Source organism: Cervus canadensis, chromosome 10, assembly GCF_019320065.1.
Source record: "Cervus canadensis isolate Bull #8, Minnesota chromosome 10, ASM1932006v1, whole genome shotgun sequence".
NCBI classification, from domain to species: domain Eukaryota; kingdom Metazoa; phylum Chordata; class Mammalia; order Artiodactyla; family Cervidae; genus Cervus; species Cervus canadensis.
Genome location: NC_057395.1, coordinates 40,025,179 through 40,147,749, shown reverse-complemented (window position 1 = coordinate 40,147,749; position 122,571 = coordinate 40,025,179). Strand labels below are relative to the sequence as shown.

General features: G+C 44.7%; 4 protein-coding genes and 1 long non-coding RNA gene across 19 annotated transcripts; 3 read left to right on the top strand and 2 right to left on the bottom strand.

The window, feature by feature from the left end:
* Positions 1-3,350: 3,350 nt before the first annotated feature.
* On the top strand, positions 3,351-10,862 carry RBBP9 (RB binding protein 9, serine hydrolase). Its single transcript, XM_043479312.1, has 5 exons — positions 3,351-3,504; positions 4,822-4,864; positions 5,588-5,693; positions 7,534-7,619; positions 7,981-10,862. Exons 1-5 carry the CDS (start codon positions 3,406-3,408, stop codon positions 8,205-8,207), a joined length of 561 nt encoding a protein of 186 aa, XP_043335247.1. The 5' UTR covers positions 3,351-3,405; the 3' UTR covers positions 8,208-10,862.
* POLR3F (RNA polymerase III subunit F) lies at positions 8,096-24,199 on the bottom strand. Of its 3 annotated transcripts, XR_006271537.1 has the most exons (11): positions 24,003-24,199; positions 22,579-22,696; positions 17,395-17,462; positions 17,018-17,038; positions 16,822-16,889; positions 15,400-15,512; positions 14,905-15,048; positions 14,568-14,675; positions 13,507-13,698; positions 11,942-12,385; positions 8,096-8,226 (listed from the first exon to the last, which is right to left on the bottom strand). XR_006271537.1 is itself a non-coding variant. In XM_043479309.1 (10 exons), exons 1-10 carry the CDS (start codon positions 24,062-24,064, stop codon positions 12,308-12,310), a joined length of 972 nt encoding a protein of 323 aa, XP_043335244.1. In that variant the 5' UTR covers positions 24,065-24,199; the 3' UTR covers positions 11,512-12,307. The 3 variants fall into 3 exon arrangements, 2 of the variants coding, with proteins under 2 accessions (XP_043335244.1, XP_043335245.1); XM_043479309.1 differs by lacking the exon at positions 8,096-8,226 and having other exon boundaries at positions 11,512-12,385; XM_043479310.1 differs by lacking the exons at positions 8,096-8,226; positions 17,018-17,038 and having other exon boundaries at positions 11,512-12,385; positions 24,003-24,196.
* Positions 24,200-24,454: 255 nt separating this feature from the next.
* Positions 24,455-74,144, top strand: DZANK1 (double zinc ribbon and ankyrin repeat domains 1). Of its 8 annotated transcripts, none has more exons than XM_043479300.1 (21): positions 24,455-24,591; positions 26,798-26,914; positions 30,138-30,291; positions 36,407-36,521; positions 37,951-38,047; positions 39,154-39,272; positions 40,237-40,322; positions 43,448-43,565; positions 46,214-46,327; positions 48,173-48,268; positions 50,464-50,628; positions 52,439-52,646; positions 54,946-55,049; positions 57,095-57,169; positions 58,801-58,897; positions 59,786-59,886; positions 61,934-62,014; positions 62,697-62,824; positions 71,951-72,001; positions 72,593-72,667; positions 73,091-74,144. In XM_043479300.1, exons 2-21 carry the CDS (start codon positions 26,806-26,808, stop codon positions 73,212-73,214), a joined length of 2,217 nt encoding a protein of 738 aa, XP_043335235.1. In that variant the 5' UTR covers positions 24,455-24,591; positions 26,798-26,805; the 3' UTR covers positions 73,215-74,144. The 8 variants fall into 8 exon arrangements, with proteins under 8 accessions (XP_043335235.1, XP_043335237.1, XP_043335241.1 ...); XM_043479302.1 differs by having other exon boundaries at positions 24,512-24,626; XM_043479303.1 differs by lacking the exon at positions 24,455-24,591 and adding an exon at positions 26,131-26,149.
* Positions 74,145-83,256: 9,112 nt separating this feature from the next.
* On the bottom strand, positions 83,257-98,899 carry ZNF133 (zinc finger protein 133). Of its 6 annotated transcripts, XM_043479418.1 has the most exons (6): positions 98,529-98,836; positions 97,703-98,037; positions 97,394-97,576; positions 89,718-89,844; positions 89,223-89,318; positions 83,257-85,140 (listed from the first exon to the last, which is right to left on the bottom strand). In XM_043479418.1, exons 4-6 carry the CDS (start codon positions 89,836-89,838, stop codon positions 83,453-83,455), a joined length of 1,905 nt encoding a protein of 634 aa, XP_043335353.1. In that variant the 5' UTR covers positions 89,839-89,844; positions 97,394-97,576; positions 97,703-98,037; positions 98,529-98,836; the 3' UTR covers positions 83,257-83,452. The 6 variants fall into 6 exon arrangements, with proteins under 6 accessions (XP_043335353.1, XP_043335354.1, XP_043335355.1 ...); XM_043479419.1 differs by lacking the exon at positions 97,703-98,037 and having other exon boundaries at positions 98,756-98,899; XM_043479420.1 differs by having other exon boundaries at positions 97,394-98,037; positions 98,756-98,887.
* A 167-nt stretch (positions 98,900-99,066) lies between these two features.
* Positions 99,067-120,761, top strand: LOC122448245. The gene is made up of 3 exons (XR_006271554.1): positions 99,067-99,200; positions 117,909-118,221; positions 119,900-120,761. It is a non-coding gene; the product is annotated as an uncharacterized LOC122448245 (long non-coding RNA).
* Positions 120,762-122,571: the final 1,810 nt, after the last annotated feature.

Here is a 122,571-nt window from a genome sequence, read left to right as displayed (position 1 = left end):
GAATAGAAACTATTCTGAAAGCCAGCAGACTGAGAAGACTGGTTCCCACCAGGTTGAGGAGGGGATGTGTTGATTTCTTCTTTCCTGCACCTGTTCACAGGTGGGTCTGGTCAGGATGTTTCCTGTGAACTCAAGAAAGGTATTTTAGCTTAACACGCAGGCATGGGAGGCAGAGTTCCTAATCTGGGCCGTTATGGACACTTTAAGCTTATAGACGACTTCCCTTTAGTGATTAACTTGAAGCAAAAGCAGTTGAATACAAAGTTTAAAGTAAAAGAAACAAATCCAGTATCGAGTCAGGTTTATTCGTCTCTCTTACAGAAAGACATAGCTGGTTTTTTTTAACCAAACGTTGGAAAACTATCATTTGCCAAAAATTTTCTTGAGTTATTTGAACCTGGATTCCTAGTACTAGAAATTTCTGTAAGAAGGATTTTTTTTCAATCTGTCATATTTAAAGTATTCGAAATTTATTTATTTTTGGAATTCCCTTACTTTAGGAATAGTGAATTTTAGGAATAGTTGATTTATGTGACTGTGTATTATCTTGATAAGTGTGGGAAGGAAGAAAATTTCCTCTGTTCTTCTAGGTTCTTCTAGCTGGCTGAAAAATTAAATCAATATGAGACATTAGCAGGAGAAAATGAAACAAAATTTTAATAACATGTATACATGGGAAAGACCAGGTTAACTAAGTAACTTATCAAAATGATTGAAACCCTCACCTTAAAAACCATCCTCAGTTCAGTTCAGTTCAGTTGCTCAGTCGTGTCCGACTCTGCGACCCCATGAACCGCAGCACGCCAGGCCTCCCTGTCCATCACCAACTCCTGGAGTCCACCCAAACCCATGTCCATTGAGTCTGTGATGCCATCCAACCATCTCATGCTCCGTCGTCCCCTTCTCCTCCTGCCCTCAATCTTTCCCCTCATCAGGGTCTTTTCAAATGAGTCAGCTCTTCGAATAAGGTGGCCAAAGTATTGGAGTTTCAGCTTCAACATCAGTCCTACCAATGAACACCCAGGATTGATCCCCCCCAGGATGGACTGGTTGGATCTCCTTGCAGTCCAAGGGACTCTCAAGAGTCTTCTCCAACACCACAGTTCAAAAGCATCAATTCTTCTACACTCAGCTTTCTTTATAGTCCGACTCTCACATCCATACATAACCACTGGAAAAACCATAGCCTTGACTAGATGGACCTTTGTTGGCAAAGTAATGTCTCTACTTTTTAATATGCTGTCTAGGTTGGTCATAACGTTCCTTCCAAGGAGGAAGCGTCTTTTAATTTCATGGCTGCAGTCACCATCTGCAGTGATTTTGGAGCCTAGAAAAATAAAATCAACCACTGTTTCCACTGTTTCCCCATCTATTTGCCATGAAGTGATGGGACCAGATGCCGTGATCTTAGTTTTCTGAATGTTGAGCTTTAAGCCAACTTTTTCACTCTCCTCTTTCACTTTCATCAAGAGGCTCTTTAGTTCTTCTTCACTTTCTGCCATAAGGGTGGTGTCATCTGCATATCTGAGGTAATTGATATTTCTCCCTGCAATCTTGATTCCATCTTGTGCTTCCTCCAGCCCAGCGTTTCTCATGATGTACTCTGCATATAAGTTAAATAAGCAGGGTGACAATATACAGCCTTGACGTACTCCTTTTCCTATTTGGAACCAGTTTCCATGTCCAGTTCTAACTGTTGCTTCCTGACCTGCATACAGGTTTCTCAAGAGGCAGGTCAGGTGGTCTGGTATTCCCATCTCTTCAGAATTTTCCACAGTTTATTGTGATCCACATGGTCAAAGGCTTTGGCATAGTCAATAAAGCAGAAATAGATGTATTTTTGGAACTCTCAACTAAAGACTAAAGAGGATATTGAGGGTGAGGAGTGAGTTATCAGAGGTCACACAGGAAATAAGGGCAATGTGGTTGGGCAGATTAAACTCACTGCCTTCTTCATTCATAATTTTCTAGAGATGTGGTCATCCTCTTCCTAGTACCAGGAGGGAGACAACCTACAAATGGAGATTCTTCTTACAAATATAAATGTTTCTTACAAAAGGATAATTCCTACTGGCTAAAAGTTTTTTCCAAGTATGCTATTTCTTATAAAATAACCAGCTTAAAATAATTAATACACCAAGAAACATATTTGGGGGAGGCAAATTCTATTCCCCTATGTAAGCCAATGAGAACGAAACTCCTTGAAGAAATGTAGTAAGCTAATTTGTCTCTAAAGTTAGTAAACCATTTCACTCACAACAAAAGGTGAAGACCTTTCTTTTTCAAAATATTTATTTATTTATTTCATTTTTGGTTGCACTGGGTCTTCATGCTGTGCCTGGGCTTTCTCTAGTTGCCATGAATGTGGGCTATTCTCTAGTTGTGGGGCACAGGCTTCTCTTGTTGCAGGGCACAGGCTCTAGGTGCGTGGGCTTCAGTAGTTGGGGCTGGCGCACTGGCACACAGTAGGTGTGCTGCACTGGCTCAGTTGCTCCACGCCACATGGAATCTTCTTAAGCCAGGGATTGAGCCCATGTCCCGTGCATTGGCAGGTGGGCTCTTATCCACTGAAATACCAGGGAAGTCCCAAGACCTTTCTTGGTTACAGCCATGAAGACATAGAGAGGAACAGAATGTAAAATAAAGAATGTTGTCTGCCATCCAGTTCTACAGGGATCAGTTATGAGCCACCGCAGCCTCTGACCTACAATACACCCTGAGAAGAATTCAGTACAAAACCCAGGATGAAACATTAAGTGTTTTGGATATACAGGCCCCTAGACAGGCTAATGAACACAAGTTAATGTGCATGATACACAGTTAGGCCAAACAATAGCAAAACATCAGAGTCCGGAGTAGAGTAAAGTTTATTGAAGGCCATACAAGGTAATGAGTGGCTCATGCCCCCCTCAAAACCCAGAACTCCCCAAAGGGTTTCAACAAAGCATTTTCTTTTAGCTTTTTTTTTTAATTAACTAGTCTTTGAGTCCTAATTCTTTTTCCCCCCATGCCCCTGCTGCTATTGACTGTTATTGGCTGATACTGACTATTCTACTAAGAACCATGTTGAAATCAGGAATCCTCAACTAATAAAACGGGTTGTGTTCAGCTTTTAGGAAATGAAAACACATTTTCTATAGAAATATTAGTAATTTTAGGTAAGAGATAACACATTCTTGGCATACCACACTCTGTTCCAAATAAGGGGGTTTGGGGGGATGAGAGCGCTAGTGGTTTACATCTGCTGGAACCCCGCATGGTCTGCCTGCGCTTCTAGGGCATTAGGTGGACCAGTGGCTCACAGGGATACGCGCTTGCCACCCCAGAACTACAATTCCCAGAATGCCACAGGGCAGGCTCCCCGGTTGATCAGGCTCCCCTGAGCACCACAGGTCTGCTGCACTCATGGCTGCTCCCTGCAAGGCGGTGATCGTCCCGGGGAATGGGGGCGAGGATGTGGCCACCCACGGGTGGTACGGCTGGGTGAAGAGGGAGCTGGAGCAGGTAGGAGACGCGCTGAACTGCGCTGGGAGCGCCGGCCTGGCGCCGCAGGGCGCCTCGCTCCCACCCCTTCGTGCAAAGCCCTGCCGCCCTGTCTTAGACCTTGCAAGGAGGGCTGGAAATTGGGCTGGTGAAGCAGGCTGGAGGGCTTCGCTGAGGCTAGAGTCCTAGCTTCACCTGTAGAAACCAGAGACCGCCCGCTCCCCGTATCTTCTGCAGGTTCAGATAATTCTGTCTCCTCTGCTCTCTACTTCAGACTTTTAAATATTTTAATTCATAATGTTGATATATACAAAGGATGTACGTAACACGTGTGTTCATCATGAAGCACGATGTAATCAATACCAGAGAGTCCTGTCACCAAGCTGAAATCTAGAACCTTCCCAATACCTTCAGAGCCATCTGTATGTCCCTCCATCTCATTTCCCTGCCCTCTGAACCAGTGAACCAGTGAAGTTGTTCAGTCATGTCCAACTCTTTGCAATCCCATGGACTTTAGTCCATCAGGATCCTCCACCCATGGACTATTCCAGGCAAGAGTACTGGAGTGGGTTGCCATTTCCTTCTCTAGGGGATCTTCCTGACCCAGGGATGGAACCCAGGTCTCTGATATTGCAGGCTGACGCTTTACCGTCTGGGCCACCAGGGAGGCCTATCTGTTTTTAAATTTACTCCACTCAGAAAAAATTAATGTGCTTTTCAACCTCCATATGTATGCTTTAAACAATACATTGGTAAATTTGGCTTCTTTGTGAGTTTTACAACAATGGCATCTGTGTGTTGTCTTCTGCAGATTGAATTTTTTTTTTTTTTTTAAACCCTCTTCCGCAATTAGGCAATGACTGTTTGCTGAGTTGCCAACTCCTAGAGCAGGTCTAGAATAAAATCCCAGGACGATGGGTGAGAGCCACGATGGAGCTAGAAAAGCTGTCCAGGAGGATGGGATCTCCCACTCTCTGTACCAGCTTTGTGAGCCACATCTTACCTGTTCCCTGGAGCATAGTCAGATTGGCTCCAGCTGAGTTTGTCTGGAGCCCTTTGTCTACATATACACCGGTGATGATAAATGGAGATTTGTAGATGCACATATAGAGATCTGCAGAGCTGGGTGGATAGAGAACTACTGACAGGTGGCAGTTCATGAGGAGGGACTGCTTGTTCATATTTAATCCTATAGCACTTAACCCACTTCATTTCATAATAGAAGCAAATACTTATTGAATTGATAAAGCTCATATCAGGTGTCTCATCTCTTATAAGCCATTACTAGTTGTAATTAAGTTCCTTATAATAGTTTTTTCTTTCCCCCTCGTATTGTAGATACCTGGTTTCCAGTGTTTGTCTAAAAACATGCCTGACCCAAGTAAGTTTTTTAAATGTATCTTTAAAAAGTCTCCTCTTGTTGGGTTTTTATCTTGCCATTTTCTGGTAGGTAAGCCGAAGGGAATACATACCTCAGGATGAATGATGGCAAGTATTTGGGGGGAGGAGGCTACAAACCAAAAGACGTGATAGAAAGTTCTAGAAGGAGCAAGAAGAGCACCCAGGGTTGGTACAAAATTTTCAACTTTGTAAGCAACTTGATTTTCCCTTCTACAAGTCAAATATTTTCAGGCAGAATTCATGGGTTTTTCATTTGAGGCAGAGATGTGACAAAAGTTATAGCATCTCTATGAGATCCTAATATTAGAAAATGTAACCTGGCCACTTTTGTTCTGAGCATGTCTGTGACTTGTCTCAGGAATTTCCTTCTTGGAAAGAAAGAGTATATGTGGATGTCAACTTGAGAGACAATATTGTCAAGAGGATTTCAGTTGGAAAGTTTACATTAAAACTTCAGAGTTGTATTTTTTTTTCTTTAGTATTTCCTTATAAGAACATGGTAAAAAAAATAAAAACAAATTTACCCAAACTACAGATTTGAGTCTTTCCAACAGCAACACAGAAAACTTTGGCTCTGTGAAAACAGCCCCATCCCCTGTTGGGGTCCTGCAGTTTACTGAGCAGTCCTGTTAGAAGGGTGGGCAGGACTGGACTAAGACTGCCCCTGTTGAGTGACAGACTCTTCCTTTCCCCTGAACCTCAGTCACAGCACGAGAGAGCATCTGGCTGCCCTTCATGGAGACGGAGCTGCACTGTGACGAGGGGACCATCATCATTGGCCACAGCTCCGGGGCCATCGCGGCCATGAGGTTCAGTCCTTGTTGAATGTCACCCCCTTCCCCCACCCCTGCCACGGGCTCCAGCCATGTTTGCCTGGGAAATAGCTGGTGCATGTCTTAAGTTTCCACTGCAGAGGAAACAGTGCTGCCCTCAGAAGTGGTAACATGATCTGTCCTAATTCCTTCCTGGTTTGGTTAGTGGATTAAAAAGAAATTTAATCCACTCAGACACAGATACCGTGATCCTTTTAAATCACGAGCACCTCCAAACCCCAGTGGCTCCCAACCCCCCCAGAACGTCTCGGCCTTCAACACCACCACCACCCATGTCATCTCTGCCATCTCCCCCTGGCTGCCCCCAGCCTGGCTTATAGACCTCACTGCAGTCCTTGAACACTCTGAGTACGAGCCTTCCTTAGGCCTGTGCTGGCCGTCATCCTACCTGGACTTAGTCCCAAGACAACTTGTGTGGCCTTCTCCTAAGTCTCTGCTCCACGTCACCTTCCAGTGAGGCCTTCTGGAATCACTCCCTGTGAAACAGCAACCTCACCTCACTGAATCTTACCCCCTTTATATCTGTGATGCCCCTTATTATCTATAGCACTTTTCATCATATGACATCCTATTCATTTCTTGTCTGTCTCCTGCCACTCAAATGTAAACTCCATGAGGTGGGACTTTGTTATTCTGACACCGAAACCCCAGTGCCTGGAGGAGTATCTGGCATATGGTAGGTGCTCAATAAATGCCTGTGGAAGGGTGGAGGCTGTTAACCACCCCCACCCCCAGTCCTCGGGGTTCACAGGCACATCCCTGCTGCTCCCTATTAGAACATCACCCTTCAGGCTTCTAAGGCCTAGAGTAAGGACAGAGCTGGCTGAATAGCCTGTTAGGGTTGGGTTTCCTCCTTATTTGTGAGGCTGGATGACAAAGGATTATTGTCTGGTGTGGCCTCTTGTCCCACTCAGTCTCTCAGGATGTCACATGAATTGTTTGTCAGAGAAATCTTGCCAGGTTCCATAACCTGTAAGCCACACCTGTTGAAGCTACGAGAATGCTTTCTGATGTGGACCTGCAGAATCATGTTACAGTCATAGTGTTCACAAGCTGCAAGGGGTTGTCTGGAAAATGAAGAAATCGCTTTACACCAGAATCTGTACCAACTCAAGGCCAGCTGAATTTTTCTCAGGCCGCTGCTAATAACCGAGTGCCTTCTTTTAAAGGCAGGAGCCCCTTCCTGAGCCCAGTCTCTGCTCAGTGAGGGAACTATCTACACAGTCAGCTGAGTGTCTGCTTGCCGGGCACTGTTCGAGGGAACCGGGTCAGAAACAGCAAGAAGGCCCAGACCTGCTGTGGGGGAAACAGATGTGACACAATGCAAATGAGTAAGAGCACAGCGTGGAGCATCGTGTGAGAGGCAAGGTTCTGCAGGACTCAGACCACCCGTACCCGTCACCTGGGCTGGGGAGGTGTCATGCCTTAGAGTGCTGATTCCTGGGCCTCGCTCTCAGCCCTCTGAATCGGATGCTCTGGGGCTGAGCCAGGGAATCTGTGTGTTAACCAACCAGGTAAAGCCAGCGCGGGCTGAAGGTGGATGCACCCACACATCGAGATGATTACACTTGTGCTTATTCCAGGCAAGGCCTGCACTACTCTGAGAACTGAGTAGAAGCTCAGGTAGCCCAGGTGAGGCAATTGCCTGCTGGGCTCCTAGTTCTTCTGCAGTTTGCTTGCTCTTTTTCATACCAAGCTCAGCAGCCTGCAGCACGTGCTTTCTGTAAGCTGAGTCAAGTGACTTTGGGTGGCTTACTGCCTCCCTGGGAATTACATTTAACACTAGACATAAGCTATGTCATTCCTGACTCTCCAGGTACGCCGAGACCCACCAGGTGTATGCTATCGTGTTAGTGGCTGCGTACACATCTGACTTGGGAGATGCGAATGAGCGTGCAAGCGGTAAGTCTGAAGGCAGAGACCCTGGGGAGGGCCCTCCCTGTAGTCAAGGGGCTGCACGATAAAACAGCACTGTCTTCTGACAGGCTAACAAGACATCTAATCACACGTGAGACATACTCACCACCAATCTTTAGATATAATGTAGGCACTTAGGGCAGTGGGTCAGCTTGTAATCCACAGTCTAGAACTGAGCCCCCGAACCACACCCTCCCTCTTCACCAGTAGCCACGGTATCTAAGATCTGCAGATCTGCAGACTCACAGTGGGGCTCAGATTCTTCATGTCCCTGCTGTGGTCTTCACCAGAGCGGCTAGAGTGGCAATGGTCCAGGGCACTGAGAGGCTCGGTGTTTTTCTCACAGGCTACTTCAGCCGGCCCTGGCAGTGGGAGAAGATCAAAGCCAACTGTCCTCACATTGTGCAGTTTGGCTCCACCGATGACCCTTTCCTTCCTTGGAAGGAACAACAAGAAGTGGCCGACAGTCTGAAAGCCAAATTGTACAAATTCACTGACCGCGGCCATTTCCAGAACACGGAGTTTCATGAACTGGTTAGTGTAGTCAGGTCCATGCTGAAGGTACCAGCGTAGACAGGATGGTTCCTGCTGTCTGTGTAATAACATGGGAGGAGGGCAACTATCAGATTATTAATAATCAACAGTCTCTATTATCAGATGAATACTGACACATAAAACAGATTCAGTTAAGGCCCAAAATGCCTAAAAAAACACACACTTCAATTTTCAAACAGCATTTTTGTTCTCAACAGAATCTACATCTCAAATTGCTATGAGCTAAAATATTCTTTTTCCCACTTGGTAAGGGACAGGGGACAGCTTAACCACCCTTACCTGTCCAAAGTGAGTAAGACAGAAACAAAACCCAGGTTTCCTGACCCCCCAGTTCCAATTAAAACAGGTTTCATGTTATGTTGAAGGAGCTGCAGTGCTCTCTGACATAAAACTTTTCTTTTGTCGGGGAAAGAAAACATGACTAAAGGTCCAGAGTGTTGAAGAGCTCCAAACACTCTTCAGTTGGGAGCTGACCCCAGAGGTTAACCCAGACCAAGGCCTTCCCCTTTGACACCTGACCCCTCATCCCCAAACATGTCAAGAGTGACAAACAAGGAGCTGGAGGCAGGGGTGTGCAGGGGCAGGTGGGGGACATGAGAAGAGCTGACTGGATCGGCGAGGATCAGGCCAGACTGCTGAGGGCAACAGGGCAACGAACAGGGAGAACTCCTGGGCCCTGTCGCCACGTGGGAATTTGCCAAGGTATTGCCAATCTTTCTGATTTTTCAAGAAAAACAAACTTATACAGTGGGTCTTATATTTAGGGACTATTGAGTGTTATATATATAAAATCCATATGTACATGAATTATGCTCAACCCACAGACATATGGGTTATGTTAGTTGGCAGCTACAGCATAAATAAATTTACAAACACTGAGATACAAGGTCTAGGCCATCCCTGTGTGACCTCTGCCTTAGGTATTCACTTAGCCAGGTGCTGTACAAGCCTCTCTGGAAAGCCTGAGAAAAGCCTGAGAAACAGACAACATGTCAAACGACAAAGTCATGGGAACAATTTGGATTCTGTTACAAAGTCTTTAAAAAAAAATGATCTTTCCACGCCTCAAGTTTTGTTCTGTAAAGTGCTCTACCTTTCAGTTTCCATGGACCTTGAGATCTTGTAGCATCATTCCATGATTTTTCTTCTCATCACATTCCCTCAAAAAACCCTTTCTCATTTCCCAATGTTTTTTGGCTATGATGATCCCTAAGTATTGCCTCAAACACTTTCCAGTAAATTCACACTGACATTTGCTTCAGTAATGTGAATTCCCACTGTTTACACCTCATGAAGATTCAAAGCTGTCATTTGAAGCTGAAGAGTCTTGATTTCTAAATGTGCTTTAAAAAAGTCAGGAGAGAGTCTCTAAGCTTTCAGCAGTAACTACCGTAGGGGGCTGGGAATCTTGGTAGATATGGTGTGGTGGATGTCTCTTGTTTATTTTCTACAGCCGGGGATGTTTTCAGTTTGCTGCGCTGAAGGTGTCTTTTATAACTAAAAATAAATCTGATGAGTTAGTGAAAAGCCAAGTAGATAAGTCAGTCGAATAATTTTCTTAAGAGAGGTTGTTTGGCACTGATATGACCAAGCCTGTAATCAAAGTTTGATTCTGTTTGAATTATTTGGCAGTAGTAATTGTTCTATATGTTCTGCCTTGTTTTCTGTAGTCCTTTTTTTTTTTTGTAGTCCTTTCTTAAAAGTAAAAACTTATAAAAATAACAGTTCATAATACTTTTTTATACTCTTTCTCTGTAGAAAAAAAACAAATATATACAATTGAGAAATAATTAACTTCAATATTCTTCACTCCTATAAAAGTAACTTGAGTTTGGAGCCATATGGCGATCCAGTTGTGCCGCTCAGCATGGCAGCCAGTAGCCCTGGGGAGCCAGCAAGACAGCGTGCAGTTCTTCATTCCTGGAAGCCACAGCGCAGGTGCTCTGCCATCATGGGTGACTAGCGGCTGCCTTGCTGAACAAAGATACAGAGCATTTCTATCCCGAGAGAAGGTTCTCCGGGACAGCACTGTGCTAGAGCTCGTGACACATTTGTCCCTCACCCACCACCACAGTCGAAGTGACTCCACTGAGTTACTTTTGACTGGTTTGTTTAGTTGATCACGATAAAAATTACGGCTCCATAAAACTTACCCATCACCAAACTGAGATCAGAGAAGTTATATGACAGAATCCCACATGAACTACTCATTACAACTATTAGATCGTGACCTTTCGTGTTTCTCTGTTTGACTCTGTATATGCAGATCAGTATAAAGCAGAGACAGGCCTTGACAGACTCCAGGGAATATCTGTTTTCAGGTGAGCAAAATGCCACACGCTAAACGGAGATCAGCTGTGAGGAGTAGGACTTCACGTCCAGTTGGACTTTGTGAGCTTAGAGCCCCACAGTTTGTTTTGGTCAGAACTTATTCCTGTAAATATCCATGTAACCAACATCAGAGATGCTGTATTTTTCAATCACCTCTTTCCTTCTTAATATTCAGAATGAAAAACAGGCTAAGGGGAAAAAGTTTAAAGGGACTCTTTAGTCTGGTAGGCAAGGAATACTTCTGGTTTAGCCACAGATTGTCAACTTTAAACAATCTCTGGCGCTTAAGATATAGTACAAAATCTGTATTAAAAAAAAAAAAATCTGTATTTAAAATGCAAACTGGTTCCTTCTTTCCACTTCTGACTCTGACAGGCCAGTTCCCAGAAAGGCAGATACTCATCTTACCATTCCACTCTCAGGGGAACAGAAGCCCTTGTAGTTTCGGGCTCTCAGACCCTTCTGGATCTTACACATACCCAGTAATTGAAATGATCTTTATTTCAAACACCAGTGTCATCAAATGCTAATTCTATAGAGCTCACCACAGAATTTATATGGTTCTTACAAATTGGTTACTGAGCTGAGTTTTATTTTACTATTTATCTTAAAATAACCCTTGTGATGGTTCTCCAAACTGGGGTTTGAACCCAGGCCCCAGTAGTAACTTTCCTTTCCCTTGGACCCTGGCTTTTGGCCTGGACACAGAAACCTTTAAGTGGCGCTACAAAGTGAAAGTAAGACAGCTGAGATCCGAAAAAGCCCTGTAGCTGAATTCTGTGCAACAAAACATCAAGTGACCTATTGTTTTCTATTCAGCTGAGGATTGGGACTGTAAGTGCTATTGGAACTGAGGACAGTTATAACAGCTTCTTGCTTAGTTTAGACCTATTATAACATAATATTTGAGACAATATGGAAACAAACAAGATAGGATAAGGAAAGAAGAATGATACTCCCTCCCCCACCAAAAGGAATGAAAGGCAATGGATTATTTTTAGTTTTAATTTTAGTTAAATAAGAATCTAGGGGAAAATTCTAGCAAATAATACAACTGAGCCATAGACTTTAACAACAAAGAGCCAGGGAAGATATTCCCTTTAGGATGAGAACAATGAATGAATGAACAAATGAATGAATTTATGCACTGAAAACATGTCCTTGACAACAGTCACCGTTTGGGTTTGAGGTAAGTACACCAATGTAATCCTTGGAAAGAATATTTCTGACATAAAAAGGCATCAGTAGTGTGTGGAAAGGGATGCTCTACTGTCTCCCATCTCATGCTCCAAGTCTGCGTCCTCCCCTGCTATTCCTGCCTTCCCCACTTTTCGTTTCTTCTCAATGAAACCATGGAGAAAACAGAAATGGTGACACTGAGCCATATGTAAAAAATTCCCAATGAAGACCTTGATAAATACCTTTAAAACAGGCATTTTAAAGTTCCAGCCGTTATCACAGTCCTTGGTGAATACTGACTTGCTGGCTTCTTTTCCCGTGAATCATCAGAAATCTTGAAAGTTCCAACAGGTGGTCTTCCAGAGGTTCTAAGTATTTTACTTACTGAAGAATGGATTTTTCCACTAACCTTATTATCTGTTTCATACCCTGCTGACTACACTATCAATATAAATTTAGTCTTCATAGATTAAAAAATATATTTTTCTGTAGCAGCAAGTCTGTACCTTGAATGCTTTCAAGGGAGTGTGATGTTCCATCATGAGTTAAATTATTTGCACCCGAAGTAACTTCATTTGCAAAACGTCAGCAAAGTTCATAGCTCTCTATTAAAATTCGAGCCACTCTGTCATGTAAATACAGTTAGATGGTGAAATCTCACCACCTTCATGGCAGTCATCAAAAACCTTTAGAAAAGAAAAATGGTTACATTCAAACTCAGGTTTTAAAATTAGTATATTATAGGTAATGTCTTAAATATCAACTACAACTAAAAATTCTAACAAAATATCCAATATTTCAAGCATTTATTTAAAGCAATATTAAAAACAAAACTTTCAAAGTGAAAGGTTAGGCCTGTATCTAAGAATGTCCTGGAAGAGGACCTGCTCTGGTCATGGAGTGGGATGGAGACCGTTTGCCACAGCACTAAGCTGACTAGTCTACCTGCCCGCTGGGCAGAAGGCAGGCAACGGTCCAGGATCGGAGGTCTGCACACACGAATGACTTAATCTTGACTAATCCTTTTTGTGAAAGTGCTAAATAGAATTCCCAACAGAGTAGCCTTTTTTCTGGGAGTTGAAACCAGGGCATGAGAGCTGTAGACAATAGAAAGCAGACAGGCAGTCCGAGAATAAACACGCCCCAAGAGCAGGGACAGAGCCTGCAGCACGCATAGGAAGGAACAAATGACGAGTGTGGGTGTGCTACAAGGGCGAACACGTCACCTCCGGTGTGAGGCCTCGTTGTCAAGTCAACTGAAGGCTCTCAATCTTCCTTGCCCTAAGCCCCCTCACACTAACTCATACCACTAACTCCAAAGGATGCAGGAGGATTATGACAGCATAGACATTTTCAAAAACATGTCTGGCCAACAACAGGTTCTCACCAAACCCCACTACCCTTCCTCCTTAGGTGAAATGGTTAGCCCTCAGCAAAAACTGCATTTTGCAGGGAACTCTGCTCAATGTATGCGGCAGCCTGGATAGGAGGGGAGTTTGGGGGAGAATAGACACATGTATAAGTATGGCTGAATCACTCTGCTGTGCATCTAAAACTATCACATGGTTAATCGGCTATGCCCCAATAAAAAATAAAAGGTTAAGAAAAGAATTGTGCATTTTGGGATCAAGAGCAGAAAACCAATTTCCTTAAGGTGGTTATTACAGGAAAGAATGTAAGGTGATGACGTGCTCACTAAAGGTATGTCATCAAGGTTACATGGTGGTGTCAGCAGCTCTTGCTGGTAAGTTAGGTGGGATCTGCACTCGCAGGCAGTAAAGTAAAAAGAGAAGCCATTTTAACTCACCGGGCAGAGTCCGCAGGGGGCCCGGACCAAGCCTGTGGGCGGGATGATGGGACTGACCGCCCGGTAGAGTTTCATGTGTCCGTCCACACTGCCAACAGTGCCTTCTTTGGCAGCAATGATCGTCATCTCTACTTTCCCATCATAAATGAGTGTATTCAAGATGGTCTCTATGTCCTCCATGGACAGCTCCACCTACAAAAGCAGTATGTTAGAAAGGACTCAAAATAAGCAATCATTCTTCTGGAGGGTGTTGATAACAGTAACAGGTCACAATTCTTGATGAAGTGGGGAAGGAGTATGCTAGAATAACTGAAAGCACAAAGAAGCTGAACAATGGCCAGAGTGAGAATGGACCACTCAGATCCCAGGGATAGAGCTCTGAGCTCACTGCTGAGCTTCGCCCTCCTAAGGAGGATCTAGACATCTTGTCACATTTCTTTGGCAAGAATCTGATGGAGATTTATAAAAATGCTTAAGCAGAAAGGTACTTTAGACAGCAAATAGTCCAAATTCCTGTGCTGTTTTTTTTAAATAAAAGAGAATTGGAGAGCAGAAATGAAAATGACTTGTCCAAGCAGCCACTTCAGCATCTTCTCTGATGGTGAGGGGCAATCAAGCAGTGTCCACATGTACAGATGTTCAAAAGAATGTGCTGACAGTGCCACTTACATCTCATAAGTAGGAAACTACCAATAAATGACAACCGATACTAATGACGGATGTTTGGCACATATGTTGAAATGTCCCCAGGAGAGTCAAGAACTTGTCAGAACAGACTTTTGCATCTGGTAGTGAAATGCATGGCCAGGCTTCCACTCTGCTGCTCTGGAGCCCAAGCTCAAGGACATACAGTTCAGAAAGTGCCTGACGGCAAGGACTGCCTTTTCCTGCCTGGCTTAGGACAGTGGGTTCTACATTCTGTGGGTTCTGTAGAATGTACACAGGTATCACCTGAGAAGAGGGTCTGGGCCAGATGTGTTTAGAATACACTGTAAACCATATCCCTACGATGAAGCAAAACTTTTTAAAAATAAGATGAAAATTAGAGACTGGGCTCTGACCTTACTGATCCCCAATTCGCAGATATACTTCCACACTTCATGTGATGAAGCAAATGAACTATTTCTTTGTATCATTGGATTCTGTTTGCTTTCTCGTGCGGTTTCTGCCTATAAGGGTAGAAATATAAATTTCATGAACAATACCAGTACCTTCTGAACACAATTTCTATAGAAGATAATCAACAACAGGACCTATTTTGTTTAGGAAAAAGGACCAATTTCAGTATTTTCAATTCCTATAAGATACGATATGTATGATTAAACATTCCTTATGAAAAAAACTTAAAAAAAAAAAAGAAAGACCACTTGGAAGGATGTTTCCTCAGTTATGGCTCACCTTGGTTTGTAGGAATTTAAAACACTGTTGGTTAAGCACCTCCACAAATTCAGATTCAAAATCCTGGTCACTGTACCAGGCCCCACCTGTCACAGAGCGGTCTGGCTGCAGGTTATAGAGCATATACACCTTCTTTTTTGAGGCCTAGGAAAAAAAAACACACAAACAGCAGATGGTTAAAAGGCAACAAAGCAGTCTTCCAAAACTAAGACTTAAAAACCCCAAAGCTTTATATTTCACTCAGGACAGCATACCAAGTCACCTTGTGCTTGGCTTCCCCTATTAACACCTGACATTATCAGAGTACATGTGTTATAGCTAATGGACTAAAGCAGCATCTCCAAATGGTCCAATATGAGCTACAACTTTAAAAATCTTTTTTGATCAGTTGTTTTAAATCATGACATAGCCGAAAGAACGATAAACACCTGAAATATCCTTGAAGCAATATACGTACAGTGAACATTCAAGAGAAGAAAAGAGACTGTTACTCACTGCCACAGACTTAACGGCTTTGATAAGCTTTTTACTTTCCAAATTCTTTAGAATTTTGTTAATTTCTGTTAATGGCAAGTTGCTTTTGTATCGGATATCTCTGCTCCATATTCCTGTAAGAAAATAAAGTAAAATAAGTTTAACACTATAGGATTTGTGTTTCTTTTCCCATTGCTTATATCTCATTGTAAATCTAGCAAAATATGTGTATAATCCTGGAGCACTGCTATAGGAAAAATGATGCACAGGTAAGAATCTCAGATAAAGTAACAAAAATATGCAAGAAAGTTTTATGTTCCATTTTCTAACTGGAAATTTCTTGGAATGCTAGTGTGGCATCTTTTAAAAATCATATGATAAGGGACATTTTTCTAAAGGAAGAAAAATCTTGATGTCATTGAATTAACTTACACTGGCCTTTCCATGCCCTCCTACATTCCAGCCTCTTTTTTCTATAAATTTCACTTTAGATCGTATACTGTAAAAAACAAACTTAAGTTTGGGTCAGGGTCAGCTGCCATCCTCAATGGAAAGCAATTAAAAAAAACCTTTATGAGAGAATCTGTGTGTATGTATGTCCATTATACTTGGAAAACAGAAAGATTATAGCTCTTACAGTCACTAAGAACCTGTGCAGAAAGCTACGATTTTTCTTTCAAAGAAGGAAATAAGTATTATATGTATGAAGGGAATTTATGTGAAAGTATTTTGCTGTATTTTCTTCCCAACAAAAAGGCATAATAAGCTAGGCAGATTTTGTTTTAAATAGAGAATGCTGTCTTCATATTTATTTTTAAAATGTAATTTAACTTCCTAACACATATAGAATTGTACAATTTTAGGTTACATCATAATTGCTGAAGCTAATATCAATGACTCAAACAGGTCTTAAACTGTAATAACAGCAATTTAGATCCCGTTCTTTGAGGGCGACAGGAGAGGAACTAAACAGCTGTGGAGGGAGCTACATCAGACACTGCCATGCTGCACTAGGTGTCCTGTGGTTTCCTACAAAAACCAAAGAGATGTTAGGATCCACAATTAACAGATAAGAGGAAGAAATGAAGGCTTCCAAAATTTAGAGAGTGAGGATTAAAAAAACCCTTCAGTTTTATTTGTTTTGGATAATACATGTATATGGTTCAGAATTCAGAAGTTTCTTTCCATCTCTGCCCATGGCCATCTAGTTTCTGCCTCCCTTCATGCAACAACAGCATCACTCTCGGGTGTCCTTCAAAATATGTACATTATAAATATGTATATATATGTGTGTGTGAGTATGTATGTGATATTTTCTTCTCCTTTGAACACAAAGGGCAGCAGGCTGAACTGACTGCTCTACACCCTGGGAAGCCAGGATCTCCGTCCCTAATATCTGGTCCTAGAGATAACGTTTTTTCTGCTTGTTCCTCTAAAGCTTACCTTTATTTCCTGCATCCTCTATGATCTGATACACTAGTTTTTCTTGGTTATCTGATCCTTTCATTTTACTGCAGGGGAATAAAGCAGAATTAAATAGGCAAAGAGATACAGGCTAATCAAATCATCTACATGACCACTTAAATGAATGAGTAGACAAGGTCATCACATTGACTTATTTACCAAAAGGAGGGCTTACCTTAAAAAGAATGAGACAGGGCTGTATGTACCAGAATGAAAAGATGTCCAAGATACAGTAAGTGAAAAAAAACAAGTTGCAAAACAGTATGGATAGCATGATCCAATTTGTTAAAAAAAAAAAAAAAAAGAAAAGAGATTATATATAAATATAAATATATGGTATATAAATATATAATCATCTATATATATTTATATATACCTATAAGGAAGGATATATACCAAATTATTTAGAGCCACTATCTCTGGGAAATGGAACTCCTGTGGGAAGTGAGATGATTTGAAGGACAGGTTTACATGATGTAATTCTGTACTGGCCTTTCCCACCCAAACATATATTACTTTTACAGTATTAAAAATAAAAAATCTTGTGCTTACCCAGCATTCTGAGAATCCTTTATTCTATACAGAAGTCCTGTATTGCTCCTTAAGAGATCCAATTGACCCTAAAGTTTTTTTTTTTTTAAAGAAAGAAAATATCAGTGAACTATTTTGGAGACATATCAAATCTAATGGCAAGCATTAACGCATTCTTCAATATTTTACAGACTAAAATATCCTACCTTGTATAGTTGTCAGTTCCTCCCTTGAGTACTTAAGATTTTCCCTACATATCACACGTGATACATATTTTTTAAACTTAACTCTTTATATCACCATTTCCCCAAATATTAAGTAAGTAAGTATTAGTTGCCCAGTCATGCCCAACTCTTTGCAACCCCATGGACTGCAACCCATCAGGCTCTTCTGTCCATGAGATTTTCCAGGCAAGAATACTGGAGTGGGTTGCAATGTCCTTTTCCAGAGGATCTTCCTGACTAGGGATCAAACCCAGGTTTCCTGCACTGCAGACAGATTCTTACCTAACAATTTCCTACATGTTAGATCCTAGCCTGGTTATATTATCAATGCATGAAGAATTTTAAACAAGCAGCTTTAGAATAATAAAAATTCATATTCAAGTAAACTGAATAAATATATATAAACATAATAAAATTAACATCTTTAAAAAGTTCAGATAAAGGCTATTCATGCAAAAATATGTTGACACAATGATTAAATAAAATTTACAACATTAATAGTAACATTTACTGATATGGGTGATCTCTGTAGTGTTACATGAAAATTAGGCAGAAAGATCAACCAGTGAATAAAAGGCCTGTAGTAGTTTTGTTTTATACAAGTCAAATATAAAACTAAGCATGTCTGCCATGCTCTTGCCTTTCCTTGAGTCTGAACTTGTGAGAACGCCAATGGCTGTACCACTGGGCTCCTCGCAGTTCAGAGAAGCATTGCTGAGAGAGGTTCCCATGAGTCAAGGCTGGGCAGACCCATACCTGGGAATCACGTTGGTATATCAGTGAACACCGGTCCTTTTCCTCCCTCCTCCCGCCCCCTAAGTGGAAAAAATTGAACCACAAAGCCCAATTTGGAAACTTCATTCAATTGTTTAATTCAGGTGAACATTTACTGAACACCTGTCCTGGGAACATCTTTGGGGTGGGGAGGACAGACATGAATTCCAAGAGAGAACTCCACAGCTGATTTCAATACCATAGGGTGGCATGAGGACAGAGGCGACTGAAGCAGGGGATGGGCTCCCAGGGAAGCCGCTTTAGCCCAGCCTGCGGGTTCAGGGGGGCTGCCTGGAGTTGAGTCTTAGGATGAGAGTCAGTGTGTGAGGAAAGGAGGAAGGGCCTTTTAACCAGGGAAGACAGCATAAGCAAAGGCCTGAGACACTAAATAGTGTGACGTGCCAGGGAACCGAGAAACAAGCTGTTCCCTGTGAAAACGAACTTGTGAGGCAAGGGGTGCAGGGAGATGAGGTGGGTGGGGAAGGCAGGGGCTCAGAGTGGTAAACCCTGGAGTCTGGACTTGAATCTCCAGAGCTGAGAGAAGGGTTTCTGGTGGGAGAGTAACTTGGTCAGAACTGCCTTTAAGACAGAGCAGATTGCTCTGAGGTACACACAGCCAGGAAGGCTGTTAAGATACACCTAACAGTTCAAGTAGAAGCCAAGAGTCTGAATACATGCAGGGGTGGGAGGAGTGAAAACAGGGGAACAAATTTGAGTATAGTTTAAGAGCTAAAACCAGCAACACTAGTGATTTATTAACAATTACTCCCTTGCTTAAAATTCTTGAGTAGCTTCACCACTGCTCATTGCAGGACTGGCAACAGGTGACTGCTGAGGATAATTTTCAGACAGAAAGGAAAAAGCTGAAAGTGGAATCTGAGGACAAAAACATTTCTAATCACCACACTTCCCAGCACCCCTTGCTCTATGCTTCCAGAAGCTGAAGACCTTCACCATGGTGAAGCGACTAGAAATCACCAACACTCCTCTTTTGGTTAGGACAGGATTCAGCAATCTGGTGCACTGTTTTTTATTTTTAATTGAAATAATGTTATATTAGTGTTGGGTATACAACATAGTGATCTCAAGTTTTTATAAACTGTACTCCACTTAAAGTTATTATAACATGTTGGCTATATTCCCTGTGTTGTACAACATATCCTGTTTCACCTCTTATGCCCTTCCCCACTCCCTCTCCTGACTGGTAACCACTAATTTGTTCTCTATATCTGTGAGGCTGTTTTGTTATTAACATATTCATTTCTTTTTTAGGTTCCAGACATAAATGATAACATATAGTATTTGTCTTTCTGACTTATTTCACTAATACCCTCCTCCAGGTCCATCCATGCTATTGCAAATGGCAAATTTCATTCTTTTTTTTTTACAGCTGAGTAGTGTTTCATTGTATGTATATGTGTGTGTGTATATCTATATCTGCCACATCTTTTTTATCCACTCATCTGCTGATGGACAGTGAGGTTGCTTCCACATTTGGTTATTGTAAATAGTGCTTCTATGAACATTTGAGAAGTGAAGTTGCTCAGTCATGTGCAACTCTTTGCAATCCCATGGACTGCAGCCTACCAGGCTGTTCCGTCCATGGAATTTTCCACGCAAGAGTACTGGAGTGGGTTGCCATTTCCTTCTCCAGGGGAACTTCCTGACCCAGGGATCGAATCCAGGTCTCCCACATGGCAGACAGAAGCTTTACCCACTGTGCCAACAGGGAACATTTGGGTGCATATACCTTTCTGAATTAGTCTTTTTGTTTTCTTTGATATATATACCCAGGAGTAGAACTGCTGGATTGTATGGTAGTTCTATTTTTAGTATTTTTGAGGAATCTCTATACTGCTTTCCACAGTGGTGGCACTGATTTACATCCCACCACCTACAGCGTACAAGGATTCCCTTTACTCCACATTGCCACCAACATTTGTTGTGTGTGGTCTTTTTCATGATAGCCACTCTGACAGGTGTCAGATGATACCTTATTGTTTTGATTTGCATTTCTCTAAAAATACTGCTACAATTTCTGTCAGAGCGTGTTCTGCCTATGTTTTCTTCTAGTTTTACAGTTTCTGATCTCACTGTTAGGCCATTAATCCATCTTGAGTTTGTTTTTATATATGGTGTGAGAAAATGTCCTAATTTCATTTTTTTACATGTGGTTATCCATTTTGCCCAGCACTACTTGTTGAAGAGACTCTTTTCCCCATTATGCATTGTTTCCTCCTTTGTCTTAGATTAATGGACCATAAGTGGATGGGTTTATATCTGAGCTTTCTATTCTGTTCCACTGATCTATGTGTCTCTTTTTATGCCAGAACCATACTGTAGTATAGTCTGAAGTCAGGGAGCATGATACCTCCAGCTTTGTTCTTTTTCTCAAGATTGTTGTGGCTTTCTGGGCTCTTTTCTGTTTCACATTCATTTTCATATTATTTGTTCTAGTTCAGTAAAAACTGTCCTGGGCATTTTGATAGGGATTGCATTAGATCTGTAGATTGCTTTGGGTCATATGGACATTTTAACAATATTAAATCCTCCAGTCCAAGCCCATTGGATATCTTTCTATTACTTTGTAGTAGTTTCAATTTCCTTCATCAGTGTTTTATAATTTTCAAAGTTAGGTCTTTCACCAGTTTGTCCCTAGCTGTTTTACTCCTTTTATGTTACTTTTAAAAGAGACTTGTTTTCTAGCTTCCTCTGATAGTTCATTATTAGTATATAGGAAAGCAACAGATTTCTGTGTATTAATCTTGATCCTGCAACTTTACTGAATTCACTTATTAGTTCTAATAGCTTTTTTGATTGATTTAGCATTTTCTTTATATAGCATCAAGCCATCTGCAAGTAAGGACAGTTTCACTTCTTCCAATTTGTATGCTTTCTTTTTGATATCTGACTGTAGTGGCTAGGACTTCCAATACTAAAATAGGAGTGGTAAGAGTGGGCCTCCTTTTCTTCCTCCTGATTTTACTTTTTTCTTTCTCTTTAGCCGTGCCTCACAGCTTGTGGGCTCTTAGTTCTCCAACCAGGGACTGAACCTGGCTCCTGGCAGTGAAAGTGCCAAGTCCTGACCACTGAACTACCAGGGAATTCCTGTCTCCCCGATTTTAGAGGAAAGGTTTTCATCTTTTCGCCACTGAAGATGATTTTCTCTGTGGGTTTGTCAGAAACAGTCTTTATTATGTTGAAGTATGTTCTCTCTGTACCAACTCTGATGAGTTTTTATCATGAATGGACGTTGAATTTTGTCAAATGCCTTTTCTGCATCTGTTGAGATGATCTTGTGACTTTTAAGGTTCCTTTTGTTAATGTGGTGTATTATACTGACTGATTTGTGCATACTGAACCATTTTTGCATTCTTATAATAAATTCCATTTGTTCATGGTGTATGGTTCTTTTTGTATATCATTGAATGTGGTTTGCTAATATTTGGTTGAGGATTTCTATATGTATATTTATCAGAGACACTGGCTTCTAATTTTCTTTTTTTTACTGGTATCTTTGTCTGGTTTTGGTATCAGAGTAATGATGGCCTTGTAGAATGAATTTGGAAGTGTTTCCTCCTTGTCAGTTTTTTGGAATGGTTTGATAAGGATAGGTATTTGCTCTTCTTTATATGTTTGGTAGAACTACCCTGTGAAGCTATCTAGTCTTGGACTTTTCTTTGCTGGGAGGCTTTGACTAATTAATTCAATTTTATTATTAAAATTGAATTAGTAATCAGACAATTACAATCTGGTCTGTAGAAATTGTCTATTTCTTCCCAATCATCACATGTTTATCCCTTAGCTCTTTATTGTAGTTACAGTTGATTTTTCCATTTTTGTCTTTTAATCTTCATATTAGTTTATGTATTTGATCCAAAGCCTTTGCTATATATTTGCCTTTACTAGCAGCAAGAAGCAAACAGAAGGTGGGAACAGACTATGCCTACATGTACATGTGTGCCAGTATGTACCTCAGTGACAAATTACTAAAAATAACAGTTAAAATACAATTATTTCATTTGTCTTGTAAAAATGCATATTACTTCTTTCCTTAGTTCAGGCAGTCTGAACTGTTTCCTGGTTTGAAGTCTTATCAGTCACAACCTAACACACTTTTGAGAATGGTTTCATTCCACATAAAAGAAAGTAATGACAATCACAACATTTAAATAATTACATGAACTATTAGTTGGATTCACCTTACCATGGACAACAGTCTATTGATGGCCACTGCCCGCTGTTGGGCTTCTATATGCGGCATTTCATTCTGAATTACTTGGTCTGTGATTCCATGAGGGAACTGGTGACATAATTCTATAATCCTAGGGACAAAAGAATTAATGATATTCATGTTTTTACCTAGTTCAAGAGGCAGTAGGGGAAAAATACAGGTAGAACAGTTTAGAAATGTGCCTTTTTTCACATTTGACAGATAATCTGGGTTTCTACAATGGTTCTGAATGAAAGCACATTAAAAATGAGGAAGATGCTTTTGAAGTACATGTTAGCATTTTTATTGTATTTAAGAGAAGCATTTCTTATTTATATGAACTTTAAATTAGGACAAAAATCAAATGAAAACACAGAAAAACACATTAAAACTGAGGCTTCAATTTTCTCAGATGCAACAAGGATAACAAAGTGAAGAGACAGTGCCTTGGGTAGCCATAAGTCTGTAAGCAGGAGGAAGATCAAACACTTCTGGAGGGAAGACAAAGTTTTTTTAGGACAATTCACCACAACTGGGACCTGTTTTTGGAATTAACACTAACAAAAATAAACCTCAAGTTTCACCTTGTCACAGGATCATCATATGTGTTACTAATAAGTAACAGTTTAAGAAAGCTGGGGTCTTCATAAATTCCGTGGTAACCTAAACACTGCAGTGCACGGTAGAGAATATAAAATTGTAAGATGCTTCAGTTCAGTTCAGTTCACCCGCTCAGTCGTGTCCGACTCTTTGCAACCCCATGGACTGCAGCACACCAGGCCTCCCTGTCCATCACCAACTCCCGGAGTTTATTCAAACTCATGTCCATTAAGTCGGTGACGCCATCCAACCATCTCATCCTCGTCGTCCCCTTCTCCTCTCGCCCTCAGTCTTTCCCAGCTTCAGGATCTTTTCAAAAGAGTCAGTTCTTCGCATCAGGTGCCCAGAGTATTGGAGATGCTTTGGGTAAGCGTAAGATGCGTTGGGTGCCCTAAAAATTTCACTTAAATATCGCGCTCAAATTGTTCGGTGTCTGTTGCTTCATAATAGAAAACTGCACCCTAAGTCTGGTTAAACCTTCCATCACGGGAGTTCTTTGGTAACAAGGGCGATCCTGGATCAGAATGTGTTTACACCAGTACCCCATGGGGTCGCAAGGAGTCTGACACGACCAAGCGACTAACACTTTCCCGGAGGGAAACGCCGAGTCTTCACTCTGAGCGTGGATCACCTTAAGGAAAGGTGCGCGTGAGTAGACAGCTTCCCTGACAGACCCAGGGAAAGGCCGGCCACACAATCTCGTCAACTGTCCGACTAGCTCTGAACTTCTTAAGTGTGCCGTCTTCCGGAGACGAGAGAAGGGTCCGGGAGAAAGGGGGCCTTTAGAGACGGGGAACCAGCCTCACTCCCCGATTTACCTGTTTTCGATTTCCACCGGATCCGCGTCGGGCGGCTGCACCTTCACCTTCACCTCGGCCATGAGGGCGCCCGTGCCGGGCCCTTGTGGGAAGAGACCCCTGCAGGCGGCAGGACTGCGACCCGGGAGAAGCGGGACACGGTTGAAGACACCGTCCGGCCGGCGCAAGGGGCTTTCTTCCTCAGGTCGCAGGCGGTCCTTCCTTGCGGGTCGCCTAGAGGTGGCCAAGTCGCGCCTGCGCCGCTTCCCGAGCGCGCGCGCCGTTCTGGTATTTTCATTCTGGTATTTCGTTCTGGTATTTCCAGAAAGTCAGCGACTGTCGCACGAACGAGCCTGGTTCTCATTTTGAGTTGGGAGGCCACCTTGTAGCGCTTTCCAACCTCTGTGAAGGCAAGTTCTCGGACGCCTACTGTTAGGCTTGAAGAAAGGAGCGCTCTGCGGCCGCCTGTCTCCGGGCCAACCGCAGGGGCGGAGCTAGTTGCTAGGAAGCGGGTTCCTGCCAATCACCTGCCCAGCTCCCGGTGGGCGGGGCGCGGTTCGCAGCGTCTTGGTAACCCGTACCGCCGCAGTGAAGGAGAGGACCAAGGGCGGTGAGCGGTGGGCTGCCTCGGTGGGGGCTGCGGAGGTACCCAGGGGGTCCCGATCGGGTCCTGGTGGCTGGGGGAGGGGGCGGAGGAGAAGGGCATCCTTCATTCAGCCGAGTCGTGGCGGTGTCCTTGGCTGCACCTGAAGGACGGAGACGGGGACCAGACGGGGTTCCGGAACCGGGCGGTGAGGGGCAGTCTGAATGGAGGGATGGCGGGGTGGGGGATGCTGTTGACGCAGTCGGGCCTAGCGGATCGGTCTACGGATGGATCCCCTTCGCTCGGGGCCCACTGGCCTACGCACTGTCAGCCTTTCAAGGACATCGCCTAGTCGCCGCAGGAATTATCCGCAACCCCCCCCCCCCCCCGCCCAGACGTTTTTATTTTGAACTAATTTTTAACCATTTTTTAATTTTAACTGCCTCTCACGTAAATGAAAATGTGAGGATGGGCACGCTCCAGAGCCCTTTTGCAGGGGCTGTCGCGCTATCCATATATGTATCTGCAATTTAAATTCTTAGCCTCCGACCTGGAACTATCCAACCAGGCATTAAATCACCCCTTAAATTTAGCCATCCCACCTTTGGGGTATAGTCTGTGACAAACGTCAAACCACAGAGACGTTCGGGGCAGTTTTATTTATTATTTATTTATTTATTAAAAAATATTTTTTTTTTGCGTCATTTCATGCGTGGCTTGCAGTATCTTGGTACCCCCACCAGAGATTGAACTAGAGCCCCTGCAGTGAAAGCATCAAATCCTAACCACTGCACCGTCAGGGAATTTCCAAGGCAGCATTGTTTAGAATAACAAAAACCCAAAGCTGAAAAGAAAATAATAAATGCCCAATCACAAATTGATAAATAAGATTATGTAAGTATTTGGAAAATTGTAAATAATAGGGGAGCGTACAAGAAGTACTGTATAAAAATTGAGTTTCAATGTAGATTTTAACTGAGTAAAATCTATGCATCCATTATCATTGAAATTTGAACAGACCATCCGAGATGTAAATGGATTTTAAGATGTGGGATTTTCCCCCTAAATCCTTTACGTATTAATAATTATGGACACTCCCACACCCAAGAAAAAAATCACTAAGACCTCCATACTTGTACTTAATTACTTATAAATACAGTAGATGGAGTGGGAGACTGTTTTAAGGTATGGGTTTTCCCCCCTGAATCCTTGGTGTATTAATAATTATGAACCCTCCCATCCCCAAGAAAAAGATCACTAAGACCTCCATACTTGTACTTAATTACTTATAAATACACTAGATGGAGAGAGAGACTTCTGTATTCCTTCCTCACTGTTTATATTCATGCCAGCTTTCTTCCAGCTGAGGCGTGACCCTCTGTCATTTTCTAAAGTTTCTTTTGCAGCTTTCACAGGCACGAACCAGTTGATGACAACTGCAGGACTTTGAACATGGAGCTTTCCCAAGGGAGCTGGCTCTAAATGAACATTTCATGCTACATACAAAGTTACTTCTGTTCCTCTTGTGTGCTGTCTTGCCTGAAGCCAAGAGAAGTGGTATACTAAAAAGAGGCAGGACAGACTGGTAATGGTCTAGGGATTGCTTAGGTTTGGTCATCAGTGATGATCTCTGCTCTGACATGTGCATTTAATGTGCTCACTTAAAAGAATTGTATTCCCCCATCCCATACACTCCTGCTTTTTGCCCCCAAAGTGAGGTAAATACTCAGGTAATCAAAAGCCCACACAAGAGCTCAACAGCAAAAATACAGCAGAGACAATAATTATTTCCATTAAAAATAGTATTTGGGGACTTCCCTGGTGGTCCACTGGTTAAGACTTTGCCTTCCAATGCAGAGGGTGCCGGCTCATTCCCTGATCAGGGAGCTAAGATCCCGCATGCCTTACAGCCAAAAAACATAAAATAGCAGCAATGTTGTAACAAATTCAATAAAGACTTTTAAAAATGGTCCACATCAAAAAACATTTTTTAATTATATTTATATTACACATGACATTGTAAATCAACTACACTTCAATTTAAAAAAAGACAAAAGAACTGAGATGAGTCTCCCAAAAAAAGAAAAATGATATTTGTAGATGATAGAGAAACAACATTCTCTTTAGTTTTTACTAGTCTTACTGTATTTGAATGAGATACTTCTCTTCAGTGTCTGTTCACATATAGGTGTCCACTGGAATTTATTTTCATCCACTTTTTTTTTAATGTAAGGAGGGAAAATGACAGCTGGTTCAGTGTGTGTCCCTCAAATCATACCCTTGCGGGTGCCTCAGCCCGGAAAAGCCAACCATGAAATTGATAACAATACGCTTTTGGAAATGAAATCAGGTAAGAATCAAATGTACTGAAATTGTTTAAAATAACCCTGCCATGTTCTCTATATTCATCTGGTTGTTGATTTACCCTCTTTGCATCCTTTCTATAATCAGGATCTTGGGATGATGGTAAAACTTTCAAAATTTGAAGCAATGTTGGTTTGTAGAGTGGTATTTATATAGATTACAACAGCTGGCTCTTGCCAACCTTCCATTTGTGTTGGAAAGCGACGCAGCAAAGCCATGACTTACTTTAGCCAGGTTAGGATGTCCCATTGCTTCCCCAGACTTTCCCAGGATTCTCAGTGTTTTTCTCGAATATCAGTTTGACCTCCTAACACAGGCTTCCCAGTCAGACAGGTTGGAGAGTGAAGAATCCTGGCTTCGAAAACATCTGGTGATCTTCAGTACATTCCTCAGCCTTTCTTAGTCTCAGCCTCTAGACTGTAAGAGAGTGATAATATTATCTATAGTTTAGAGTCGTCATGAGGATTAATGACTTGATATGTGATGTGAGGCACACAGGTTCTGGCTCATGGTGATGCCAAAAGACATCATAGCTATTTCTGCTTAAATAAAGCAGTGAATGTGTTTCTTTTTCATGCCAGGAACACACACACACTCATTTACATATGTAATAAACATAAAGAGAAGGAAAAGTTTTATAAATAGAATGTATGAACAATTGCTTGTTTAAAACAGATTCTTAATTTGTAGCCACATGGATGGACCTAGAGATGATCATATTAAGTGAAGTAAGTCAGAAAAAGACACATATCACATGATATCACATATATTTTGAATCTATAAAAAATGGTACAAATGGTCTTACTTACAAAGCAGAAATAGACTCACAGACATAGAAAACAAACTTATGGTTCCCAAAGAGGATGGGAGGAGATAAATTCAGAGTTTGGGATTAACAGGTACACAGTGCTATATATAAAATAGGTAAACAACAAGAACCTATTATATAACACAGGGAACTATATTCAGTATCCTATAATAGTCTATAGTCTATAATGGAAAAGAATCTGAAAAAGAAAAAACTATATACATATGTATAGCTGAATCACTTTGCGGTACACTTGAAAGTAGTACAACATTATAGAAAAATAGATTTCAATTTTTTTTTAAATAGAAAAATTAGACTTCAATTAAAAAATAGACTCTGAGACTCCAGTTACATATTTGAATAACTAATGTACATACAAACTACATGTACTGATGGTGTGACATATGGTGTACCAGGTATGACACCTAGGCTTCCTAGACTGAGAGGTCCAACTAAGAATATATATATTATACTGTGTCTTCCTTTATCTTAAAAGCTAATACTATTTTAAAAATTCCTGTAACCAAAATTCAAGTCTTAATATATGTGCTCATGACGCTCAGGAGAAGTTGGGTGATGACTGACAAATGACGACAGGGTATCCAATTTCTCTACTATCTGAAATGTCTAATAAATAAAAGATTCTACAATTCGGTGCCAAAAGTAATAATATCCCAATAGGAAAAATGGACAGAGGATGTGAAAAGACATTTTATAGGAAAGGAAATATGTGTGTTTTAAACATATGGGAATATGCTCCTATTCACCCTTCACTTGCTTGCTGGGCAGCGCTTATTCTCTGCTTTATTTACTCCCTTGCACTTAATCACCACTTAACAAATTCTATGTAGTCGTTTGCTGTTTGTGTGTTTTTTTTTTAAATGGAAGCTCTATGAGAGGAGGGACTTCGGTCACTGATGTATCCCCAGCATCTGAAACAGTGTCTGGCATGTAAAAGGCATTTGGTAAATACTTGTTGAATGAGTGAGTGAATCTTACTAAAAATATAAGAAATGTGAGTTAAAGCTATGAGATACTTTTTTTAAAACCTGGGAAAATATAAAAGAAGTATCAGCAAAGTAAAAGAAAAAAAGATCATACACGATATGGTTGAGATGGTGGGTTAACATGCACTTCCATTCCCTGCTGGTAGCAGGGTGAATTGTTTCAATGTCCATGGAGGGAAGTTTGGCAACATTAACCAAAATTACAAACTCGCATAGCTTTTGACTCAACAAGAGTACTAGTTCTACATGTTTTGCAGATAGACTTATAAGAAGAACTCTTTGCAGGGTTATTCATTACAATGTTTGCAATGGCAAAACTGAAAAAGAAAGAAAAGGAAAAGAAGACAGTTTATATGTTCATCTGTACGGATTGTCTGTTGGCCAGTGATTCATCCATAGGAGGAGAATGCAGTGCAGCCATAAAGAAGAATGGGGTGTTTTTTATTTTTTTAATTTTTTTTTATTATTTTATTTATTTATTTATTTTTTGAATAGGGTGTTTTTTAATGGAGCAGTATAGGACAATATACAAGATAAAATGTTAAATGAAGAGAAAAAGGGTGTGAAACAGGGCATGATATGCCACCATTTGTATGTACAGAGAGGGGGAGATTAAAAAATATGTACGTATGTGTTTGGATATAAACTACATACATACATTGGAAGGACAGTTGATACTATTGGTTGCTTTTAGGCAGCTGATGAGGGCGGGGAGCTTGGAGGGAGAGTTTTCATTGTATATCCTTGTTTGACCTTTTGAATCTTGGATCATCTGAATTTATTACCTTTACAATTTTCCCAAGAAGTGCAGGAATCATTTACCAAGTCCAAATAAAATATAACAAAACCATTTTTTAAGCAATGCTCAAAAATTAAAAATTAGCTTCTGCTTTCAAAATAGACATTGTGGTTTTAAAATTCACCCCTGCTTGGTTTGTATCAGTGCTCTGTCGGAGGGGCAAAATGCTATAGTGGTTCAAGAGCGTGGCCTGTGAGCAACTAAGACCCAGCACAGTCAAATGAATAAATAAATTTTTTTTAAATCCCTCCTATTTTAAAAAGAAATGAGTGTGGTCAACAGATCTGACTTCCCAGAAGTCAGATCAAAATTCTGCTGTCATTTACCAGGTTTCTTAACCTCTCTGGAACTCAGTTCCCTCATCTATAATATGGGTATAAAATAGGACCTATCTCATAAGGTTGTACTGATAAAATTAGTTTATTCACGTAAAGCACAGTGCCTGGCACAAAGAACTCTATTACTGTTAGTTATTGTTATTCATTTTTACAGTATATTTTTTTTAAAAATCTCATTAAATAACTGATCCCTAGGCCTTATTCAGGGACTTGCTACTTTAGTGTTAATTCTAGATATCCTGTTTTGGGTTTTTCAGACACCCCGGATGTCAACATATATTATACCCTGGATGGCAGCAAACCTGAATTCCAAAAGAAAATTGGTTATGGTGAAAACACTACCTTTAAGTATTCGAAGCCTATTACCCTGCCTGATGGAAAAATACAAGTTAAAGCTATCGCAGTCACTAAGTAAGTCAAGAGCATAATGACTGGGATGATTTATATTTATTATGTTTTAACTTTACTCATTTCAATGAGAATCGGTGCTCGATTATAAAGACACTAAAGAAAAGTTATCTTAATTTCAGCATACATCTCTAAACTTTGTGTTTTGTCTTTTATTGAGTTATACTGTAAAATACACGTATTTACATACATAATTAACATATGAGGAAAAGTTTTATGGATAGAACATATAAACAATTACTTGTTTAAAACAGATTCTTGATTTGCAGCCACATGGATGGACCTAGAAATGATCATATGGGTAAAAGGGTATAGTTCAGTGAAGTGCCGTGTATATTAATACTGTTTTTAGTCTGAAATCCACACTGGGATTTTGGTAAAGTGAAAGAAAGTGAAATTGCTCAGTCGTGTCTGACTCTTTGTTTGCCACCCCATGGACTGTAGCCTGCCAGGCTCCTCCATCTATGGGGTTTTCCAGGCAAGAGTACTGGAGTGAGTTGCCATTTCCTTCTCCAAAGGAAGAGCCTTTTCAGGGTTTGGGACCTTCAAAGAGATTCGTCTGGCTCTGAGGAAAATGCTGCTTTTAGTAGATGGTTCTTTTATTCCCCAGGACATGGCCTATGACCACCGTGGTTCTCCATCTGATTTTGTACTGACTTTATTGCCCTTCAAAGCTACCATCATTTTGATTTGTTAGGCATTAGCTACTTCATTTTTTTCTGTCTTTTCTTTCCTAGTCAACAATTTTTTTCAGTTTCAAGTATAGAAATACCACTTAATTTGGTAAACTTCACCGAGGCTTGTAGAGAAAAAAGATCCTCAAATGCTTTGCAGATTAGTCTGTCTGTGATAGAGGAATCATTTTGTGCCGCAAAACAGGTTTGGCCACATTTCTGGAAGACTAATACCAGGGCTGGCCCAGGTAATTTAAATGAGACTCCAGGCTCCCCCTGCTGGCTAAACTACTGCATGGCCTTTTAAGCTACAAATTCTACAGTGAAGGTACTTGCTTGGCATTAAAAAAAATTTTTTTTAATAATAAAATGAAAACAGAACAACCCCCTGACACATGATTATTCTTTATTAAAAATTGGGATCTGTGGCTTTTCCCACTTGCCAACCCATTTCTACTGAAACAAGTCATCTCAGTTATTAAAAACTAATAAGCTGACTACTCTGGTGCGTCATGCTGCAAGGCAGCCCCCTTTATAAGCTTCAGGTGACAGTAAAATGAAGTCGTGATCAATGACTTTGTAGTTCAAAGGAGTTAATAGAGCCTCTGTCAGAGTCTGAAGCATAAGGACATTGTTTATGTGTCTCACCATCTTGTTCTGTGTCTACTAAGTGTCTGCTCTGAAGCGCTGTTAGTATTTCAGATGTGCTCAGCTTAGGAAAAGTACCCATACAAAAAAATTTTGAAAGTTAGCGCTTGTATCTAATTGTGATAAAATAGTTCTTTATGGAAATCATGCAGCTTTGTTCAAGTCTCTGTCTCTAGGTTTTTCATGCCATTAGTTTCTTAATAAGGAGAAAAAGGCCTTTAGATAAGACTGTTAACAATGAAAGGTCTTTAACATATTAAGAGGAAAACCTGTGGTCATGAAGTTTTGAATGATATAGGAAAATATTTGTGATATAATCAGTGAAAAAAATTAGAATGTAAGGTGACTAGTATTTTGACAGTTGCAAAAATACACAGAGGACTTCCCTGGTGGTCCAGGGGTTAAGAATCCTCCTGCCAATGCAGGGGACACAGGTTTGATCCCTGGTCCAAGAAGAACCTTCAGAGATGCTGCAGAGTAACTAAGCCTGTGCTCCACAACAAGAGAAGCCACTGCAACGAGAAGCACATGCACCACAATGAAGAGTAGCTCCCACTTGTCTCAACTAGAGAAACCCTGCACGCAGCAACAAAGACCCTGCATAGCCAAAAATGAATAATAATTTTTCAAAATACACAGAGATAGAAAAGGGCAGTGATCCTCAAGTGACTGGGAACCAGACTTCTGCTCAGAGCCAGCCAGGCCATAAACCTGACCGTTCATCAGGATTCAAATGGTCCCTGGATGGAGATGTTTGTGATGTGAGGAAGTTATCTTATTAGGAGAACACTGTATCTTGGATGACAGGCCATGAACCAAAGATGAGCATCCAGATGAGATGGATTCTGAAGTGAATGAGTGAAACAAACAGTTCATCTATACCTGTATCTGTAAATCTGGTTTGTTATTAAAAACAACAAAGCACATGCTTCCCCAGAGGTTAGCCACCCATAAGTCTCTCCAGCCAGTGAACATGCAAGGACCCACTTGTCATGTTGTTTCTTAAATACTGTCACTCATTGATAGGTAGTGGCTGTTTAGACCAGTTGTATATTTCTGAGAATTGTTTTCTCCTTCTAAAAATGTGGCTTAAACCTTCAACATGGCTTAATGGTAAACATTTCTCGGGGCTTCCCTGGTGACTCAGGAAAGAATATGCCTGCAATGCAGCAGACCTGGGTTCGATCTCTGGGTTGGGAAGATGCCCCGGAGGAGGGCATGGTGACCCGCTCCAGTATTCTTGCCTAGGAATCCCATGGACAGAGGAGCCTGGTGGGCTATAGTTCACGGGGTCGCAAAGAGTCAGAGAAGACTTAAGCAACTGAGCACAGCACAGCAAACATTTCTCAGCTGTTTTGGAACTGATGTCTATTCACTTCTGAATGTTTACTTAAAGAATTTTAAGGGTTTTGGGACACTGAAAGTTTGAAGAATTGTAAGAAATGTAAAGAAATCAACATGTAAGAAATCTGAGAAATTGCAAAAGAAATGGTAATGAAACAGATAAAAACACATCAAAGGCCGATATGAAAATCAATGAGCAAAGCAGGTAAAGGACACTGAAGGCAGACACCAACTTGAGATATAAGAGTATTAAGTTCCTGGGCAGATCAAGCAGAATCCCCTGTGTTCTAGCTGTGAGCTTTCAGTGCAAATTAGTGAGAGTGAGAGTTAAACACACCAGACAAACACACCAAAGTGTGGTCACAAGGATACGGCAGAGGCTGCAGGCTGCTCCCAAAATCTGTGTTGCCTTCTTCAAGAACCATAGAGGCTTCCTTGGTGGCTCAGTGGTAAAGAATCCGCCTACCAGCTCAGGAGACACAGGTTCGATCCCTGGTCCAGGAAGATTCCACATGCTGCGGAGCAACTGAGCCCATGCGTCACAACTCTTGAGCCTGTGCTCTAGAGCCCGGGAGCCACAACTACTGAAGCCCATATGCAACAAGACAAGCCACTGAAATGAGAAGCCTGCTCACTGCAACTAGAGAGTAGCCCCTGCTCGCCACGACCAGAGGAAGCCTGCGAAGCAGCCAAGACCCAGCACAACGAAAACAAAACAAAATTATTTTTTAAAAAAAGTAAAGTTTATTTTTTAAAAAAATAGAGCCTTGGATTTTTAGCGGGGCACACACACGTTTCCTAGAAGAAAGATACTTCCCAGTCCTCCCTGAAGCTAGCAAGACCCTGTCACCTGGTGTGGCCAGTGAATGCACATGGAAGTGACGTGGCAGTTTCTAGATTGTGCCCTGTAGGAGGAGGCAGGCTGTGGTTCCTGCCAGCTGGAATGTGGCTGTGGTGGTCAGCCACGTTGGGTCACGAGGACATATGCCATGTCCTGGATATGATGGGACAACAAGATAGAAAGTCAGCCCTAGGCCCCAGGCACCGTGGCTCCCCTGCACAGCTCTGGGTGGGTTATAGCCCATTGCTACTCTGTTTAAGCCACTGTTGTTTTGATTCTGCATTACAACAATCAAGCCTGTGTCCCAATACACCAGGGACACATCTCAAGCAAATACCTACAGAGAACATATTCAAGGCTAGAGGTGATCAAAACAGGCCAACAGTGTCAAGCATCAGTGAGTGTGTGGAGAAACTGGAACCCTCAAGTGATGCCGGTGGAGATGTAAATGGAACAACCACAGGTCGCAGTTTCTAAAGAATTAAAGTCACTGACCATCTGACCCAGTGGTTCTGCTCCAGTGTATCTGTCCACAGATGTGGCTGGATCAGCCCTTGTTGTTCTTACTACAATTCCAAGAGGCCCTCAGCAGTAATCATCAGGGAACCTGGAAAGAGAAAAAGTTTATTACCTACAAGTTCTGGGAATTATGTGGCACCCAGCGAGGTCACAAGTACAAAGAGACGGGGGTGGGGGGGAGAGAAGAAGGGACAAATCACAGGCCAAGGGTCTGCTTTTATTAGGGTCGAGGGTTGGGGGCCAAGGGTTTCACTGGTGAACTTCAAATGTATGAGCAAGAATTTACAGAGGAAAGAAAAAAATTGCCCAATTGGTCAGTCATGGAAACCAACCATGATCTCTAAAATAAAGGGGCTTCCATGGGGGGGCAGTGGCTGGATCTTCATTTGGTCCTGTGGCTGGTGATGTGTTTACTCAAGAGCACCATCTTTGAAGTGGATGCCTCAGCAAAGCCTAAGTCAGGCCCCTTGTTACAAACAAGAGAAAACCCAACTTCAGGGGCTCATACTATAAAAACGCATACGTGAACACTCATAATAGTATTAAGTATTGTAACCTCCAAACTGGAAAAACCCAAATGACTGTCCACTGGGGAATGGATAAACAAACTGTGGTACATCCGTAAAATGGAATGCTACTCAAGAATAAAGATGAATGAATTGCTGACACATGCACCTACGTGGGTGAACATCAGAGGAAAAAAAAAGGACAAGTAAAGGCAGCCGGACATGTGAGACTGTATTTGTAGGATTACATTTATCAGCATGGCAACCCACTCCAGTATTCCTGCCTGGAGAATCCCATGGATAGAGAGAGGAGCCTGGAGGGCTACAGTCCATGGGGTCGCAAAGAGTCGGACACGACTGAGCAACTAAGCACAGCACAGCAGAGAAAAGGCAAAACTATGAAGACGGGAAGCAGATCAGTGGTTGCCTGGTGTGGGAGGTGGGAGTGAGGAGTAACTGGAAACAGGTGGTTGTAATACTGGACTGTGGTGGTAGTTGCACAGTTGTATAAATGTATGGAGTATCATCAAATTATATACTTAGAACAGGTGCATTTTATGTCATGTACATTATGCCTCAGTAAAACTGTTCAGAAAAATAAGGAGTATAGATGAGCTGCTGGTGCTGAGGTGAAATCACCTCCAGAATTTACTTCTGGCCACCTCTCTGTTGGTTTCTCATGGGACTTCTATTGCATCACGGAGGAACAAGATTAATTGTGAAATATTATGAATAAATTGAAAACTGGCTAGTATTTGAGGAATAACAGTTAAAATCTCCCAGGGCAGTGTATATTATGCTACCCACAGTTGGGATAAGGAAAATTCCCATGACTTATGTGGAATGAATGATATATAGGTAACCTCATTCTTTGCTTCAGAACAGTTTCAGGCTTAAAGTATGACATCTTTATGGTGAATGTGGTAGATAGTCCTCCAAAAGGCCCCCCAGTGAGCCATGCCTCCCACAGTAGCCCCTCCTTCTGAATCTGGGCTGTCCCTATGACTTACTTTTGACCAAGAAAATGCTCGAGACATGACGCTGAGGCCAGACCACAAGAAGCCTTGCAATATCTGCTGTGGTCTCTTGGAACATAAACGCTGGGAGAAGCCAGCCACCAAGTAGGAAGTCTCTGGCCTCCCTGAGACCTACTACTATGAGGAACCCTAAGTTCACCACCTGGAAAGGGAGATAGACAGAAAGGGAAGGAGAGAGGTGACTGACAAGTCTCCAGCTGTCCCAGGCCAGACTTAGAACCTGAGAGGAGAAACCATTTTGGACATCTGACCGAGTTGTTCTTTTACTTGACTCCGGCCTAAGCTGACTCCTGACTGCAACCACACAAGAGGTGGCAAACCCACCACACCTTTGTGTTTTAAGACATAATGTTTTGTAGTGGCTTGTTACATAGCAAGAGATAACTGAATAAGAATAAGGTTAAGACCATAGAAATGGTAATATTTTGGTCTCTCCAATTTAAAATATTAATATAATAAATTCATCCTAGAGTCATCTTAATTGCCGGACACCTTGTCTTTGAACCTTTGTGTGACACACAGACTTTTCCTGTTTGGAATAATTTTCAGAGACTGCAGAGAGAGTGCCATTGTCACAAAGGTATTTCAGGTGGACTCTATTCCACCAGATCCAGTCTCTCCAGAAGACACTGTGGAAAATGCTCTCAAGGACCCTCCAAAGCAGGCGAGTACTGACACCATGATGCATTTGGATCATCACCACGTCCTTGGTTCCTTTCCTCAGTGGTCACATCTTCCCCTTCATTTACCCCCAGAGTCAGTCTGTCATCCATTTTCAGGTCCTTATCACTGGGGTCACTCTCAACCACTGCACAGTATCTTTGCTGGTTTCCCACCTTTTGGTCAGTCCTCCACCCTGCCTGTTGGAGACTCCTCACCGGCATCTCCATCTAGGCTCCTGTGTCTTCTCCTCTTACCCTACGGAGGAAAGCAGAAACCCTCAGCCTGGCCTCTCAGAGCCAGTTTCTGTCCTCGGTCACCCTTTCCTGCTTTGTGACTCCCTTGTTTACGTTCCAGCTCAAACTCGATTGTGCATCCTGTGTTCTGTCTCTGCTCCCCTAGCTCCCAGGCCTCCTTTCATCAAGTGCTTTGATCATGTGATTACTCTGCTCCTTGTCTGTCTCCCCCATGTACTGTGAGCTCCCAGGCAGCAGAGAGCAATTCTGCCATACTCCATGTCCTGCATGGGGACAGGTAGGAAAGGCTGGAGGTATTTATTGAATAGAAGTATCAGGCTAGTAGGAGCCCTCAGTGGGCGTGGCCTTCAGTTTTGTTGAAAGCTTCATCTCCAGATACAAAGCCTCACCTCTTTAGAGAATGAACTATACCTGTCTAGAAAGGACATTTGAAACTCTAGTCCTTGGGTTCTGGGTATCAGTGGAATGGATCCCAGGGTCAGAGGGTGGGCCAGCCCATGGTGAGGCAATTAAACAGAAAGTCTCAGACTCTCATTGGGGTGATGAGAAGTTTTTGGGGGAGTCCTTCAGTCTAACAATTAACCAGAGGGCAGCAAAGAGGCTGTGGGACCAGAGCGGTGGGTGCAGGCATGATGTGGGGCCCACTTGTGACCAGGGGTCTACACTGGCCGGGGGGCAGCCAGCAGGGGTTGAGTCAGCATGTACCAACAGGTGCTCAGGCTTCAGCCAAGCATGAGGGACTGACTCTGAGGAGAAGAAAGCCAGAGAGAAGCATGTCTGTGTTTCAGGGCCGTGTGTGGGAGGATAGTGGACAGAAGTTCTGTCTGGGTCTGACCCCACCCTGTCTTTGCCCCCAGAGTCTGGTGGTCCCTCTGTTGTCACTCTGTCTCCCAAGAGTGTGACATCCTACCTGTGTGTGCTGTCACCTGCCTCCAGTCTTGGCCGCTTGACGTGGAAGGGGCGTCCCAAGCAGGCGTGCTGCCAAGCAAGCAGCCCAGAGTCAAAGCTGTGTGTGTGTCCAGAGACAGTGAGACAAGGGTCCCTTGGTGAAAACGACTCTGAACCCTTTCTAGTAAAGAAGTGCAGGCTGTGTCACCATCTCTACCATGGAACTTTTAATTTTCATATCTAAACAGGCAGAGTCAGGTGATTGATACATAGTCTCTTCCCTCGTAGGAACTGAAAAATGGATTTGTTGAATCAAAAGGAAGGAAGAAATATAAGAATCCTGAAAGTAAACTGGGTTGGAATGTTAACCTCGGAAAGTTTCCAGGTATGAAGTGACAGGACGAAGATATGAGTTAATATTCTAAACCACCAAACAGGTTCAGGGCTTGTGTTCTTGTCTTTCGAGGGGTTGACTAAGAAACACCGGGACAGTACAGTAAGATCTCATTTGACTTTTAACACTGTCCTGGCTACAGGAGGGAGAGTCAAGCTGTCCGGCAGAGTCAGATTTATCAATTCATTGCAACACGGGAGACCGCAAGGTAGAGGAACCATGGCAATCTCATCAACTAAAGTACAGACCACAGCTGCTGGGGGAAGGTGGGGTTTGGATGAAACTTAAATGAAAGAAGAGTTCTGATAGGCAGGAGAAGCAGAGATCAGTGGGAAATGGTCGCCGTGAGATACAGGCCCGAGAAGGGGATGAGGGTTCTGTTTCCTTGGAAACAACAAAGATATTATGTGGAAGGTGGTGCCCAGAGACCTTTCTCTGAAGCTCTGCACCAGGGTTGGACATTGAGGCTGCTTCTCTGTGGTTGGATGGCATCACCAACTCAATAGACACGAGTCTGAGCAAACTTTGGGAGACAGTGAAGGACAGGGCAGCCTGGCGTGCTGCCATCCGTGGGATCACAAAGAGTCAGGCATGGCTGACTGAGCGACTGAACAACTCTATGTCACAGTGACCTGGGTCTTCCAGGCAAGAGTTGGATGTTTCATTCTTACCGATATGATTTCAAATAGCAAAGTTTTCTGATAATCTGATTTTAGAGAGCAGGGTTTCTTGGTCAGTAAGAAGCAGTGGTCACTCAAAGTGGGATCTGTTAGGATGTGTGACAGCTGCAGTGTGTCCTTGGGACACATAATATTTCCTGCTGACCTTGCAACTGGATTTATCCATTCTCCCAGCCTGGTGCAGAATGCTGGGGATTGTGGCAGGGCAGATTTTCATGTTCTCAGTCTGGGCCCACTTTTTTCCTTATTGCTATGAATTCAACTGAGTGGGAGCTTCTCTGAATAGTTACTACATTAGAGACAGAATGTGACAACAGTGGCCCCTTATTAAAAGGTTTCTAACTGTGAAGACACATTTGCATGAATGCACATATGATTTCAGATATTCACAGAATGATAATTTTTATGTAATTGTAGACATGGGTGAAAGAAGTGACCCTAAAACATTGAAAGACCTTCGCTTCTCAGAGAGTCCGCGGGAAGCCCCTACTTTCCGTGATGAACTGGGCTCTAGACCAGCCCCCCAGCAGCCCCAGGTAACTGCTAAAGAAACTCTTTGGGTGCTAAAGATCTACTGTGTTTTTAATGCTTCCTGTAACATACTTTAAGAAAACGTCCCTGCCTTTTCACCCCGGGTCAGGCACTGTCCCAGAGCCGAGATTCCTAGTTGAACAAAAAAGGCCCCTGTACTCATCGTGCTCACATTTTATTGGGGATGGGGGCAGACAGATATAAACATGTGAATAATGGGAAAAATAATTAAGAATAGTGATTTGTCATGAAAAAGATAGACCTGGGTAATGGGATAGAGCCATGGTTTTCCAAGTGTGGTCCCCAGACTAGTAGCATCAGCATCACCTGGGAGCTCGTCAGAAATGCAGATCCCCCCCCACCACCACCCCAGCCCAGACCTGCAGCCTCAGGGCCTCTGGGGTGAACCCCATCATCTGTTCTAATTGGCCTTTCTTCTGATAAACACCCAAACTTGAGAACCCCTGGGATAGAGAATGACCAGGTAGGAAGAACAGTGTCCTAATTCAGGGGGATAAGAGAAGGCCCCCTTGAAAAGGTGACATTTTAATTGAACCTTCAAGATGAACAGAAACCAGCCCTGCAAAGATCTTGGTTGAGTAACTTCAATTTCAGCAAAGTGAGGATCACCAGAAGGCTGGTGTGGCTGGAGCATGGTGGGAAAAATGATGGCTGCTGGATATCGTGGGACAAAGCACTGAGATGAGCTCTATGTAATTTACCGTATCAGAGCTTTTACCATGATTTTATATATGTTCTTCATTTTAGTTCCCTGGGTTTGCACATATAACTGGCCAGAATTTTGCCATGATTTTATATATGTTCTTCATTTCAATTCCCTGGGTTTGCACATATAACTGGCCAGAATTTCGCCATGATTTTATATATGTTCTTCATTTCAATTCCCTGGGTTTGCACATATAACTGGCCAGAATTTCGCCATGATTTTATATATGTTCTTCATTTCAGTTCCCTGGGTTTGCACACATAACTGGCCAAAAGAGCTTGACAAGCACAGAGATCATGAGGATTCACAGGGAGACGGACTTTCTCAAGTATGTATTACTTTCTCTCTACTGTCTAAGTACTGCTAAGACACAACATGGTCAAAAATAATTTGAGGATGGGGCATAGCAATGGTATTTGCCCCAACTGTTTTTTTTTTCAATTTTTACAAAATTTAAAGGCACAAATGACATACAGTAAATGGCACTTAAAGAGTACAATTGATATATACATATAATCTCAAGACTATCACCCCGATCAAGAAAATGAACAAATCTACCACCTCCAAGAGTTTCCTACTTTGCACCCTTTTAAAATCCTCCCCTGTGACCTGCCCCATTCCCAGGCACCTGTTGGTCTGCTTGTTGTCACTGTGGCTTAGCTTGCATTTGATCCTGTATATATATATGGAACAATTCAGTATTTGCTCCTTGGCCAGGCTTCTTTCACTCCACTTGATGACTTGGAGGCTCACCCATGTTGTATGCATGCATTGGACGTTTCTTTTTAACATTGAGTAGTGTATGGATACATCACAGTTTGTTTATCCTGTTTCCTATTGGATGTACATCCAGATTGTTTTTAGGTTTTGGCTGTCACAGATAAAGCTGCTATGAACATTTGTATACATGTCATCCTGTGCATATATACTTTAATTCCCCTTAGCTAACTAACTAGGAATGGGGTGGCTGGCTCATATGGTAGGCATATGTTTAACTTTTTAAGAAAACTGTCCATATGTTTTCCTAAGAGGCTGTACCATTTTACACTCCCACCAGTGGTATATGATGGATGGGAGTTCCAGTTTCCCTACATCTTCACCAACACTGTTATTTTTATTTTTGGCCAGTCTGGTGAGGTGGTGGTAGTGGTCTTAATCTGCATTTCCCTTGGGGTTGGTAGAGTGGGTGACCTGGATAAAGGTGGTCAAAAGATACAAACTTTCACTCGTAAAATGAATAAGTCCTGGGGATGTAAGCGGTGAAGATAGTTAATGACGTTATACTGCATACTGAAAGTTGCTAAGAGAGTAAATGTAAGAAGTTCTCAGCATGAGGAAAAAAATTCTGTAACTGTGTGGTGACTGACGCTAACTCTGTGGTGATCATTTTGCAGTGTCCACAGTTATTGATGGTTATGTTGTACACTTGAAACTAATACAATGCTGCAGTGTCTTCTCTGTCTTTATTGTTTTTGTCTGTGGGTTTATCAATTACTGAGGAAATTATACTGAAATCTATAATTATGAGTTTGTCTACTTGTCCTTGTATTGCTATCAGTTCTTTGCTTCATGTACTTTGAAGCTCTGTTGTTCAATATATAAACCTTTTGGATTCCTATGTTCTATTGCTGAATTGACCCCTTTATCCTTACAAAATAAGCTTTTTTAAAAAAATTAATTTTTATTGGAGTATGGTTGATTTACAGCATGTGTTACTTTCAGGTGTACAACAAGGGGAATCAGCTATACACATACATGTATCCACGCTTTTTAAGATTCTGTTCCCATCTAGGTCATTACAGAGTATTGAGTAGAGTTCCCTGTGCTGTCCAATAGGTTCTTATTAGTTATCTATTTTAAATATAGTAGTGCATATGTATCAATCTCAATGTCCCAGTTTATCCCTCCTCCTGTGAAATAACCTTTTATTAACCCTGGTAATAGTCTTTGCTTAGAAATCGTATTTGTCTGGTATTAATATCGGCGTTACTGCTTTCTTTTGATTAGTATTTGCATGGTGCATCTTTTTTTCATCCTTTTCTTTTTAACCTATTTGTGTTTCTCTAGTTAAAGAAGGTTTCTATTAAACAGCATGTAGTTAGGTCTTGCTTTTAGAAAACAGAACAATCTCTGCATGTGGTGCTGAGCGTATTTATATTTATTCTGATTATTGATATGTTTGAATTTCAGTCAGCTGTCATGCTATTTGTTTTCTGTTTGTCTTACCTATTCTTTGTTGCCCCCCCTTTTTTGGCTTGCTTTTGGATTAATTGGGTATGTTTTATGATTTCATTTTATTTTGTATCCTTTGTTGGCTTATTAGCTATAAGTTTTCTTTTAGTGGTTGCCTTAGGGTTTATACTACATATTTTAAACTTATCACAGTCTGTCTTCAAGTGATGTTAGACCACTTCATATATAGTCTAAGAACTTCCAGTAACTGGATAACAACAGCCTTTGTGCTATCATGGTCATTTATTTTACTCCTACAAATATTATGAACCTCATAATACATTATTACTTTTATTTGATATCAATTTTTTATAGTCCTTATACTTCTAGTGTGGTAAAAATACAGTAAAATTTACCATTTTAACAATTTCTTAGTGTACAATTCAGTGGCATTAAGTACATTCACCGTGTTGGGCCACCATCAGTACCATCCCATTTCTAGAACTTATTCATCATCCCAAACGGAACCCGGTTTGCCCAACACCATTGCTGAAAAGACCATCCTTTCCCTAAGTGAACACGACTACAAAGCCTGGTGACTGTTGAGAGGCCCAGCTAGAGACTGGTGCAGGCAACCGAACAACCCAGTGCCCAGTATGCAGATATCATAGATGCTGCGCGGTTCAGCTAGGTCACAGGATCGGGGCCCCGACCTGCCTGGAAATGCTTGGCAGCAACAGGGTGACTGACAAGGGAGCCAGTTCCAGGAATCCTTTCACAACCAGGTAGGTGGATGAGGGCTGAAGGACGACGCAGCCGCCTCGAAGTGGGCAGACGGTGTTGGGGCAGAACCTCAGACTCCATGCAGGTGATTGAAGATGTAGGCAGGGCTTACTGACAGGAACTCTCCAGAGCCAGGCAAGAGTCAGAAAAGTGCACTGTGGACATTACTGGAATTCGCAGGGCTCACCCTCACACACATCAAAGCCCAGGTGCCAGAAGGAGCCAGGGCCCCACTCAGAACTGGGGTCGAGGCTGCTGATAAAACTGCTGCTGTGCCTGGAAGCAAGAGGCGCCTGGCCTGTAGGTGAAGGGCACCATGGTCCCAGCCATGTGGGACTTTGTGATAAAAATGCTTAGAGAAGCACCTCCCGTCTTAAACTTGTCCCACTGCCTTTGAGAGCCTTCTGCTTCCTGCTTTATTTTTTAAGAATGTTCAAATGCTTGTCGATGTCATGCGCTGCTCAGCACAGGGCCGCTCAGGGACCTCTTGTGTTGTAGGTGCGCCCGCTGCCTGGTGGCCCGCCCGTCGGACCCCTTTGCTCGCTACTGTCTGGAATGTGGCTCCTCTGTGCCCCCCATCTTCGGCTGCCGTCTGCCGCCCCCAGAAGGAGCTCAGGTGAGTAGCAGAATCCTTGAAGCTTCTTCCATTGGTCCATCTGGTCTGTATTTGCAGCGGGAGCGTAGTACCTGGCACACGGGAACCACAAATAGTTGTTGAAAAAATTACTGGCAAATGAATCTTGTTCTATCCAGACTCCTATTTAGGAATCAGAAACACGTTTGCAGTGCCATTCCTTTTGTGTGGCCTCGAAGAAGCATAGGCTCAGAAAAAGACTAACATCTTTTGATTTCAGTGGTTCACATATGGATAAATACATGTTTCCTACTCATATGATATTTCTGTCCACAACCTGGGAACAATCTGGAAATATATTCTACAAATAAATGACCACAAGTACTAATTACAGGTCTGTATATCTGTAAAATACACCATTCTGTCCAAAGAAGCTGTTTGTATTGGCTATAGATCGATCAGTATGTCTACATTTAAAAGTTTTAGCTGACCATAGATAATAACTGATACTATCCTACCACTACGTGTGTAGTTAGAGAATTCCCTGGAAGTCCAGTGGTTGGAACAGGGTACTTTTACCTCCAGGCCCAGATTTGATGCCTGGTTGGGAAACTAAGATCCTGCAAGCTGCACAGCTCAGCCAAAAAAAAAAAAAGGTTTGTAGTTAGTTAGAAAACATACTTGACTTACTAAAAATCAAAACCTTTACCTAATTGTGTTCATCTCTTATGCACTTGCTACTTTGGGGTTCTTTTGGATTCAGGTTTACAAAATGATGCAGAAGGATCTGGGAAGTTTACTGAAAAATGACCATTTTAAAAAAATTGTCAAAAAAAAATAGTCACAGGGTGGGAGGTGGGAAGGAGGTTCAAGACGGAGGGGGCATAAGTGTACCTATGACCAATTCATGTTGATGTATGGCAGAAACCAATACCATATTGTAAAGCCATTATCCTACAGTTAAAAATGAATTTAAGCATTTGGTAGAATTCACCAAAAATAAATTTAGAAGATAGTCACTAGAAAAAGTCGTTATTCAATGAATTCAAAGTCCAGAGTTTTAGAATTGAGTTATGCCTTCAAGCAAGAGGCTAGGTACCAAAGGGAGATGCTGTGGAAGTTAATTTACTCTACTCCCATGATATATTTTGAACTCCTTGAAGAAGGTGGTATAGCAAATAAAACAGGAACAGGTCTCATTGGTTTGAATTTTCCCTGCTTATATATTTGTTGGTGCAATGTCAAAGTTGTTTTTTTACTGGTCTGAAAACAAATTTTTCAGAACTTTCTTTGTTGTTACAGGGAGAAAAGGTTATCAGGGATTATAAATATTCAAAATGATGAGCTTCAGAACATCTATACTGCCTGTAAATGATATTTATTAACATGCCCTAATGTATAAACAGCTTTGTAATCTGAACAATTGAGTTCTTACCGTGTCCTGCTCTCAGCTGGGCTTCAGGGACTGAAAGGGGTGGATCCTGATCCTAGAGTCCCTGACCTAAGACACTCTGGGTCTCGTTAGAGACGTGCAGAGGGGTTCGTCTCAGCTCCAGAGCCACTCTGCATCGTCCTGCTGAAAGCACACACAGAATTGAGTTGCATTTGTTGGTGAGTTACAGCATCAGCTGAATTCACCTTATCACCACATTTCTTTGTCAAAGTTGGGGATTGCAGTGGGACAGAAAGGATCCTGAGACTTGGAATGGTGGTGCTGGCTTGGACCCAGATTGAAATGCATGACCTTGATTCCCTGAATTCCTCTGAGCTTCATGCTGGTGGACAGGCTGGCCCTCCTGTGTGAGGAGGCTGGCCTTCCTTTCCTTGAAGTATATAATACCTTACCTGGGGCAGCGGCCTTGAAGGGGGACTCTTCTCAGGATTTACCACCACCTTTTAAATTCCCATGTTTCCTGTGTTGAATTTTTTTTTTTCTTTTTTGCTATTTTAAAAAGTTGAGTTTTTTTAAGTTATTTTCTAATAGAGCTCTAGGGAATACAGCAGACTCTTTAACTTCTCACAGTCTATTTCAGAATAGTTTAACTTAAATCTAGCAATACACAGAAATTTCCCTCCTTCTAGAACTCCCTGTTAAGTCCCTGATTACTTGCTGGTTCATCAGTCACTCAAAACAGGACCACGATCTCAGGTTGGTACAGCCACAGTCCTCCCTGTTGGCTGGCCACTGAGCACGTCATCTTGACCGAGCTCCAGATCCTGTGAGCCCTGGCCGCCAGCAGCCACAAAGCTGCTGGTGTTCACAGCCCACCCTGCTCTGATGGAGCCGGAGGAGGACAGGGAGCAGCCCAAGCCTGACCCAGCAGACGTGTGGGGTCCTCACCCAAGGTTCATTGCTTTTCGGTTCTTCCTCTATCTTTGGTTGGCTTTCAGAATCTGAAATGGTTACTTTTTTTTTTTTAACAGTTTTATCCAACTTTATAATTGCCTTTTAATGTATTATAGAAAAGATTTGTCAATTTCCTTATTCCACTGTAAGCTATTTTTTTCTTTATTTTTCTTTTCTTTACACCTCTCTTTCTACAATAGATGTCTTTTTACCTTAATAAGAAATAAGAGTAAAAGTGACAATTATTTAAAAGAAATTTTTTACAAAAGTAAATTAAACCTAAGATCAATTTGTGCTTCACATTTTGCATCTGAAGACCAACCCGGCCTCCTTCTTCTTGCAGATGGGCCTGTGCACAGAGTGTGATAACGTGGTGCCCCTGAACACGCCCATCTGTGTGGTCTGTGAGGCTCCCCTGGCACCGCAGCTGCAGCCACAGGCCAGCTTCCGCCTGAAGGTAATGACACGTGCATCTGTGACAGTGTGAGTGAAATCCATAGAAATCAGTGCTTGAGCAGTTAAACGTCTCTCTTCAGCTGATGGCGTTGGCTAACAGTTGATGAGCTAATACCCTTGAACAAAACCCCCCTCTCATTTTTGGAAAGGCATCCACCCAAGAGTTGAACTTGCCAACAGGATCTAAACATCAGGAAAGATCCATAGACATGTGTTCCCACAGACATGGGTTTGGAAGACAAATTGCACTGCAGCTCACACAGTTTTTTACTCTGTATATTTTTAAACTGAACATTGTCATTCATGTTGACGTGTCATCTTGTCCTTAAAGTCACTTGGTGTTTGTGCTTGTTTGTTTGATTATGGGTCTCTATCACCTAGAAAAGGAGGATTACAATCTGTCACAAGGGTGAAAAAGTGAAGTATCATCTCGAACTTCAAAAAAACCTTGTTAGACAAATGGCATCATGCCAGGAACATTTTGGGGGTAGAATCACTGAACCTACAACCATATCTTTTCTCCATTTTTGAATTTACAGTCCCACTGACCTCCTTTTTACTTGACCTCAAGTAAAGTTCACTAGAGGATAAAATAGGTTTAATATAGATAACTTTGGGGATAAAAGAACAAAAATTTTTAGCAATAAGGGAAGTGCGTGAACTTAATGTACAGTGAGAATTGTAACACCTCAGGGACTTCCCGGTGGTCCAGCTGTTAAGACTCTGAGCTTCCACTGCAGGGGGCACAGGTTCAATCCCTGGTCGGGGAACTAAGACACCACTTGCCATGGGGCATGGCAGCAGTACCTAGGCTATGTTAACCATCTTTTCTGTTTTCTTGTTTGTGTGTGTGTGTGTGTGTGTGTGTGTTACAACTTATCTCCAGCTTCCTGACTCGGAAGTTTGAACTTACCACTCATTTTCTAAGGCGATCTTTTCACTTCTCCAATTCTAAGTGAGAAACTACAGAGCAAATCCAAATTCATGTAGAACTAGATTACTTGTAAACATACAATCTTTTGCTTGTCTTGGGTCTTCCTGTGTATTGTTGAAGCCAGAGATGGACAGCCTACCCAGTAGTACAGTTTCAACACTGAAAAAAACAAAACAACTCACACGGAAGCAACGTGAAAAAGTCAGTTTGCCTTCCTAAGGCCAGATACTCTTTTTCAGGTTTTTTTGTTTTTCATTTCGGGGTTTGTTTCTTTTAAAATTATGTTCATTTGTCAGGCACTATTTCTGTTGTAACAATTTCTAAATCAATCCAGTTTCAGGGTCTGGTGTAGGGTCTCTAGCTGGCTGATGGACTGGAAAGACTGCTTGATGATTTTTTTGCACAGCTGTTTTCTCATAGCAACACTTTTTTCTTTTTGTGTGTGTGTTGGGGGGGAAGTACTTTGATTTATTGGACTTAAAGTACTGAATAAGAGAAAGGGATTTTAAAAAAAAAGCATGATTAAGTAGATATGAAACTTCTCAATCCTGGCTTTCAAAGTGTCATGCCTCAAAATATAACCTAAAACTTGAATCAACCTACAGATGCCACCTTAAATTAACACAGCATATGGCTTCCTTTTTTGCATGGGGTGTGTGTGTGTGTGTATGTATTCAAACTTGTGTTCCATGTAAGTTAATTCAAAAGATAAGCTTTAGATGTTGAAATCACCAGGATATCTGACTGCTTCACATTGGTAGGTGCCTCTCATATTATTCCACGTTATTAACACCCTTTTTGTCCTGGCATTACTGCGTTACTCAGATGAATGGGAGGAAGAGTGAACGTGTTTCTCTGAAGAGATTAGAGAAGCACCGTGGAAACACACAGGTCTCTTTCCCTGTTTTCAAGGAGAGAGTGATCTGCCGCGACTGTGGCACCGGGAATCCGGCTCAGCTGCGATACTGCGTCTCCTGCGAGGGGACCCTGCCGTCCTCGCCGCAAGAGGTGGGTTGACCGCACGCACCCGTCCTGTATCTGGGTGGTCGATAAACGTTCATTGTTGATGATGAGAAATACGGTCTGCAGAGATGGGGGAGGAAGTTTGCTGGGGAGGAGAGGGGAGAGACCGCAACAAGTGACTCATGGTACACTGAAAGCAGCATTTCTGTGTGTGGAGAGAACACTGCACGCTCACCAACACACAACTGTCTTCAGAGTCTTCAGGAGGATTCCATCAAGTCGGCAGTTTCTTAGAATTTCATTTAGTGACTTTGTGTGGAAGCTGGCGCAGCCAGTGGGGCCCCAATGGCCAGGAGTCGTTCATGTGTCACTCACAGGCAGGCATGTCTGTTTTGGTTTTTGTTTAAAATTAATTTCTTTAAGAAAAATTTTAAGCTTTATTTCAGTAAAACACTTCAGATTCCCTTAGATTGTAGCCTATAAGTAAGCAAAATGTATATGTACTGGTTTTGTACTACGTTGCCAAGTTCCAAATTTCTTGTCCTAGGAAAGCAAGCTGAAAAGCAAAAGTGCTGGCAATGACTGTGTTATTTTAAGCAAAAATAAGTGCATTTTCAGCACTTCAATGAAGTGAGGCTTTAATCCAAAAAAGGTTCAGTTCCACTGTATGCCTGCTCTTTTTTGAAGTTTAGCAAGTGGTGGGCACCGTTGCTTGGGTTTCCCACCAGCCTATCTTGAGTGAAATGAAGGAATTGAAGTGCAATTCAAGTCCAGTGATTAGGTTCTATGTAGATGATCTGTTTCATGTGTATGAAATGATGACTTCCAGGTGACCCTCCCTGGCCTAATAATTCCACAAAGAAGTCAGCATTTTCCAGCCAATTTAGAAGAAAATTCCTTGCTTCCTTGGGGCCACTGCAAAAATACAGCTCTCTGACTGTTTCGGGGGGTTGTTCTCATCTTATTGATTTTCCGCAAAGGAATGTGTGTGTGCTCTTTGTTCTAACTTATTCATTGGTGAGGCTATCATAGTTTTACTTGAGCAGAAATACCTTACTTCCAGGGTTTGCAGCGGTTCAGGGCTCCCTTCCCTTCTGGATTCGGGAGGACACTGCGTAGACCTGCCCATGTGGGTCCATGTCCGCCTGTCCACAAGTGAGCAGAGGAGGCTTGCCTGGTGGTTGATGTGGGGCCATTGTGGGTGCTTTAAAACAGCTTCTCTGTGCCTCAGCCACCCCAGGCCAGGTGCCTCCTCCTCCACACCCAGGCAGAAATCACTTCTTGGGACGTGGGTCAAAGCACCTGCTTAGCTGGGCTTCCTTGGTGGCTCAGTGGTAAAGAATCTGCCTGTCAAGCAGGAGATGTGGGTTTGACCCCTGGGTCAGGAAGATCCCCTGGAGAAGGAAATGACGACCCACTCCAGTATTCTTGCCTGGGAAGTCCCATAGACAGAGGAGCCTGGGAGGCTACAGTCTATAGGGTCACAAAAGAGTCAGCACGACTTAGCAATTCAACACCTACAACCTGCTTACTTAAGAATCTGGAGACAGAGACCATTAGTTCTCTCAAACTGAGAAGGTGTCTCATTGCCATTTTCATTTGCATTTCTTTGAGGTTAAACCTTTTCACTCATGTATTGACTCTTGGTGTTTCTTTTCCTATGAATTATCTGCTTACCTTTTTAATAAAACATCCAGAATTATTTCTGGGAGTGTCTCATGTAAATAGTGTAGGAGGTTTCGTGTGAAGGGCTAGTCTCTCCTCATCCTAGTCCCTTGGCTCCTATCCGAGAAGTCATCACTGGCAGTCAGCTTCTGAGGTCTGCTTTCAGCCATCAGAGGCTTGACTAAGTAACTGTAGTTTAATATGAACACTGACCCGGTGCTTTGCACCTGGCAACGTATCCTGTTAGTAACCTTCTTATTTTCTCCATGACTTCATAACATTGCGCCGTCTCTGTATACTGTGATAGGTTCAGGCCATCCCCTGGTGCTAGACTTTTAAGCTGTTTCCCATTACTTCCTCTGAATCCACAGTCCTGCAGGGAATGGTCTTGAATACACTTCTTAATGTATTTGTTCATCTGCAGGATAAATTCTAGAAGGTAGAACTGCAGGGTCAAGAGACTATTGGCCTTTCTTCTTTTGATGGCTGCAGATTGTATGGGATGGGCATAAGCTGTATGGGAAGACTGTGTCTCTAATATTCATGAAAATTTGAAAGTATTTTCTGTCCTCTAGCCTAGCGTTCCGACTTGCTACTCAGTTTGCTTTAAATGTGGGGCCAGCAATCACCCATCTGCTCGCTTCTGTGGCTCCTGTGGCCTTTATGTGAGGTCCTTGGCACGACCCTACGTGGAGAGCAGCCTGGCTCTAGCTGCTGGAGAACTTGGCCTGTTTGCTGAGGTGAGGCCTCCACGCTAGTAAGACCTGGTCCCGGGACGGGGTTTTGACTCTGAATTTGTGTGCCCGACCCTGTGAGCCAGCCCAGGGGACGAGAGCCAAAACACTTAGACCTTTCTCCTGGACTTTAACTAGGTATACAAATAAGTTCAACCAGTTCATGTTTTCAACACATTGACTGCTTTGGGATTCAAAGATATGCATTTATAGATATTCATATCTATATGAATAGATGTGATATTCATAGATATCATATTCCTGGATATTCATATCAGGCAGATATTCATAGATATGCATTTATATACACTAAGTTGAGGCCTAACCACATATGCAAGGCAATAGATGTCACTGCGCGCGTGCTCAGTCATTTCATTCATGTCCAGCTCTTGGCGACTGTATGGACTGTAGCCCTCCAGGCTCCTCTGTCCATGTGATTCTCCAGGCAAGAATAATGAAGTGGGTTGCCATGCCCTTCTCCAGGGGATCTTCCTGACCCAGGATCGAACCCACATCTCTCATGTCTCCTGCATTAACAGGCGGGTTCTTTACCGCTAGCACCACTTGGGAAGCCCTAATAGATGTCATTAGGGAGATTTAAAATACATGGGATAAAATGTATTTTTTTCTCTTTAATTTCTTATGTAGCAAACAAAGAAATTTCCCCCTGCTCTTTTAAGTTTTAGAAAACTTACACTGGGGTACATAAAATTGCTTTTGCCACTTATAACAACTGGGCATATTTGAGAAAAATCTCCCAAGGCTGTTTTCAGAAGGACTTAATCTCTAACCAGCTTCATGTTAGCCATTTATGGATTTGTCTGAGCTACAGAAAGATTTTTCAGGTCTGTTCTCCTCTTTAGATTCTTCTTTTCATCAGAAGAATTTGTGAAGATTGATCATTTGTAGAGAGATTGCACATACACTCAGCAACTTTGCATCCATTTTTAGGGAGTTCATGCCTTTTTAAGCCTAAGTCCTGTTAATCGCTTCAGTCATGTCCAACTCTTTGCGACCCCATTGTAGTTCACCAGGCTTCTCTGTCCATGGACTTCGCCAAGCAAGAATACTGGAGTGGGTGGCCATGCCCTTTTCCAGGAGATCTTCCTGACCCAGGGATTGAACCTGAGTCTCTTATGTCTCCAGCATTGCAGGCAGATTCTTTTACTGTCTGAGCCACCATGCCTTCTTAACCCAGATTAAAACACAGATCCCACAACTGCTAATAACCCAGGTGGCATGTTTGTGCAAATGAGATACATTGTTTTTTCCTTAAGACACTTGACTGCCATCTGTTGGAAGTTGATTGTAATTTACTAATTTTGTTGGACATTTTCTTCCATCTACCAGAAAAATTGTCCTAATATCCAAACATATAGCATCCACCACATGAATATCACCCATTTAGATGCAGTGTTCTTGTGCAGTGTGCAACATATACGGCATTACATGGTCGTCCTCTCAGTCCCCCAGGCCCAGAGGACCGAGAGTGTCTCAGAGAAAATGCTGGTACCCCGTAGCTGCATGTTGATGGTCCACTGGATTGTAGAGTTGAGAGGATGGATTTCTTCCAGGCCTCAGGCAGTAGGACAGTCAGTGGCCAGGAGGTGGGGCTGGCTTCACAGATCAGGCTGGGCATTACTGGGAAAAACAAGCAGGGAAGATAAAGCAAGACCTGAAAACATTTTTTTTTTTAGTTCAAAGTAGTGTTTTGGAGTTACTTTTGCTTCTGATTGGGACTGTTTTCTGTGAGTAAAATGGAAAATGAAAATTTATGTTATAATTTCTTTTAATGTTTCCTGTCTTGCTCACGTAGCCTCGACCCGTCTGGCAGCCCCTAAACGTTCCTCTGCCCAGGCCTGACGCTGGGCCTAAGAGGGATGTGGGCACACAGACCACCGGCCTGTTCTACCCGTCGGGGACCCTCCTGGCGAAAAAGGAGCTGGAGGTGGCTTCCCAGAAGCAGAGGCAGGAGAAGACGAGTGACCACAAGCCTCTTCTCACAGCCGTCAGCCCCGGGAGAGGTGAGACAAACACTTCTCTGCAGGGCACTCACACTCTCAGTGAAAGAGAATTTCCTTTTCTTCCTTTCAGTTCATTTTTTATAAACAGGAAGTGCCTTTATTTTTCTGTTTCCAAGTAATTTTGCTCTGAATGAATGATAACACATCCTTAAACATTTAGCGTGTTTTGACTCCTAACCCCGTTATCTAGTTTGTAAATGAAATAGCATGTAAGACTTTGTATACTAATGTACAAATGTTGATAGTCTGCATCACTGTTGCTGTCTGCCATCAGCTCTTTTTTTTTTAGTGTGGTAAAGTTCACCTGACATAAATGTCACCGTCTTCTCCATTTTAGAGGGTGTAATTCGGTAGTATTTAGTACATGAGCAGTATTGTACAACCATCACCGCTCTTCCTCTCCTTTTCCAGAACATTTTCATCTCCTTAAAGGTAAATCTCGTGTGCAATAAGCACCACCCTCTACACCGCCCCTCCAAGGGTGTAATCACCACTCTTCTATTTCTATCCTTATGGATTTGCTTATTCTGGATGTGTAAGTGGAAGCACATGATGCTTTTTGTGACCAGCTTCTTTCACTTTGTTGTTCAGTCGCTCAGTCATGTCCGACTATTTGCAACCCCATGGACTGTAGCATGCCAGGCTTCCCTGTCCGTCACCATCTCCCCAAGCTTGCTCAAACTCATGTCCATTGAGTCCGTGATGCCATCCAACTGTCTCATCCTCTGTCGCCCCCTTCTCCTCCTGCCTTCAATCTTTCCCAGCATCAAGGTCTTTTCTAATGAGTTGGCTCTTCGCATCAGGTGGCCACAGTATTATAGCTTCAGCATCAGTCTTTCAATTAGTATAATGTTTCCAAGTTTGTCCATGTAGCATGTTTCAATATTCATCCTCTTTTTATAGCTGAGTGATATTCTGTTGTGTTTGTTCATCAGTAGTGGACCTTTGAGTTGTGTGGCTTTGGCGAGGTCTCTTTCCCTGACCACCGCCAACCTTTAAGTTCCACGTACTGCTGGCCGATTGCTTTATTACTTTCCACAGTGCTCTAAGGGTGTAAACTGCTCTACAGATTGATCCAGTTAAATGTGAGGTTTGTTTGGGTTTTTTTTTTAGTTTTTGAGGTCAGTTTTAAGGATAGTTTTTGAGGTCAGTGTTTGAGATATTTTTCAGACTTCAAGAGAGCTTGTCTTGCTTAACTGTTTATTTCTGTGGTTCTCTTTGGTAAGCTGGCCAGTCTGTGGTTTAACTCCTGTCTCTAGGCTCCTCTTACATGCTTTCTACCACATCGTTCACTATTATCCTTAGGCCTTAACATCCCCTCCTGCGGGAGCTGTGGCCAGCTGGAGGGCCCTGCCCCATCCAGAGCAGGCAGCTGCCCCTTGGGCCCAGGCAGCTGAGCCCACACAGAAGGGCAGGCCTAGTGCTGCCATGTGTCACCCACCTGTGGACGAGAGAACAGACACATGTGAAATCTCTCAAGTCTTAAGTGGTGGCAATGAATTAGAATTAATGCAAATCCTGTGCAGACTGGAAAGAGGCAAAAGGAAGCTTTTCAGAAACATTCTGCATATCGACGGGGCATATGTACTTGCCAAGACTCAGACTGTACCTTTAAAATAGGTGTATTTTTAGTAATAAGTTGTTTCTCAATATGCTTAATTTTAAAAGAGTAAAAGAAAAAGACTCCCTTGGGATTTCCCTGGTGGTCCAGTGGCTGAGACTCCACACCCTCGATGCAGGGGCCACAGGTTTGATTCCTGGTCGGTGAACTAAGGTTCCCCATGCCTCACGGCACAGCCAAAAAAATAAAATAAATAAAATAAAAAGACCCCAGATATGGCAATCAAAATGTTCCATTGGAATTCTGTAGTATTCTATGATTGTTCTTAGTTGCCTATTTTGTCTGACTCTTTGCAACCCCATGGACTGTAGCCCACCAGGCTTCTCTATCCATGGGATTCTCCAAGCAAGAATACTGGAGTGGGTAGCCATTCCCTTCTCCAGGGTATCTTCCTGACCCAGGGATCAAACCCAGTTCTCCTGCATTGCAGGCAAATTCTTTTACCACCTAAGCCACCAGGGAAGCCCATTCTATGATTCATCATGTGGAAAAAAAAAAAATTAACCAGGAACAAAAAAAACTGGAACTTACTCTAGTACATAGTCGAGGTTCAGTAAGTAAAAACCATCACAGAGTTTGGCCAAGAGAAGCCAGCTCTGAGAATACATGGCGTGCTGGTCCTTCTCTGCCTTCACCTGAGAGGAATCATCTGTGTGCTCGGTCTTCTCTCCTCCTCAGGATACTGGAGAAAGCAGGTGGACCACATCTCCGCTCACCTCCGGTCTTATGCTCAGAACAACCCCGAATTCCGAGCCTTGATTTCAGAACCCAGGATGGGAAAGGTGGGTGAACTCTGAGAGGAACTTCCACACCGACCGTCCCGCAGGATAGGGCTGAGGTTGCCCCCACTGACTGTCCTGAAACTTCACATGGCTTGCCCTTTTTCCTTCTCCTTTCCTGCTTTCCACGCCTCCTCATTGTCCTCCTCACAGCTCTGCCTCCTTCAGTCACTTGCTATCCGAGTCTTGTCCCAGGGTTCTGGGCACCTGACTCAAGACGGTACATTGTGAACATCTCGTGCTTCTAGATGCCCCAGGCTGTGGGATTCTGAGTCAGAACCATTATACCTAACTGGGTTAGGGTTAGGTAGGGTTGTGTGTGGGACTTCCCTCGTAGCTCAGATGGTAAAGAGTCTGCCCACAGTGCAGGAGAGCCAGGTTCGATCCCTGGGTCGGGAAGATCCCCTAGAGGAGGGAAAGGAGGGTTAGACTATAATGAAAGAATAGTGTAGTATAGCCACATTGGCACTAAACCCCACCCCTTTTCACTAAGGCCATAAGAGTTACCAGGTAATTTGCAGTCAGTACTTGCATCAGGCCCTCCATCTCTAGTCCTCTTAATAGACCTACAGTGGGTAGCCTCACCTTGTGGCAGTTTTGAAAACATGCCCTTCAGAGGATGGAGTCTGTGTCCCCTCACCTCGAATCTGGGTGGGCTTGTGATTGTCTGACTAACAGACTGTGGTGGAAGTGATGCCGGGGCCTCCCGAGGTGTGGTCATGCAAGCCTTCCCCGGCTTGGCATGCTCACCACCAGCACTCTCTCATGGAGCCCGGCCACCCCACTGTGAGAAGCCCAAGCCATGCCGAGTGGCCGCACACAGGGCCTCCGTCTGCAGCCCCAGCTGAAGCGAGTCCTCACGTGGTCCTGCCTCGCATGGAGCCAGGCAGATGACTGACGAGACCCTGGTCATCCGAGGCCCTGAGCATGGAGCCACCTCTTGCCACTTGAGTCCTTCCAGCCAAGGCCTCAGGCATGGAGCAAGACAAGCTGTTCATGCCATGTCCTTTGGAATCCATGAACATAATAAAATGGTCGTTTCAGAATGCCACTAAATTTGGGATTTTTTATGCTGCAATAGATAATCAGAACAAACTTTATTTGACATCCAGGAAAATTGGCTCAGGGAGCTTTGGTAACCTTCCCAGGACTACACTCTGGGTCTCAAGGGATCAGGATTTGAAGCAGATCTGTCAGATCTCAAGGGTACTGCTATTATAAAGACACATCTGTGAGAAGAATTTTTCCTCCGTCATGAGGTCTGAAGAACCTTTAAAAGTTAGCCCACCCACTCCTCTGCCACCAGATTACGCCAGCATTGAAACTGTGTCATTGTCAAATATTGCTAAATTTATTTTTATAATCCATTCTGGTGGTTTGTTAATTCTTTGGCCCAGTCTAGGGGTCTGCAGGCTATGACCTGTGGGGTGAATCTGGCCTGTTATCAGTTTTGTAAATCAAGTTTTATTGGATCACAGCTGCACTCATTCATTTACTTCTTGCCTGTAGCTGCTTTTGTACTACAATGACAAGGACCATATGGCCCACAAAACCTAAACTATTCAGTGTCTGATCCTTAAAGCATTTGCTGAGCCCCATTGATCTAAATTCCTTCTGGCACTTACAGAGACAGTGGCTCACCTGAATATCTGGTCCTTGATTGCCAAGGACCTGCCCCACCCCCACCCCAGGTTACCTTTTCCTAATTGATGACTTGCAGCCATGTGACTTAATTAAAGTATATCTCCTGCAGAGTATAAATTTGGGTCTTGCTTTCTTAACCCAATCTGGCAGTCTTGACTCTTTGATTGGAGTATTTAGTTCATTTATGATTAATGGAATTATAGATAAGTATGCATTTGTGTCTGCCACTTGCTCTTTGTGTTCTGTTTCATCTGGTTTTTTGTTTCTCTTTTCCTGCCTTCTTTTGCGTTAGTGAAATACTTGATTACATGTACAGTTTGGCATCTCAGAGTTTCTTGGCTGTGCCTCAGGGCCTTGAGTCCCACACTCCTGGTTGTGAATTCTCTCTCACTTTTTTTTACAAGCTCATCTCTGCTACTGTTCATGAGGATGGCTATGAAGTCAGCATCAGGCTGAATTATATTCAAGTCTCAAATAAGGTGAGTAAAACTGTCGAAAGTTATTCATTTGAGAACTGACTGACCTAGAAAAGGGTAGCTTATAATTTATTGAAATGCTTCTACATAATCCACAGAAATGAAGAGTTTCCAGTAACTGTAGGCTAGCAATTTCATAGAATTAGATAAGTAACTGAGTTAAACCTCAGAGAAGCCAGCTTTCAGGCACATAAAGATGTTATGAGAACAGGAATTATCACCCTATTGGTCCTTTAGTTCTCCAGTTACTTACACTCACTGAAGTCTAAGTGAAAGGCTAACACAAGTGTTTGCTGTATGTACTTTGACCTCTTTGCCTATACAAATAAGCCAAACTTTGTGGCCATATATCCCTTGACCTGCCCTCTTATGTGGTAACTGGAACATTGTCACAGAGCCTGTGTGTGACCAACACTAATTGATGGATTTGGCAGCTTTAGTTTCATTTGACAAGAAGTCACAGTATACAAAAAGAGCAATGAATGGATTGAGAAGATGAGTGAAGAAGGCAAGGAAAAGAAGGGGGAGCTTGCCCATGGCCGTGACCTGGCAGGATGGATGCCTAGGGCATGCCTAAGTTACAGGGAGGCTGGAAGCAGGATCCAATGGGAAAATGCACGTGAACGTGCTCTGAAACCAAGGAAAGCACTCAATGCTGTGATTTCTGTTGTGTGGCTGCAGCAGAACTTAGGAGGGGAGGTGCTTCAGGAGAATGAGACTGAGGGATGCAGGAGATAGGGTTGGGGGGGATGGTGGGAGGCTGAATGACAAGGGCTCTAGCTGATCCACCAGGAGCTCTGGCCTGTGAATCAAAGGTGGCCTTACCACCTTTGTCCCCAGTTGAGTTGGGGGGAGGGGCATAACCACTAGGGCAAGTCAGCATCCACCTACTGATGGCAGTTGGGGACAGGGGTCAGCTGTGAGTTGTTAGCAGCCAGCGTAGCAGCTGGGATGGTAACTAACCGGTTTAGGGGAACTGGGCAGCCACCAAGAGCACCTACAATGTGTTGTCCATCATGCAGAAGTGGGAGAAGTGTCCCCAGGTTCACAGTATATTTCTTCTTAGCCTGTGTGTTCTGTGCTCAGGAAGTAGTGGGTGGCCCCATGGTGGGGTGGGCAGGATGCCACGCTGTGCAATGGTCCAGGTGGATCGGAATTCCAGGTCTGGCCTTTGTCCCACCCATCCTCATTTTATAGACATCCATGTAACCTCATTTTACCTTCTTGTCATAATATTTCCACTTTACAGATGAGGAAACTGAGGCTCAAGGCTCCTAAGGTAGTAAGTGACAGCACCAGGATTCAAACTCTGCAGCCAAGACTTGGGAGGGCACAGTTACATACACGTTGTGTAGAGGGGCTGGGGCAGCCGCGGGAAGGTGGGCTGGCAGGAACCCGTTTGGAGGCTGTTGCCATGTTCCTGGTGAGAGAGGAGGGGCCAGACTGAGGCGTCGTTTAAGAGACAGAACGGACAAAGCATCACGGTGAGGTCAGGGAGCTGTCCAGAAGGACGGCCAGGCTTCAGGCTTGACCGTCCATCATTAACAGAGAGAGAGGGGCAGGTGAGCAGGGAGACCGTTCTTTCTGCCGGGACGTGGCGTCATTCACGATGCATGAATTTTTTCATTGGCCAGAACTTTTACCTGAACAAGGCGATGAATTTCAGCGACCACTTCCTGAGCAGCATCACTGAGGGTGGGAACGGGCTGTTCGGCAGCGGGTCCAGCTTGGGTGAGTTGTCCCCATTCCGGGAACTTTAAAACATTGACCCGTTATATATGGACATTGTTAAGAGAACAAATCCTATGAGTTCTCATTCACGAGGAACAATATTTTTTCCTGCCTCTTTAGTTTTGTTTCTGTGCTAGATGACACTGTTCACCAAGCTTCTTGTGATCGCTATTTTGTGGCCTAAGTCATCATGCTGCACACCTGAAAGTTAGGCAGTGCTGTATGTCAATTACATCTCAACCAAACTGGAAGAAAAATAATAATTAAGAAAAGAAAAACCAGGAGACTTCCCTGGTGGTCCCAGTGGTTGAGACTTCTTCTTCCAGTGCAGGGGGTACGGGTTCGATCCCTGGTCAAGAAGCTAAGAACCTATGTGCCTCAAAGCCAGAAAACCAAAGCATAGAACAGAGGCCACAGTGTTGTAACTTTAAAAATGGTGCCCATCAAAAAAAAATTTTTTTAATAAAAATAAAAAAGGACGGTGGACCAAAAACAACACAGTGACTCAGCAAGGACCGCAGAGAAGTGCTTACCGTTTGCTGGCCAGCCACACCTATGACTTTCACATGTTACTTCAGGCCCTGTTACCTCCTCTGGCCTCCCGGAAGTCAAGTGTGAGACCTTTGCAGATAGATTGGGGCAGGGGGTACTGTTTGAGGCTTGAAAATTGTAGCTTCTTTTTTTCCCCTCCTTCTCATCTGTCCTCTAGTTCTGGAATGAGAGGGCTGGCCCCAAGAGTCCTTTCTGCCAGGTTTCATCAAATAGAAATTTCTATAAAAGCCTTTTCCTCCTCCTGACTTCCAAGGGGGCACACGGGGAGGGAGAGTGGATCTTACACAAGGGGAGTGGCAGGGGGCGCCACTCGGTCCTGGACTCCTGTCATTCCAGTGAGCGACTACAGCCAGGGCGCTGCTGACACCGAGGAGAAAGTCACCAGGACCAAGAATTTCAAGACCAAACCCTTTCAAGAGAAGAAGCAGCAGCTTTCGGTACGTGATGCTCCTTGATGCTTCAGCCTGTGCATCTAGTGTTTCATTTTGAGATTTTTACAGATTTATTTATTTTTAATTGGAGGATAGTTGCTTTCCAGTGTTGTGGTGGTTTCTGCCGTACATCAACATGAATCAGCCGTAGGTATACACATGTCACCTCCCACCCACCTCCCACCCCATTTTGAGACTTTTTTTAATGAAAGAATACTTTTTCATTTTCTGTTTGCTTTTTTTTATATACTGTGTTTCCACCTTATGAGGGTAAAACCCTTTAAAATCTCTCAAGATTATTCACTGAAATTATTTTACAGTTCTCCCCAGTCTCCTGAACCACCTCTGCTTTTTCTCTAGAGTCAATTCCATCTGCTCATCTTTTTTTTTTTTTTTGGTTTGTCTTAAACATGTGCTGACCCTTGGTTGTCAGGTCATATTGACAAATGAAGGGCTGGTTTGATCAGCACAGGAGCCCAGCCTGGGTGCCCAGCTAGGTGTGGGCCTGAGGTCCCTGTCAGCAGAGGGTTCCTGAAGTGGCTGGCGTGGGAAGGCTTCTCACCTGGTGGACAGTGTGGTGGTGTGAGTGCTGTGGTGTTTTCCATCCCTTCCTGGCCCTCCAACCCCTTCCTGTGTCCATCACAGAGGCCTAGGCTCTGCCCTTCACTTTCTTGGGCCCCATGTTCCCAGTAGAAGCCTCTGTTAGGCAAATCATGAATCGTCTGGAAAACATCTGGTTTAAGCAGCAGCAGAAACCTCCACCCTGCTATACCCTTCTGCTCTGGATAGAGGGGGGTGCTATCCATCCCCACATTCACACTAAGGCCCTTTAATAATGCGCTGTGGATTCAGCCACACCCAACACCCGCCCTCCCTCTGGGCTCCCTGGGGAGAACCCTCTTACACTTCTGGGGTCCACACTTGCTTTTCTTCTTGGCTTCGATTCCTGATCCATCTGGTTCCATCTATTTTCTACCTCTGGAATTCCTCACCATTTCTGATCCACAGATGGTACCCTTTCCAGGTTTCCCACAGCTGTTCAAGTATAGTTTTTTATAAATATGGGCCCTGAATAGTTTTAAGGAGAGCTTTGGAGACAGAAAGAGACATGGGTGCCCTTGCTCACCCACCATCCTGCCCTTTGGCTGGACATCTTTGGCTGTGGCAAGGGGAACAGAGGTGCTTAGCCACGAGCCCAGAGCCAGGGGCCCCGCCCAAGATGCAGGTGGATACGGACAGTGTCGGTTCTTCCTTCATCCTCTGTCACACCAAGCCCCGGACCTCTCTGGCTCACACACCAGCACCCAGCCTGCAGCAGGCGTTCTTTGCAGGTGGGTGCTCACATTCAGGCTGATTTCAAACACGTTATAAAGCATAAGCTTGCATGGTAAAGAATCTGCCTGCAAGGTAGGAGACCCAGGTTCGATCCCTGGGAGATCCCCTGGAGAAGGAAATGGCAACCCACTCCAGTATTCTTGCCTGGGGAATCCCAAGGACAGAGGAGCCTGCTGGGCTACAGTCCATGGAGTAGCAAAGAGTCAGACCCAACTGAGCAACGGACACCACATACAGAGTCAATTTCAGGGTTCACCTGGTTGCTTTTCCTAGAAACACTGATAATAAAACTAGTGTGGGGTTTCTGGAGTCTTTTGTGAGGTTTCTCATTGCATCCCTGTCCTTAGTAGCACAAAAGAGTGTCTGTGTGGAGTCCTTCCCCCAGGCAAGACGTTAGAGACCGGCCAGGCTTACTTTAGATGTGTTTACTTGTGCTGCTGGCCGTTGAGGATCACACATACCACACATGCACACCTCCTACACACCACATACACACCACACACACACGCCTGCATACGTACACACACACACATACATACCCCTACACATATGCATCACACACATGCACACGTGCACACATGCTCACGCTCACCTGTCTCTGGGACCAAACGTAACCCAGAGAGGAGACATTTGACCTGAGGGTTGAGCTGGGCCAGTGGGACTTGCCAGTAAAAACACTCCGCGGCCGCACAAATGACCAACTTCTCTGCTCCTGCAGCCTGAAGACAGGCTTCTGCTGAAGGAGGTTGGACCCACAGGAGAGGGAAGAGCGTCTGTGATGGAGCAGCTGCTGGATGAGGTGAGGACAGCCGGCCTTCTGCCCCATCTCGGGCACACACACAGAGCCGATTAATCAGAAATTGTCCAGGCAGCGGGCCCAGCGGCTAGTCAAAACCTACACAGTAGGGACTTCCGCAGTGGTCCAGTGGTTAAGACTTCTCCTTCCAATGCAGGGGGTGCAGGTTCCATCCCTGGTGGGGGAGCTAAGATCCCACATGTCTTGTGACCCAAAATCCAAAACATAAAACAGAAGCAATATTGTAATGAATTCAATAAAGTCTTTAAAAAAATGATCCACATTAAAAAAAAAACCACTTCACACTGTTACCTGTTGCTAATTTTTATAGCAAAAAAAAAAAAAAAATAGGCTGAAAAGTGCACAGGAACCCCAATAACTTGCAGGCTCAGGGACAGAACCCGTGCTCTGTGACCCTGTGCGAGCTTCCTGTCTCCTGGAGAAGCAGAGTGGTCTCTCTGGGGGTGCCTCCTGCTGGGTGGGGGGCGGGGGTGGGAGGGACAGGAACTCGAGTCCATCACCCATGTGACGCGGCAGCTCTGTCTTCAGAACTGGTCCTGGGCTGCCTGCTCCTCTCTCCTGAGCTAAGCAGTTTACTTCTGTCAGGGACTTGCTACTAGGAGGGCAGGCGGGTGCCACGGCACACAGGCTCTTGTGCGAGTTTGTCCCTTTCCCCACGTGGCAGGGAGCCGACCCCAACTGCAGTGACAACCAAGACCGGCCCGTCCTGAGCCTGGCCGCCATGAACCAACACCACGAAGCCATCCCAGTTCTCGTGCAGAGAGGAGCGGACGTGGACCAGCAGTGGGGCCCGTAAGTGAGACGCGAGGAGGGGAGAGTGCTGGGTGAGGTCGCAGCCAGCGGGGGGCTGGCGGGGCTCCACTGTATGTCTATACGCCCACCCCATTCAACCTCAATCACTTAAGGACCATTTCAACCCACTGTGGCCTGAATGAGAGACTTGACTGTTGTCTGTTTTCCAAATCTGGGTAAAACAAAGGTTTTTAAACCGATCATTGGATCATCTTTTAGTGGCTTTTATAAATGATGATCCAGTTTGTTAGCTCATGAATTTATTTATATCTGTGGGGCCACAAATCCTTAGTCCTTGGGTGCTAAGCCAAGTTTTCGTCATGATCTGAAATGGTGAGAGTGTACCCCATGGAAATGTACTCGTGAAGTTACTGCAGAAAGAAAACCTTGTCCTGGCATCTCCGGATACTAACAGCACTGGGAGGAAGCTGAGTTGAGCACCTCATCTCCTGGGGCCTCGGTGTCCCCAGCCAATAAACAGGACAGAGAGACCCCCAGAGACGTGGGATGGTTACCTACCTGCCTCTCAAGCCACCCGGCCTGGTGACTCTGTTGTTCTCTTGCGAATCACTTTGGAAACTGGGGTGGATGGTGTTTTGAGTCCAGGGCCTCGCTGTTAACAGCTCACATCCCACTGCCCTGATCGCAGATCAGCCATTTGGCCTCCCTCGCTATTGCTGAGACCAGGTGGGGTCCCTCTATGAATTGTGCCTCTGAGGATGGCAAGGAGCACAGGGGATGAAAATTCAGTAGCTTCACTTCTGTCTTCCTCTGTTTCAAAATGTCCTCTAGCCTTTTTATTCAAAATCCCTCAATTTTTCTATGTATGTTTTCAAAGGTTTCTGTCCAGTAGGACCCCATGTCAGTAGACAGGACCCCTTTTTAGTTTCACTTTATAGCAGAATGTTTGGGATGTGGGTGAATGCATTTGATGCCTGGAATTTACTTTCTCAGGTTTTCTGACTGCTCTCATGCGTCATACCTTGTAAGTTTCTTCATTTACCTATACTTACATTATCATTATTAATAGAAATAATGCCACCTTGTTTTGTGGTAAGGTGTACTTTATATTTGTATAATTCCAACAAGGACTTTTTTGGGGGGTTGCAATGAGTCTTTGTTGCTGTGCGGGCTTTCTCTGGTTGTGTCTAGTGGGAGTTACTCTTCATTGTGGTGCGTGGGCTCCTCACGTGGTGGCCCTCTTGTTGGGGAGCACAGGCTCTAGGCACGGATGCTCGGTAGTTGTGGCACACCGGCTTAGTTGCCCCACGGCATGTGGAATCTTCCTGGACCAGGGATCCAGCCTGTGTCCCCTACTTTGGCAGGCAGATTCTTATCCACTGTACCACCACAGCAGTCCAAGACAAAGATTTTTAAATTGCATCTAAGAATAATGTTTGTGGTTTGAAAGATTTACAAAAATCTCTCAAGCATGTTTTGAATCGGTGCTTAAGTGCAATGAGTCCTGGCTTTATGAAGAGTCCAACTAAGAGCATAAAACTAATCTGGACATGGTTCAGAGGACCTGTTTCTCTTTGGTGTCCTCAGTTCCCATTCTTGCTTTATTGTCATTCTGTAAACTGACGTCTTACCCATGGGTGATCTCCTTGCATTTCTACTAAGTCTAGCTCGCGGCTGTGTGGTCTGGCCGAGTGTATGTAACAGCCCTTTTTCACTTCCCCCTGCGTTGTCTGGGTTACTGTTTAACAGTTTATGGGTCATGTAGGATGGGGTTTGGAAAACAGATCTTTCCACCAAGAGCCAATTCTGCTAAGACTGGCTAGTATTTGCTAGTTTGAAGTGTTTGGGCCTGAGCCTGGACATGAGCTCAAGGCTGCATTGAGATCTTTAGGCACAAGCCCCTCGGAGATCTGACTTTCTTTTAGAAGAGGCCCTTTACAAACAAGGACTCACATGCTCTTTCCCACCCCGAGCTGGTTGAGCTGATGGAGAGAGGTCGCCCAGGTGGTCTCTACAGAAGTAACCTCTGTCAAGCAGCCTGGCAGGCAGTAGAAAGCCCCTCCCTAGGATTTCTGGCTCCCCAGTTTGTGTCTTTCATACCAGAATAAATTCATACTCAGCAAAAAGGGGATCTTGTTGTTCAGTCTCTCAGTCATGTCCGACTTTTTGCGACCCCATGGACTGCAGCACGCCAGGCTTCCCTGTCCTTCACCATCTCCTGGACAGAAAGTGGATGGCCAAGGAGTAACACACATCTGCCACCAAAGCTGATACCTCTTGCCGGCAAACTTTAGAAGCACAAATGCAAGGCCTCACGAGGAGAGGGACATGGAAACGTGGCTTGCTTTTGGGTGGGAGCTGGGCTTCTTCACAGTTTCAAACTGTGAACAGTTTCAAACTTCGCTCTTCTGAGCTCTGCCCCAGGAGGCAGGTAAGGCAAATGCAGCTATCAGTGTACTGAGAGGTTCATTGTGGAGATGTATTGTTAGATAATTCAGGATTTACACACAGAGAGTGTGCCTTGATTCATCGAGATACCTAGATCGGGGTAAACAGTTTGCGTTGCTGTGCATTGGTAGAAAAGTGTCTTTATGATACAAATTCACAGAGTACCACGGTGTGCTTGCCCTGCAAAACCGTGTTCTGGAAGGTCTGATATGACGACGACTAGCTACTCGGAGGAACAAACTCACAGCTTGTTGTTCGGACACAAGGGTGTGTTCCATCTCATGCTCTCGCTGTGCTGGAGTCAGTTTGTCTGAGGAGCAGAGTATACAGTGAAGATTTATCATTTCCCCAAATGAACTGTGGTTACGTGGGAAATATCAGTTACTAACCTGGAAAATGTAGCCATCAGCAACCCGACCCCCCTCACCCCCACAACACCTTCATTCAGCAAACTGAACACCCTCTGCTCTCAGTCTGGGGAGAGCTCTGAAGGCAGGAGGTCAGGAGTCTACTTAGGAAATGCTGTGACCCTGTGACTAAATAAGTTCAAATGGGAAATGCGTGATGAACCCCCCCCAGAACCCAAGGGTGTGAAGTGATGGGTAAACCTTCTACCACCAGGGAGGCGGGAAGGGTGAAGGACAAGGAGGAGGCTGGTGTGACCGAGACCTCCGTGGTCAGGCTCTCAGCATGCTGTACACCCCTCACCCTGAATTTGTAACTGGGTGGTCTCAGCTCCCTGAGAGAGGAACAAGCACTGTGTCACATGTGACCTGGTGGCCCTGGCACCTTTAAGGGCACCAGGAGGCACCCACACGTGTGTGGAGTAAACAAATAATTCAAGTGTCTTAGAGCCCAGGGGATGTGATCTGAAAGACCTCATGAGAAACGTACACTTTGAAGGTGACCCCTGGGAATTTTGCTAACAGTGGGGGGAAGAGGAAGAGGTAGCCTTCTGTGGTGATGTAACAGTTTGGAGGCAGGAGAGAGCAAAATGTGGAGAAAATGAGCATATTCTTCTCATCTGTCAAATGAGGGTGATTGTGCTCACGTCATAGAGTTAGTGGAGGATGAAATGAGTGTTTTGAGGTGCCTGCAAGGAGCCTAACGTTTGGACTCTAGTGGTAGCAGTCATGATGCCGTGGTAATGAAAAGGTGGGTGGTTAGGATTTGAGTGGAAACTGTCAACTGCTCAATGATGGACAATGCATAAGATGGGGATGAGAGGGGCCAGGGAGAATAGCCCAGAAAGGTGTTAGGACTGGGTTTAAGTTCTGATTTCTTCTGTTTCTGTTAAGAGATGTCTCCAAGCCCTCCCAGCTCCACATTTTCACGTTAAGGAAAGGGCATGTGTATTTTTTTAATGCCCCAAGCTCTAAGCAGATGAACTTCATAAGTGCTTCTCATACTGTAACATGTATGTGAATCATCCGAGGACCTTGTTAAAATGCACATTCTGTAGATCTGGGTGTGGCCAGGGCTGAGATCCTGCATCTCTAACAAGCTCTGAGGAGAGGCCAGTGGTCCAGGTGCCACCATCTGAGTAGCAGGGATCAAAGCCCATTCTTACAAACACCAAGATGTTAAGAGATGGCCCAGCATGGCCCTTGGTAAGGAGATGGCCTCACAGTGCTGTTGGACATGGGATTTTCTCCATGCCTCACAGGTCAGTGATGTTGATCTGCTCAAACGAATAATAATATCACCACCACCACCAACAGCAATATGAAGGCTGATCCCCAAATCTTAGTTGCCAGGAGAAACTATGCCTCAAACCAAAGGCAGATCTTTGGAAAGCCATGGGAATTCGGGTGTAAGGCACACAGCCATTCTCACTTCCTGCCTCTGGAGAAAGATGAGGAGGAACTAGCCAATCACACCACCCAGATTTGCTCAGGACCAGGGTCCTTGGCCAGGTAAGCTGGCAGAACATACATGAATGCTAAAATCTAAAACTAGATGAGACCTGAAACCACTGGGGTGGCTTGGTGCTGAGGGTTCTACTGCAGCAAAAACCAGTTGAAAGTGCTAAGTTTCTCACTTTCTGGAAAATGGAAAGTCTTACCACCTGGACAGTTCTGACTCTGGAGCCAAAATCAGGCAGGGGCTTCCCTGCACCCACCGTTGGAGGCAGAGGTTCATAGACATGTGTACCTGCAATTCTTGCAAGTCATGTGGGTCTCAGTCTAGGAGGCAACACTCCTTCCCCAAGTTTGTCTGTCTGTTCATTCTCTTCATTGGTGTATTCATTTCACTAGTGGTTTCTGGGCACCTACTGTGTGCTGGTCAGCATTCTAGGCAGTGGACTCACAGCAGTGATGGAGACAGGCCCCTCCCTCATGGAGCTCAGAGTGTAGTGGAGGAGACAGACAATAAACAAGTAAGCAGATGAATGAGTCATTTCAGAGAATGCTAAGTGCTGCAAGGAAAATAAAGCCAGGTAAGAGAGTTGAGCATGGTGTGGTCAGGAGAGGCCCCCACCATCCCCCAGGACCAGAGCAGAGGCTCCCAAAGTTAGTCTGGGACAGGCTTGCTTCAGGTACAGAGTGGCATGGGAGGTTTATTTACCAGTTTCATCATTTCTGGACCTGTCCTAGTGACATTGTCTTATTTATGACTGGGCTAGCAGAAAGATTTCTTAAACTGTGTATGATTGCTGAAAACAATCCATACACACCAAGTAACTTTTCAGTTGTATCAGAATAAGATGTGGACATGACTGAAGAAAACCACATCCTGTGAAAGAGCTTGGCAGCTCTCCGCTACCTTCACCTCTTCATCCACAGTTCTGTCTTCAAGGACAACTAGTGCAAATATTTTAAAGTTCTCCAGGGAGTCAGCTATATCTCTGTCACTAAACAGTACACTTAAATGGGTCATTCCTGATCTAGCATGCTCAGATAGCATCTGTTGATTCCTGCTATGATAAATGGTAATTACACTTGCTGACCCCACCATCACGTTTTGATCATTCTGTTACTGTTTTTGGTTCTTTATTAATTACTGTGAAAATAACAATGATAGTCCTGAACTCCTCTATATTGATTATCATCTTTCAATGATATCGCTTGACTGACCTGTGTGTACTGAGAAGTGTGTACAAGTATGTATTAGTGCTCTATACCTTCACCTCTGTCTTTCCTTCCCCTTCCATCTCACAACTTCTGTTAGTCAATGCTTACTTTTTACAACACTAATCACAGTTGTGTTTACTTATGTTAACATAATTAAGACATCCATTCTTCATCCATAGGTTGATTCCAATGATTGAAAAGTATGAAGAGTAATTGCATTATAATAGCTACATAAATATCATTCATTGCTATATTCTGATTACATTTTATTGTTTGTTGGTTCAAGAAAAGAACAACACTTAGGCCAGTGAAAGTAAAATTTTCTTACCAGAAATGTCAAATGGATTCTCCTTACACACCACAAATTATTCAAAATCAGGCCACATTTTGGTTTTGTTTTGTTTTGTTTTTTTCACAATCCATGACTAACTTGTACATGTTTTGTGTATCTTTGATTCCCCTGGACTTTCTGACTGCCTTTGTTTTTTCTGGTTTGAAAGAGAACACACATTCACTACATCTGTAATCTTATCTGGTTCCTTACTTTTTCAGTGCTTTTTCTCTTAGAGGCTTTCTTCTTGGAGTATACTTACTAGTCAGATTTTGCCTGACAGCTCTCTGGCCTTGGTGCACAGTGCTCATCATGGCATTTCTTTTCACTGGAATTCCCCTGTAAATTGTTCACTCTTTCCTCTTTCTTGGTTTTGACCCTTGTCAGGCTGGAGTGTGGGTTTAGGTAACCTCTTCAGAAAGGGTATGTAGAAAAAACTTTTGAGTCCTTGAATGTCAAGAATGACTTTCTTTTGTCTTCACTCTTGACTAATAATCTTGATATTAATTTCTGCATTCAAAATGATTTTCCTCAAGTCTTAGTAAGCCTTGTTCTGATGATTTCTAGCATCCAGCATAGCCCATGCAAATGCTACAGCAAATTCTTATTTGTGACCTGTTTGTTCCTCCTGGAAGCATTTATCACTGATGTTCTGAGATTTCACATGGGTATTTTTTTGATGTACTATTTTTCATTCATCCAGGTGACCCTTTCAGTCTGGGGAGTCATGTGTCTTTTCAGGGGAAGTTTCTTCTATTTTTTGTATTCTCTCTTTCTAAAATTCTTATGAGTTAGATGGTGGGTCTCTTGAATTGACCCCCTCTATCTGTCTTTTTAAATTTCTTTCTCCATATTTTTCATCTCCCTTTTTCTCTCTTAAGAGGTTTTCTTGGCTCTCTTGCTAACTACTCTTTATTTCAACAGTCAGTTTTTTTATTTTCTCAGTTCAGTTCAGTTCAGTCGCTCAGTTGTGTCCAACTCTTTGTGACCCCATGGACTGCAGCATGCCGGGCTTCCCGGTCTGTCACCAACTCCTGGAGCTTGCTCAAACTCATGTCCATCCAGTCAGTGATGCCATCCAATCATCTCATCCTCTGTTGTCCCCTTCTCCTCCTGCCTTCAGTCTTTCCCAGCATCGCAGTCTTTTCTAATGAGTCAGTTCTTCGCATCAGGTGGCCAAAGTATTGTAGTTTCAGCTTCAGCATCAGTCCTTCCAATGAATATTCAGGACTGATTTCCCTTAGGATTGATTGGTTGCCTCTCCATGCAGTCCAAGGGGCTCTCAAGAGTCTTCTCCAATACCATAGTTCAAAAGAATTAATTCTTTGGCGGTCAGCTTTCTTTATGGTCCAACTCTTAACATCCATACATGACTACTGGAAAAACCATTACTTTGACTAGATGAATCTTTGTTAGCAAAGTAATGTGTCTGCTTTTTAACATGCTGTCTAGGTTGGCCATAGCTTTTCTTCCAAGGAGCAAGTGTCTTTTAATTTCATGGCTGCAGTCACTGTCTGCAGTGATTTTGGAGCCCAAGAAAATAAAGTCTGTCACTGTTTCCATTGTTTTCCATCTATTTGCTTGAAGTGGTGGGACTAGATGCCTTGATCTTAGTTTTCTGAATGTTGAGTTTTAATATTTTCACTTTTTAACATTTTCACTCTCCTCTTTCACTTTCATCAGGAGGCTCTTTAGTTCTTTGCTTTCTGCCATAAAGGTGGTGTCATCTGCACATCTGAGGTTATTGATATTTCTCCCAGCAATCTTGATTCCAGCTTGTGCTTCATCCAGCCCAGCATTTTGCATGATATACTCTGTATATAAGTTAAATAAGCAGGGTGACAGTATACAACCCTGACATACTCCTTTCCCTATTTGGAACCAGTCTGTTGTTCCAGGAGAAGGCAATGGCAGCCCACTCCAGTACTCTTGCCTGGAAAATCCCATGGATGGAGGAGCCTAGTGGGCTGCAGTCCATGGGGTTGCTAAGAGTCGGACACAACTCAGCGACTTCACTTTCACTTTTCACTTTCATGCATTGGAGAAGGAAATGGCAACCCACTCCAGTGTTCTTGCCTGGAGAATCCCAGGGACGGGGGAGCCTGGTGGGCTGCCGTCTATGGGGTTGCACAGAGTCGGACACGACTGAAGTGACTTAGCAGCAGCAGCAGCTGTTCCATTTCCAGGTCTAACTGTTGAGTCTTGACCTGCATACAGATTTCTCAGGAGGCAGATAAGGTGGTCTGGTATTCCCATCTCTCTAAGAATTTTCCACAGTTTGTTGTGATGCACACAGTCAGAGGCTTTGGCCTAGTCAATAGAGCAGAAGCAGATGTTTTTCTGGAACTCTCTCACTTTTTCTGTGATCCAGCGGGTGTTGGCAATTTGATCTCTGGTTCCTTTGCCTTGTTTAAATCCAGTTTGAACATCTGGAAGTTCACAGTTTACATACTGTTGAAGCCTGGCTTGGAGAATTTTGAGCATTACTCTGCTAGTGTGTGAGTTGACAGCAATTGTGTGATAGTTTGAACATTCTTTGGCATTGCCTTTCTTTGGGATTGGAATGAAAACTGACCTTTTCTTCTTGACCTGCATACAGATTTCTCAGGAGGCAGGTAAGGTGGTCTGGTATTCCCATCTCTTTAAGAATTTTCCACAGTTTGTGGTGATCTACACAGTCAGAGGCTTTGGCATAGTCAATAAAGCAGAAGTAGATGTTTTTCTGGAACTCTCTTGCTTTTTCAATGATCCAGCGGGTGTTGGCAATTTGATTTCTGGTTCCTCTGCCTTTTCTAAATCCAGCTTGAACATCTGGAAGTTTACTTTCTAAGAGAGCCTTTTGGTTCTGATTGCTTCTTCTTCACAGACTCTGTTTTTGTCTTCAGTCATTTTAAATTTCTTATGTTTGTGTGTCTTGGTTTTCTCTTTGATGCTGCCAGTTTTTCTCAGATGTGCACCATTGTTTATCATCCATTCAGGTTTGCGAATGGGAAGTGGGCTAGGTGGGTGGGAATTCTGTGTATATAGCAGGAGCTTATCAAATGAGGGGGGCTTGGCGAGTCTGTGAAGCTGCTCTCAGACTGGGACAAGTGGAAGGCTTCCCTCTGGGCATGGGAGTTGTTGACCTGGTTCTCACCAGAGGCTGCATGTATCATCTTCACAAAAGAGGCCACCACACTTTTTCTCCACTGGGATAAGTTTATGGCTGCAGATACACCTGCATGTGCAGGGGACAGGGTGGTGGTGTCGAGGGAAGGACCAGGGGCCAGGAGAAGGCAGACCTTCAGCTGCTCATCTCATTTCTGTCTCCAGCCATGACTCCCACCTTCCATCACTCCTGCCACCTCTGATCAGGAGCCTTTCGTGAGTTCTGGAATGCAGGTACCACCCCTTCCTCCACTGTGGCATCCACTGCTCCCTCACTGGGCCAAGCTGACGAGGCAACGTGGAGAGAGAGTCTGGCACATAGCAAAATATGCTGTCTGACCTCTCAGGCCTGCCCTCGGGGCTCTAAGACTAGTATTTGTTTTCATATCACACAAGCCACACTCACTGAAGCTAGGGTCATTGTCCCCACACAAGAATAGGAGCCTCATCCCTGAAAGGTGATTGTCATATGGACAGTCGCCAGGATTCAAGCCAAGAGTGAGACCATGTCCCACACATTCCACAAACTCTTGCAGGAAATACACTAACATAGTGTTTATTAGTATAAATTGACTATAAACCAGATCCTTGTGGGATTTCTCACTTTAAAACTTTTTCTCTGACATCAAAGCTTACCCTGCTAATCTTCCAAAGAAAGGAGCAGAAAGGGAAGAGTCAAGAGATTTTCCTGGGTTAGTTAAGTAGGTCATGGGTGAAACCAAGGCCCCATTGGTTGCCTGCTCCCTCTCCAGTCTCTCAAGGATGCTAACCAAGGATTTAGCCAGGGATTTTTTCCCACCCAAACAGGCTGCAAAATACAGCTCTTCATGAAGCAACTCAGCTTGGCCGGGCAGGAAGGGAGTGCATCGCTGCCTTACTGGGGTATGTTCCTTGGCCTCTGGGGGACACTCCAACTGCCACAGTGATCCCCTTGTTGGTCTGTGAGGATTTCAGGGGGTCCTGGCACCCAAACAGCTGACCCAGTGAATGGGGGCCACCATCCCACCACGGCTCCCAAGGCACTAAGAGCTTTTCAAAGCACAATGAAAATGCTGCCCCCCTTAAATCCACCTGGTTGTGGGTTGTGGAGGCTGTGGGAACCCTCTGTTGGGACTGGCATTGGACGTGTGAGATCACAGAGCCCGTCAGAAGGGCTCAGGGTAGAGCTGCCTTTGAGGGCTGGGTCATGGTGGCCTCTCGCGGGAAGTTTGGGACGGGGGCCCAGGAGCCCCTCCAGCAGGGAGGAGTCAGGCCCTGAGGCTCAGGGACCGGAATCTGTCAGCTCACCCCCATTTTCCTTCGCAGATGCAACGCCAGCGTCCAGAAGAAGAACGCGAGAGGCCAGACGGCGTATGACCTGGCCCTGGAAACTGGGGACGAGCCCGTCACCTCGCTCTTTGCTGCTAAGCTAGGCCTGGATGAACGCTAAGCCCAAGGGCCCCACAGGCATCATTCAGAGAAGTCACCCAGCTCCGGCTGTGCTGTGTTCACTTCCTTCCAAATGCATATTAGAGATTTGGAAATCGAGCTTGAGAGCCACTCATAAGATTTTAAAAAATTATGTGACAGTGTAAGCCACCCATGCCCACACTCCCTGAGTATTTCCCCAAACGCCCTGGATCCTGATGAACGTAGTGTACACTAGTGGTGTGTTGCTGCTTGTCTTCGAATTTGCTCTTGAATCTTAATTTATTTCTCAGTAGACAGTGATTGCATACTGTTGTTGTTCAGTCTTTAAGTCATGTCCAACTCTTTGTGACCCAGTGGACTGTAGCATGCCGGGTTCCTCCGTCCTTCACTCTCTCCTGGAGTTGACTCAAATTCACGTCCCTTGAGTCGGTGATGCTATCCCCCCACCTCATCCTCTGCCACCCCCTTCTCCTTTTGCCTTCAATCTTTCCCAGTCTTTTCCAATAATTGCATATGGTTCTAAGCAAAGAAGTGTAAAATCTCATGTAGTGAAGAGTCTCCCTCCCATCCCCGCCCCACGACCACTCACGTTCCCCCTCAGACCACCAGTGACCTACATGTCAGTTGTGTGATTCCAGAAGTAGCGTAGGATTATATAAGCAAGTGTATGTCGTATGTGTATGTGTATGTGTTTGTGTAGAGTACACGTAAACGTAAGTGAAAGTAACACACCTATATTCTGTCCCCTCTTCTAAGACAAATAGTGGGAAACCACATACTGCTCTGCATGTTATTTGCTTAATATATCTAGTAAATTGGTTCCAAATTAGTGCATAAAGATTGAGCTTATTAGAATCTATGAAGCTGAACTCATCAATATTCGTATTGTTATGGCTTGTTCTCTGGTTGACAGGTAAGCTTCAAATAAACCAGTTACAGGAATGTGAAACTTTGATTCATTCTTTTTTTTTAGATCATCGTCTCAATCTTCATGCTAACGTGCTGATGTTGCCATCACGGAGTCTCAAAATTGTTTCTGTTAACCTCTGAAAATGGGATATTCATTAACTTAGAATAGTTAATTCATGACCATAAGTGACAGACCCTGTCGGGGTGGCTGCTGGCATCGCCGCCTGCACTTCCTTTCCCAGGGTGGATGCCTGTCCGCAGGGGGACGGGTGCAGGGTCAGACAGGAGCCCCGGTGGGGTTGTGGGCTTGGACGGCGGCGACCCTGGCTTCCAGGTCAGAGGCCCAGTGGCCACATAAAGGGCACAGGGGACAGGGGAGTCAAGTGAACCCCCGACCTGTCTCCCTCCCCCTCACATTTTTCAGGAGAGCCGGAGCCCCTCACAGGGGAGCCTGTTCAGGGCAGGGCCTTCTAGAGACGGGTACTGAGACACTTTGGGGCAGAAGAGGGTGGGTGTTCACTGGGGACCAACCCCTGTGAGAGGAGGAGGCGGGGCGGGGCAGGGGGCGCTGCTGGTGGCCATGCACATACACCCACCTACCCACACCCCCACCCAACTGCCCCTCGGCTGCCTCCTCCCGGGCTGCTCTAGTGGCCTCCCCACAAGGCAGGTGGCCGACGGCTTCCCCTCAAGGAAAGGTCCCAGAGGGTGAAGCTGAGTCAACTGTTGATTTGATCACCTGTCCTAGGAGCACCCACCACCATTCCCATGGCTCCCGCTGTGCTCAGCTCCCCAGGGTGTGAGAGGCAGGACCATCAAGAGAGGTGGGAGGTTGGTTCAGGATGGGAGACACATGTACACCCATGGCTGATCCATGTCAATGTATGGCAAAAACGACTACTATTTACACTATTATAAAGTAATTAGCCTCCAATTAAATTAATTTTTAAAAAAAGAGGTAAGGACCTTGAGGGGCCACGTTGGGAGTAAGTACACAGAATGAATCCAGGTGAGTCAGTGAGAGGTTGTCTAAAGAAGGAGGCTTTGTCCTCAGTTAGCAAGCTCCAAAAAACACTTTCCTTCCTTTTCCACCACGGTTGCCTAAAACGGATGGTTACTGTGTAGATTAATATAAAAAACATATGTCAGCAAAGTATTCAGAGTTAGCTGTTAGCTCTTTCCCTGGCTATTTTCTTAGCTATTTTAAGTGGACATTTATACAACAGATCCAGATTTGGCTCCTCATGTTGAAGAAATTAAATTTACTACCCGCTCATCCCCCGGTACTCTCAGGCCTTGGACAACTACGTTGTCATGGGACAGGGGACCCCAGGCTTCTTTCCAAGCTCTACCACCTCCCTGCCCACCACAGCCTCCTAGGTACACCCACCTGTCCCTGCTCCTGCCATGATGACATCACTTGTGTGGATGGAGTGGGGGTTGGACAACCAGGTGGAGGAGGGGAGCACTCACGCCCCCCTGCCTGGCTCCTGAGCTGGGACCCCTTATCCCGCCCTCAGACTGGGCTGACACTACCTGTGCTCCTGGTTCTCTGGCCTCTGCACTCAAACTGGAACCAGGTGACCAGCTTCCCTGAGTCTCAGCTGTGGACATCAGCAGGTGAGGATTCTCAGCCTTCACGAGGAGCACCAGCCAGTTCCTGTAATAAATCTCTCCCTATTATAGTTTACGTCTATCCCATTGGCTGTTTCTCTGGAGAACTCTTGAATCATGCACTGCTTTAGTCTACTGTCCTTTTTCTTTGATATTCAGCCCTGTTTTCACTCTTTTTATTTCTCAAATAGGGGTAAAACATGCCAGGGACCAGGAGAGACAGGCTGGTCTGAGGTGATGCCCAGTGAGTCACGTGTTTGGGAATACCAAGGGGTGTCTCTCCTGAGATTGGATTATCTGGCAGAGGTGACAAGAGCCTGTGATGTAATTTTAAAATAACAATTAATTGATTTAATCAAAAGGGAGGTTGTCCCAAGTGGGCCTGACCTAATCAGTGGAGCCCTTTAAAACAGTGTGTCAAGGTCAGAGACCCAAAACAGCTGAGTCTCTTGTGGTTTTGAAGACTCAAACTGCAGGTGGTGGGGCTGATGTTGGCCTCCTGGAGTTGAAGGCCTCACCGTTGGGAACTGAACTCGGCCAGTGACCAGTGACCGGGCTTTCTGTCAATAAGCACTTGGTTCCAGATCTGAAAGGTGAGGCCCATGACTCCGAGCACAGAGCCTAGGGCCCAGCACATGCTTTCACCCACAAGCCAAGGAGGGCAGGGGCTGTAGGGGGGCCTGTCTCTCCTCGAACCCTCCCACCCAACGGGCCTGGAGATGCAGGTTCCTCCTGCCTGAGGGTTGCCAGCGGCCTAGGAGGGCCGGGGTCTCCTCCCTGCAGCCTCTCCGGCCACCCCAGCTGCAGGGAGACCCCAGGAGTCCCCACCTCTGTCGGGGTGTCCTCAGCCTGCAGTCCTGTGACCAGGGTGGCCGCACTTGCTGCTCTGTGCAGACACCGGCGCTCGGTCACTGTCCCCTGGGGGAGCTGAGGACCAGTCCTGGAATCTGCTCTTTTCACTCCTGTCTTTCCCCTTTTCTGCAGCCCTTTGACTTCAGTGCTGATGGACTTCCAAGTCACTTTGCTTGGCTGTCACCGTTCGCCAGGGCCACCCCAGTACATACCCGTGGGCCCCCCACTGCCCCTGTGTCCAGGTCACCCACACCCACCAGCTGGCATGATGCCTGCCCTGGGGTCCCAACCCTGCTGCCCAACTCCTGGCCCTGCCCTTGCTCAGGCCTGCCCCCCCCCCCCTCAACCCTGGTCCCTCTGCCTCCTTCCTCCCATCTTGCCTGTGTCCTGCCCATCACAGGGACCCACAATTGTCCTTGTGAGAAACCCAAACGCCCTTCCTGAGTTGCCCGGGTCTCCTGGACCAGCGGCCTTGGCCATCACCACAGCCTCTTCTCTGGTTCTGCTCTGAGATCCCACCCGAGCCCCAGAACGTTACCTGACTCAGCTCCGGGCTGGGAGGGCCTGGTTCCCTCCTATCCCAGCCCCTCTGCCTCTCCCTCTACAGAGATGACCTGTCCAGTCAGTTCTCCCCAGTCACATGTCCGTCTCCCCAGAGACCAAACATCTGCAGGCATGGGGTTCTGGTACCTCTTTCCAGTCCCCGGCAGGGGGCAGTGACTCCATGGGCGATCAGTCAAATCGACCTCACCTGCCAGCACTAATCAAGATTGTTTTAAGATCTGCACATCCTCCAAGCAGCTCAGTAGACAATAAGATGTTGGCCTGAGCTGTTTTCTAGGGACTTGGAGTCAGCCGCATCTGTCTGCGCTCAGCCAGCTAAGCTGGGTGGGTGGTAGCCTCCCTGGGGTGACCTAAGGGAAGTGGGAGCCTGAAGCCTGGTTCCACCTGTGCAGAATGAGGTTTGTGATACCTTTCCCCGGTCACCACTCCCTGCGCTTCAGGCCACCCTGCTGCCTGACTGGTTATCCTGTAAATATTTAAGTCCCTTGCCTTTGTGGAGGCACCATCTCCCTGCTCGGTGTCTCTGCAAATAAACTGTCTCTACTGCAGACTCTTCTTTGGTTTCCTGCAAATCTAGCAAGATGAACATGGTGGGGTAGGTTCTCAGCAAAGAGCTATTCAGAAAATTCACTGTATCTTTTGAGTTCAGGCAAAAGAATCTTGTAGACAAACTGCAGGCTTTGCAGCAGGGGGTATCCTGGCTGTGGAGTTTGAAAAACACATTTGTTGTTGTTTTTTAATCAGATAGTTCTGATATAAGGTTGTAAAGAAAAATAAAAGTATGTGTGTCAGTAGGCTAGAAAATATTTGGATATCAAATCTCATAATCTGAAAAACTTCAGAACATTTTATATTTCAAGTAATATCCTGGTTATGTGGGTTTATAGGTTGTTATAAAACAGGTAACAGTGTGTTTTACAACCAAGGTGCATATTTAGGCTTCATCAAATTTTGACAGACTGAAGTGAAGAAAAAGTGAAAGTCGCTCAGTCGTGTCCAACTCTTTGGGAACACAGGGACTATGACAGTCCATGGAATTCTCTAGAATACTGGAGTGGGTAGCCTTTCCCTTCTCCAGGGGATCTTCCCAACCCAGGGATGGAACCCAGGTCTCCCACGTTGAGGGCAGATTCTTTACCAGCTGAGCCATAAGGGAAGCCCAAGAATACTGGAGTGGGTAGCCCATCCCTTCTCCAGTGGATCTTCCTGACCCAGGAATCGAACCAGGGTCTCCTACGTTGCAGGCAGATTCTTTACCAACTGAGCTATCAGGGAAGCCTGATTTACCAATTCTCTTACTGGAGATGATTTATTATAGCAAATCATTACATGCTTATTGTAAGAAACTAAAACAGTGCAGAAATCTCAAGTGAAGGAGGGATAGTTGTACCATCCAGAGAGTTTTCTAGATGTCTCTGTGGGTAGACTCATTTTACATAAATATCTTTGTTCACTGATAATGTTGAAATCTATTTCCTTGTTTCAAAAAAAATAATTGTCTTAATTGCTAAGTCATGTCCAGCTCTTTTGCAACCCCATGGACTGTGGCCCACCAGGCTCCTCTGTCCATGGGGATTCTCCAGGCAAGAATACTGAAGTGAGTTGCCATTTCCTCCTCTAGGGGATCTTCCAGAACCAGGGATTGAACCCACGTCTTCTGCATTGGCAGGCGGATTCCATACCACTGAGTCACCACGGAACCTCCCTGCCCTAAGACCAACATCCTGATTTTTTACTCCAGGTACCAAGAAATCTGTTCCCTCTTGGGGAAATGTCCCTCACTTCTCCTACTCTCTCCTTCAAATTCCTTAAAATCAGGATCAGCTTTTACAGGGAAAGTCAAATTATCCAATCAAAAGGTATTGAGGGAGCATTTAGTGTGTGCCCGCCCTATGGAGCAGAAAACTTCAGAATATTTCAGACATAAAGAGTGACCCAGTGTGTGAGGACCTGCTGTGATGTTTAGAGACAGGATGCTGGATGCAGAGAATTTAAGGCTCCCACGTGTTAGCAGGTTTGTCCCCTACCCAGTGGCTCGGGAGGTGCCTGGGGAAGGTCCCCAATTAAAACTGAAGCCAGGTCCAGTCATCTGTGTCCAGTCACCCTGTCCTGTCAGCCTCTCGGTGCTGCAAAAGGCTTTAACCCTCTCCCTTCATTTGAATCCCATGACATGTCCTCTCTCTGGTAGGACGTGGGCAAGGGTGCGTCCAACCTTGAGACTTAGCTTGTTGCTGAGACTTGACACAGGCTGACATTTCCTACTCCAGCCACTTCCCATGTTTCCTACTCATCACAATTCAAAGTTCTGCATGCTGGCCTCACACTTGGTGGAAGTGCAGCATTTACACAGAGCTTGTCTGTACCTTCGTGCCCTCCTGATGACCTGGTCAGACGTCCAACCTCATGTTTCCACATCTCCCCATCTTCCAGGGAATGAAAAAAACAGCATCTCAGAATCTGACTGTTTTGCTGTTTTATTGTTCTTATCGTTTCATTTACACACCCCACTCCCAAATGGTCACAAGGCTTCCCAGGTGGCTCACTGCTAAGGAATCCACCTGCCGGCAGGAGATGTGCATTCGACCCCTGGGTCTGGGAAGATCCCCTGGAGAAGGAAATGGCAGCTCACTCCAGTATCCTTGCCTGGAGAATTCCATGGACAGAGGAGCCTGGCGGGCTACAGTCCATGGGTTGCAAAGAGTCAGACATGACTGAGCACATATGCCTGTGGCTGCAGCTGTGTACAAGCAAGGGTAAAAGAAGGCCTAATTAATAATGACAATGGTAAGGCAACTGCAACACTTGTCTAACTATGGGTTTTCAGTGATAAGCTTACCTATATATTCTTTATTCTTTTTTGTTGGTGGTGGTGAGTTGTTTATTTTTGCCACACCTTGAGGCTTGTAGGATCTTAGTTCCCAGACCAGCGACTGAACCCAGGCCCCCGCAGTGGAAGTGCACAGTCCTAACCACTGGACCGCCAGGGAATCCTCATTATTCTTTAACAAATAACTCCAGATGTGACTTATTAACCAATAGGCCATGAGAAATTGCCATTGAGTTGGAGTTTAGATAGATTCCGAATTTGTTGCAATTTTCTCAGGGAATACAACTGAAAGAGTTTTTGTTTTAGAGAATCTGAAGCAGAGACATAGGTGATTATTTCTCTTCTTGGGTACAGAAGCAGCAGGCAGGGAAGCTTGGTATTTATACTGACTCAAATACAGGCAGCTTCATCACTGTTTTTATAACATCTAGACTCAAATCACGAGGAATAAAGAATGCCATTAGTCAGGACCTCAGACTGAGTCAGTTGGCAAGTTTCTCTCTTTAAAAGAACACAGAATCTGCCTGCAAGGCAAGAGATTTCCTGTGATACAGGAGATGTGGGTTTGATTCCCCAGCCAGGAAGATCTGGAGCAGGAAATGGCAACCCACTCCAGTGTTCTTGCCTGGGAAACACCATAAACAGAGGAGCCTGGTGGGCTACAGTCCATGGGATCATAAGAGTCAGACACAACTTAGTGATTAAACCACCATCACAATGTGAAGGGAATGTCTGAAAAGGCTCCTTCAATTTCATTAGACAACGTGAAAATTTAGCAACTAAGACCTAATCATCCCTTGGTTCCCACACCACATTCTCGGGGTGGTGGGCAGCAGGGTGCATTTTTTCAGAAGGAAACTGCTCATTGTTTCCATCTGAGCCCTGGTAGGAATCTCTGCACTTAGATCACAAAGGAGAGTGGAGATATGCTTTAAAAGAAAAAAAAAAAAAAGAGCTACAGATGCAGCTGGAAGCATATGGTGGCCTTCGGGTTTGAGATAAAATAGCACAAGTAGAAACATGTGCTAGCTTTGAAAGATATTTAATGGTTGACTTGGAACAGGCCAGGCGTCTTACCTTTTCTCTCCTACCACCTACATCCAAACTTGAGTAATAGTTATTGTCAGGCTGTTTTTTGTTTTTTTTTTTAAACCCTTTCACCAAGTTTCTCCCATGGTTTAAATGCCTCAGTATTTTATTTTGTCCCTTTCCTTTATACTTCCAATTCTAGATTTCTCAAGCTGGTTTTTCAAGTCCTCCAGGATTTGACCTGACCATTATTAACAATTTATCTTACTTCCCTAATACACCCCCTAAAGTCCAGGCACAGGAGTCTCTGTGGAATCTATAGCTGTTGTTTTCATACCTAAAAATTCTCCCTCTGATTTTTCCCGAGTTCAGCTTTCTCTCCTCTGACTTTTCAGGTCCCTGTCATCATACCCTGATCCTACCAGCAGTTCCCCACCTTTGATGAGAACATCCCTGGCTACACCTCTCCTCTGTGCAGCAGGCCCTCTGGCTGACCAGGAGCACTGTGAGACAAGGGCACAGACACGGCCTTTCGCTGTGGACTGTCCTGGTATTCCATAAGGACTGAGTTGTTCTTCTTTATAATACTGTATGCAGCTTGAGAACAGGGATCAGAACACTACATTTTGCTTTCTTTTTTCTCCCAAGAAAAACTCTCCCCAAACTGACATTATAGAGCCGGGCACTCAGTCTGGCTGGCCAGCAGGGTGACTACACCTACTTCTGAAGTGTTTGCTTCCACACTTAACAGATTAATAAGTAGACATTCAGAGGCTTTAGCAATCCCAAACAATTAGCTCTGATCTAAAAATAGAGCAAAGCCTCTGGTTTCTCAGAACTGTTTCTCTCATTCATTCGAGTTGCTTCCAAGTATGACAAAGAATTTGCTTTGGAAAACTTAAATTTTTTTTTAACAATTGAAATGCTGTCACTGCCAGTTTAGGGTTTTACTGAGTGTGTGCTGTGCCTTCTCTTATGTCGGCAATTTTAGGCCCCAGATATTTCTGTGCCACCAGGTTTGGCCCCAGGTTTTTATTTTTCCACCATTTGGGTGGATTTCCACCATTTGGGTGGATTTCCATCCATTTGGGTGGATTTGGTTGGGTCAGATTTAAAATTTTTAATTGAGGTAAGATTCAGGTAATATAAAGTCTACCATTTTGACCATTTTTAAAGTATACAGTTCAATGGTTTTTAACATTTCCAGTGTTCTGCAGCCATCATTACTATTGAGTTCCAGAACATTTTTATTACCCCCAAAGGCAGTCCTTTATTGTTAATGGGGAACAGTCATCCCCATTTCCTCTTCTCTTAGTCTCTGGCAGCCACTATCGTGCCTTCTGTCTCTTTGCTTCGATTTATCCTGGATATTTCATATAAATGGAATGTGTTTGCTTTTTTCCCCCCCTTTATTCTATTAACATGATGTATTGATTTTTTTTTTTCTATGTTGAGCCAGGAAACCACTCAGTCACAGTGTGAAAATCCTTTTCATATGCTGCTGGATTTGGTTGCTAATCCCGTGTCAAGGGTTTCTCCCTCTATATCCATAAGGGTTAGGGGTCTGTAGTTTCCTTGTGTTGTCTTTGTCAGGTTTGGCTAATAAGGTAATACTGGCCTCACAGAATGATTTAGGAAGAGTCTTTTTTGGTAAGATTTTGAGAATGGGTGTTAATCCTCTAAATGCTAGAAGTTGCTGATAAGGCCATCTGATTTGGGGCATTTTTGGAAGGTTTTTGATTACTAACTCAATCTCCTTATTCATGTTGATCTGTTCAGATTTCCTACTTATACATGATTAAGTGTTTAGATGTTTGTTTCTTCTAGGTTAACCAGCTGACACACAATTATTCGTGGTGTGTTTACCCTAACTCTAAGTAGTAGCAGTGGTCCTAGCCGCTGATTTGATTCACCAAAGGCAGAAGTGGAGACGTCTGAGAGCAAGGAGAAGGCAAGCCAGTAGGGGGCTGCCACAGGAGCTGGGGGAGAGTGGGGAGGGGGCTGCAGGTGAGAGTGAGTGGCTTATGGGAGGTCCTGTTTCCTGGAAGACCCCCTCCCTCGCCGAATCCCCTGAACACAGTTCCGGGATCCTCTCCCTCTACAAAGGACCAGACTGTCCAAGAATCACAGACTCACTCAGTTCTTATGGCGTCCAAAGGACTGAATTACTGTGGAACCATGGCCTCAGAAGCTCGAGATTTCTGTACCACCCCTGATTTCCTACCTTTATAGGTGGGTGAAGGAGAGACACAGTTGAGGCCACAAATTTGTAAAGAAGCAGAGTTTTATTAGAACAAAAGGCCCCAAACATGACGACTGGGGTAGAGGAAGTAAACTGAGTTCAAATGTCTTTTTGACCGCTTAGGGAATGTGTTTCAAGAAGAGTGTAATATGTTTTGATTTAGTCTGCGCTCTTGGAGCGGGTGAGGGGGTCGGGAGGATGCTCTGGCGGGGCCTCGGGGTCAGACTGAAATGGTGGTCTGTGGTGGGCACACATTCCTCCTGTGTCTGCTGAGGTGGCACTTCTGGCTGAAGCCTTGCCCGCACGCACTACACACGTGCGGCGTCCTCCCCTGGTGTGTCATCTGGTGGAGGATGAGGTGTGACTTGTGGGGAAAGCCTTGGCCGCACTCTGTGCACAGACAGGAGTTCTCTTCCAAGTGTGACCACTTGTGCATGAGCAGCGCGGACTTGTTGCCGAAGCCCCGCCCGCACCGCCGGCAGTTGTAGGGCTGCTCCCTTGTGTGTGTGCGGCGGTGCCGGATGAGGCCCGACTGGTGGCGGAAGCCCCGCCCACACTCTCTGCACACGTATGGCTTCTCCCCGGAATGCGTCCTCTGGTGTGCCACGAGGTTCGACTTCTGGCTGAAGCCTCGCCCGCACTCCGCACACACCAGGGGCTTCTCCCCCGAGTGCGTCCTCTGGTGTCGGATGAGGTTGGACTGCTGGCTGAAGATGCGCCCGCAGTCCTTGCACACGATGGGCTTGTGCCCGGAGTGCGTGTTCTGGTGCCTGTTGAGATGGGACTTGAGACTGAAGCCCCGCCCACACACCCCACACACGTAAGGCTTCTCCCCGGTGTGTGTGCGCCTGTGCGAGATGAGGGTTGAATTCTGGCTGAATCTGTGTCCGCACACTCCACACACGTAAGGCTTCTCCTTCGAGTGCGTCCTCTGGTGGTTGACGAGCGTGGACCTCTGCCGGAAGCAGCGCCCACACTCCTTGCAGGCATACGGCTTCTCCCCTGAGTGTGTCCTCTGGTGCGAGATGAGGTTCGACCTGTCGCTGAAGCCCAGCCCGCAGTCGCCGCACACGATGGTCTTCTCCTCCAGGTGTGTCCTCCGGTGCCTGACGACGGCTGACTTCTGGCTGAAGCCTTTCCCGCACTCCTGGCACACGTAGGGCTTCTCCCCAGAGTGTGTCCTCTGGTGGATGATGAGGTTCGACTTCTGGCTGAAGCCTCGCCCGCATTCACCGCACATGTACGGCTTCTCGCCCGAGTGTGTCCTCTCGTGTATGATGAGCGTCGACTTCCGGTTAAAGCCCCGCCCACACTCCCCGCACACGAGAGGCTTCTCCCCTGAGTGCGCCTTCTGGTGTCTGGCCAGGCTCTTCTTTAGACTGAACCCCTTCCCACACACCCCGCACACGTAGGGCTTCTCCCCAGAGTGGATTCTCTGGTGACTGAGCAGGTTCGTCATCTTGCTGAAGCCCAGTCCACACTCTCCACAGTTGACAGTTCCAAACCCCAGGACTTCGATCCTCTTCAACAGCGTGTCTGTTTCCTCAGGGGTCCCCATCTGTGCCGGGCCGGCCTCTATCTCCATACCTGGGACCCCACCCCCGGAGATGGCTGGCTGCCTCTGGGGTGGCCTGGGGAATGCTCCTATAGTACTTTTCTCTGTCTTTCCAAACAAAGGCGGGGCACCTTCTCTCTCCTGCCCTTCCACTTCCTCGATCCAGGCACTACCACCAGCGGCCTGCTGCTGCTGGTCCTCCAGGCACAGGTCTCCTGCCTGGACGGGATCTTCGGCATACAGGCACGTGAAGAGCCAGGGTGGGGGACTACACAGCACCTGCTGCATGTGGAATTTCTGACTGCAGAGATCCGGAGGGCAGAAAGGACAGAGGTGGAGTTCTGGCTTCGGTTCTGTGGCAGAGAGAAGAGTCTGAGTCAGAACTGAGACGTGGAGCCGCCAAAGCGGCTGTGCCTCGTCTGATGGTTAAGACTCCATTCCCTGTTCTTCAAAATGTTTACATCTTCAGGGCCACCCAGCAAGACTTCCTGCAGAGGACCTCCTAATGCACAACCACCCAGTGATACAAACAGGGTCTAAAGGGATTGTCTGTGACCAAGAGAGCTCTAACCACAGGACCCACATGGAAATGTCTTTGTCTTTCCCTGTCTCTCTGGCAGGATGGGGTGGAAGAAGAGAGCTGTCCCTGAGCCTGGAAGACCCTGGTGTAGGAGGTGTAGGAAGCAGCACAGCAGAGTGGCTAAAGATACCACATGTGAGACACCTGAACCTGGAGGGTTCCGACTCACTGACAAATACTTATTAGAGGACTACTCTGAACCAGAATTCCCATAAGGCAGGGCTTCCCTGGTGGCTCAGACAGTGAAGAATCTGCCTGCCAATGCAGGATACACAGGTTTGACCCCTGAGTCGGGAAGAGCCCCTGGAGGAAGACATGGCAACCCACTCTAGCATTCTTGTCTGGAGAATTTCCATGGACAGAGAAACCTGGCAGGCTATAGTCCATGGGGTCACAAAAGAGTTGGACACGACTGAGTGACTAACACTTTCTTTCACTTTCACTTTCAGGAGGCTTTCAGCAGTGGACAACACACACACAGTCTAGGCCCCCCAATGACTGGTGTCCCAGATCAGTTTGAATCTTGTTAATTTCCATAATTAACCTAAATAAAAATGGCACCAGCAATCAATATAAAAGTTTTCTTCTTATAGTACCTCTTGTGAGGAGATGTCAACACTGAACACCTTGCTTCAGCACCGCTGGTTCTACTTAGCTGATGGGAATGCAGGATCACATAGTCTGAGGAACTAGGTCCAAACCTCACTGCATCTGCCTGAACACTTGCCTTCATTGGTGAACTGAACTTTTGAAAACCAACTGTGTATACATCTACATTCTAGAATTATTCCATCAGTATAGAATGCTACTATATTTGGAGACAGGGCCTTTAAAGAGGTAACTAAGGTTAAAAGAGGTCATAAGGCTCTAATCAATATGTCTGGTGACCTCCTTGTAGGAGGAAAGCCAGGATGTGCAGCCTCAGAAAGGCTGGGTGAGGACAGAGTAAGGATGTGGCCATTCAAAGTCCAGGAGGGAGGCCTCCTGTGTAAACTGCCAACACCTCCGCCAGCCAAGAACTGCAAGCCTCCAGAAACACAGTAAAATCTTTTGCTTCTGCCATGAACTCTGGTGCTGTGTTTCAGCAGCTTGAGCTAAGAGAGATGCTTCTTCTTCTACCCTGAGCTCTTCTCTAAGTGCCTCTGTACCTGCCCTACAGTCTGCCCCTAAGTAAGTCCCATGAAATCCATCAGCTGTTCCAGTAAATGTGAAAGGGCCAAAGTCCCTATTCAAAGATAACAGTTGGGTTGGCAGAAAATGCAACAGCAGCTACATGACACCCCAAATCACATTAAATGCCATACCAAAACTCTCTAAAAAACAAAGAGCCACAACAAAGCAGGTGCTAAGACTAATAAGAAATAATAGGATCGATATGTACACACCACTATATTTAAAATGGATAACTGACAGGGACCTACTCTACAGCACAGGGAACACTGCTCATGTTATGTGAACACTGCTCATGTAACAGCCTGGATAGAAGGAGAGTTTGGGGGAGAATGGATACATGTATATGTGTAGCTGGTCCCTTCACTGTCCACCTGAAACTATCACAACATTGTTAATCAGTTATACTTCAATATAAAATAAAAAATAAAAGGTTTTTTTAGGAAAAAAAAAAGGAAAGTTGAAGGAATATAATGTGGAACAAAAGAATTTTAACGTTAAAAACTTCACTAATGAATGAGATAAAACTGTTACGAACCTTTACATGCCTAACAGTACACTGAAGTGAAATATATAGCAAAAACTTAGAAATAAATGGAGGATTTGATATAAATTACAATGACATTGGCGAGTAATCTAAGTAATCTGCTATGACTCTTAGCAGACAAAAAACAAGGATATAAACAACTTGAAAAATATAAATGATTTCTATTATATATGCTATTTCCCTTGATTCTAAGACAAAATTAAGTTTTCAAATTTGATAAAACTGAGAAATAGAAAATCTCTTACAGAAAAAGAAAACATATACTCCTCTCTATTATTAAATTGTCAACAGTATTTTAAAAGCTAAAAAACACACAATTCCCTACAGTTATCTATACCTCTATCATTTAAAAACAATGCCGAATCCATGGCTGATTCATGTCAATGTATGGCAAAAACCACTACAATATTGTAAAGTAATTAGCCTCCAACTAATAAAAATAAATGGAAAAAAAATAAAAGGTCAAGCACAAAAAAATAAAATAAAAATAAAAAGAATGCCAAGTCAAAAACCTTCCCAGAAACCCCACTCTTTCCAATTCTATATTCACCAAGCTAACCACTGATCATGGTCAATAATAATGCAGATTTTCACCTACACATGTTGATAGTCTTTCACACAAACTCAACTATGTAATAAACACTGTTTTGCAATTTTTCACTTAAAAATGTATCTTCTAAGTATCTGGTTTTCTGTTAAAGAAGGTAAAAGAAAATCTGCTCTTCATTAATGAACAATTAGGAAGCATCATCACAAAAATGGAAAGTTATAAAAAAAAATAGACAGGCTCAGTAAACAGTGGGACAATGTAAAAAGGACTAATACACATGTAACTATCATTCCAAAAAGAAGGAAAGAGAAGGGAACAAAAGAATCATGAAAGAATAATATCCAAAAATCTCCCCAATTTGGCTCTAGCCATAAATTTATAGATTCAAAAATCTGAGCACACGCTATGACAGGAAAAACGCAAAGAAAAGCAGCTCACTTCCTCAGTGACATCACAGTCAAACAGCTGCACACCAAACATACAGAAAACTCTGAAAGTAGCCAGAGGTTTAAAAAGTAACAAAAAAAGCAATAACTATGGAAATGATAGCTGATTTCTTATCAGAGACAATGGGAGGCCTGAACAGGGGAACAGTATCTTTAAAGTGGTGAAAAAAAAGCCAATCTAAAATTCTACATCCAGGGAAAATATCCTTCAAGAATAAAGGTGAAATAAAGACACGTTCAGAAAAACAAAATGTAAATGAACACACTGCCTGCCCACCTCCCCCCCCCCACAAGAAATGCAAGATCACAGAAACACTATCAGGTAGAAACACACATCCTCAGAAAAACAAGGCAAAGCACAGATAAAGGTAAATTATCTGGATAATTAAAAATAAAAGAATGTATTTTATTTTGATTAAAAATACATGTGTGTGTTTAAAACAAGAATTTTAACATAGTATTATGGAGTTTAGGGAGTCTGAGGTGCAGTACAAATGACAACTATAGACTAAAGCACACTGGGGAAAGGCTGTAACTGCAAGCATGTGACTGTACTGCCCTGACATTTTACGTAAGGTGTCATCCAGAATAAGTAGGAAAGGAGAAGTGAAGGCTGTGTACTGTGATCCCTCTGAGCAGGAGTCAGCAAACTTCTTAAATGGCCAAATAGTAACCAGTTTAGGCTTTGAGGGCTAAGCGGCAAAATGAGGGATTATATATGTAATTGCATAACCATTTAGAAAATCTCACCCTCCTGGATGAAATCCATTCTGAACCCTCCTGGATGAAATCCATTCTGACAATATTTTTAGAATTCAATTTCCTAATCGGCTGTTTACAGACTGCCTTCCTTCCACGGGGCCTGCCTTTTTTCTTCAACTCCCTTAGTTTTACTTCCATGTTCTTGCTTCATCTTTTAAAAATATAGTAACAAGAGCCACCAGACTATGTATGTGGGAGAGAACTAAGTGAGGCAGAGACGGCAAACCCAGTGTAGGAAGCAGACGAGACACCAGGAAGCTTGAGTGCGGCTGCAGGTCTGGAAGGAGGCCACGAGGGCAGTGCACATGGTGAGCAGCCAGGGGGCCAGCAGAAAGACGTCCCCGCCCCCAGCCTCTGAACCACCCAGTGTCCCCACTCACCCACGCAGCTGACCGGCGAGCATTGTCTCTCTTCTTTCCAGGTCTCCTTCCCTTGCTCCAGCTGGGTGATGAGTTTTGGTTTAGAAAACGGAATGCCTGCTCAGAGGAAAAGACAACAAGATGGTCGCAGGTTATCCTACACTCAGAGCCACACCAGGGGGCAATTTCTAAAGGTGGTGGGGAAGATCTGAGAGTGGTGAGCTCCCCGCCAGGGAAGGGAAGCCAGGATGGGAGTTCACTGACCCGACTTCATGCTGTGAGAGAACACCTCCCTCGTTTACAAGAAGATACTGACTAGGAACAGATGCCATGCTTACCAGAGAGCCTGCGGGAAAAGGCTAGAAATGCAGGGTATCACACACATATATACACATCTGTACACATTTATAGAGTGTCTCTGCTTTTGAGTCCAGCCCAAAAGTAAGGCCAGAAAGCAAGAGGGCTGCTCCAAGTTGCCAGCAGCCAGGACCCGGGTCCTGAGAGATGCAGGCTTACCCAGTGAGACCAGGTTGCTGTAGTTCTCCAGCATCACCTCCCGGTACAGGGACCTCTGAGCAGGGCTCAGCAGCACCCACTCATCCTGGGTGAAATCCACAGCCACATCTCTGAATGCCATGTGTGCCTAGAACACAAAACAGCCCTGCTCACCCGGGAGCCAGACCGGCCCATGTCTCAGGGTAAGGGGCAAGGGGGAGGCTGCCCGGGGGAGGCAGGGGAGAGATCTAGATCCTGCCTTTGACCCTGGTGCTCTGTATTCCAAGATCTTTAAAGCCCTGTCACCATCTGGGCAGTAGCACTTAACACGTTCAAGGTCCTGGGTGGGTTGATTTGGAGAATACATGCAAAAATAGGAGCCTGTAACTTTTAGGAATTTTAACTCTATGCTGAGGGAAAGCGCGAACAACATAAAAATTAAACAACAGTAAAGCAACAGACGTTTGAGTTTTAAGAATTTAAAAGAATAGTCTGAATCATGGTATTAGTGTTGAAGCATCCAAATGACTGAGGTTCACACAATTCAGTTATGGCAAAGACCAAACACAACTCAGTCCCTCCCTCAATTCCACAGCCCCTCCTTGCCTGAGAGGCGCTGACCAGCAGGGAATGGTGAAAAGCACGAACTGGAACCCTACTGCCCTGATTTGGAGCCCATCCCAGCCATCAACTAGCATTTCCGCTTTTTCAACTGTGGCTAACAGTCCACTAAATGTCCTGTCCCACACTGTGGTGCTCAGGGTGGACAACCCTGCCCAACTTTACTGCCTTTATGGCAACACTGTTTCAAAGTGGAAAGCACCCTGGAACAGACATCCATATCCGGAGAGGTTTCACAAGAGGCCCAGGAACTTGGTCTTGAAGGAAACACAGGAGTCTAGGGAAGAGAAATGTGCCAGGTGTTCCCGATGAGGTGTATAGGGAGCAGAGAAGAGGACACCTGAGCCAAGGAGGAGAGGAAGCCTGAATCCTGGGACGTAGGACCACTTGGGAGGAATAAAAGGCACTAAGTGATAGAAATGCAGAACAGGTTGAGTGTAGGAGCAGCTTGTGGGTTTTAAATGATTATAAAATATACATATGCATTTTACTATTTTTACCATTTGACGTGTACATTTCAGTACATTAAGCATGCTCGCACTTAATGTGGTACAACCATCACCACTATCCATCTCCAGAAATGGTTCATCATCTCATGTTGAAACTCTGTGACCATTAACCATAATTCCCTTTCTCACAAACCCTGGCAACCAACCATCATTTTACTTTCTGTCTCCATACATTTGGCTATTCTAGGTATCACAAATATGTGAAATCATACGGTGTCTGTCCTTTTGTGTCTGGCTTATTTCATTCAGCGTAATGTCTTCAAGTTTCAGCCATACACTCCAAAGAAGACATACAGATGGCCAAGAGACACATGAAGAGAGGCTCAACATTGCTAACTGTTAGAGAAATGCAAATCAAAAGTACAACTTGCACCAGTCAGAATAGCCATCCTCAAAAAGTCCACAAACAATAAATACGGGAGAGGATGCAGAGAAAAGGGACCCCTCTCACACTGCTGGTGGGAATGTAAAATTGGTAACAGACCTTCTAGAGAACAGTATGGAGGTCCTTTAAAAAACTAAAAATAGAACTACCATATGATCCAGCAGTCCCACTCCTGGGCACATATCCAGAGAAAATCACAATTCGAAAAGATACATGCACCCAGTGTTCACTGTAGCACTATTTACTATAGCCAAGACATAGAAGCAACCTAAATGTCCATCAACAGAGAAATGGATAAAGAAGATGTGGTACAGGCCTTCCCTGGCGGCTCAGTGGTAAAGAATCCACCTGTGAATACAGCAGACACGAGTTCCAGTGGTAAAGAATCCTGTGAATACAGGAGACACGAGTTTGATTCCTGATCTGGGAAGATCCCACATGTTTTGGAACAACTAAACCCATGTGTCACAACTACTGAACCTGTGCTCTAGAGCCCGTGCTCTGCAACAAGAGAAGCCACCTCAACAAGAAGCCCCTAGCTTCTAGTGGTGCACCAGACAGCAGCCCCCACCTGCTGCAACCAGAGAAAAGCCCAAGCAGCAATGAAGACCCAGCACGGCTATGAATAAATAAATTTTTTTAAATGTAGTACATCTTTGTACAATGGACTGTTACTTAGCCATAAAAAGAATGAAATAATGTCATTTTCAGCAACATGGATGGACCTAGAGATTATCATACGAAGTAAAGTAAGTCAAACAAAGACAAATATATCACTCATACATGGAATCTAAGTTTTTAAAATGATATAAATGAATTTATTTATAAAACAGAAATAGACTCACACACTTAAAAAACAAAACGTATGGTTACCAAAAGGGAAATGTGTGTGTGTGGTGGGGAGAGGAATAAATTAGGAGTTTGGGATTAACATACACACACTACAATATATAATATATAAAGTATATAGACAGATAACCAACTAGACCCTACTATATAGGACAGCGAACCCTACTCAATACTCTGTAATAACCTATATGAGAAAAGAATCTGAAAAAGAATGAACATATGTATATGTATAACTGAATTACTTTTCTGTATACCTGAAATTAACACAACACTGTAAATCAACTGTACTACAGTAAAAATTGGGGAAAAAAGATGACCTGAATCAAAGTATGAAGGGCCTACAAAGTACCAGGGAGAAGCTGACACACAGCCAACAACTTCAAGGTACCTATCTACTGGAAAAACTATCAGGCTCTGAAGAATAACAAGAAAACTCCTAAGTGACTCAAGACAAAAAATATACCAGACTTCCATGAGACTTCAAAATCATCATTCAACCCATGTGCACTGCAGGTGGGAATGTACAGTGGTGCAAGCACTATGGAAAACAGCACAGCAGGTCCTCAGAAATTTAAAACTACACATTATCATATGATCTACCAATTCCACTTCTGGGTATTTCCCAAAAAGAACTGGAAGCAGGGACTTGAATAGGATTTGTACACTCGTGTGAGCAGCATTATTCACAATAGCCAAAATGTAGACGTGATCCAAGTGTCTGTTAATAGACAAATGGATAAACAAAGAGTGGGGTGTGTGTGTGTGTGTATATATATATGATGGAATATTATTAAGCCTTAGAAAAGACATTCTGCCACAAGCTACAACATGGATGAACATTAAAGACACTATGCTAAGTGAAACAAACCAGACACAAAAGGACAAATATATAATTCCACTTATATGAGGTACCTAGAGTAATCCATATAGACAAAGTAGAATGATGGTTGACAGGAGCTAGGAGGAAGGGGAAATTGAGTTATTGTTTAATGGGGATAGAGTTTCATTCTGAAAAGTTCTGGAAATGGAGAGTGAATGGTTGCACAATATGAATGTACTTAACGACACTGAACTATATACTTAAAACAGTTAAGATGGTAAGTCTTATGTTATATATATTGTGTCACTTTAAATGCATCGCAAAAAGAATATCATTCAAAGCAGTAAGAAAATATTTCGAGGACTTCCCTGGTGGTCAGATGGCTATGACTTCACACTCCCAATGCAGGGGGCCTGGGTTCAATCCCTGGACAGAGAACTAGACCCCACATGCCACAACTAAGACCCAGAGGGGCCAAATAAATAAACAAATATTTAAAAAAAAAAAAACAATTTCACCAAGACAAAGTGCCCAGAAATGTAAGACTGGTTGAATATGAGGAAATTCATTACTCTAATATACTGTATTAATGAACTGGACCAAGGAGAAAAAACATGATTGCATTGATACATGCTAAAGTATTCTTTAACAGAACTCATCCAACATCCAATTCACTGTAAGACTGATGAATCCATAGAACTTTTCATTTTGAATTTTACATTTAAGAAGTTGCAAAAAGTATCAATTCCCATGTAACCTTAATCCAGTTTTCTCTAACATTCAGTTCAGTTCAGTCGCTCAGTCGTGTCCGACTCTTTGGGACCCCATGAATCGCAGCACGCCAGGCCTCCCTGTCCATCACCAGCTCCCGAAGTTTACTCAAACTTATGCCCATCGAGTCGGTGATGCCATCCGGCCATCTCATCCTCTGTTGTCCCCTTCTCCTCCTGCCCCCAATCCCTCCCAGCATCACGGTCTTTTCCAATGAGTCAACTCTTCACATGAGGTGGCCAAAGTACTGGAGTTTCAGCTTCAGCATCAGTCCTTCCAATGAACACCCAGGACTGATCTCCTTCAGGATGGACTGGTTGGATCTCCTTGCAGCCCAAGGCACTCTCAAGAGTCTTCTCCAACACCACAGTTCAAAAGCATCAATTCTTCGGCGCTCAGCTTTCTTTATAGTCCAACTCTCACATCCATACATGACCACTGGAAAAACCATAGCCTTGACCAGACGGACCTCTGTTGGCAAAGTAATGTCTCTGCTTTTTAATATGCTATCTAGGTTGGTCATAACTTTCCTTCCAAGGAGTAAGCGTCTTTTAATTTCATGGCTGCAGTCACCATGTGCAGTGATTCTGGAGCCCCCAAAAATGAGGTCTGACACTGTTTCTACTGTCTCCCCATCTATTTCCCATGAGGTGATACATCTGAGAAAACTATACTACAATGATCAAAACCAGATTAACATTGATAATTATTACTGTTATCTAAACTACAGCTCATAACCACATTTCAACACGTTTTTCTACGAATGTCCTCCTTCTTCTGGTCCAGGATTCAACTGAGGTTCTCACACTGCATTTAGCTGTCATATATCTTTAATCTCCTCCAATCTGTGACAGTTCCTTCTTTTCATGAACGACATTTTTGAAGAACAGCCCTAAATTGTGATTTATCAGATTTAAGAAAAAAATGATTAGAATGACCCTAGTTTACTTTTGGCTAGACTGTCTCAGAAGTCACATGTCCTTTTCACACCCCTTGATAGGAGTTCATGATATTGGTATGTTTCACTACTGATGATGTTAACCTTGATCTTGATCACTTGGTTAAGGCAGTGTCTGCTGGGTTTCTTCATTATAAATTCACTCATTTTGCCTTTATATTTAATACACATCTTGGGAGAGATACTTTGAGATTATATAAATATCCTGTTCCTCTTCAACCTTTTACCAAATAATTTTAGCATAATCTTGTGGGACCTGTCTGCAATCATTATTACTGTGGTGTTGACCAAATGGCAATGTTCTATCTCCTACTTTCCTTTGAAATTCATTAGCTGGAATTCTGTAAGCAAGAGTTGTCCCTTCTCTTTTTTTTTAAATTACTTAATTTATTTTTGGCTGTGCTGGGTCTTCATTGCTGCATGCAGGCTTTCTCCAGTTGTGGCAAGCAGGGACAACTCTTTGTTGCAGTGTATGGGCTTCTCACTGCAGTGGCTTCAGTGGTCGTGGAGCACAGGCTCAGTTGCTCCATGGCATGTGGAATATTCCCAGACCAGGGATTGAACCCATGACCCCTTCACTGGCAGACAGATTCTTATGCATTGTATCACCAGGGAAGTCCAAGAGTTGTCCCTTCTTATTTATTTCAGTGTGGATTCATAGCTTATCCTAGGGGTTATATTAGAATATTATCACTATTTTGCTGCTCAAATTATTTCTTCAAACACTGGGAGCTCCTTCAGGCTGACCTCATCCCTGCTTTCACCCACAAATGTGGGACAAGTGATGCGGTGCCAGTCACAGGCTTAAGTCTGTATGCTCTCGGGGGGCCCAAGGCACCAGGTTAAGAACGTCAGCTCCCTTGCTAGAGGGACCAAGCAGAAGCAGAGGCCGGATACCACGTGGAGAGGGTGTAGGGCCTAGCAGACACTGCCGGTGTCTTCACTGTGCATCACCCGCTTAGTCTAACCTGGTGCCAGGAACTGAATCAATTGGCTCAAGGGAAGCAAATGAGGCAACCCACCTTCTAAGAACCACCTCCTGGTCCAGTGGGATGGTCGGGCAGTTATGACACAGCCTAAGCCCTGGAGTCCTAAGCCCCAGGGTCCTTTCATCAACAGGGAGGCAGGGAACACTGCCAGGGATGTGCAGGGTGCTCTGCAGCGGGAGAGCATCCCCGCTCATCACTGGAGTTGACACTGAAAGAGATGCTCGGGGAAACACAAGCAGACAACGGAATGTGCTTCAATGAAGCTGTAAAGCAGGGTCTGACTTTACAGGGTCTGGGGAGTTGGGGAAGAGACTGAGGAGGAGACTTGGAGAAGTTGGAGGCATTAAAAGTAATTCTAACAATTACTTAGCCTTTATGTGCCAGGCACTGTAACTGCATTTAGCAATGCAGTTATGTTGGTTATCTCCTCCAACACCCCAGGAGGGGGACACCATTCTGATGATTCCCATCTGGCAGATGAGGAAAAGAAGGCTCAGAGAGGTGAAGTAACAAGCTCAGGGCCACACAGCTAGACATGGAGAAACTGAAATTTGAACCCAAGCATCCTGACTTTGGAGTTGGGACAGAAGCAAACAATTAGGAAGGTCTCCTTCAAGCAGCCTGAGTGGCAAGTTCAGTATGTGGACCTCAGGTGCCCAATTCAAGAGGCAGGTGGGGAGAGGGACAAGAAGGTGGATAAGAGACAAGAGTGAGGGCGGAGCAGGAGTGGAGACCAGAAGGACAGTGGTCCAGGGCACAGCGCAGGTGCTGCTGAGAGAACAGGGCAGGTGAGCCTGGAAAGAACAAAGAGGCCCAGCTGCGGGTGTTCACTGAGGTCTGCAAGGTCAGAAATGGGGGGAGGACCAGAGACAGGGACACTGTCCCCTGGAATTCCTCCCCGGCCACACACCTCTCCTCTCCTGTCTCTGAACAGAGCTGCTCTGACTGAAACAACTATTAACTCTCTTGAGTGTAGTGTCATCACTACACTGTGGTTATTTTACAGGAAGCTCTAGTGTTAGAGCTGCCTGCTGAGGTAACTGCAGTGGGATGACAGGACGGGGACAGAGGCAGTGAGGGCCTTGCCGTTTGGAACCAGAACAGAAGGCCGAGGCCTTCACAACAGACAAGCCTGAGAGTGCACAGGCCTGAACAAACCACAGGGATGGAGAGGTGGTCAAGAAGGACACAGGGAATGAGATGGATGAAACTGGAGCCCATTACACAGAGTGAAGTAAGCCAGAAAGATAAAGACCATTACAGTATACTAACACATATATATGGGATTTAGAAAGATGGTAATGATAACCCAAATGCAAAACAGAAAAAGAGACACAGATGTACAGAACAGACTTTTGGACTCTGTGGGAGAAAGCGAGGGTGGGACGTTTCAAGAGAACAGCATCGAAACATGTATATTATCTATGGTGAAACAGATCACCAGCCCAGGTTGGATGCATGAGACAAGTGCTCGGGCCTGGTGCACTGGGAAGACCCAGAGGGATCGGGTGGAGAGAGAGGTGGGAGGGGGGATCGGGATGGGGAATACATGTAAATCCATGGCTGATTCATGTCAATGTATGACAAAAACCACTACAATATTGTAAAGTAATTAGCCTCCAACTAATAAAAATAAATGGAAAAAAAAAAGAAGGACACAGGGTCTGAACAAGAGTCCCTGTGACAGCAGCCACCCCTACCACAGACCGTGTCCCCTGGGAAAACCAGGGGGGCTCTGATCCCCAGGCGGGGCGTGCTGGGCACAAGATGTCAAGGCTGAGTGAAGAAAACCCACCTGTGGTTCAGCACACTGAAGGCGAGCAGTCCCCACGTGAGTCCGGGCTGTCAGGAGCCCTCCCCTCACCCACCAGGCTTCCTCTCTGGGCAGCACAAGAGCAGAAAGGTTCGGGAGAGTCACTGGAAACTCACGCCCTGGTAGGGGAGGCTTTCGTCTTCCTTAAAGGCATCAGGAATGGACCTGTCACAGAAGAAAAGGCTGCGGGCAGCTCGCTGAGAACACAGCCTGCCCCTATAACACTGCCGACACCAGGCCTGAGCTGACCCACTCTCGCCTCTGACCTTCCTAAGCAAAGTTCATACTCACTGGGCACTTAGGACTGTACACATCAGAGACGGTTCCAGGCACAGAACTGTCTTATTTCATTCTAGCCTCACAATCCAATGGAGTACGATTTATTATCTTCATTTTACAGATGAGAAAACTGAAGCACAGTGAAGTCAGTCTCTTATCTAAGGTGACACGGTTACTGAAGCACAGTGAAGTCAGTCTCTTATCTAAGGTGACACGGTTACAAAGTCACAGAGTCTGGATGAAAGCTGGCAGCGGAGGCTAGGCTCTTCAAGTAGGGCAGGGACAGTGAACCTCTGTGGGTTGTAAGGCTTCTCACTGTGTCATTTTGAGATCAATCAAGACTGCTCCTGAAGTGACAAGGGTTAAATCTGGATGGTGGGTCTGTAGAGTTCTATTTATTTCTGTTTAAAATCTCTCCCTAATAGAACTTTAAAATGTAACTCAAAATCCCAAAGTCGGGCCACACCCGAGCCATGCACATCCGTGACTGCTGTGGTCAATGCAGGTTTCCAGAACCTTTGAGAAACTTGCCCAGTGGACCTCAGACAACCTCTTCCTCCAAGGCCTGAATCCAGGGGCGATCGGCCAAAAACACACCCAAGATCGCTGCCAAAGTGTCCCGTTCCACCCCCAGCCCATCCCGGGCACATGCTGCCCACGGCAAACCACCCACCAAAACTCCTGGCGGCGGGCTGGCCCTCATCCCAGCACCTGGGAAACATCAGGGCCCCATGTCAACTTACTCAACCCTCTGGCCCCCAGGGACTTGGGGCTAAGAGCGACCCCCCCCCCCCCCCATCATCATCGCTCTTTCGGCCAAGGCCTAACGTGTCCTCACCCACAGGAGCCTCGGGACGTGGCTGGATTCCGGCATCCGCCACCACTGGGCATCGCGGCTGAGCTTCGCCCACGTCCATCGGAGATGCGCGCTCACATCCCAAATATGACATCCGGGAGGGCACGGCCTGAACCGCGACAGCGCGTCCCGCCGCCGCCTCCTCTCCCCGGCACCCGTACAGTTCCCAGCCTCAGGCCCAGCCAACAGCCCAGACTTTCAGGACCTACCTTTCCGCGCAGGGAAGGGAACGGCTGCGGCTTAGAGCCCCACGGGCGCCACACTCACCAGCGAGGAACAAGGGGTCACTACAGCCACCAGCTGGGCCAGGACGCCAGGACTACACTACCCAGAGTCCTCGGCCCAGCACCAGGACTACACTACCCAGAATCCTCGGCCCAGCGCCGGGACTACACCTCCCAGGATGGTCGGCGCGCCCAGAGGCCTTAGAGGGAACTGTTTCTCGGTAACTTGCCCACGGGAGAATGGCTGCTGTGGCGCCTAGATTTCCGCCCCCGCCCCCTTTTACAGAGGACCCCGGGTGAAACGTCTCTCCTTCCCGTGACCCCTTCGCTAACGCCTCCGCCTTAAAGACTACACTCCCCAGTGACCCAGCAGTGACTCCTGCCTCCGGTGCCGGGCCCACCCCTCGACTGGCGGAAGTGATGTGCCCGGGTAATCTCCGTTTAGTTTCTGGGGTGCGCAGCGGAGGGGACAACGGTTTCCGGGCCACGCTTGCTTGCGGGGAAAGCGAGGCTGTCTCGCGGCGGGTGGGGAGGGGTCCTTGAGCCGCGCAGGCGTGATGTCGATCAACTCCTTTTAATTCACTTAAACCCACGGTGGGGACTGAGACTGGGAAGGCGAGGCATCTTCCCGCGATCTTACTGTCAAATGAGGCAGCCCCGGGTTCCGAGCCCATGTCCCCAACTAGCGCGCCCTCACCGCCCTCCCTAGATCCTGTCCTTCTGTCGCAGTCCGCGCGTTTATGGGCAATCTCATCCATCTTCTGAGGGACAGGATCCTCACCGTTAGCTTGGGGCTCAGCCCCTTCTAGTATCCACTGAAAAAGCAAAATATCAAGAGTGACAACCTAAAAGTTGAGAATTATGTTTTCTTTGGTGGCCTTATACCTAGAAGACAGCCTTGCAGCTCTGAGGAACTGTTTCAGAGAGTTATGGGAGAAGCCAGGATATGTAGTTTTTGCTGAAAAGAAAACAGGGTGGTTGAACATCGAAAGGTTACTGCTGATCACAAAGGAACAGACATGTTAGCTTGATGAATTTAGAACTTTTCTACTATGGGAAGATGAAAGAATCTGGGCTCTCTTAAATCATTCCTTTGAGATGCATCTTAAGTATCTAGGGCCAGCATACTGTTTTTCTCCATCCTTAGTTTCCCTACATGTGCACCCTCAGAGTGCCTGTAGAGGTTGATGGCTTCAAGGCAGGCAGCATTATGTTGTTTACTAAAGCAGCAGTTGGTAGCATCTTTTTCTTTTTCTTCTTGGTCTACAGCTCTCTGAGTCTTTGTTCAGGGTTCTGATTGAGGTCAGGGAGGTACTGGTGCCGTCTGGGACACACACACTGGGGAGCTGAGGAGCACACCCCCCTTCACTGTGGAGGGTGTTTCCACCAAGGCACCCTCTCAGTTTTCCTTACTTCCCCTAGATTTGCTTTCTGAAGTTTTGTCATCTAGAAGACCAAGAAAATGTTCACATGGCCCGGAAAGCCAAGGAGAGACAAGCATTTCCTAAAATTCATTCTCAGCTCCCAGATGGTGAATCTGTTCCCTTCTCTTGCCCGGAAGCTGCCTCGTTCACAGTGAATTCAGTTCAGCCCCTGCCCTGAGGAAAGTCCCTAGTCTGACTTGGACACTCTCCATATCCCTTTCTGCTCTACACTAGGACTAGTAGTTCACCAAGAAATTAGAATCCACTAAAAAAAAAAAAAATAGGCACAACCTAAAAACTGAGAATTCTATTTTATTAGGCAGATTTTCAGAGGACTTCAAGTCTAGGAAGCAGCCTCTCAGTTAGCTCTGAAGGACTGCTTTGAAGGGCAGGGGAGCCAGGATATATTGGAGTTTTATAAAACATACTCAGAACATCAAAAAATTACTATTAATTAAAGAAAACCAGACATCAAGTTAATGAATTTAGTGCTTTTCTATGAAGGAGAAGATGCCAAAGTCTGGGTACACTGAAAGCATTCTTTTGACAAGTACCTTAGCTATCTAGGGCCAGCATCCTGTTCTTTCCCATCCTAGTCCCCTGAAGTACACGGGGATGGGGCTGATGGCTTGAGATTGAGTTCAGGGCTCACCGTGGGGTGGGGGGCCTGTAATGTGATGGCTTAATGGCCCACAACATCCTTTGTGTAACCATTCTTAGTCCTCACCAGCAATGAATAAAGAAAGTCAAGAATGTCACCTACCAAATCAGTAAACAAAGGATGCTGTGGCTACTACAGTCACCCCCAACTATGCACCCTGAGGGGATTCAAGATAGAGAAAAAAAAGAGTGCTGGTCCTAGATAGTTGAAAATGAAAGTTGTTCTGTTGTGTCTGACTCTTTGCCCTCCCATGGACCATACAATCCATGGAATTCTCCAGGCCCAAATACTGGAGTGGGTAGCCTTTCCCTTCTCCAGAGGATCTTCCCAACCTAGGGATCAAACCTAGGTCTCCCACGTTGCAGGCAGATTCTTTACCAGCTGAGCTACAAGGGAAGGCCAAGAATACTGGAGTGGGTAGCCTATCCCTTCTCCAGCAGATCTTCCCGACCCAGGAATCATACTGGGGTCTCCTGCATTGCAGGTGGATTCTTTACCAACTAAGCATTGGGTGTGTATCAAAGGAATGATTTCAAAGAACGTAGACTCTTGGATTTTCCCATACCTGGAAAAGTGCTAAGTTCGTTAACTTGAGATGTCTAGTTTTTCTTTAGATGTGTGCTCAGTGGTTTCAGTTGTGTCAGACTCTTTGTGACCCTGTCAACTGTAGCACTCCAGGCTCCTCTGTACATGGGATTTTCCAGGCAAGAATACCGGAGTGGGTTGCCATGCCCTCCTCCAGGGGATCCTCTGGACCCAGGAATTGAACTTGAGTCTCCTGCAGTTCCTGCTTTACTGGCAGATTATTTATTGCTGAGCCACCCAGGAAGTCCCCCGGTTTTTCTTTAAATAACAGTAATATTTTGATGTTTTGACTACCTGGGTTTTCTTTTCTTTTTTTTTTTTCCTTTCAAAAACCCCTTTATCTCTTGGCTCCTCCCTTACCTCTTCTGAACAGTCCCTCAGAGCCATCTGAGAGGCTGTCTCTCGGGTTTAAATCCTCAGTATGCCCACCAACTAAAACACAATTCTCACAATTTATCACATCTGTAAACAGTAGGCTTTTTGTTTCAGTCCCAATCTCCAGTTCCTTACAACTTTTTGTTCTCTCTATTGGCTAGAACCACAGTTGTTGTTTAGTTGCTAAGTCATGTCCAACTCTTTGCAACGCTATGGACTGTAGCGTGCCAGGCTCGTGTGTCCATGGAGTTCTCAGGCAAGAATACTGAAGTGGGTTTAGGTTGTACATATTTTTTAAGTGTACAACATCAATACTGTATTTGTCAGACTCACTGATAATTAGTGTTTTGCTCCAGGGTCTCGCTTATGTGTCCAAATGAGCAAGCTCTTCTCCTTTCTCTCCTTTGAACCACGTGTAATTGCACGCACTAGACCCTTAGCTATGTTGGCATGTGTTTCCTAACACATTTCCTAACAAAGACATTCTCTTACGTGACCACAGTAGTTAACTGGGTTCAGTAAATTTAACACTCGGTTCAGTTCAGTGGCTCAGTCGTGTCCGACTCTTTGCAACCCCATAGACTACAACATGCCAGGCTTCCCTGTCCATCAACAACTCCCGGAACTTGCTCAAACTAATTTCCATTGAGTCAGTGATGCCATCCAACCATCTCATCCTCTGTCGTCCCCTTCTCCTTCCGCCTTCAAGCTTTCCCAGCATCAGGGTCTTTCCCAATGAGTCAGTGCTTTGCATCAGGTGGCCAGAGTTTTAAAGCTTCAGCTTTAGCATCAGTCCTTCCAAATTTAACACTAGAGCAATATTTTACATTAGCCTACCACCCACATTCCAGTTTGACAACTGACCCGAGCGTGTTTTATAATATGTACCCCTCCCCAGCACAGGATCCAGTCTAGGATTTGAGTTTTAATTGCGGGGTGTCCCTAATTTCCTCTAATCTGGAATATTCCACAGTTGTGTTTTTGTCTTTTATGACAACAGCATTTTTGAAGAGTCGGGGCTTCTTTTTTGGAAACCATGGTCTGCCTAGGGCTCCTGTACGGTTGGACCCAGGTTTTGAGGTCCTAGTCCGAGCACTAACTGGAGTGGGATTGTGTCCTTCATGAAGCATCACATTCAGTGCTGCTCAGTTTCTGCCTTGTACCGAAGACCATCTCTGGGTAGACACTTTAGGACCTTATACCCATTTTTCTATTTTTAAAGTTCTTCTCAGGAGCCTGGAGCTTCCCTGGTGGCTCAGATGGTAAAGAATCTGCCTGCAATGCAGGAGACCCAGGTTCAATCCCTAGGTCAGGAAGATCCCTTGGAGAAGGGAATGGCAACCCACTGCAGTATTCTTGCCTGGGGAATTCCGTGGACCCACAAGCCTGGCGCGCTACAGTCCATCAGGTTGCAAAGAGTTGGACATGTCTGAGCGACTAACACTACTACTACCACTCAGGAGCCAGATACTCTTGTTTTACCTACATCACCTTGAACCCTCAAAACAGCCAAATGGAGATCATCCCCTTTTGTAGATGAGGACACAGAAGCTCAGAGCTGGCAGCAGCCAGTAGGCTGCAGAATCCACATCTGAGCCCCCAGCCCTGCTCTTACCACAGATGCATTAAGTCTCCACCACATATCACTCACAGGGCTTGTTAGGTGGATGTGTTACACGACATGTCCTCCAGCAGCACAGACTATTGGAAAGAAGGATATGTCTGCAAGTAATAACCAGCCAGCCATGTTACAAATACCACTGAGGTACCAGCTTTCCACTCTGAAGGCTTCTTCGGTTAGAACTGTATAAATGTCCTTTTCTAAATTAGAATCTTTAAAGTTGACTAAGCTATAGTAACATTATGTTTAAGGTAGTAAATGATTGAATCTTAATTCTTTTCCTCCCATTTTATTATGAAAATTTTTTGACACAAAAATTGGGAGATCAGAATGTCCAGAAGCCCATCACAGTTAATATTTTTTTTAAATTTTTATTTATTTATTTTTTTCTCATACATTGATATGAATCAGCCATAGATTTACACGTATTCCCCATCCCGATCCCCCCTCCCACCTCCCTCTCCACCCGAGTCCTCTGGGTCTTCCCAGTGCACCAGGCCCGAGCATTTGTCTCATGCATCCCACCTGGGCTGGTGATCTGTTTCACCATAAATAGTATACATGCTGTTCTTTTGAAATATCCCACCCTCACCTTCTCCCACAGAGTTCAAAAGTCTGTTCTGTATTTCTGTGTCTCTTTTTCCGTTTTGCATATAGGGTTATCGTTACCTGCTTTCTAAATTCCATATATATGTGTTAGTATGCTGTAATGTTCTTTATCTTTCTGGCTTACTTCACTCTGTATAAGGGGCTCCAGTTTCATCCATCTCATTAGGACTGATTCTAATGAATTCTTTTTAACGGCTGAGTAATATTCCATGGTGTATATGTACCACAGTTAATATTTTATCATATACATATATATATATGTCACACACCTCTCTTTCTGCCCATCCATTAGTTCATCTAATTTGGGGATGCACTGCAAAGTCACAGACATCAGTTCACCCCTAAGCACTTCAGCATGCAAGTCATTAGCTTAAGTTCAGTATTTGTTTACAGCTCATTTTGAAAGTAAAATGTGCTTACAGTGAAGTGTGTGAAACTAACAAGTACCATTTAATGAAGTGTGACAGATGCAGACTCCTATAAGACCCCAATCCTTCTCCAGTTACAGAACGTTCCCATTACTCCAGGAAGTTCCCTTGGGCCCCTTCCAGCCCCTTCCGGCTACATCCTCATCCTTGTGGCGTTAAGGGCAATTGCTAGATTAGTGATTCTCATCCTAGAACTTCATATAAATGGAATTAGCTTTTTCTCTTTTTTTGAGAAGCCTGTGGCTTTAGCAAACAGTTGCATATGTTCAACACAACTTTACTAGTCTCTAGATACATTTATATCTGTAAAAGGATTAGTTTAGGGACTTCCCTGACTGTCCAGTGGTTAGGACTCCACGCTTTCACTGCAGGGTCATAGGTTCCATCCCTGGTCGGGGAACTAAGATCCCGGCAAGCCAAAAAAAAAATTTAGTTTCAGGAAACATTTGCTTTAGTTGAGTGGTCAGGTTTGGAGGGTTGTACCGACAAGCCCTCATACCACGGTAGATGCATCAACAGACTAGATCTGTTGATCAAGGCCCATCCCAGTCCCATGTGAGAACAGAGTGGTCCCCAGGGCGGGAGAGTCAGTGACTCACAGAGTCAGCCCCAGCCTGGGGCTTCTGGGCCTTTGGACATCCTCAGATATGTGTGTCCATACCACTATCAGAGATACCAGGTTCCTTTGAACTTTAAGATTCTTTTTAGTATTTCAAAACACCAGATAGAAGAGATACTAACCTTCCACAGGGCCCCAGAGACTAACAAAAAAATCCCTTTCCCCCTTGGCTTTGGCTGTTAAAGATACAGTCCGTAGCTAATATTTCCGGAAAGCCCACAGTGTCACTGTCATGTGATAGAGTGCTTCACATACCCAATTTCATTTGGTGATATCAGTTAGAACTATAGTCTGTGCATCTAAAAGTGAACATGTTTCCTCTAAATATGCGCCTTGTTTGGTAGATTTTTTAAAACCTTCAAAACATGAGGCCTCTGGAGAAAGATAGTGAAAGAAATGGCTGGGCTAGTAAGAGGCAGGCCCCTCTTCCATTGGTTCTTAAGGAAATCCTTTCGTGGGGAGCTTCTGGGGTCCAAGTATAATAGATGACTTTTAAAATCACTCGATTGTTTTAAATCATGTCTTGAAGATGTGAATAGTTCACATTATAGAAAGCTGGAAGTAAACTTGTGATGAATTGTTCTTTTTTTTAAAAAGGCGGAAGACACTCAAGTTGCGACTTTGGTGTCTCCTTGATGCAAGGCAGGGGTCAGGAAAGCCAGCTTTAACTAACTGTGACCACGGACAAGACATTTGACCTCTTTGGGCCTCAGTTTCTCTATCTGAAATACATGGGTTTGAACTGATCACCTTGAAGGTCCTTTCCAGCGAAGTCCAGAGTGCTCTGACTTTTGACCTGAGACCCTCCTCCCCTGGAAGCCTCCCCTCTGCTCTCCACGTGGCCTCAGTGTCACTGAACAGCAGGGGGCAGCCTCTACACGGGGAGCCCTCCCCTCCCCATAGGCCGCTGGCCGTCCAGGTGGAGACTGGGCACAGGCCAGCCACTCAGAAGTCAGGGCTCAGCTGTCGAGAGCCAGCCCTTCCCCGGAACAAGGGCCTCAGAGGAAACCACCCATCTTGTATCTTTTCAAATTTTTGTGAGATTGAAATATTTAATTGTATTTTAAGCATGGATACCATTGAAGATAATGGAAATCATGATGCATATTCTTGTAATCAGGCTTCCCTGGTGGCTCAGAGGTAAAGAATCCGCCTGCAGTGCAGGAGACCAGGGTTTGATCCCTGGGTGGGTAAGATCCCCTGGAGAAGAAAGTGGCAACGCGCTCCAGGATTCTTGCCTGGAGAATCCCCATGGACAGAGGAGCCTGGAGGGCTACAGTCCATGAGGTCACAAAGAGTCAGACATGCCTGAGCGACTAAGCAAAGCACAGCATGTGCCTGGCATTATTCTAGGCACTAAGGCTTTGACAATAAACAAGACAGAGCGTCTGTCTTCTCAGGAGCTTACAGTTTCTAGGAAGATGCCAGGCAATAAATACTTTAAAAAGTAAACAAATAAATGAAGGTGTAATTTCTTTGGAATTAATTTTAGCAACACTGAAATATTATTTGTGGTGCTCTTGATGTTACGTTGCTATAGACTGAAAGTGTGTCCCTACAGTATTCATATGTTGAAACCTCAGCTCCAATGTGGCAGTATTTGGAGGTGGGTCCTTTGGGAGCTGATTCAGTCATGAGGACAGAACCTTATGAATGGGATTAGTGCCCTTAAAACAAAGACCCCGAAAATTTCCCTCAGTCCTTCCACCACAGAAAAGTTTGCTGTCCGTGAGACAGCCGAACCTGAAGCAGGTTCTCACAAGACACCATATCTGCCAGGGCCTTGATCTTGCTCTTTCCAGCCTATGGAACTGTCAGAAATAATTTGTTTAAGCCATGCGATAATTTTGTCTTGGCAATATGAAGGGACCAAGGCATGTGCTCATGTAAGAAAACACCTTGCAGTTAAGGAACCGATACAAGAATCCTAGCAAAGAACACAATTCAGGGAGCTGCCGGCTTCCTTCTCCACTTCCAGAAGATGTGGGCAGAAGTGGAGAGGCTGTGGGTTCTCTTCTAGTAAAAGAACATTGCATTTGACTGTAACAAGATTTTAAGCCTGATTATGCCTTAAATTGTGTTTGTTCTGGCTAAAGACAGAATTCCAGGTTGATATCTGTAGTAGGATTCCAGCAACTAGAGAATGAATGGATTGTGTTTCCTTTAAGCCTTCTGCTATCTTAGTGAAAGGAATATGTTAATATGTACTGTTCTTACTTGTCTCACCAGTGAACCACCTTCAGCAGGAAAAGACAGCTTCTGCTAGTCTTGATAGCATTCTTGTGAAAATTAGAAAAAGATGTCCTCTTCCTTAAGGCATTTTGTTTTTCTTGAAATTTTTCCTGATAGACATTCATTTCTACAAGGTCTCAGATGTGAATTGCACTCCTTAGTTTTGTTCGGCGCACACCCGCACAGCAACCTCAAACTGCTCTTCTGACAGGTCCAACCAACACAGAAGCAGAAGAGCAGCTTATTTATAACCTATTTTGCAACTGTTTTCTTTCTACTTGTTCCCTTGTCACCTGCTTTTCTCACCTGGAGGCAAACATAAAATCTCAGGCCGGTGATTCAGAAGTCTTAACAATTCATTACTTTCTCAGGAGAAGACACTCAGCTAATCTCTAGATGACCACAGCAAGCGAGCAAATAAAACTACACGCATCCCCTCAAACAAAACAAAACAAATTAAAAAAACCAAAAAACCCAGAAGACGTCTCAGTCTGGTCTGGCATGGAGTGGGGTGGGGGAGGCAGTTTAACGTTCATGCTTTTCTCGCATCCTCTGAATGTGTGTTGCTCCACTCTTTTGGAATCACAGTGGTCCATGAGCTCTTGAATCAAAGCCAAGCTTTATCTGTGTATGTAGAAGAAAGCAAGATCCATCCCAGGGGAGTTTTTTTGAGCTCTGACTGAGCCTTCAATGCCAGTGGGTGTCAGGCACCCCAGCTAGCCCGTGCTTGTCCTTCCCAATCCATCTTCTTTCTCTTCCTCAGTCTCAAGAACTCCATCCCCTGCTCTCGATTCCAATGGTCACCCACCTTCCTAGAGTCTTTCCCAACATCTCCATTTCTGCAACCCCCATCACATCACTTACCAAGCAGCCCTTGCCGGCTCAGGATTCTTAAATCTACCAGTTCTCTGTGTTGTTTGGCTGCAGCCTTGGGTGTAGCCTCGGGCCCTTTGTCCTCTTTCTGGGAGAAACACATCAGCTGCTCAGGCAGTGTCCTGGCATTCGGAAAGCTCCTTGCCGCCTTTTAATCTTCTCTTCTGTTATCTAAATGGAGCTCTAACCATTTACCCGAACTGCTCAGAAACCTCCAGGGGTGCCTGGCTGCCTACAGGATAAAATCTCAACTCTGTTCCAGTCTTACCTGGATTCAACCCTACTGTTAACCTTTAGTGTCCTACTCTCTGCTTCCCCTCCGCACCGCAGGCATTCCCGGCCACTTCAGACAGTTTGGAATTTTCTCAAAACATTGAGCTTCAAAGTCCCCATCTTCTAGTACCCTGTGAACTGAATATCATGCCTCCTTCCTCCAACAAACTCTTATTCATCCTTCAAAGCCCAGCTCAAGTGTTGCCTCTTCTCCAAATTTCCTTACCCTGTCCTGATTTGACTTTTGTAGTGCGTTTTAGAAACTTCTGCCTTATTTTTTTTTATCACAGTCTGTTGCAACATGTTTCTCATCAGGAATGAGCTCCCCACAAGGCAGGTGCTGGGTCTTATTTTACTGCCTGTCACTTTCAGAGTTGGCGCTCCAGAAAGTACTCAAGGGTTGGCTGAACCCTTGAAATGGAAAGACAAGATCAACAGGGTGACTCCGTGGAACTGAACAAATCTTTTTTTTTCTTTTTCTTTTTTTTTGACGGCACTGCAAGGCTTGTGGGATCTTAGTTGCCAGCTGGAGATTGAACCCAGGCCCTCAGCAGTGAGACTGTGGGGTCCTAACCTCCAGACCACCAGGGAAGTCCCTGAGAAACTTCTGAAAAGCTTCCAGGGTGGAAGTGAGGTGGCTGCTGTGGCCTTGGCGGGGCCACTGTTGTTCAGACATTGAGAAAATTCAGGTTGTGTAAAATCAGAGCTTCCCAGAATGTTCTCCTGTCCACTTGAATTCTGGGGTTCAATGGGACTGGGGCTTTACAAAATGAAATAAAATCATTTTTGCCATTGAATATAGAGTGATCATCTTTAGAAAGACAAATACAAGAAGAAGAAAAAAAATCACAGTATCAGTGAATTGCAAATTCAGAGTTTTAGAACTGATTTATGGGCTCCAGCAAGGTAGTCAGACAGGGAGTAGACAGGGGGTCAGACATTAAGCAGTGATCTTTTTTATCTTCTCATTCACTGCTGGAATTCCAATTCGCAAAAGCAAAATCAGTCTTGCTTATGCACTTTGAATTCCTTAGAGTTCAAGATTCCACTGAGAAAATATGAATGGGTCTCATTATCCTGCCTGCTAAATTCACTGATTTTCTTTTCACCTGAAAACAGACTTTTTCAGAATTCTTTTTCTTAAGAAACTAAAAGGTCATGTTAGATTATAAATATTGAAGTAGATTCATTTAAAAAACAAATACATATCTCCCACAAATGTGTCTATCTATATTAGTTTGAAATACAAGTTTATGTCTCTATGGTTTGATAATATGCTATATAACACACACGGCTAAAACCACGCATTGGGTCCTTCCTGGGCTATTGTGATTCAAAGTGAGGGGGTCCTTCTCCTGCACCCAGGACACTCACAGTCTCACCAGGGAGATGATAAAGTCAAGAAATATGTCCCTGCAGTGGGTGTAGAAAGGTCTTTAACACCTTGTTCCATCAGATAGTCCTCTGGCGATGCTGGGATCCACATCAAAGGGCAACATGAGCTGACTACAACTGCAGTCAGAAAAGCACACGGTCTAGTCAGGCAGATTCACGTGTAAGCAGGTAGGAGCTCAAGAGACAGGCTTCTGAAGTCTTCAGGTTTGGGCCTGTTCCTTCACAGGGGAGGTCCCAGGCATCGGACCCTGGTCTGGGCAAGGTCACCGCACAGTGCCAGGTCTCTGAGCCAAGCCCAGCACCTCATCCCACTTCACAGCGGCTCTGAGTCTGGCAGGTGTGCTGGGAATGCTTGGTGTCCCTGCACCAGGTAGAAGCGAAGCTCTAAACTCAGTGCATTAGAGAGGTGATTTCAGCATTTTAAACACCATGTTCTATTATAGTTTTAGTTGAGTAATATTTTTGGTAATAATTTTCATTATTCATCTGTTAAGTTAGCTTATTCACACAGAGGGCTTAAACAGTATCCGAAACAATTATTTTGTTGTTTAGTCGCTTGGTTGTGTTCGACTCTCTTGCGACCCCATGGACTAGAGCCCACCAGGCTCCTCTGTCCATGGGATTTTCTAGGCAAGAACACTCAGTGGCTGTGGCTCTTGAGCTCAGTTGCCCCGCAGCATGTGGGATCTTGGTTCACCGACCAGAGATCAAACCCATTGCCTTGCAGGATGGATTCTTAACCCCTGGATCAGCAGGGAAGTCTCTAGTTAAGTAACTTTTCTGAGTTAGGAAATAAGCTTCCCGTTAACCATAAGCTGGGACGCTTTCAACTCAAGGGTAGACTTTTATGTCAACCATGTGGGTCATGAGTACAGCCCGTGTTGGGGGGACATGGGCATCAACTGGGACCCTAAGACCCTTCAGATTCTTGGTTGTTACTGAGCGATACACCAGCTGGGAGAAGACAACCGTGACTTCGGGGCAGAATTAGATGTCTTAAAACAGCAAATGATGTCAGTGTAGTTCTTCCCTTCTCTTTGATTCCCTCTCACGTGTGAGTTTTGCAACAGGCTTTCTAGGAGGAAACTCTTTCTCCTTTATTTGCACTATTTTGTTAAAGGAATGTTTCTTGTGACTTCCCTGGTGATCCAATGGTTGGGACTTTGCATGCCTAATGCAGGTGGCATGGGTTCGATCCCTTGTTGGGGAACTAGATTCCCCAAGCCACATGGGGTGGCTAAAAAAGGAAAAGAAAAAAATTGAAATTAAAAGGGAATATTTCTTGATTCCATCTCTTTATCCTTTATTTGTATTTCTTTTCTTTTTTTCCTTTTATTTCATGGTGTGATATTTGGAAGACCCAAGTACTTTTGGCATGTGTTGTTAGCCAGAGATGTTCTACAGTGTCTATTGGTAACCTGTTGGAATCTTGTTGGTTTCTTGTTTTGGAGAGTGTTCCAAACACCGAATGTTTGATATTGCTGTTTGCACTCTGGATAGCAAGATGCTTATGCATTTCCTCAAGTGTCTTTCAAGGCTTGCAGCCAGTGGCAACAAGCTCTGACAGGTCCAGAGCGAAAGTGAAAATTGCAGGACAGAGTTTCCAGTCTCATCTTTACGGGCAATTTTCCGGGTGGTGTTGAGACAGTCCTAACTGCCTAAGGCATAATTGGGATGATGATACCCACCTATGAATAAGTTTGTCGTATAGATACATGAAGTCACGTCTGCAAAAGATTCTTAACTCCTCAGAAGAGGCAGTTTTACAGAACCACAGTGATGACAGCAGCCAAGAGTCAAATCGTTTTTAGTGAGACCAGCTCTAACGTACTTGTCTGGCTTCATTATAGCCAGCAACTTTCTCAACAGGTCGCAGCAAGGTGTACAATGAAGACACAGAAGGATAAGGAAATTAGGAATGCCAGTCAACATGTAGGAGGGTGTATTAAACGCTACATGTTCCTTGCCACTGTCTTTAATACCTGGTACTCTTCAAGAGTACTCTTCCCTGAGTCAGGGAATATCCCCTGGAGAAGGGAATGGCAACCCACTCCGGTATTCTTGCCTGGAGAATCCCATGAACAGAGGAGCCTGGCAGGTTACAGTCCATGGGGTCACAGAGCATCGGACACGACTGAGAGACTAACACTTGCACTTTCTTTCTTCACTCTTCAAGAGGCACTGGCATATCCCACTGTCATTATTCTGGACTCAGCATCTACTTCAGGGAGTCTTTACCACCTTGTCTGGGCATATTTCCAACATCTTGGGAGGCTCAGACAGAATAAGTAATCATGGGCCAAAGAGGCCAGGCTGCCATTCCTGCCCCAGGAGACTGACCTTCTGAGTCTGTATTGGCGAGGTGGGAATTCCCACCAGGCTTCTGGACCATGTGATGGCGAGGGGCTCAGATGAAAGCTTCCTGCCCTTGAAAGTCCTTTTTGTGACTGACAGACTGCTATTCTCTGGAAGCCCATAAAATCTTACCAGTTGCTCAAAGGGTCTGTGGGGGAGTCAAGGTCAATGTCATGGAGAAGACTTTGTTAAAAACCTTCTCCCCACCCCAATTATTTTTATTAGTTGGAGGCTAATTACTTTACAATATTGTAGTGGTTTTTGCCATACATTGACATGAATCAGCCATGGATTTACATGTGTTCCCCATCCTGAACCCCCCTCCCACTTCCCTCCCCATCCCATCCCTCTGGGTCATCCCATTGCACCAGCCCCGAGCACTTGTCTCATACATCCAACCTGGACTGGCGATCTGTTTCACACTTGATAAAACCTTCTTAACACTGTGGGACTCTATGGTCAGATGACTCTCTGTGACACTTAATTTTTTTTTAAGGAGAGATATTCATTTATTCTTTCAACTCACACATACACATTGAATGCCAAGCAAGTTATCATGTGCTCGAGATAGAAATATAACACAACCAACATGATCTCTGCCCTCCAGGGTTTAAAATCAGATGGCCGTAGTAGTAAGAAAGCAGAATTACAGTCAGCTTGATTTGAGTTTGAAACAATTAATATTAAGAATATTCCTTTCACTGTCTGGAAATGAAATTCATGGTTAATAAGCATATATAATTAAATATTACATATATATTATATACCATGTGTATAGTAAATATGTATGTTTTATTTGATTGTATATATAATGTATATTCCAAATCATAATATAAAGAACTAGAAGAAAATTCATTTATGAAGAAATAATTTGTAATACATATTCCAAAATGTAGGTGCTCCAGCATGACTACAGTAGAAAATGTAATAAAAGAGCAAATATTCACACCTTGCTGTAGAAGTTAATTATAATTAATAAGTTTAGATTTAAAGGTAAGTGAGGACTTCCCTGGTGGTGCAGTGTTTAAGAATCCACCTGCCAATGCAGGGTCACAGGTTCCATCCCTGATCCAGGAAGATCCCATATGCCACAGGGCAGCTAAGCCCATGTGCCACAACTACTGAAGCCTGTGGGCCTGGAATTTGTGCTGCAACAAGAGAAGCCACCGCAATGAGAAGCCCAAGCACCACAACTAGAGAGTAGCTCCCACTCGCCGTAACTAGAGAAAGCCCACATGTGGCAACGAAGACCCAGTGCAGCCAAAATAAAAAAATGCATTTTCTTAAAGTAAGTGAGAAGCTCAGAATTACATTCCAGATGAGAAGTTACAGAAAAATAGAAGAGTTAAGGGTAGGGGGTAGAATAAAAACTAGTGTTCAAAGAAGACAGACCAGACTCACTTGAAGATCATCCGAGAAACAGGGAAACCATCTTACCATAAGATGGTTAACACTTCTAAAGAGGGATAATACTTCTAAAGAGGGGAAACAGAGGGCGCACAAGATATCAGCAGGTGCCTCAGCAAGAAAGTGACGGCATGCTTGGAGGAGGAAATAAAGAAAGTCCAGGAAGGTAAAGGCAGGCTCTGGCAGCCATCGGGGACAGCCAAGGCTCTGGAGGGGTGAGCGAAGGAGTTTCAGAGAAGAAGCAGCAGTCGACTGAATGCAGTGAGTCTTGGAGCCTCGGGCAGGAGAACTTGGCCACAACTGACCCATTGCTGGGCAGGAATATACCAAAAGCGAGTACCTTCACCTCTCCTCCACCCTCCACAGTGCTCTCAGGGCTTCCTTTGCCAGATCCAGCAGAAGCCGGGGGCAAAGCACGTTTGGAAGCCCTGTGGGATGTGAACTGCTTCTTGAGTTTGCGGGGCTGTGGTGCACTCTGCTGTAAGTCTAGACCGCCTGCCTACACCCCAACCACACTTCTACCAACTTCTAAAACACCTTTGGGGAATGGTACCCTCCTGGGAATCTCTGCTTTACCTCCTCAGTCTGAAACATGCTCTTCTGGTCCAGACCCCCGAGGGCCTTTGGAAGCACACGGGTGATGGTTACATACCTGCAGCCTGTGTCTAAGCATCAGTAGGCAGGTCTGATTGTGGCTTTGCTTTAAGATGCTCAACTTGTCCCAACAAACTGGTTAGACTGTCACCTATTCCCGTGGAACCAATCACACCAAGCCTTGGTGGTTTAAAGGAACAGGCATCATTTCTCCGCCCTCAGCCAGCATCAGCTGTCAGGGAAGCCCCCCCAGGACAATGTAAATGCTGTGTGAATACAACCATAAAATCTATGTAAATAATTGCCAGTGCCCAGAAAATTCGAGTTTTGCTTTTTGGAACTTTCTGGAACTTGGAGGGAGATAGATATTTTTGACCCACTGTTGGTTGCATCCTCAGATGTGGAACCCAGGGACACGGAGGGCTGACTGCAAACTTCTCTCAAAAAATCAAGGTACTGTCCAGGGAAAGCTGAGACTCCTCCTGCTTGGGGGCAGAAGTCACTTCACTTAAGAGCATTGTAGACTGTACCCTCTGGAGGAAAGGACTTCCCTGGTGGCCCAGACAGTAAAGAATCTGCCTGCAATGTGGGAGACCTGGGTTCAGTCCCTGGGTTGGGAAGATCCCCTGGAGAAGGGAATGGCAACCCACTTCAGTATTCTTGCCTGGAAAATCCCATGGATAGAGGAACCTGGTGGGCTACAGTCCATGGGGAAACAAAGAGTCGGACACGACTGAGCGACTAACACACAAAGGGAGCCCTGGACTTAAGTGAAAACTCGCAGGCAGCACTCCTTCCAGCCATTCACAGGAAGCCGGCTTTCATGCACAGCAGCAGAGGAAACCCAGCCCGGCCACAGAATCCTTTACGTCAGTGGATTGAAAAAGCCGAGGGTGCCGGCTTAGTCTCAGGAACTGAGCTTGGATTCAAACACCAGTCTCTGTGTAAAAGCCACTCTTGTAACTGCATCCTTTTGCTTCCCCCAAGAAAAGGCCAAGATGAGAATGAAATCTTAAATCTGAAGTTTGAAACCTAATTGTTTGAGTATTTTATATCTTGCAGTTTTGTCTATCTTTTGTTTATCTTTTATCATGCCCTGAGGAAGATATTCTGCCTAAATGGTGATTATACAGAAAGAGGAACTAAGGGATAAGTAACATAATTACTTTAATGTTTTTAATTAAGCCTTTTATAGACACTTTAAAATAGGCACTAAAAGTACTAACATAGCACAGCGAAGTCATTTTTCCTAATTCACAGCAGGTCAAGGACCAAACTTGCGTGAGGATTTAGACTTTTTGTGGCTTGCATCATCTCTTTTTCTCTATTCTACTTGTCTGTAATAATATATAATAAGTATGTCAATATACATCGAATGAAAATTTTTATCTGAAGTTAAATCCCTGCTTTTGCAATTTATTAAGTGAAAAAAATCAGTAGTTAGATGCATTCTTTAAAAGTATAAGGGCTTCCCTGGTGGCTCAGACTGTAAAGACTCTGCCTGCAATGCAGGAGACCCAGGCTCGATCCGTGGGTTGGGAAAATCCCCTGAAGGAGGAAATGGCAACCCACTCCAGTGTTCTTGCCTGGAGAATCCCATGGACAGGGGAGCCTGGCAAGCCACAGTTCATGGGGTCGCAAAGAGTCAGACACGACTGAGCGACTGAACTGAACTGAAGGGATCCCAACCTCCATTCCCTGACAGAGATCAACAATTAGACAGCTAGCTAGGAATGAAAACAGCTCTAGGAGAGTTCAGGAGTCCACCTGAAAGCTTCAGCAACAGGGTGGAATAAAAAAACCTGTGAAGAATTGCATAAAAAGAGTAATTCATAAATAATAAAGATTGTGTGGTATGTGAGGCAACATAAGACATAGAGTGTAATACTTAGGGCAATATCATAAGGAATGGGAGGAAATGGATCCATATTGGGGTAAAATTGACATATTTTATCAGAATTGTCAGTATTAATTAACTTGAAATGAGTAATTATTGATAAGTTAAAAATGTTGATTAAAATACCTCCAGTAACCAGTGGGGGAAAACTTTCAAAAAATTATAAAAGCAACAAAAGCAGTTAAAATGACATCCTAAATATTTGTTCAACACAAAATAAGTGCTAATGGAGGAAGATAGGAATGAAAAGGAGATGATACACACATAGAGAACAAAAAGCAAACCGGCAGCTGTAAACCCAGCAGACATATCAGTAATTGCCTTAAGTGTGAATGAATTAAGTATTCTAAACCAAAAGACAAAAACTGAAAAACTGCCATACACACATACATATGCCTTTAGTCAGATTTCCTTGAGAGTCTGTAATTTTCTCTGCTCACTGTACCACCATGTGAATGAATGTGTTGTTCTGGAATTTAAGCATGTATGTGGAGGGGAAGGAGACTTTTCTATGTTTTTGAAAGTCTTTGGCAGAGTTTCATGTTGCTGTGAGTGTCGTGTGTGGGGTGTGGTGCCTCTCAATAGTTACACTGATGGGAAAACGGAGAAGAAACTGCTCAGAGCCACAGGGAGAATCAGTAGCTGAACCCAGGAGCACATGAAAAACAGGTTTCTCCAGAGTCCACCACACCTTTTGGGGTACTTATTAGGGAAAAAAAAATCCTCTGAGTCCTTGTAAACCTTGACTTCTGGTTTACCCCGGGGCAGGGAGAAGGTGAAACGAAAATCGTCATCAGAATATAAGACATCCACCTAACCTTCACTTCTGGGTACTGCTTCTAGTTTGTTTAATTCTCTAGTGGTTCACCAAACCCGGCTAACATATTGGATAATAACCAGCCCTCCAAAGTGCTTCATAATGTGCTTAAGCTTGAATCAATAAGGTGGAAACTTCTTGAATGTTTTCTTTTGCCAACTTGAAAATTTCACATACTTAAATCTTTTCTTAAAACAGTATTTTATAATTTTTAAAAGATTTTTCTGATGTGGACCATTTTAAAAGTCTTTATTGAATATGTTACAATATCATTCCTGTTTTATGTTGTGATTTTTTGGCCGCGAGTCACGTGGATGTCAGCTCCCCAACCTGATTGAACCTGCACCCCCTGCATTGGAAGGCAAAGTCTCAACCACTGGACCTCGAGGGAAGTCCCTCACATGCTTAAATCTTAAATGCTTGGTCTGAGAACCATTTAATGAGTAAGGGTTTAGTGTGATATGCGAGTGAAACGAGGTCGTGAAAACTAGTGATTGTGGAAGTCCTTTAATATAACATGTTGCCTACTGGACTCATGATGGTAGGCACCCCTTCTACAAATCTTTCTGGTGGTGTTAACATAAATACAGATGCCAGGGCTCTGTCCCTCTAACTGTACCACAACCTCTGGGTGAGGGCCCGCATTTAACTATTTTTAAAAGTCTCCCCAGATATTTCTACCATGTAGCCAGGGTTGAAAACCACAACCATCCAGCTCTTGAGTATTTCATTCACTGAGTTTCTCATCTTTCTGTGTTTTCTATTGAAGTCATAATCCAAAGGACCCTGGAAACACTCCCTAACTCAGGGGAAAAAAAAAAAACACCTAAATTTGGATCCGTTGATTAATTCATACTTGAGTCAACATGCTAAAGGTTAATCATACCCAAAGGGAAGAAATGAGAGTTTTTTTTCCTTCCAACTCCTATCTCACATGGGAAAATGGAGAGAGACATGGTGTTTGCCTTTTCAGAATTCTGCACGCCCAGCCTGAGTCAGCGCTTGAGCACAAGATCACGTCGTCTTTTGGGGTTATGTTCAAAACCATCACCTGGGGGCCGTATCTTCATCTCAGCTCTCCTGGTGACCTCCTACAAATTTCCCTGCTTCGCTGGGCCAGGGGAGGGCAAGGTGGGCCCCTGGCTCCCGCACATCCTCAAGCCAGCCACCCTGGGGAAGAGCTAACCTGCACAGCCTTACTCTGTGGTCCTGCTGGGCTCCAGTCAAAGCTCCTTTAACACCCACTCACTAGTGGATTCGACACACACCTGCTGCCTTTGGATCAGGTGAGGCAAACTGACTACATTTCCTACATCATAAACCCTTCCCAAGGCCCCCTCTCCCCCTCACACCCCAGTCCTGGTGGAGGTCCTCATTCTCTTACTTGGATGTCTAGAGTGGCTCCCTAATCAGAGTTGCTTGACCTCGAGCCTCAGCCCCTCCAAACCCAGTCCACATGCTGCCCAGAGTCATCCGTTTACCACTCAGATAAGGTCAGTCCTCCTCTCTGCTGGGCAAGCTCCAGTGGCAACTGCCACTAATGTCTGCACGGCCTGGTTAAAGGCACCAGAATGGTCATAAGCTGGCCTCTGCCCACTTCCGGAGCAGCTATCCACTGCTCCTGCTTCATGGAATCCCCCAACAAACGTCATCTACAGCCCTCCATACACATCGTTCTGGGCATTGCTTAACTGTCTCCTCTTCATCCTGCTGGTGAGGAAGGGATTCCCATCCTAGATTATGGGGATGGCCGAGGACGCTGACACTCGATGGACAGGTGAGACCCTCACCTGTGCTCACAGCTGGGGGAGGACCCCAGGAGGACTGCACTGGAGGCAGAGCGAACAGCCTGTTTCAATGTTTTATTTATTTATGGCTGCACTGAGTCTTTGTTGCTGAGAGAAGGGGCTACTCTCTAGTTGTGGTGCACGAGCTTCTCATTGCGGAGGCTTCTCTTGTTACGGAGCACAGGTTCCTGGGCATATGGACTTCGGTAGTGGTGGCACGTGGGCTTGGAAGTTGTGGCTCCCAGGCTCTAGAGCACAGGTTCAGCGGTTGTGGTGCATGGGCTGAGTTGCTCCACGGCATGTGAGATCGTCCCGGATCAGGGACTGAACCCATGTCTCCTGCACTGGAAGGCAGATTCTTCACCACTGAGTCACCAGGGAGGCCTGAACAGCCTATTGCTCGTGGAGGTGGGCTTGGTGGTATCGAGGGGCGGGGTGACCTCGGGCTCATGCGGGAGGATGTGTCTGGCTTGTCTGAACGATGCCACAGGCTGACACCCGCTTCTCAGAAATAAGCAGGATCCGTGCTGGTCCCTCTTGACAAGGAGGGTTGTTTGGGTGGGGGACTTCCTCCTGGGGAGCAGGATGGGTGGGAGAGGCTGTGGCCCAGGCATTTGAGGCTCTGTGGGCTTCACTGTATGTGCACTTAATACCGGGCCCTAATCTGAGGTTTTCCATCACAGGCCTGAGAACTCTGTCTCTGTGTTTCTCCATTTCCCTCCCCCTGACTCTCTGGCCCAGTCCTGGTCCCCGGGACTGTCAGCTCAGGCTTCCCATCCACCAGGACATGTCCCCTGACCTCTCCCCTCCAGCCAGTCACTCACCGACCCCTAGTACCCCCTTGCCCAGAAGCTACAAAAGTACTTTAATTTTCTGTCTCTCCTCTGGAATGTAAGCTCCTTGAGGACAGGGCCCTGCACAACTTACTTGTTTTCAAATCCTTGGTAAATGTCCAAGAAAAGATGGCATGTTTTAAGAATATAACTCATACATTTACTTTTATCAAAAACGTTCTAATTTACTTTTACTAAATTTTACGCTGTCAGGAAAGACAAGTCCACTGGAATTCCTTAAAGAAAACAGGCAATAATAAAACTTCCAAATTCTACAGGAAAACTGTGAGGGGAAATTATGTAAAAATCGTTTTGCTGATGCACCCTCCCCGCTTTCTTCACAGGGTTGAGCTCGGCCCACGTGCACACCTGCCCTCCCCTTAAACTGTTAAGCACAGATTCCAAGAGAGCCTGGGATTCTAAAACACCATTTGAGGTCGGCGTGCGGGTACCAGTTCACACGGGCGGGAGCCGAACTCACCTCTGCCATCACCCAGGTTTCCTGGGCTGCGGCACGTGGGGTCAGAGCCTCCAGGCACCTTCAGGTAGGAGACCAACACAGAGACAAAGCTGCTTCTGTAATCGTGGCCCCTGTGTAGAAGTCTCCAGCATCTCATGACTGTGAGGAGCAGAGCCAGGATTCAAACCCAGGTGCGCCCAGTTCCAGAGACGGCACAGAGCTGGGCCAGGAGAGTGGACTTGGTGCTCGGGCTGCCGTGGGAGCTCGTCGCCCACAGCAGAGGGGACAAGCCAGCAGCCTCGGGCTCCAGTGGTCCAAAGACAAGTCTTCCTTGGTGTGTGCTATACTTAAAGTTTATTTCCAATTTGCTTTTTATTGTGGGAAAATACACATAAAATTTACCTTCTTAACTACTTTTAAGTGCACAGTTCAATGGCATTAAGTACACTCACATTGTTGTGCAACCATCTCCACTATCTGTCTCCCAAACTCTTTTCCTCTTACAAAACCCTGTCCCCATTAAACACTAACTCCCCATTCCCCACTCCCCAGCCCCTGGCAACCACAGTTCTACTTTCTACTGAATTTCTATGAATTTTATGATTTTAAGTACCTTGTCTAAATGGAATGATTTGTGGGCTTCCTTGGTGACTCAGTGGTAAAGAATCCACCTGCCAATGCAGGAAACGAGGGTTGGATCCCTGGGTTGGGAAGATCCCCTTGAGGAGGAAATGGCAACCCACTCCAGTATTCTTGCCTGAGAAATCCCATGGACAGAGGAAACTGGCGGGCGACAATCCACAGGGTCACAAAAGAGTTGGATATGACTTGGCGACTGAACAACAACAATACTATTTGTCTGGTTGTGACTGGCTTATTTCCCGTATCATAATGTCAGTGATGTTCTATGTTAGGTTCATGTTGAAGTATGTGTCAGAATATTCTACCTTTTTAAGGTTGAATAGATTTCCATCATCTGAATATACCACACTTTATTCATTCATTCATCCATCAATGGACAGCGAGGGTACTTCCACATTTTAGCTATTGTGAATAATTCTGCTATGAACATGAGTGTACAAACACCTCTTTGAGACCCTGTTTCAAATCATACATCCAGAAATGGAATTGCTGTATCATAGGGTAATTCTATCCTTAATTTTTTGATGAATAGCCATCCTGTTTTCCCCAGCAGCTGTACCTGGTGGCATTCCCATCAGCAGTGTACAAGGGTTCCAGCCTGCCTACATTTTCACCAAGACTTTTTGTTTGTTTGTTATATTATCTTTTAAATAATAACCTGTCCTAATGGGGATGAGGTGGTATCTCACTGTTGTTTGATTTTCATTTCCCTAATGATGACTGATGCTGAACATCTTTTCAATTAAAAAAGAAAGTTTCCAACATGAACAATCTGGAAACTTCACAACTCCAAATTCCTGGCCTCTTTTGACAAATCAAAAGCTTCGTTCCCACAAGGCAAGTGGGCCAGGGGTGGGGTGGGGGCTCCCTCTGGAAGGGTCAAGGCTCTCCCGCTCACCCTGGTCCCCACCACTACTCCCTCCCTGCTGCCTGACCCGGGGGCATGGGTGTCTGAGACTCCCTGAGGGGTGGCCAGCGTTGCTCTCAATGAGTCCAGACCTTTAGGCAAACGTCTCACCCCAGTCCAGTCCTGTGTTTTCCCCACCTGGCCCCTGGGGCCTCTGGAATACTGGGGATCAGCTCTGGAGGCCACATGTGACTGGATTTCTTCTCCGTGTGCTTCTTACAATCATCTCCCAACAGGAGGATTTGCTAAACAATCAGAGAAAAGCTTTCTCCCATGAAACAATAAATCCACCAAGAATCTGGGCATGACCAGGGAGGGACATCCTGAGCCCAGACGATCTTGGGAGGGGCCGCCTGAGGCCTTTTGAAATCAAGAGCAGGCTGAGCCCTGGTCACAGCGGCATTTCGTTTCGCTGCTTTGGAGTAAATGGAACAGCTTGATGAGGCTTTCTTGAGATGATAGTGACAATACTAAAGTTGCTGGGGCGAAACGTGTCTACTGCTACACCTACTAAACAAATGCGCAGAGGGTGTTCTTGGTGACGAATGCCCGCCCTATGCCCTGTGGGGAGAAGGCGGGGATGGTGGGAATCCACTCTCCCACGGTCTACAGCCTGTACCCAGGATATGTGGCAGAAACACCAAGACCTAGAGAAGAAAATCTGTGATCTTGTGTGTCTGAGAAGATGGGCAGGACCCTTCGCACCTGCTCCCGGACTGAACCTGGTGAATCGCCCAGCATCTCATGGTGAGGAAGTCAGGAGCAGGAGACTCTGGGGCAAATCCAGAGAGGAGAGGAATCACCTGGGGCCATCTTCCTGGGACCTCTAAGTCTTACTCTTATGCAAGGATCTATTCCTATTAACCACAGGCTTCTCCTTCCTAGCACCTGGAGGAAGTGTACCCATTTCACAGAAGAGCAAATGGAGGTTTGCGTCACAGTGGCACATGACCCTTGATGTGATCTATAAAAGTGTTATTAAAGGTCTATTTGGCTATTTAAAAACT

Coding starts and splice junctions, on each gene's coding strand:
- RBBP9 (XM_043479312.1), top strand. CDS start 3,406: ATGGCTGCTCCCTGCAAGGCGGTGATCGTCCCGGGGAATGGGGGCGAG. Junction 3,505..4,821: donor TGAAGAGGGAGCTGGAGCAG/GTAGGAGACGCG, acceptor CTCGTATTGTAG/ATACCTGGTTTCCAGTGTTT. Junction 4,865..5,587: donor TAAAAACATGCCTGACCCAA/GTAAGTTTTTTA, acceptor CCTGAACCTCAG/TCACAGCACGAGAGAGCATC.
- POLR3F (XM_043479309.1), bottom strand. CDS start 24,064: ATGGCCGAGGTGAAGGTGAAGGTGCAGCCGCCCGACGCGGATCCGGTG. Junction 22,697..24,002: donor CCGGTGGAAATCGAAAACAG/GTAAATCGGGGA, acceptor TTTTGTCCCTAG/GATTATAGAATTATGTCACC. Junction 17,463..22,578: donor TCAATAGACTGTTGTCCATG/GTAAGGTGAATC, acceptor AAAAAACTTTAG/GGTCAATTGGATCTCTTAAG.
- ZNF133 (XM_043479419.1), bottom strand. CDS start 89,838: ATGGCATTCAGAGATGTGGCTGTGGATTTCACCCAGGATGAGTGGGTG. Junction 89,319..89,717: donor CAGCAACCTGGTCTCACTGG/GTAAGCCTGCAT, acceptor TCCTCTGAGCAG/GCATTCCGTTTTCTAAACCA. Junction 85,141..89,222: donor CTCGCCGGTCAGCTGCGTGG/GTGAGTGGGGAC, acceptor TCTCTGCCACAG/AACCGAAGCCAGAACTCCAC.
- DZANK1 (XM_043479300.1), top strand. CDS start 26,806: ATGACAGCTGGTTCAGTGTGTGTCCCTCAAATCATACCCTTGCGGGTG. Junction 50,629..52,438: donor AACTTGGCCTGTTTGCTGAG/GTGAGGCCTCCA, acceptor TTGCTCACGTAG/CCTCGACCCGTCTGGCAGCC. Junction 55,050..57,094: donor CAGAACCCAGGATGGGAAAG/GTGGGTGAACTC, acceptor TTTTTTTACAAG/CTCATCTCTGCTACTGTTCA.